Below are 144179 nucleotides of genomic sequence, written 5' to 3' on the forward strand. Positions count from 1 at the left end.
GATACAACTTGAAGTTGGAAAGTTACTTAATTTTCAATTGTTATTTTAAGGGATTTAAAAAAAAATTATTTTCATTTCTGTGTCTGTGTGAATGTATGGACATGTATGCGTGGAGACCTGTGGAGACCTAAGAGGACATGGATCCCTTGAGGCTGGAGTTACAAACAGCTGAGGAAGAAACCGACTTGGATGCTGGAAACCAAACTCCTATCCTTTGCAAGAGCAGTGTGTGCCCCAAACCACTAAGCCAGCTCCCCAAGCGCTACAGTAACTGACTAGAGTTTAGATGGTTTCTCTTTCCAGTATCACAAGGGTGAAATCAGCCAGTGATAACAGTTGCCATCTAATACAAAGGGAACAGATCTCTTTATTAACTTATGGTTGGAGGTGAAACATTACCTCTGCAGACAGGGACAAGTTCCCTCTTCAGTTTCAGAAAAAGGAACTTGGACTCTGTGTTCCTGAAATCGTTTCTTAGCTGACGACCCCCCCCACCCCACACCTTTCTCCTTTCTTACCTTAGTTCCTCAGAGACACAATTTTCATTTAGGAAATATCCCATTTACACTTGCAAAGTTAACCACTAAAAACAAAAGTAGTTTTAATTCCCAGACCTCTACCCATACCATAATTTTTTTCTTTTATGGGGGAGGTCTTGCTGTGTATTCCAGGCTGGTCTCAAACTCACTCACACCTGCCTGCCTCAGTCTCCTGAGTGTTGGACACATTCATGTGCCAGCATGCCCGCTGAATGGTGTAACATGAGTTTAGTCTATAAATAACATCTTTCTCTTCAGAAAACACTTAAGAAACTTTTATGGAATCCCAGCTTTAACAGTTTACTGAGAGGAATGGCAGACCCAGGTGTCTTTGTCCTGTCAAGGCCGGCAGGCAGGCAGCGTGTGGTGTGGCTGGCCAGGTCTGCCTATGACTGACTCTTTAGCACGCGCGTCTCTCAGTCGCTCTTCTCTTCTGTTTGGTAATGCCTGTACTCCGGCTTCAGCTCCCATGTGTTCTTGTGAATTCCTTTTACATTCTGAATGCCAATTTCTTTCAAGATTTCTTTCAGGTATCCCTAAACCCCAAACCAAAACAAAAAAAAAGCACCACATATGAGGTTATCAAGGCAGGAAGTAACACTTAAAATGAAATACACTAAATACTCACAAGTAACAAAAGCTAGCATCCTTAAAACCCAAATGGGGTTCCTATAAAAGGGTTCAACAAACCTTTTCTGATTCTACAATGTTTTTTTTTAAAGAATTATTTATTATTCTATGTAGGTACACTGTAGCTGGCTTCAGACACACCAGAGGAGGGCGTCAGGTCTCACTATGGATGACTGTGAATCCACCATACGGGTGCTGGGATTTGAACTCAGAACCTTTGAAAAAGCAGTTAGTGCTCTTACCCACTGAGCCATTTCTCCAGCCCTACAACGTATTCCTCACTAAACACAGGACCATGTGCATCAAAGGCCTGGAAGTCCTAAACAGAGAGGAATCTAGAGGAAAATATACTGCAATGGCTGTTCCATGTTTACTGCATTCAATGGAGGGCAGTCTGCTCTTGACTTCAGTGACTTAACACTCAGTCCACAGACTGCAATCAACAGTTTTATGAGCATCCATACAAATGACACACCCTGTAGGGATGGGAAATAATAGTCAAGAAGCAAGCATATGATGAGTACCTACAACTCCTACTTCTGTAAGATAGGCTCTTCTTTAAAGACAGGATCTCATTATGCTAGACAGGCCTCACCTGCCAGAGTTCCATGAGCCTCTGTTTTCTGAGTGCAGGGAATAAAATCGTGAGCCACACCCCATCTGACCTAAGATGGATCTTCCAACCCGAGTTTCAGACTACCCCTTCCCTGTGGAATAAGGAAAGGGGTAGCCTGAAACTTTGTGTTGCCCGAGCCTGCCAAAGCAGAGAGAAGACTAAGAACGAGAGGGTGCAGGCTTCCTGTGCTCGGCTTACATTATTTTATGTCCCCAGAACCTGCTTACTAAATGATTACTGAAGTCATGGAAATTAAGACTGTGTTAAGTGGACTACAAAACCCTGCCTTTGTTTGCCAAAGCCCACTGAAGCACTCACTGACCAATAATACAAATGACAGTAACCTCTAGAAAAGAAAGCTAATTATTCACAAGTGATGTGTCCTGCCAACCAACCAACCAACAAACACCCCACCCAATCCAACTTCTGAGTATCTGCTTCAAAGAACTAGGCACAATGTTAAGATGGCTCTTCTCACTGCAGGAGGATATATAATTCACCGAAACGAGAGGCACTAATGGTTGAAGAACTCCTGTCTAGATAATATTTGCACCAAATGCACTACTACCCAAACCACATTATGTGTGAATCTTTAACAAACCCCTGTGTGTGCACATATAGACAGGATTTTACTCTGTAGCCCTGGCTGGCCAGGAACTCTCTTATGAAACCAGCTAGCTTCAAACTCAGACATTTACCTGCCTCTGCTTTCAGAGTACTGGGATTAAAGACGTTTGCCACTATGACCCCTCCCTTTATAAATAGGGTCTGACAATACAGCCTAGGCTAGCCTGCAACATTCTATGTAGACCAGGCTTGCCCTAAACTAGTGGAGATCTCCCTGGCTCTGCCTCCAAGTGCCACCAGACCCAAACTGTCCTTGTTTTTTTGAGACATGGTGTCATTAAGCGGTCCAGACCGAGCTCAAATTTGTGTTCTTCCTTTCTCCGTCCAAGTCCCTAGCCGATTCTGAAGATCATGCTATCTGCTCTGAGGCTGTTATAGCTCTCCCACACTCCAGGGATTTTGAGCTCTTGATATCCTTTGTTCTCAGAACCTCAAGTGCCCAAATAGTCAAATCCCTACCTGCTGATCTGAAACAATGGAGCACAATCCATTAACCCACAGATAGGCTGCCATCTAGAAGTTTGTTTCTTTTTGAGACAAGGTCTCACTATGTAACTCTGGCTGTTCTGAAACTCTCTCTGTAGACCAGGCTGGCCTGGAACTGAGAGATCAGCCTGCCTCTGCCTCCACCTTCTGAGTACTGGAATTAAAGGCATGCACCACTACTACCAGGCTTGTCTTCTAGAAATGTAACAGCAGAGACTAGAGCTCGGTGAGGTCACTGGAATGCTTAGCATCTGTCTATTGGACAGCCTTCCACAAACAGGCCCCAGCAGGTGGCAGCAACGAGCTCAAGGAGGCCTGGGTTCCCCAGGCGGCTTGCCTGCCTCCCACACCTTCTATAGTTGGAATTGCTAAAGGCATGAGTGTGAATGAGTAAGCATTTAGGCTTGGGCAAGCAGGTAATGTGCACGTCTGCCATCTGCTATTTCAAATTACACTTGAAAAATGGGGCACTGTTCATAAACTACTTTCTAATTAAACTGGATTCATAAATGGAAAATGATGGGTTAGGCACAAATGATTTTCAGTTTAGGTGCCAAAATGACATCTTTGTAAAATTCCAAAGAATGGTTCATTGTGAGGCGGTTAAGATCCTGTTGCACAAACAATCACACAGTTGTGGATGCATAGCAGTGGCCCAAACACAAACAGCAATCACCAGGAGCATTTCAGCAACCCAGAAAAAAGCAGCTCTTCTAACTTCAAGTTCTGTGTTTATCTGTAATCTTGGCTAAGAAAACAGAAAAGCCAGAAGAGGGTTCAACATGAAATGGTAAGAAAGTCTTCACTGGGATGGAGAAATGGTTCAGTGATGAGAGGCTAGGCTCACAACCAAAAAGACAAAGTTTTCACTCTACAAAGCAGTTGTTCCCATGCACTCCTCTTTCTTTTGGTAATGTAGCCCACGGACTCACTACAAGGAGGGGATGAGATAACCACATTCTACTCACCCGGTCAAGTAACAAAACAGAACTAGGCCTCAACTCTGCAGGGTTGTTTTCAAATTTCCTTAAACTGTAGGAAGTTTTAGGACTAGGTGCAAGCAGCCTGTGATTTAGTTTCTCTGCTGCCAGGCAGCCAGTGCAGTTCTTTTCTTCTCCAGCTCTACCAACCTAAGAAGCCTGATCTGCATTTTGTCAGATATTTCAGTGATAAGCATTATTTACATAATCATAAATCAACCGAGCTTGATTAAGAACAGCTCTGACAGGGAAGTTACCACTCCTAAGGCTTTCAGTAAGCTAATCACAAACCCTGCTTGGCATCTAGTTACAAAAACTGGCCCTAAAAGCTTAAAGCAAGTGCCCACTATGTGTGCCCCAGGTGGTACAGGGGAATGTGTGTCTTCTGGGGTACCACAAGAGGAAGGGCGTTGTTATAGACAGAATTTTCTGTGCGAGTAAGTTGACTCCTTTCAGAGATGTGGAGAGAGCAAAGGACTTCCTTACTTATGGGGCAATCAGTGACTGGAGGCACGGGCTTGCTCATTAAGAAACCCACCCCTCCAGACAGAGTAAAGTGGGAACAGGAGGGAAGGTGGTGCCCCGGCTTCTGTGCAGCAAGGGCCTGCGGCTATCTTCTTTCCTCCTCACTGCTGCCCCCCCCCCCCCCCATCCAGGGTCTTCTCTGGGTTCCACAGCTTGTGTCTCTTCCTCTGAAAACTCTAAGCAGCCGACAGATGGGTAGTGAAAATGGTCAAAGGATAAAACCCTGCCTGTCTCTGCATTTCATTCAAACCTTGACAAACCAGATCATTATTGCATTAATATCTGTGTGCTAAAAAAGACTCATCTGTCTGGCAGTGGCAAGTGTCTTATCGGTCTGAAGTTTCAGAGAAAGTTCACTTCCTTTTTAATTGTAAAACAATGTCTCCGTGTATAGCCCTGGCTGGTCTCTGCTACCCTCAAGCTCACCTCCTGTCTCTGCCCCCCAAATGCTGGGATTAGAAGTGGCTCCTTTAACTTTGGTTAAAGGGAGTATTGAAGACAATGTTGGAATAGTTCCTTGTGTATGTAACAGGCTGAACTTGGACTCTAATGGTTTAAATTGGGACCAAAACAACCCATTATATATACCTGAAATAATTAACCACTGGGAAACAGACAGCCAAGTCTTAATAAAGGAGAACATGTCACTTATTCTGAAAAATAGCTGAATATGGATTCTTATTCAGGATGAGGTGTAGGGCAGAAAGCATCTACAGTTGTCTAGGATTTGGGGTGAGTGACTGTTAATGGGCAGGAGATTTTGGGTGTATGTGGAGCTGCTCTAAAGCTGATTGTGGGGATGGTTGTGACTTTCAGTACTAAGGTACACTGATCTGTACAGTCCACACAGAGTTTATTCTACAAACAAGGCTTTAAATTAGGAAGAATGATTTGAAATAAAACTTCATGTGCTGGCAAACATTTTAGGAGGCTGAGGCAGGGAAGAAGCCATGTATGAGCCAGGCTAGACTATTCACTGAGTTCAAGGCTGCCTGGATTACACAGTGAAAAAAGGAAGAAAAGTTAATTTTCCAGCCCAGCAGCTTGTGTGCTGTTCTACATATTATTAATAATTAAAGTTACGGAGAGTTCCAGTCTAGAAATAAGGCTCTCTGATGCTGCAACAGTCTTGCTCAGGCAGCTGAGGTGAGATTGGGAGACCCCAGATGCAGAGCCCTGGCTGCTTTTTCTCTTTGCTGCTCATGCTTCTTGAACAGAGCCCAACATAAACAAGACTCTCTCCTGAAGAAAACTGTTTCCATATGGCCAGCAAGCTTGAAAACTCACCTCTGCAGCTTGTTTGGGAACTAAGAAGCCAGCAGAGGGCAGCTACTGATTTCACAGGTTTACTTTACACTTTCAAACTGAGTGGAGAGGCGGCTCATTAAGAACATTGGCTGCTCTTCCAGAGGACCCAAGTTCAGTTCCCAGTCCCTACACTAGGTAGCTCACAACCATATGAATGTCAGGTCCAGGGGATCAGACACCTACGTTCTCTTCTGGTGTCTGCAAGAACACGCACAGCACTCTTTACTCCGGTTACCACTTATAGGGAAATTCCATTCATATTTTGCTCACATTAAACTTGTGCTCTATTTTCTGCACATCTGACCACGATCAATGGAACTACTTAAAAAGCAGAAAGGAATCTCATATTGTGAGAAAAACACATTTCGCCTCCTCATTAAAAGGGTATTTCATTGTTAGAAAACATTTCCTGGCTTGTCCACAGATCTATCTGTGCTGGAATAAACATCAGGACACAATACTGAGTTTCCTCTTCAGCTGAGGTTAGAACAGCTGTGTCCAAGCCTCAGTACTGCCCCAGGCCTGTTAGGTAGAAATTAGCTGTCTCTATGCAGCAATCTTTACTTAAGCATTGACGCTGGAAGTCAGGATTTGTAGTTCAGAGCTTGAAGAAGGCGTGGGGATTTCCGTCTGACTTGAGCACCGTGGGTCAGAGTCACTTACTACAGGCTGGGTAAGGTATGGAAATCAAGTTCTGTTCTGGAACTGTAGGGATGGCTCAGTCAGGAATTGCTTGCCACGCAGGCAGGGCATCTACGTGTGATCCCTGGAACACACTTGTGAGAATGGGCAGGGAAGGGTGTGCTTGTAGTCACAGCACTGGGGAGGCAGAGACGGGCAGATCCTAGGGCTTGCTGGCTAGCCACCCAAAACTAATTTGAAACCCCAGGCCACTGAGAGACCATGTCTCAAAGAACAACAAAAGGTAGCAGCCGAGGAATGATATCCAATGTTGACCCTGGTTCCACATTCATGAACTGCAGGTACAGCTGCCCCTTCCCTCTCCTAAGCTCTACTGTGACTACATTATACCTGGAACTACCACTGGTTAGACAGCATGGGGAAGGAGAACCAGTGGGCCCTGGGAGGCTACAGCATTTCCTGCCTGATCTGATGGGTCCAGAAATAGACACTCAACTCCTACTGAATACATCAGAACCCATCCTGGGGCTTTACAGGACCAAGCAGGAGAGATCTTTTGAGTGGTCGCTAGCTACGAGGAGGCCATTTTGACTAGCCTAATACGAAGTACCTGCTTATAAAGAAAGACAGCAACAACAAAGATGAATGAGTGGAAGGGGCAGTTCTAACTAGAAAATACTAGTAACTAGTTCAAGCTATCTCTAAACCCATGTTCTGGAACTTTCAGCAATGTGAAGCAATAAAGCTTATTTTTGTTGATGCTAGTTTTAGTTTGCTTCTCTGTTCCTTAGAATTGAAAATCACCACCAATTCACAGACTTCTAGTAGGATATGCTTGAAAGCTTTTAGATTTGTTGGGAAAGATGCACGTTATTTCAAATTCCCTAGCCTTTTTTTTTTTTTTTTTTTTTTTGGTTTTTCGAGACAGGGTTTCTCTGTGTAGCCTTGGCTGTCCTGGAACTCACTCTGTAGACCAGGCTGGCCTCAAACTCAGAAATCCACCTGCCTCTGCCTCCCAAGTGCTGGGATTAAAGGCGTGTGCCATCATGCCCGGCTGTTCCCTAGCTATTTTATCCTTGGAGAAATACTATACAGTCTTTTAGTCCAAATTTCACTTAAAGTGTGTGTGTATACACATATATTCACTTAAATTATAGTTATTTAAATTCTTAAAAAAAGATTCTTTCATTTTATGTGAATGGGTGGTATTTGGCCTGTATGTATGCCCATCAGATACCCTAGAAATGTCGTTACAGACATTGTGAAGCAGCACTGGGTACTGGGACTCAAACCTAGGACCCCTAACACAAGTACTCTAATCATGGGGCCATCTCTCCAGCCACAAGTTTATTTATTTTCATTTTAGGCATATACTTGCCTGCATATATGTATGTTCATCACACGTGTGCCTGGTACTCTTAGAGGCTAGAGGAGGGCAGTGGACCCCCTGAACCTAAAGTTGTGAGTTGTCATGTGCTCGCTGGGAACTGAACCTGGGCTCTCTGGAAGAGTAATCAGTGCTCTTAACTGCTGAGCCACTTCTGCAGATCTTTACTATTTATTCTGATCTTTACTTAGGCCTATCTGGAAATGAACCACGAGTCCTGGGCCAATCCCACTCAAATGCTGATACAGTGCTGTAACTGCTTTGTTTATAGAACACCAACTTTGCAAAGAAGCAACTGTTTGTTGGGCGGGACTATGTAACTATGGGTACTAAGTTGTACTTAGATTTTCCCATGTCTAACCTACTCTATAAAACGTATGCCAATTATTCAACTGTCTGTTCTGAACAAAAGGTGGTACACTGGGGGCTGGTGAGATGGCTCAGTGGTAGAGGTACTGCAGCAAGTCTGATGACCTGATTTTGATCCACTGAATCTACACGGTGGACAGAACTGATTTTCCTACACTATCCTCAAACTTCTACGTGTGCACCCACACATACAAAATGGCTTGTATTTTTAAAGGAAATGGTATGTGTGCTTCTATTTCAGAGATAAAACATGGAGGAACACTAGACAAAACACAGCAAATCTTAAACATCACCAAGTGCTGGGGAGAAATAACAGGTTTCCTCTGATGATGATTCTTATTTATTTTATTATTACTTTTAAATTAATTTTATGTATATGAGCATTCTGTCTGTCTGTCTCTGCTCTACATACATACCTGGCATTCTTGCAAGCCAGACAAGAGCACTGGACCCCCTATGTTCTAGATGGTTATGTGTTGCTATGTGGTAATGGGAATCAAACCCTGGTGCCCTGGAAGAGCAGCTAGCACTCTAAGCACTAAGCCATCGCTACAGCCCCCAACTGTTTCCTGTTTTAAAGAGAGTAAGAAGAGCTAAAAGCTGAATCACATACAAACATTCCGCTCATGGATATCATATTGCTGACTTTGGATCAGGTTCCAAAGCTTTACCCTTTCAAACTGGCTTAGCTTTGGGAAAGTTCTACTGTTCTGGCTGCCCACATAAGCTATGTATCATGATATACATGATAGAAAGAGCATCCTAGGGTAGTCTCTGTGATGAGCAAGTTTGCTTGCAGAAACGAAAGCTTTTAGGAAGAAAATAGAATAGAAAAAAGAAAAGACTAGAGGTGAGTAGTCCCAGAACTACAGTAGCTGCGGCAGAAGACTTGGAGTCTGACAGCAAGTTAGATATGTAAGTAAGGCAGCAAGATAGCAAGAAAGTGGGGCGGTAGCCGGGTGTGGTGGCGCACACCTTTAATCCCAGCACTCGGGAGGCAGAAGCAGGCAGATTTCTGAGTTCGAGGCCAGCCTGATCTACAAAGTGAGTTCCAGGACAGCCAGGGCTATACAGAGAAACCCTGTCTCGAAAAAAAAAAAAAAAAAAAAAAAAAAGAGAGAGAAAAGAAAGTGGGGCGGTGTGTGTGTGTTAGGTTTTTTGTTTTGTTTTGTTTTTGCTGTTTAGAGAAACCATGACCATGGCAGCTCTTATAAAGGACAACATGTAATTGGGGCTGGCTTACAGTTCAGAGGTTTAGTCCATTATCATCATGGTAGGAAGCATGGCAGCATGAAGCAGAAATGGAGCTGAAAAAGGAGTTGATAGTTCCACATCTTGATCTGCAGGCAGCAGAAGGAGACTGTGTGCCGCACTAGGCCTGGCTTGAGCATATGAGACCTCAAAGCCTGCCCCATAGTGACACACTTCCTTCAACAAGGCCAATGTAACGGTGCCACCTCCAATGGACCAAGCGCTCTTGTACATGAGTCTATGGGGTCCATTCCTATTCAAAGCCCCACAGGATGGGGTGTATAAGAGATGCAGAGTGGAGGGAGAGAGGATAGGGAGAGGGGTGTGAGTGTGAAGACAATGGCATCAGGAATTGTACAGTATGCACAGTAATGGTAATGCCAATGCTGCAGGGGATTTGCTGTGGGCCAGACGTGGTACTGATTGAAGGCTAAGAGCCAGAGATGGCACAAACCTGCCCTCAGAAGGCGGACAGAGGAGAAACAGGAACTGGAGGCTAGTCTGGGCAGAAGGCAAGTTTCAGAGGGTACATGGCAAGACCTCCTCTGAAAAAGACCTGGCTGCTGTGGTGGTGGCAGCCTCTAAATGACTCTATTCAAGAGCAGACTTCCTTTCCACATCAGATGAGAATTTGATACAAACTACCATCTGTTCTCTGGAAAATCTATGTCTGCACACACTCATTATGTTAGATCGCCTGAGGTCCATTATAGATGGCTAGTGAAGAAGATCTAGTGCAAAAATTCACTAAGTACCACCACATAGTAATTATCTGACCAGGACTGAAGAGTTGGCTCATGTTTAAGAGCACTGATTACTCTTCAGAGGTCCTGGGTTCAAGTCCTGTCATCCAATGTCCTTTTCTGGTCTCCCCAGGCACAGACACACATGTAGGCAAAACACTCGCACACAGAGTGAAATGCATTAACAACCAGAGTCTGAAGTGAACCACATGGAGTCCACACTGGCCTTGAGTTTGGGGTCTTCCTATTGGAGCCTCTGAGTACTAAGATTAGTAAGACAAGTCACCATATCTACCCCAGACAGACATCCTAGTAACCCCTCTCCTTCAGTGTGAAATACATAAACCCAACACCCCATGTCAAGAACAAGAACGGAGGAACTGGCTTCCTTAGCACTACTGGAATGTCCCTCTCTCTACTTGGCTTATTTCCCTGCGACTGTGTATGTTTTTATTCTGTAGGAATACATTATCTGCTGTCAGTGTCTGGGATAGGTTTTCATGCAGGCATCGTTATATATAAACGTAACAAAGGTAAACCTCATTAAAACCAGGAGAAATACAGCTTGTTACAAATCCTCCCCCACCCCCTGACATGGTTTCTCGGTGTAGCCCTGGCCATCCTCAAACTCACTCTGTAGACCAGGCTGGCCTCAAACTCAGAAATCTGCCTGCCTTTGCCCCCAAAGTGCTGGGATTAAAGGTGTACACCATCACTGCCCAGCTAACAATTCTTTTTTTAAAAAATATTTTAACTCTAGCATGGATGCTGTCTCTCAGCGTGTGCTGCCAAAGGGAATTAAGTCATTAGCTGAGTCCCTAACACTGCACCATGAACATTTTAGTGGAAATTAAAAAGATTGCAAAATGCTTTAACAGATCTCAGATGAATGTTAAGAATGGTAGGTGCTCAGAATCAAATCTGAGTCCTCTAGAAGAACAACTAGTCTCTTAACCACTGAGCCAGCTCTCCAGGCCCTACCATTTTATTATTATGTGTGCACACATTAAGTGCCTGGCTGTGTACAGCAGTCAGAAGACAAGCTTCAGGATAGGTTCACTGCTTCCAAGTGGGCTCTGGGCATCATCAGGCATTTGAACTGAGTGCCTTTATAAACTGAACCATTTTAATGCCTCTAAAATGTATTTTAAATCTAAAGTAATGAAGCGCATGTTTGAAAGACAAAGCTGCATTAGTTTTGTTTTCTGAGTGCTGACATAAACTCCATCAGCAGAGTGGATCCCAAGTTAAATCACGTTTCTCCTCACTAACACCACGCTAATGAGGTAGGGTAAACTTAAAGGCCAGTAGAAATGTATACATACCACAGGTTGCTTTGTGATGTCCACCAAGTCCTTAAGATTATAGTACTGATGTTTCTCAAAGGCAGAAAACAGCATGTCTAGGACGTGTTGTTTGTCTGCCCGAGCTCGCTTTCCATCCTCTTTCTTCTTCCTTTCATATTCAATCTATAGGCAAAAACAAAGAAAGGTATCAACTCATTATTTGGGAAGAAATCCTTTGGAAACAGGTCTCAGTCACCTGAAAACTACTGTAAAGTTTCCCGCCGCAGCCTCTGGCAGGGACTTAGAACGGGAAACTCTGCTTGCTCCAGGACTCGCAGTGCCTTTCAGACATTAGGACAGCTGTAACACTGGTCCACTGTAACACTTTCACTCTCTTATGAAGCTTTATGTAAGACATTCTTTTCCCCCCGAGGAGGATTTCTTCCTGCTAGCTTGGCTTGCCCAGAAACCAACAAGCACTTCCTTTGTTTTTGATTAATCAAGATACAGTAGGACATTTTTATGAGGTAAACTGCACTTGCTAGGTGACAGCTCTAGGAGTCTGGGGCACAGGTTTGCCCCAGCACAGGTTCTCTGGCCACCGAGAGCATGGGAAGTGCTGGTGAAGAGTGGTGATGGCATGCCAGCCTCCTCCTCTTGCCCCTGCTCTGCTTTACATCTGCAGTCAAGCAGGTATGGCGGCAGTCAAGAAAGGCATACACTCAGCGCTGACGCCAGTCAATTATTTTTTCTAAATCTTCATTTTATCTCACTGATGTGAGATAAAATCACCTCAGATGTCCTTGAAGTTTACATGTATAATATTCTCTAATTTTTAATATAAAAAGTAAAGTACCTCTTATTCACATAAAATCAAGACTCAGGATCATTTTTTTGTGCATCATCATCTCAGAGTTACCCATCTTCACACACATCAGCATGGGAAACAACCCTTGGCTCTCACAAGAGAAGCTTCTCTTTGAGGCAGATGGAGAACATCATAAAAAGCTACAAATGGCCAAAACCAGAGAACAACTGACCTTGGGGTGTCCACCACCAACAGATACATTCACAACACAACCCAGGGAGCACGGCAGAAGAGGGAGTGGAAAGACTGTTAAAAGCCACAGGATCAGGACATCCGATGTGAGATAGACTCTTCTGTATGTGACAGAGAAGCTGCACCCATCAAAGTGCAACACTATAGTTGCCTAACGAGACCTGAATAATGATTCCCGTTGACCTGGCACTCAGGGGGAAGTCTCAGAAAGTCCTGCCTCTAACTCAAGACCACAGCAACTGATGACTGTGGGGGGAGCACCACACCTCCCCAGGGATGAGCCCTAGGGGAGGAGCACCACACCTCCCCAGGGATGAGCCCTAGTTGGTTATCTAATAGCAGTGATCAGGGTACACAAGAGCAGCACCAAGGGGACCCACCAGCGGGTATGGATGTATACTCACACACATACATGCTAGTTTTGTGTCAACTGGACGTTAAGGTAGAATTATCTGAAAGGGAACTTAAATTGAGAAAATGTCTCCGTAAGATCTGGCTATAATGAATTTTCTTAATTAGTGATTGATGGGGGAGGGTCCAGCCCACTGTGGGTGGTGGTCCTGAGTTCTATAAGGAAGCAGGCTGAACAAGCCAGTATGCAGCACCCCTCCTTGGCTTCTCTATCAGCTCCTGCCTCTAGGATCCTGCCCTGTTTGAGTTCCTTTAATAATGAACAGTAATACAGAAGTATAAACTAAGTAAACCCCAAGTTGCTCTGGTTATGGCGTTTCATCACAGAAATAGTAACCCTAACCAAGACAAGATGTAGTAGTAACAACAACAACAACAATCAAAAGAGAAAAGAAACCTAGAGATAATACATGAAAGTAGAAGAGCCTGAAGATAGATGAGGGGAGCAGTGAGGGGAGCAACGTGTATCGACATGGATGAAATGTTGTAATGAAACCTAGTATTTTGTACAGTTAATGAATGTCAATAAAAATTGAAAAGTAGTTCAATTCCATCGCTATCATCCTGGTACTAATCATTTGTAGAAATTTATCTCTGCACTGAAAATTGGGAACAGTTCAGTAGCAAATGCATGAGAGCCCAAGTTCCACCCCCAGAATGCAGGTCAAAAGCTAGACATAGTGGGAAGTGCTCAGAATCCCAGGGTTAGGCAGGCAGACACCTGAGCTTCTGAAGAGGTCCATGCCAATGAGAAACCTTGTCTCAAGGTAAAAAAAAAAAAAAAGTACTTTATGGTTCTGTGGCCTCCACAAATATGTGCTTGCACGTGTGCGCACATACACACAACATATTTCAGTTGGTTCAGTTTGTTTGTTTGTTTGTTTGTTGGAAAGGTAGAGTGGTTTCCTGGAGGAAGGTCGGTCTCAAAGCTCCCTGGAAAATTAAGCCTTGGTGGCCTGGACGAGGCCAGCAGAGAGCAAGGCTTGCACATGAAGATGACTGCAGTGTGAGGAGCAGCTTCAGACCTGCACATGAGCTATGGTGTAAGGTCCAGACCGGGGGAACTTAAGCTTTTTATGTTCTCTGAACTTCCTAGGACAAGCTCACGACGGAGACAAAAACCTTAACTGCATGCCAGGTACTATGGGGTAGAGACAAGATCAAAAGTTCAAGGCTGTGTGGGCTACAGAGTGAATCTAGGGCCAGCCTGGGCAGCTTGGCAAAACTATCTCAAGTTAGAAAAATCCCAAAAGGGCTGGGGATAGAGGTCAGTGGTAGAATGATTGGCTCAGTGGTAAAAGAAAGAAAAATAAAAAAGCATGCAAAAATGAGGGAAGAGTGTCTTTAAAACCACATAAAAGAAAAATACCTGATAAGTGGATATTAGCCCAAAACTTAGGATACCCAAGATATAAGATACAATTTGCTAAACGCATGAAACTCAAGAAGAATGAAGACCAAAATGTGGACACTGTGCCCCTTCTTAGAATTGGGAACAAAACACCCATGGAAGGAGTTACAGAGACAAAGTTTGGAGCTGTGATGAAAGGATGGACCATCTAGAGACTGCCGTATCCAGGGATCCATCTCATAATCAGCTTCTAAATGCGGACACCATTGCATACACTAGCAAGATTTTGCTGAAAGGACCCAAATATAGCTGTCTCTTGTGAGACTATGCAGGGGCCTAGCAAACACAGGAGTGGATGCTCACAGTCAGCTATTGGATGGATCACAGGGCTCCCAATGGAGAAGCTAGAGAAAGTACCCGAGGAGCTAAAGGGATCTGCAACCCTATAGTTGGAACAACATGATGAACTAACCAGTACCCCGGAGCTCTTGTCTCTAGCTGCATATGTATCGAAAGATGGCCTAGTCGGCCATCACTGGAAAGAGAGGCCCATTGGACTTGCAAACTTTATATGCCCCAATATAGGGGAATGCCAGGGCCAAAAGAATGGGAATGGGTGGGTAGGGAAGTGGGGGGCGCTATGGGGGACTTTTGGGATAGCATTGGAAATGTAATTGAGGAAAATATGTAATAAAAAATATTAAAAATTAAAAAAAAAAAAAAAAGAAAACCACCCACATGCAGTCTGAATCTTAGAAGGATACATGCTTTCTCTGGGTCCAAAAGACAGAACTAAGAGAGTGAGTGCACTGGGGAGAAAGAATGCACGAGGGACCAGGACCAGACCTAGAGTCCAAGCATTATAACATGCCCCCATCCCAGCTTTAGTTGATGCTGGAGAAGCTGAGTGCAGGAAGGGAAGGAGATGCTAGACCAGTGGAAAAATGATTTCATCATCTTGCCAGTACAGCAAGATGGCTCACGTAGGGAAGGCACACATTCTACTTGTACACACTGAGATAGATATTTATGTGGGTTTTTTTTTTTTTCCTTCTTTCAATCAAGCCAGAAAGGTTCGACTCAAACTAAGATTGTGGAATAACAAAAGAGTTCAAGGGACTGGAGAGATGGCTCAGCAGGTAAGAGCACTGACTGCTCTTCTGAAGGTCCTGAGTTCAAATCCCAGCAACCACGTGGTGGCTCACAACCACTCGTAGTGAGATCTGACGCCCTCTTCTGGTGCATCAGAACTCAGCTACAGTGTGCTTATGTATAATAAATCTTTGGGTGGGAGCAAGGGGGGTTGACTGGAGTGAGCAGAGGTCCTAAAATTCAACTCCCAATAACCACATGAAGGCTCACAACCATCTGTACATACTCATATACATAAAATAAATAAATACATCTTAAAAAAAGTTCAAATCAACACTAAAGATTAAAAGTCAAATAAATTTGACAAATAAATGTTAATTAGTAAGAAAACAATTAAATATTACCTGGATTAAAAAAAAATCCTGTTTGGCATATTTTCAACCCAAGTATCTACTAGACTTACAATCAGGTACCACAACACCCTGCTCTTTTTTTTTTTTTTTTTTTCCGAGACAGGGTTTCTCTGTATAGTCCTGTCTGTCCTGGAACTCACTTTGTAGACCAAGCTGGCCTCGAACTCAGAAATCCGCCTGCCTCTGCCTCCCGAGTGCTGGGATTAAAGGTGTGCGCCACCACGCCCGGCTTTAATTTTTAATGTTTTTTCAAGACAGGGTTTCTTTTTGCAGCCCTGGTTATTCAGGAACTTGCTCTGTAGTCCAGGCTAGCCTTAAACTCAGAAACACACCAGAGACCTACCTCCGGAGTGTTAGGATAAAGTTGGGTGCCATCACACCCAATGTGTTACACTTTTTTTTTTTGTAAAGGGAAATGCATACAGGGCAGGGCAGCAACTGCTTATCCTCAGCAGATCGAGGCCATCCTCAGGTACAGAAGAGCAAGAGCTACAGGCTTAAAGCAACACAAAACCCCCAGTCACCAAACCAAATCTGAAAACCCAGGTATTTAAAGCAGCCACAATGAAAATGAAAAATCAGTCCTCACTAGAGAGCTTTTAGGTATAGAAATTTAGCCCTACATTCTTAAAGGATAACAGAATCCTTACTATTCTTGGAGTTCATACTATGGATGAAGACTGTTTTAAAATAAATCAGCTAAATCTGCTTTGGTAACATCTAAGACAGGTTCATAATCCAAATTCTCTTCTGTGGTATTATCAGCCAGGTCGTCCCAGTGTTCATGCAATAGAAAAGAGACCTAATACACCAAGCTATCAGTACCTAATGCTGTTGCTGTTGTTTTTATGTGTACAGTAGGTGTTTTGTATAAATGTATGTGTATGCATCACGTGTGTGCCTGGTGCTCATGAAGGCCAGAAGAGGGCAATGAATCCCCTGGGACTGGAGTTACAGAGAGTTGGGAGCCTACCATGGGGTACTGGAAATCAAACCTAAGTCCTCTGGCAGAGCAGGCAGTCTCTGCACCTCTTCAGCCCTACTGATCCTAATAGTGTACTTAGGACAAAGCTAAGGCCTTGAAGTAACTGCTCCTTTTTAAAGCTACAAAGTATAAAAACGGTACCTTTAGTATTTTACTCAATTTAACACTATAGATAAGGCTATACAAACTAACTGCTAATACTATGAACCACTGTACCTAGGAGAAGACTGCTTTGAGGTTCTGTCGCTTCTTCTCCTTGAGCTTCTCACTCATGAACTTGGGAAATGAAGGGGACGCTGTGTACAACAGCCAGACAGGCAGTGCATTAGCAGCCAAGATAATGCATAAATTACTATTACTAGAACTGAAGTAATTGATAGATATGTTATGTGAATTTTATGTACTGATCTTTTATCTGCCTCCATGGACCAGATCACTGCAGAGCCAACACTTAGTCTCCAGTTAGAAATGTTTATATTCTCCAAATTTATCAGACAAAATTAATTTTCTCAAGAAAACAAGTTACTCAAGATTCTACAGTGGATGTAGTATAGACATGTTCAACTGTTACTACTGAGACCTTAATCACTGACTAAAATTATAAATGCCACCCACTGCCAATTAAAATATTATAATTCAGATGTCTGTAAATTTCTAGACTGTTGTTTGCAGAACTACTCTGATTGTTTTGTCAAGGCAGTCTTTGTGAGGCTTTTGTTCCAGCATCTGAAGTGACTGTGACAGCCTTGACTATCATGGTTTTGCGTTTTAAATCCTTGCGAAAAGATTACTTCCCTCTCTCCTTTGTCAATGCTTCTATTTCTGATTAGTGTGTCATCATCTCTTGGGAGAAAAGTAATTCTTTAGAGCAGGCCAGTCCTTGGTATGCAAATTCAAAAGGACAAGGCATGTACTATTCTTATATTAAACCATGGCAAGGAAATATCGCTGAAAAGCCCTTATGATATAGTCCCACAGGCATCTATTTTAATGAGCAAAATTAAAAATTTATGCACCTAACTTTGAAAAACTCAAAGCTCAACAACCTTAGTTCCTGAGACTCGTGGCTGGCTGCCTCACAGAAGGAAAGGACTATGTATAAACATAAATGTCTTCCTGGTTCCCGGGAGGAGGATGTCACCTGAAGGTTTTATGTAACAGCCCTATTATTTCAATGAGTGCTTTCCAGTTAGCTTTTCTTAGTTTCTCTATTACCAAAAGCTAGATAAAAAGCCCTTTCTTAAACCCAGAACAAGAGGGGAGGGATGGTAACAAAGACAATTAGATACAGCTTAAATTTACTAGATTCTGTCTCCTGGTGCCATTGCAAAACCCTATTCCCTTCTCAACAGATGGCAGACAACTATAAAAAGTTCTTGTCTTTAGATTGGTGGCTGCAAACTAGAATAACCCAGGAGCTTAAAACACAATCCACATTTGATCTGAAGTCATTTCCCTCATCCTTCTGGGTGACTCTACCATATAAGCTACATTGAGAATCAATCACCATCTAGACAGCAAAGGACAGTTCTTTATGAAACCAGAGAGGACATGTGAAAGTCCCAGGCTGGCAGTGACCCAAGTCCACCACACAATGGCACCTCTACTTTGACTCAGAGGTGAGGGGTTGGCAGGAACCTTACTTACACATGGTAATTTTACTCAAGTGCGTATTTTAGACAGGGTTCTATGTGGCCTAGACGGGCTCCAAACTTGCTACCCAGCCGAGGATGACCTTGACCTTCTGACCTTCCATTTGTTTTCACCTGGAGCATGCTGGGATTACAGGCATATACAGCCCATGATCAATTTTTTTTTTTTTAAAGATTTATTTATTTATTATATGTAAGTACACTGTAGCTGTCTTCAGACACTCCAGAAGAGGGCGCCAGATCTCGTTACGGATGGTTGTGAGCCACCATGTGGTTGCTGGGATTTGAACTCTGGACCTTCGGAAGAGCAGTCGGGTGCTCTTACCCACTGAGCCATCTCACCAGCCCCCCATGATCAATTTTACACAGTGCTGGTGTTCAAACTCAGGGCTTCTTGTTTGCTATGCAAACACTTTAGTGAACAAGGTACATAGCCAGCCCCTAACTATACTTTTCTATTTTTTTAAACACAGGGTTTAACTAAGTAGCCCTGGCTGGCCTGGAACTTACTGTGCAATGTAGCACAGGCTGGGCTTGAACTCAGAGATCTTAAGATCTGTCTTAAGAGTGAGTTCTGGGATTAAAAGTGTGTAACATCATGCCCGGCCTGATTGTACTTTTTGATAAACATCTCTACAAGCAAAAAAATTTAACGTCTAAATCACACATTTATTTTAATAAGTTATGAATTATTATCCTACAGTCATATTATGAGCTGCACATAAAATTTTAAAAATTAAAATAGATATAAAATTATATATTATTCTAGAAAATGAGGAACTGAATTTAGAAATGGAGGGCTTGCTGGCCAGTCGGTCTAGCTGAATCAGTGAGCTGAAGGTTCAGTCTAGGAACCTGTCTTGCAGAACATACAAAGTAACTGATAGTCAATTCTGAGCTCTGGCTTTCAAATGTACAGACATACAAGAACACTCACAAATAGAACCTCTCTCCTCCAGAAAACAAACAATCTATTCTTTGCTTTCAAAATACAGTGATCTAGAAAGAAAAAAACAGTGATCTGTCTTCATGTTCAGGACACTTAGTTTTCAACAGTATGGCAAACTTACAAAGTTTACACTGGCAACAACCCTCCCTCCGGCCGCCCCTCTGACAATAGAAAAATGGAGGCGGGAGGGAAAGGTTTCCTCTTCTCCTTTTCTTTTCTACCAGCAGATCTGGTAGCTAACCTGCTTCCCTCTCAGGACCATGGCCTCCCACTTTGTACTGATAAAATATCTGAAAGCCAATTCTCTACTTCCTTTTTGCTTTAAGAATAAAGGAAAGAAAGGAAAAGATTGTAATATTTAAGGTCAATTTTGACCTGTGGTACACAGCTGTGCTGTGGCTCAGGCGGCAATCTCAGAACTCTGAAAAAACATAAAAAGACCCTGGAGTCATTTCAGTTCTTAAACCTGACAACCGAGTCACCAATCAGGTGGAGAATGGCAGCCACACTTAAGGTGGGACTGATGGTTTCTATTTTGAAAAGAGCCACGTTCTTGTCAGATCTGATTAATTTATCAGGGTGTGACGGATAAATTATTGTAGAGCAGGAGTGTCAGTTTTTCCACTTTCTTATTCACATATATTTACAACCTAGGTTTTAAGGCCTGGGTTTAGTACCAAAGGCAAGAAGCTGATAATGTGAGACTGTACTGAACTGCTCCATGGTTACAATTCCTACTCTTGCATAAAAAAGCCACGTAAGGATGGCACACAGGCACAGGAGTGCTGCATGTGGCAGGCATTTTCTGGCAGTAAATGCACCATGTTTACTATTGATCTAAGCAGTGGCAGGGCTGGGATGCTCTCAGTTGTAACCACCTTGTCTATCATAGGGAATCCCTTAATGCTGCCAAAAATAAAATAAAATAAAATAAGATAAAAGGTGGGACTATGTATTTTGTATGCATGTTAATTGTGCTCTTTCCTTTTAAAACCTCAACCATTAAAATGAATCACCGAGTCACATGATACACTACTCTACAAACCTATGAAAGTATTTCAATATTATATTGATTTGAATTTTATTAAACGTTTTACTATGTGACCTCTAAACTGTTTATTTTAAACCATGTTGATTTCTCAATATCTTAAAAATTAATGTTTTTTTCGGATAAATTAGCAAGGTTTTATACAATAAACTGGCAATTCTTACAACTGGTACTATAAGGCGAAATGTCACTTAATGTGAAGAGACTGTTAAAGCAGGTGTCCGAATGAGCTTGTACTAACTTAGTAGAACACAATATGGAAGCATTTGAAACATAAGGCTCTACATGCCAGGCTGAGTGTTAATGTCACTCAGAAAATGACCTAGGCAGAGGTCTGAACTGCCCTACTACCAAAGCACTGGCTTCAATCCTCCTAGAGGGATCTGCCTTTCATCTTAGGACTAATGGTCTGTAGCCGCACAGGGGGCATTTGCAATGGAAGTAAGGGGGAAAATGGTGGTGAATACTACAGAAAGCTGTGCTCCGTACTTCAAAGGAACTGTTCACCACGCCTCTACTTGGGATCTAAGGAGGGCACAAGCAGAGAACAGTAAGAGGTGACAGCTCAGGAAGGTGGGTCACCAGGGGACTCAGAAGACAGCCCTGACATGGCTAGCTGACACTTCCCCAGCTCTCTTCCCTTCCTGCCCCCAGAAGAGAACCTGACTGCCTAACTGTTTTTCAGATAACACATCCGCACTGCCACAATTCCAGCAAGCCAAAGGATTTGTGAAGAAGAAAATTTGAGTAAATTCATATTAGATCCTACTATCTAGATTAAAAACTTAAAACTTTCAACCAATCTTCAATTCTCAATTTCATTTTCAATGTTTTTCCGTCTTAAGCAGAAGAGAGAACCATTACTGTATATCTTGTCTTACTATTATAAATTTTAGAAATGTGATTGTCAGGCCCAAAGGAAAAAAAAAAACTTTTCATAGACACCCTCCTTCCCCAAAAGCACCTATCTCTTTGTAACCTATGGGAAAGATGCGCTGTCCCACCTTTACTGTGATAAAAACATACCAGTGTAAAAACTCTACATATACACCTGGTCCCTAAGAGGAGGACAAAGGCCCATTCTCGAACCACAGGAAGAGCATGCCAATGAAGAAAAGGGCCAAAACCAACACAAGCCTATTATGTTATTTTCCTTTCTCAGACAGCCCCAGAAAGCTGCATATGGAGTCCTGTATAGAGTGTTTTGAACATGTATAGACAGTACACATCGTATTGTCTAGGACTCTTAAAACTATAGCTCTTAAATACATTCTATGGTTTTAGCACAAAATCAGCAACTTATACATTTTTAGAATGTATTTTATTCTAGCACCACACATGACAGACAGTATTCTGGGCTAAGAATGGAAACAAACAGAAAAGAAGAAAAGAGGACAAAGAAGCTGTCTTTTATCTACTTGTCTTAAACCACAGACAACAGAGAAACGATTACCTAAGCTGCTGACTGCACTTAGCCCCCTGGCCCTCTTTAGTTTTCTCTCCCTAAAGCATAACCAAGGGGTTACACAGTTAATAGCCTCCTGCCTCCTTTAAACCAGATAGTGTGGTAAACTGTAACATATGAATGGATTGGAGTCTTCTGCTCACTGAAGACATGTGGTTTACCCTTTAGACAGCTGCTATCTCATACAAAATAAGTACAAGGAACCCAGACACCACTCTGTGGGCACTTAAATCTGTGTGTGTAAGGCCCATCTTTTTTTTTTTTTTTTTCTTTTCAAGACAGGGTTTCTCTGTGTAGCCTTGGCTGTCCTGGAACTCACTCTGTAGACCAGGCTGTCCTCAAACTCAGAAATCCTCCTGCCTCTGCCTACCAAGTGCTGGGATTAAAGGCGTGCACCACCACTGCCTGGACGTAAGACCCGTTTTATATAGAGGTTTTATTATTTTTCTCCAAACTTAGACCAAATGAAATTAGGCAACACCTATTTATCAACTGTTATTCAGACTTCCTTTTATCTTTAGGAACACATCACATTTCGCCAGGCTTTTTAAGCACTGTTGGTATTCCACGGCAACATACACAGTAGTTAAACATTTGGCTCCTCTCTCAGTTGGGAGTTTCTATTGCTGTGATAAAACACAGAACACCAGGACCCTAAGCAACTTGGGGAGGAAAGGGTTTATTTCATTTTACAAACTGCAGTGCATCATCCAAGAACTCGGGGCAGAGCCTCCTGAGGAGACCACTGAGGTGGTGCTTACTGGCTTGTTCCCCATGACTTGCGCAGCCTGCCTTCTTAGAGCACTCAGGACGTCCAGCACAGGACCAGCACTGCCAGTGCTGGGCCCTCCCACACCATACCTCAAGAAGACACACCACACACTTGCCCACAGGCTAGTCTAGTTGGGGGCATTTTCCCACATGAAGCTCCTGCTTCTCAACTGACTCTCCCTTCTAGCAAGCGGACATCAAACTAGTCAGTACACGTCCTAAGGCAGACTGCTGGTCTCAATACTTGGACCGATCAATTTCACTCTCGTGGGTAATAGTAGTAGTTACAGTTCAAAAGGCAGGAACGAAGAAGACAAGCCATTTTAACGAAGAACTCACAAAAGTAACCAGAATATAATGTGCTTACATACATAAGACAATTTACATCCCTAGCATACACTGTCTATACATTTACTTAACAAAGGTTTAAGAACACTGGCAGTCCTCACTTGGCATAGTAGTGGAGGACCATAAAGATGCTGTGACACCTCAAGTGAAGCAGCATGATCTTGATAACTCGTGAGGACAACCACCACTGTTCCAGAACCTTAACATTTCCAAATAATTTTAAGAAACTGACACATAGTTGTACATATTTATATATGATCTTTAAAGATTTGTTGGCATATTAAAACTGGTATGGTAAACAAACCATAGAGATACAGAAAACAAAAACGTAGCAAATTTATATTTATGAATATTCTGTGATTAGAAACATTGAGAAAATACCATTATCACTTTGTAAAACCTGATCAAGAGCAATTAGGAAAGTGGCTCCCTTCTCCCACACAGCTATGCTTAGCATGGGTCACACAGCAAGCTGCAAGTGGCACTGAGAGGAACAGGATGCTGATGAAAAACAAGCAGAAGACTCACATTGTACTGATGGTTAGCAACAGGCTTGTAGTTGGTTGTTACAACTTTGTCCAGCTGTTGTGAGAGCCTTACAGGTTTGGAAGATTCTTCTATTTGCAATCTGAAAAACAGAAGGCATTGTTAATCCACTGTAATATGTGGTTACATATTACAAATCATATATAAGCAAGTAAGCTCAGAATACCACAGCAGCTTTAGCCAAACACTTAGGAAGACTAAAACAACAACGACTATAAGGTAAAAACTATCTCCATAAACTAAATGTACAAGTTAAGTTGCTATAGTCCTCAACATAGTTGTGAAACTATGCTGCTTGGTTAAACCAATTTCTGCAAGACAAACAAGCTGTCTGAAATTACTATTGTCTACAATTCACCAATCCAAAGCTTCCACTAACCTGGAAAGAAATACAGATGTATAAAAAGTCCCATCAACATTCAGTGTAAAGTGACTAGTGGCTACTTTATCAGACATTGGTGCTGAAAACACTCTTGTCACCATAGAAACCTCTACTGGCCAGCACTGGTCTACGACGCTGCAGAACTCTGTTTGAATTAAATGTAACTGAAAATACTGTCTCTAGAAAACAAAACAAACACCGGATCCCACATATAACATGAAGACACTACTCCACAAGTACCTATAACTTTAAGCAGTGATTTACTGTGTCCTAATTTGTATACTAAAATTGTTCCTTAAAAATTAATGCATTTGGTTTATAAGCAAAGTAAATTCAAAAATCTGCTTTGAGAGGGGAAAAGTACAGCTCTCAAAAGTGACTATTTTTAAAGACACAAAGGTATCACTGTACCTTTAGACTTTTCATCAGCAGGGCATCAGAATACAAAATGTAACATACTTAAGAAAATTGCCTGCCATATCTGGCTAACTTATAATTGAAGTTTAAGCATGAAATAATAAAAGTATTTTTGGAAAAATACCTGGGCTTATCACTTATGAATCTCACTGAGAGATGCACTCAAGAATGTAACACAGCGAGGCCTCTGAGGAATTAATGGATGCGGTGCATATAGCCAAGAAACCAAAAACCACGTTAGAAACAGCTTATGCATTGTAGTTCTTTTAAAAAGGTTCATTTTGATTTATGTGTATATATGTTGTCTCCATGCGTGTATTTTGCAAGTATGTGGGTGCCCGAGGAGGTCAAGAGAAGGCACTGGACTGCATGAGGCTGGATCCTGAGTGGTTCTGAGCAACACAGTATGGGTGCTGGGAACCGAGCAGTATGTGCTCAAAGCTGCGGAACCACTTCTCTGGATTTTTTAAAACATAGAACTACATGAAAGACGGGAAGAGATTAGAATTTCATCATCAGAGAGTTATGCCACATTGATTCTCAAGGCATCAAAAATTTTAAATAAAGGAACAGATTGTTGTTTTCTTTTAAATAAAGCACTCATACAAAAAATTCAACCTTTCTATTATACATTAAGAACATCAATTCCCAGAGTTTTGTTTTAATTAAAAGAGGACACTCTATGACTCAAAATTCAAAAGGTTAATCTATGGACTGAAAACACAATGCATTTCAAAAGAACTTAATCTTAAAATATTTTCATTAACCATGAATAGTTTAAAATAGTTTAACAGGCTTTTTTATTTAACACTAACTAATTCATTTAACATTATCTCATGATGTGCCAGAACAATTTGCAACTCTATTTTATTATTAACAATGCTCTAAATTAAACACGCTGGCTTCAACACATTTTCAACATCAAAACAAGGATTATCTGGGTTTTTCAATAGAATGTAATTTGCAAATACTCAGTTCACAAAGCAAGCCGCCAACGATATACAAACGTGTTAGGCTGAACGAGGAGAAGTGTCCTGACTATGTCTAAGACATAGTCTTATCTTTTTCAGAACATTAAAAAGTACAATGTTATTTCCAAGAAACTGTAATCAGGAATACAATAGTCCTTTGCTTGTCTGTTTCTTGGGAAAAGGTCTCATTATGTAGACTTGCCTGGCCTCGAACTCATAAGACCCACATGTTTCTGCCTCCCAAAAGCTGGGATTCAAGGTGTGCCACCATACTTGGCATAAGAACCTCCTTTGTTTAATAAGCTACATAACAGATCTTGGCATGGATTCCTGAAACAGGACAAGTAATTCACATGTACACTGGTAGAGTTCTAATGCACATTAGAAGGTCAGGAGGGGAAACAAGTTTTCTGCCCTCTAGTCACAAAGAAAGTGCTTGAACACAAGTTTATAAATGCTATGGGAGTCACGAACCATACTTGTTTATCAAATTATGATTTTATATAGTCAAATATCTTATTTAATTTTAAATTTATATGTGTCTGCATGGGTACATGCAGGCTAGAAGAGGGTATCAAATCCTCTGGAGGTGATGTTAGGCAATTATGGGCTGCCCCAAGTGGATGCTGGGAAATGATTTCTGGTCTTTTGGAGGGTAATATGTGCCATTAAATGCTGAGCCCAGAAAACCAGAAACTTAAAGCAAAACAATAAATAAATGTGTGCTTTAAAAACAGTTCTCTGGGGGCTGGCGAGATGGCTCAGAGGGTAAGAGCACCCGACTGCTCTTCCGAAGGTCCAGAGTTCAAATCCCAGCAACCACATGGTGGCTCACAACCATCCGTAACGAGATCTGGCGCCCTCTTCTGGAGTGTCTGAAGACAGCTACAGTGTACTTACATATAATAAATAAATAAATCTTAAAAAAAAAAAAAAAAAAAACAGTTCTCTGGATGCTGGAGAGATGGTTCAACAGTTAAGAGCACTAACTACTTACTCTGCTCTTCCAGAAGACCCAGGTTCAAATCCCAGCACGCACATTTAGGCTCAAAACTGTCTGTGATTCCAGTTCTAGGGGACCTGATACTCTTACACAGACACACATGCAGGCAAAACACTAATGTACATTAAAAACAAAAACCAAAGAAAACAAAGCGGCGCTCTGGGAGCTAGAGAGCTGGCTTAGCACATACTAAGCATAGCATCAAGAGTGCACACTGTGCTTGGAGAGAACCCGGCTTTGGTTACTAGCCATGGGCAGCTAATAGTCACCTGTAACACCAGCTCTACGGAATCTGACACCCTCAGGTCTCCATGGCACCTGTACTAATGTGCACATACCATATACAGATAGACCTAATTCAAAACAAAACCCCGAACAACAACAACAACTCCTTCTGCTTCCCTGACTGTAGTTCATACCACACAAGCGTTATCTCTTCGGCTCTTGGTCATTGTGGACTAGCTCTCTGTGTTCAAAACCTCATCTACATGTATTTTAGAATGGGAAAATAAATTTAGTTACAGTTTTGGCCAAAGCCAGAAGAAAGAATACTGAACATGCCTGTCTTGCCTGTAGTAGTGTTCCAATTTACAGAGGTGATGAGATAAAAGTCGGGAGTAGGCACACAGAACAAAACTGTGGGCTCCTATGCATGGCCCACCCACAATTACTTTAGTTTCCTAAAGGAAGTCTAAATTCCAGGGCCCCTGTTAATGGGTGAGTGTGAGGCCGGCACTGGGGAGGCTACTGCATGAATTCAGAGGAAAGTATATTGTTTCCATTATGACAATGGTTTCTCAACTCTCCTAATGCTGCAACCTTTAATACAGCTCCCCAACCCCCAACCATAACATTTTCACTGCTACTTCATCATTTTGTTACTGTTATGAATCCTGATGTAAATATCTTGTTTTCCAATCAGCTTGGGGGTCATAATCCATAGGTTGAGAACTGCTACATTACGGTGAACCCGAAGAACACTGAATATAGTCATTTTGAAGACACATTTAACAGAATCTGGGACATAAGTGAGTTGGGGCATAAAGAGTAAGAGCAATAGCAGCAAGATAACTGAGCTCGGACTTCTGGCTTGAGTATCCACGCAAGAAGCACTAACAAACCAGGTTACTGTAAAACCATTCTGGAAGAGTCGCTGTATTTTACTAGAAACTATAAAATCTTCCAAATTCTAACCCTGAGAAACCACTCTAGTTGAAAGTTCAAAGAACAGAAAAATTAAAACTTGTGAATTCTTAGAATAGAAAATGAGCACCTAATGTCAGGACCAACCTATTTCTCTGGACACTAACCAACAACTACCATCTCCATACAGCTTTGGCTATATATAATTAGGTAAATTAGGAGTCTTTCTAAGATTAATGAGTTCCTATGTTTCTTGCCATAAAAACTCTCAAGGGCTATATTACCTAAGAATGCCAATTCAAGGATGAGGGAAACCAATAGGGCAGACATTTAAAGAGTTCTTACTCCATGCTAGAACCTGTGTTAAGAGCTACCCATATTCATTGTACTTTTTCTCACAGCAGGTAAAACGAGAGCTGTAACTCGAATCATCTTGCTACATAAGGAATGTAACAGAAAAGAGACTATTTAAAAGAACTAAATGCTAGGTCTCATTTGGCCTAGCCTGGCCTTGAGCATATTGCAGAGCTGAGGTCACCTTCATCCTCCTGCTTTCAGAGGCGTGCACTGCCATGACCAGTTTATTCAGTGTTACAGATTTAACGGGAGGATCTCTAGCCCAGCAATTTCTTTTTGATAGTCTTCGGCCCGTCTATAACTAATCCAGGTCTATGTAAACACAGAGTAGAGAACAGTCCTCTGTATGGCCTCTGCCCCATAAACAAACACACAAAATGGAAGCTTCATGAAAGTGTAAGTTTAAGTGTTAACTAAGTAAAATTTAAAGTGCATATGGGAACGATGCCACGAAGACTTTAATCCCAGCAATTGGGTCCCACTAGGGTTGAATAGTGAGATCCAAAAATAGTATAGGAAATGTGTAAAAAAAAAAAAAAAAAAAAAAAGGAGGTAAACAGATTCAAGGAGGTTGATCTAGAAATGTGACAAAGGAAGACACAAAGCATCGCTGCGATGAGAAGTACCTTCAGTTTTCATCTGTATATAAATAATAAACTCTGAAGGCTGGGGGTGAAGGATGGCTTACCGTTAAGAGCATTTGATGCTCTTGCAGGACCTGGGTTCGATTCTGAGCACTAACACGGTGGCTCATAAACATCAATTAACTCTATCCCCAGAGGATCTGATGCTCTCTTTTAACCTCCACGGGCACCACGCACGCACACACACACACACGCACACACACACACACACACACACACACACACACACACACACACACACACATGCAGGCCAAATACTCACACACATAAAACAAAACAAAACAAAACAAAACAAAACAAAAAAAGCCCAAAGGCTTTTTGTGTGTCGTAGTATAGGCCTCAGAGGACTACGAGTTCTAAGCTTGCCTGGATTACATAGTGAGTGAGAGGGCTGTCTAGGCTATAGAGTGAGACTTTGTCTCAACAACAACAAACTACAACAAAGACACTGAAGTCTGAATTATTTGAAAATTTTAAGGTTAAGTACCTGTGTTATTAAGCAGTCTCAAATCTCTGATTCCTAAAAATATTGAAGTTAGAGGTCAAATAAAGCGTTTACAGAGAGGAAAGTGCTGATCTTAGGTAGCTGCTTTGATATATACATACCACCACAAGTCTGAACCATTTTTCTAAATTAAAACTTCTACAACCCTGTGACTATGTGATGGGTACCAACACAATATAGCAGTGGGATCAAACACATCTCTTCAGTAAATTAAAAAGCACCACCTACAAAATTCCAGTTGCCTGTGAGTGGGAATCAGAATTATTGGCTGTGCATCATGTCAAACTGCAGGAAGCTATCCAGGTGTACACTAACCAAGACACTGTTGCTATGGTGACTAAGCAAATATAGCAAGTGTCTAACTCATTAGTGACTCCATGAAAATATAAAGGCTGGAATAGATGGGGAATATCTGGCAGTATATGGTCAATAATGGGGGCTGATTTCAAAATGAATTTCTTTAAAGAAAATGTAAATTTTAGCATGCCATTTAAACATTTTTGAGATTTTTATGCCAACTAAAGCATAATCAAGTCAGGGATAAAAAAAATTAGAGAAGGTAGGCAAGCTTTCAAGGGAGAAAGCTCCACTTAGGACCAGCTGTTGAGGCATGGATACTGATATTACATGGGGAAATCTCTAAGACTGCCAAAAAGTACTGCAAATAGGCAAAGGGGCTCCCCACAGCCCCTGTTCTGTGGCTGAGCTTTAGCCATATGGTCTCTGGCTCTCTTCATCAAGGGCATGATACACAGAAGGCTAAAAGGGGACTTTGTACTTTTTCTTTAAATTACAAGTAAACTTTAAAGAATGAAAAGAAAAGCTGGAGATAAGCACCCAAGAAACAGTTTCAAAAGACAAATGCTGGATCTGGACTTGGCCTGAAGCATTTACATTAATTACCTACTGTTCAACAAACTGCCATGCAAATTCATCACAAATAAAAGCTGTAAAGGAAGAAAATCCAAGCCCCTTTGTCTTTTTATGATTTTATATTGCCATCCTTCACAGACCCCTTACAAGCAACAAGCTTCTATTTCACTCAATGTTACATTATACTCTTTTGATGATGTAACACCACAAATACAAAATCCTAGTTCACAGTGAAGTATTGCCTTAATTGCATATTGCTAAGAACAATTACAGCACTTCACGCCAGACAGACACATGGCAAGTACTTGATTTAGTTAGATTTTCTCCAAACCACCACCAGGACTATGAAGAATAGCAGTAAACAAAACTTTTGTACTTCACAAATATAAGGCAGTGTTATTCTTGGCTTTGACACTACTCTTATACGCTTATAAATGTTTATTTAGTTCTTTGATTTCTTATCCTTTTCTATTTCTTTTATTGGATCGTCTAAACCCTATTTCTCCTTCTCCTCTCAACTTCCCACCTCTTGACTTTCCAGCACAGGGCTCTCATCAATGATCCATGTTACCCAATACATACAATTGGGAGTTGCCTTTCTACCATACTCAAGTACTCGAACCACTAGGGAATCTATAAAGTGTCTCTTGAGACTTCTCTTAAGATATGATTTGTGCTTTCTCTTTATCAGTCACATTCTCCTTCTGAGAAAAACCTGTCTTATTGTTCTATTGCTATAAAGAGACATCATGACCAAGGCAACTCTTACAAAGAAAAACATTTAACTGGGGCTGGCTTAAGTTTCTAAAGTTTAGTCCATTATTGTTAGGGCGGAAAGCAAGGCAGAGCATGGGCAGGAATGATGCTGGAGAGGGCTGAGAGTTCTCCATCTTGAGCTGCAGGCAGCAGGAATAAACAGTGACACACTTCCTGCACACCCATTCCAGCTCGACCACCTCTCCTTATTAGGAGAGCCACTGCCTATGAACTCATGGGTCATCCATTTTCTTTCAAGCCAGCACAGCCCCTATTTCTAGTAACTCCACACACCTTCCTAGCTCTCAACAAACTCAGAGGTGAGTCTAGAAAGCCAACAAGACCATGGAGGAGAGCTTCAATGGAAGTGAACAAAACCATGGAGAAGGTGGAAGACTGGAGCGCTAAGGAAAGGCTTGTTTTAGAAGGATGATGTCCTCAGTAGGCATTTACTATGTAAGAGGGACAGGGAGAACAGAGACACAGGAGAAGGTGGCCAGTTAAGGAAATTTCACAAGTTTTAAGAGACAGTAAAAGAGAATGAGAAAAAAAAAGAACACAATTAGGAGGAAGGAAGGAAGAATGGAGGAACAGACAAAAGGATGGGATTGAGACCAAAGAAGTCCTGAATGCCAAACTAAGCTATTGGGAGCCAGGGTTAAACTGGAGGATCTGTAGCAAAGGGCTCACTTGAAAATGAAGGTCATGGCTATCAGGAAGCAGTGGAGAAACTGAGCTAGAACAAACAAGAAAAAGCCTGCAGAGCAGACTAAGGGAAGAGAGGTGTGGGTGCAGTGAACAGACATGTGGCACTAATTTTGAGACCCAGGGCCTCATAGTACCTAAGCGTTGTCAGGCAGACTAAACCTTCTAGAGCTTCTAAGGATGTGTCTTGAGAAGCCATTTGTTAGTCCCCTGTCCTCTTCTCTCATGGCAATGACATCTTGGGCCACAACTCCCAGAGAAGCCTTCCCTTGATCCTCAAGCACCTTACTCATCTCTCTACTGCAGCAGTAGTCACTAGGGACCCAGTGTCCCTCAGCTACTTCAAAGTGAGCATAAATGTCAACAATCCATCATGTTATTCAATTAGACTCCACTCAATACGTTCAGTATTAACGGACAAGCTGTCAGTTAACAGACACTGACCACTGATCTACAATCTGTTTACAGTGCATTAGCACTGGAGAGGAAGCTCGCTGCATGTAATGGTTTTGTCACGTGTTTGTGGTTTGAAAATACAAAGGTTTTTACTGGAGTTTTATCAATTTGGTAAAAATTGTTTTTAAATTGACATGAAAAACCACATAAGTAATGACAACTGATAAAATAAAATGCGTAATACTGGAAACTGTACTATTCTAGACAATATATATTAATTTATATTAACACATACTAAGCTACTGTTTCTGATAGAAAACTAGAATGAGAGTGAAGCAAGCCCTACTATGTGTAGAAACGAAACTTTAGACAAGTGGCTTCAACTTCCGAAGTGAAGGGCTGCTCCAGCCAGCACCCCGAGGAGGAAAGCACCGAGCCTGGTCTGTGCAGTGAGGAAGGGGAATGCTGCGGGAGCAAGGAGCACTGAAGGGATGGCCGATGCATTTGAGTGATGCATTGTATATGGGTTCACATATACACTGGGCTGGGAAACCCAACCACTTGGAATAGAATTTGTTTGGTTCAAAAAGATCCATATCCAAGACTCTGCTAGTTGCCCAGAACCCTTCCTGTGAAGAAACTATAAATCCAACTTCTGGAGGCACACCTTTCAAGACACATTCTCTGACACTGCCCTTTTAAAGTCCTGCAATGTTCTGCCTTTGCTCAAATCTTCTACTAACTGTTGTCTTTGGGGAAGAAGTATGTAATAGGCCAATGCCATTCTTAAGGCACAGATGTACTGTTGGTGAAGTGGTTAAAAACTTCCCAGCTTGGCAAAATGGTGCGCACCTGCACTCCAAACATTTAGAGGGCTTAGGCATGAGACTAATGAGTTCAAGAACAGCCTGGGCCCTCTATCAACCTTAACCCCATACATACTTGATACACGCCTGCCTGCAGTGCTTAGTGATGGGATAGATACTTCTGAGATGCATATTGTCAACTCATTTTGTGTGAACATCAGTGTACTTCACCAGCTAAGAGAGCTACAGCATTTAACAAATGTGATCATTTTACGGGATGACCATTGCATATATGGTCCCTTGTTGAAAGAAAAATCTGTTGCATGTGACTATAGTTTAGATTACAGATGAAATAAAAATTAGGGCACATAGAATAATGTTATATTTGTGTCTGCATATTATTTAAAAGCATATCTCCTTGCTAAGAGTTCTTTATATTTTAGATATCATATGCCAGTAGTTCTTAAAACACACTCTAAGGACCACCTATATCAAACTCTTCATATTGTCTGTGACCCATTGTCTGTGACCCAACTCTGGCCTGAGGTAAACCTCCACTGCTGGTTCTGGAATCTACATTTTTCTGAAGACCTGAGCTGATTTACATACTTACACAAAAGCTTGAAAAAACCTGTACTATCCAAGCCTTTCAAAGAAATCTTATCTTTCCTATGCTTTGTAGATACTGACAGTGCCCACAAAAGAAGGAGGCTCACAATGCAGCTGGGGGCCGGGGGGGGTGTTGGGGGGGGGAGCAGGTAAAGAAATATTCACTGGACTGATTATAAAGTGCCCTCAGATGGGGAAGGCAGTGTCTGCAACAATGGAGTGTCTGCCTATACCATAAAGGAGGCACAGGGGTTGAGCACAGGCATCCAAGACGAAACAAACACAGACTTTGAAGCTGCCTACTTTGGCCTTGATAGAAATTTTAATTATCAACAGAGAAATCAACTCTGGAAATCAGCAGCTTAATATTAAGAGTTCGTTTTCTTGCACGGTTCAGCTTCCCAGCCAAGCACTTGGAAAGATGTCAGGAAATTTAATTAGCAATACCTTATTACATAGGGGAGTTTCAGAAAGACGGCACAAACATATTCTTCTCACAAAGACCAAGTTACTCTAACGGAGGGTCTTAAGCAGAGATAACCTACTTTCATTTTGTGACTTATTAGATACCACGCCTTCACCAGAACCATCTCAGAAACCGAAACAGATGTTCCAAGGCCAAGTACGGCAGCTCTGAGCACTCAACTCAGAACCTCTACAGTCCTGAATCCACTCTGGAGTCCTAGCTCACAGGAATTAAAAGCAGCCAATCAGAAAAAGGAGAGGGCTGCAACAGGAACCAGCAACACGACAAAATGGGAGCTCTGAGAGAAAAACAGAAGACAAGGAAAAGAATCTGTGAACTGTAATACTCAGGAAAAAATCACCTCACTTGAAAGCAATTCAAACTCAGGTGCTCATATGAAAGATTGCGCTGGGGCTGGAGAGATGCCTCAGCAGTTAAGAGCACTGACTGCTCTTCCAGAGGTCCTGAAGTCAATTCCCAGCAACTGCATGGTGGTTCACAACCATCTGTAATGGGATCTGGTGCCCTCTTCTGGTGTGTCTGAAGACAGCAATGGTGTACTCATATACATAAAACAAATAAATCTTTGAAAAAAAAGAAAAGAAAGATGTGTGCTAAGCTTGATTCTTAGTGAAGTCCATATACAAGATGTGGGCACAGGCATAATATGTACCACTGTTCAGAAAGCCCCATTAAAGTTATTTTCATTAAATAATTTAAGAATTCTACAGGTAACTTTTTGGAGATGTTAACAGCTAACAGCTAGCAGAACTGCCATGGATGAGGCCAGCATGGGCTACATACGTAGTAAGTTTCAGGCCAACTAGGTCTACAATATGAGAACTTTTCTCAAATACCCACAAAAGAATTAGAATTATCCTCATTTGTGTTTTTCCTGCCAGCTCTTTGAGCTTATTTAATTGTACATCTTAATGGACAAATACCTTCAATCTTCCAAAATTAAAATAAATAACAACATAAATCAACTAATATAAACAACTTATTTGTATAAAAATTCAGGAAGGAAAAAATAGTAATAGAGAAAAACCAAAAGATAAATTTCAAGACAAAATAGTAATAAAAAGTCCATTGCGTCTCTAACGTGATTCCCGGTGGTTATTTTATGTCTGAGTAATGGCGCCCCACTGCCATGTATTCACATTTACAGTGCACATGGCCTAGAGTCCATGAATGTCATCCCATAGGATAACATTATGAAAAAAAACCAAACAGTTAAAGTTTTATATTTAAAAAGCAGCTAAACTAACGTGCACTAATAACAGAAACAGAAGAGCCACAAGTAATTAATGTGCTACAGGAAAATGCCATATGGCACTCAACATTATTATATAAGAACTGAAAATTCTGTCAACAATAGCATTTGTCCATACCACACCTACCTCCTCCAAAACTAATGTGTGTAGCAGACCGTAGGAGAAAACAACAGACTTCTTGCTCACGCTAGCCTCCTGAGGGCTGTCTAGTAAGTTTTCTCTACACACCCGCATCATTCTAGACAATAAAAGCAAGTCTTAAAGGCTAACAGTTTAGCTGTAGTTCATGAAGAACACAGACAATGAGTATCTTCTTCATTCATTCATTCCTGGATGTTGCTACATAATAGATGCTCAAAGTTTACCTAAAGGGTTATTATACAAACTTGTGAAGCTTGGCTAAGAAGCCATTGGTTTTATAGTAAATAATAAAGACACTAACAAGGGAACTCTTCTCCATAGTATTTGTAATATAAAACACTGACTCTCAGAGAGGATTTCTGCTCTGTATAGTTAGTATTAACTTTAATTTCAACAAGTATAGACATCTGTAGTTTTTGGTCAATCTGTGCTAGTTTTCCATTACTATAAGAAACAGACCACACATTCACTTACAAGAAAAAAGATCTAAGTCACAATCCTAGAGGTTTTAGTACATGATCAGCTTGGACATCATCTGAGGAATTGAGTGAAGGGCAGGACCACTCACTGCATGGCTGCAACGTGGAAAAGGGGAGGAAGGACGGCTGGTGCTGCACCACCTCCTTTGAGGTTACATCTTCCTTGGCAAAGACCTCCTCTACCTTTTACTAGGCTGCATTTCTTAAATGTCTACTACCTAAAATATACCACTTGGGGAATCAAACCTCAAACATATGAGCCTTTCAGGGGAACAATTAAGGTTACAACTATACCATAATAGCACATGTATATAGTATGTAACATGAACACTAAATGTTATTATAAAAATAATTTATTTAGATTGAAAATTTAACTTTAAGGGGAGGGGATGGAGAGATGGCTCAGCAAGGTAAAACTGTTAGGATTTAATAAAGAAGAAAGCCCTATTAATAGAATTATCAAATCAAAGAGACTAAGCTGAACATAGTAGTACACCGACCGGTATACATCTATAATCCGAGCAATGAAGTAACCAAGGCAGGGGGATCTCAAACTTAAGGCCAGGCTTGGATACACAGAGCCTGTAAAAAGGCTAAAGATTCTAAATTACAAACAGGGCTGGAGAGACAGCTCAGGGTCACAGCTTGCTGCACTTCTAGAAGGTCCCAGTTCCACAATAGGCAACTCACACCCACTTGCCAACTCCAGCTCTGAGGGGCTGACTCTCCACAAGTGCTTGCACACATGTAGCACCCCCACCCGCCCCCAACACAGATCTAATAGAAAAAAAAAATCTTAAGAAAAATCAATTAAGGGGCTAGGAAGATGGCCCAGTGGTTAAGAAAATGCACTGTTGTTCTAGAGGACCAGACTTCACTTCTCAGAACCCACCTCAAGTAGCTCACAAACGCAAGTTACTCCACTCTGGGGAACAGAACTCCTCTGGCCTGCACATAATACAAAACAGACAGCCTACTAAAAAAAAACCACAGAAGTGGATGCTCACAGTCAGCTATTGGATGGATCAAAGGGCCCCCAATGGAGGAGCTAGAGAAAGCACCCAAGGAGCTAAAGGGATCTGCAAGCCTATAAGTGGAACAACATTATGAACTAACCAGTAACACCCCCCCCCCCCCCGGAGCTCATGTTTCTAGCTGCATATGAATCAGAAGATGGCCTAGTAGGCCATCAGTGGAAAGAGAGGCCCATTGGTCCTGCAAACTTTATATGCCTCAGTACAGGGGAATGCCAGGGCCAAGAAGTGGGAGTGGGTGGGTGGGGGAGCGTGTGGGGGACTTTTGGGATAGCATTGGAAATGTAAATGAAATAAAGACTCAATTAAAAAAAAAACCAAACAAACAGATTTTAAGTAACATTTAGTCATGTAACAAGTATTTCTTACGCAGTCAGGCGTAGCATCCTTTCCTTGGTGAGCACACAAGCAATTCATCAGATATAACCAACACAGGTAGTTTTACGCGTTAAGAATAAAACAGTACTATCATGTTAAGTGTGGCGCTCTGAGTGAGAAGAGCCGTCATAAGCTCATATATTTGAATGCTTAGCCATCAGAGAGTAGTAGTAGTATTTGAGAAGGATTAGGAGGGCGGCCTTCGTGGAGGATGTATGTGGCTCTGAGGTTTCAAAAGTACACCCCAGGCCCAGCAACCTCTCTTTCCCTCCTCCGTACCGTGGATCAGACTGTCCTCTTAGCTACTGCTCTAATGCCAGCCATGCTGCCCACCATGCTGATACTGTAACTGTAAGCAAGTCCTCAACGAAATGCTTTTCTTTTATAGGAGTTGTCTTGGTCAAGGTGTCTCTTCACAGCAAGAGACCAGTGACCGAGACAGCTAGTAACTAGGAAGCTGCCCTGGGAGGAAGGCTACATTATGTCACCCAAGGGGTCAGAGATGGCCACATGAACTGAGAGCTGCATGGTAGGAAGGGGCTGCCACTTGAAGACTTTGTTCACATGTAGAAGCTGGAGATGAAACTGCCCTTGTTCTATTTGAAAAACAGAAGGTGGTCTCTTAGGCTGCTACCAATAGATGAGAGGAAGTTGTAGAAACTTCATGATCTGACCACAGTTTTGAGGGCCAGATCATCTATGACCTTGCAAATTCAATAAATTAAAAAAACAAAACAAAACATTTTTTTTTACCTATTGCAAGAGCCTTCTATGTAGTCCAGGTTAGCCTGAAACTCACCTTGTAGCACAGGCTGATCTCATGGCACACTTTACGTTACATTGACTTCTACATAAGAGTCCCATACTTGGTTTGATGTACTACTGTCACAGTTTTGAGATTGTGAATCCATGAACAAATGCTCACATTATCTTTGTATAATTGGGTCTGTAAACTACATAGTTGTTCCTGAATGTATATTCAGAAATAAAGACTGTAGCTTACTTAGTATTATATAGCAGGATTCTAGAGTGGGCTTAGGTATGCTAAGATGATAGGCAGCCACGTGGGACAGGTAAGAGCAGTGGTTCTTAACCTTCCTAATGCTGTGACCCCTTAATACAGTACCTCAAATGCTGTGGTGACCCTCAACAATAAAATTATTTCACTGCTACTTCCTAAGAGTAATTTTGCTACTGTTATGAATCATAACGTAAATATCTGATATTTAGAATATCTGGTATGTGTGTGACCCCTGTGGGGGCTGCAACACACAGGTTGAGACTTACTGGTGAAGGGGAATGCTACATGTATGAATATAACACTCAGGAGACTGGTCTCAGAAGGACATACAGATGCTGGAGTTTGCATATATGCATACACTACACACATGTATGTGTATACACACACACACACACACACACACACAATCAATAATGATATATTTTAAATGCATAAAGTGTAGGGTACAATGAGTTAAAAAGTAAGTAGGCACTTGCCGGTCGTGGTGGCGCACGCCTTTAATCCCAGCACTCGGGAGGCAGAAGCAGGCGGATTTCTGAGTTTGAGGCCAGCCTGGTCTACAAAGTGAGTTCCAGGACAGCCAGGGCTATACAGAGAAACCCTGTCTCTGTATAAAAAACCAACCAACCAACCAAACAAACAAACAAAGTAGGCACTTAAGGGAAGCCTAAAAAAAAGGTAGAGAAACAGCTCAGTGGTTAAAAGTACTGGCTGCTCATCCAGAGGACCAGAATCCTATTCCCAGTTCCCACATGGCTAAGTCACAACTGTCTGCAACTACAGTTCCAAGAGATGTGATGCCCTCTTCTGGCCTCCAAGGGCACTGCACATATATATGGCACAGACTTACATACAGGCAAACACCCATACACATTAAATAATAATCATTTGTAAAAAAACCACAAAAATACTCTAAGAGAACTTGTTGCTCTTGCAGAGAACCTGGGTTCAACTCCCAGCACCCATGATAGCTCACAAGCACCCCGAGTTCCAGGAGATCTGATGTCCTCTTCTGGTCCCCACAGGTACCAGGCACAAGCTCTGTGCATAAACATACATAATAATACATGCAGGCAAAATACTCATTGAAAATAAATATTTAAAGAGACTAAAGTTAGTAACTAAATGAGAAGAGTATGTCAAGGACAAAACCCTAGAGGAGACCTAGGAAATTCCAATTCAGTGAAGAACTTAAGGACCATGAGATGGAGTCTAGCCTTCAGCTGGTACTCTACAGCCAGCTTTACTCACAGGCTGACTTTGTGTGTTCCTTCATCTACTCAGGATGGTTAGTAGGTAAGATTCCTTCTGCTTTACCTAATACATGATGTTGTTCCTGCCTGGGAGGTCCCCCAGCCCCTCACAGCTACTCAACGTCTAGACTCCCCTCTGAGTTTACTATGTTAGTGGATTTATAAACTCTACAATTTACTGCTTATGCCTACTTCTTACACAGCATAAAACAGGGCACTAAATCAGTTTAATCTATTTTCCAAAAGTAGTATCTCTGGTTGTTTTTTTTAATGTTTCATGACTTAGTATGCTTAGATACTTAAAAATACCTGTTGACCAATGAGTAATAAATTATGTTCAGGAGCTATGAAGCATGGGGAAGTAAGAAAAGTATATAAATCAGTGTGACATGCCATAGCTTAAACAGAAATGACTCATAGTTTCCAAAGTCCTGGGCAGCCTGGGAGACTCTGGGTTAAGCACACGCCTCACAACTTTTATCCAGCAAATACTTTATACCCATTAGCTGCCAGACACATTTCTAGTGACTATCTTTACTAGAAATGCATCCGTGAAACCAACAAAATGACACAACTACTATTTCATCAAAATTACTAAAGCACTCCAGATTTGATACACACAGAAAGAAGTAGAGTAGATATGTAGACAGATACATAGATAGAATTATTTGCTGTTCTACCTCTCTCCTGCCAATGTGTAGCTCTAAATTCAGTTATGATATCAAGCCTCATTTAAAGTTGCAAGATCAGAAACTAGGTAAATATTCCAAGTGGAAATAATAATATATCTTATGTTACTATATTTGTTTGGTAATCCAACATGCATGGTACTAATACTATTGGCTTTCCACTCAAGGGACTTCAGAGCAAGAACTATCTAAGAGAGGAAGGCATATGCAAGCTGCTTCTTTTTTCCTAACATGCTAGACAATATTTTGAAACCACCAGACCTGAAAGAAGGAACCTGTCTACAGTGTCCTGGATCCCATTTGATATTGGTTCAAATGCCAGCTTTGCCATTTACAAATTGTGAGGCTAAGAAAACCATTTAACTTTCCTGCAACTCAATTTTCTCACTTGGGAAAGTGGAAATAAGGTTTTCTAAGAGGTGGTAACTGAAAGAACTAATTCAGGTGATACGAAGCTATGCAGGCTGACCTTTTGCCTGAAGTCATTTTCACTCATCAGTCGTTTAAAAAAACAAACAAAAAAACCCCAATTTTTTTCTCTATTTATAACCGAATGATTGCTTTTAAAGTTTTCTTTGCAATACCTTATGACAACTATATCAGAGTCTTGAGGCAAGATGCAGACAATAATGTTTAAGAGTCACAGCTTATACTTTGGGGTAAGAAAGTACAAAGACTAAGTTCTAATCATCTCAAAGTATGAGTTGACCTCCTAGCAGGTTAAAGGCCTCACTGACAGCATTCAGTGGTCGCTGCAGGCACTAAGCAGCTTAGTGAGTCAACATACTGAGTAGGGTCCTCCTCAGTGTCACAGGATCATATGACATCTTTTCTTAGTCTGAAAGGCATCAAGGAACCATAGTCCAAGAATGAAATTCCTAGTGCCTACAAGGACCAGGAGAAGCACACCAGGCTTTATGTTATCCACGAAGAAGCAGGATCCACACTTAGGTCTGGGAGTGAAGCTCCTCCTCAACTTTGTCCATTTTGCGTTGGACAGTGGCACCACACGTCAGTCAGACTCACAAGCCAGACAGCAGTGACTCATGTTAACTACTGTGACTGCTTCCTGGCCTAACCACACCTGTGAATTACCACAAGTTTCTAACATAAAAGTAAAAGCATCTGAGGGACAAAAGTTCCTTTTTCTGGTTTGTAATGACTCCAGATGCACTAGAGAGAAACAGTCTTGGTCCCAGCTAAGGGAATGTGGTCACCCATGTGGGCCATCTTCAACAGCCAGCTTCAAGTCTTTAGAAACAGATTTCCAACAAATGCTATCAGGGACAGCACTGCTCATCGGGCCCAGAGGCAGAGATGGTTGTCCTGGTGACAAATCTAGCAAACTAAAAGCAATTCAGTTTTGTCTGGGACCAATCTATAAATGGTGTAATTCCAGTGACTTCTCTTCCTACCATGTAAAACTGTCAAAATCCTTAAGTCAGGATTTCACACTCAGTAATGGGAGGTTTAAAATCAAGTGCTCAGTTTGACTAGATTTGTTCAGAGTTGGCAGAATAAGATTAAAAAAAAAAGTCATTATCTAAATATAGACATTGCTAACAAGGACAGTGAAGAAGGAGATGGTCATCCATAAAACAGATGATCATTCTATTCAGTTTTGCCTCAGGTTAGCACTGTTGACTTTAAGCTATGAGTGAACAAAGACAGACTTACATACACTGAGGTATTTTCATTCTGCGAAGCTGTGAGGCTCTGGGAAACCACTACCATATGCTAACACTGCTGGTCAGCACTTAGTACTTCTCACCCCCAAACACAGATGAAAACATACTACTTTGTATACTGTCAGTCAATGCAGAACTACAAACCTTTCATTTTCAAATACAGACCTTTGCTAGTGTTCGCTGGGTGAATGGGACATAGTCCCTGAACTCAAGGAGCTCCCAAACTAAGAGAGAGACAACAGTAATAAAGTCCAATGGAGCAGCGTCTTAGGAGACATGGAGCAAGAACTGGGGAGGCCGTCTTGCTGCGTGGGGCAGCTGTCAAGAAGCTTTCACGTCTGTGCTGCATGGGAAGGAATGGAGGCTGGCAAGCAGAAAGCAGAGGAAGACCCTGGAGACCAGGTCAGGAAAGCACATGTCGCATTTGGGGCACGAAGTGACTAGTCTTGACCTAGTGCTCATTTGACTCAGAACGTCAGAGAGAAGGGGACAGAAGCCAGAGGCACTTTGTTTTCTGGCCCTAAAAATTTTTTTGATTTAAGAAGACATACTCCCACATTAAACAACAAGGAAACCCATACATCTGGGTCCCACAAGAGAGGAAGCACATTTGGTACTAGTAAAAGAAAAAGAACAAGCTGAAGATGGGAGTTCGAGGCCAGTCTGGTCTACAGAGTGAGTTCCAGGACAGCCAGGGCTACACAGAGAAACCCTGTCTCGAAAAACAAAAAAACAAAAAACAAACAAAAAAGGAAAGAAAGAAAGAAAGAGCAGAGATGCTCATGGTGAAGTAGCACTTACACATTCAAAGACACGGGATGACCTGAAAGAACAATATTACTTAAGTAAAAACTTCAGTCTGTTGTGATTTCATTTTTTAGTATATTTTCCCAGTAGAGTCTATACTTACTTGGAAATTGTTATCTCACCAAAAAAATAAAATAAAATAAAATAAACAAACAAAAACAGAGCAAACCTCCTAGGGCAGGCAGTCTACAGCAGCGTATTTACTGGTGGGCAATGCTATGGTCTGTCCTTTGATATGTGAAGGGGTACTTGCTGCTGATAAAGCTCTCTAAGGTATCTTTCCTTGCCCTAAACAGCATGCCCGGAGAGGATCTGTTTTAGTTCTTTTGTAGGTAGGGTGGGTAAGACAGAGTCTCTGTATAACCCTGGCTGTCCTTGAACTCACCATGTAGTCAGGCTGGCCTGGAACACAAGGGATCCGAGGCCTCTGCCGACCACGTTTGGATTAAAGTTGTGTGCAGCCACACCTGGCTATTTGAGTGTTTTAAAGGGGTAAATGATGTAATTATATTACAATCTCAGAAAAAATAAAAAAATTACAATACAAAAAGCTGACGGGCTTCTTCACACCATTCTTTACTTGCAAATAGACAATTAAAAAGTTCTTACTGCAAAATTCATGACGTCTTTATTTTTAATAGCTGAATAGTAGTCTATTGTGTAGATGTACCACATTTTTCTTTCTTTTAAATTATTTATTTATTTACACCCCAAATATTGCTGCCCACTTCCCCCTCTCTCTATATTTTTTTAATCCATTCTGCAGGTGAGGGACATCTAGGTTGTTTCCAACTTCTAGCTATTACGAATAAAGCTGCTATGGCTATAGCTGATCAAGTGTCTTTGTGAGATGGTAGGACATCTTTTGGGTATATGCCCAGGAGTGATATCTGGAGGTAGAACTATTTCTAGACAAGAATCTAGCAGAATTGTCCTCTGAGAGCTCCACCCAGCAGCTGATTCAGACAGATGCAGACACCCACAGTCAAACAGTGGATGGAGCTTAGAGGCAATTATGAAAGAACAGGAGGAAAGACTGCAGCCTCTAAGGGGATAGGAACTCCACAGAGAGACCAACAGAGTCAACTAATCTGGACCCTTGGGGCTCTCAGGGTCTGAACCACCAACCAAAGAACATACATGGGCTGGACCTAGGCCTCCCCACTTATAAGTAGCAGATGTGCAGCTTAGTCTTCACGTGGGTCCCAAGCAACTGGAGTAGGGGCTATCCCAAAAGCTCTTGCCTGTATATGGGATATGTTCTTCTAGCTGGGCTGCCTTGTCTGACTTCAGTGAGGGAAGATGTGCCTAGCGTCACAGAGACTTGATGTGCCAGAGTCCGGAGATACCCAAGTGAGCCCTCACCTGTTCAGAAGAGAAAGGGAAGGGGACGGTGGAAGGAGTATAGGAGAGGGTAACTGGGAGGAGGGCAGTGGGCAGGATTTAAAGTGAATAAATAAGTAAGTAAATAAAATAAAAAGCATCCCTCTGCATCCTTTATCATGAGTTACCTGGACAGAGCTGGGGATACTTCCAGAGCTTCCATGGTTAGGAGCCACAAGATTAATGGCAACATTTGCAATTGTAGAGTATTTACACTGAGAAAAATGCCCTTGTCTCATTTTTACAGATGGAAAAATCAAGGAAACAGGACACATGTGTTGCTAAGATCAATAGGTGGGGAGTTGGTCTGACTCCAGAGCTCAACCTCTTAACTCTTTGCCCTAATTATCAAGACATCAAAAAGTCCATATGTATTTTATATGTGTGGGTATTGTGCCTGTGTGTATGTGTGTGCTTTATGTGATACTGGGTGACTGCAGAGACCAGAAGAGGGTGTTGGATTCCATGGGACTTGAGCTGGAGACGGCTGTGAGTCACCATATGGATCATAGGAATCCAACCTGGCACATCTAGAACCATTTCTCCAGTCCCAGAATTATTTTCTAATGGAAGTCTCGATCATGCCTAGAACAAAACGGCCCTTCCTCGGGGGACGTAATCAAGAGCATGACTACTTCAGTGGGGCGACGCTCCCTATCTCTAACATGCTTCCTGGAAGACCAGGTTTACCTCAGATCCTCTGACCACCTCCTTGGTGTGCACTCCACTCTTTATCAGAGCAGCAATGACTACTCCCTTTGGACATGACTGAGCTTATAGCCTACACTACAGGTGGGTTCAAGACATAAACTCAGAATTTATGATGGCCAACTGAAGAAAGTGAAGAGTTTTATTTTAAAGCTGATTAAAGATATCATTTAGGGGCTAGGAAAGTGGCTCAATGGATAAAACGCTTACTGGACAAACATGAGGACCAGAGCTTGGACCCCTAGAACCCAAGCAAACACTAGGCAGGAGTGCTGACTGCCTGTAATTCTAGCACTCAGAAGGCTGAGATAGGGGATTCCCAGAACAAGCTGGCTGGCTAGCTAGACAAGTGAGCTGGTGGGCTGTTCCCCCAGAGAAAGGGTTTCTTTTCTTTTCTTTTCTTTTCTTTTCTTTTCTTTTCTTTTCTTTTCTTTCTTTCTCTCTCCTCTCTCTCTCTCTCTCATTTATCTGAAGAAAACCCACACACATCCACAGAATTTAAAATATACTTAAAAAAAAAAATCTGTTCTTTTCTTTGACCATGTGGTTCTTAGGAACTGAACTCAGGTTTTGTGGCAAGCACCTTTACCCACTGAGACATCTTGTCAGCCTCTGAAGAAAACCTGTTGTGACAAGAACTTTCAGATGAGTTAAGCATGTAGAAGACCCCAATGCTGCAGCTAACGAAGTGAAACACGGTCATAGGGTGCCTGAAGAATCCAATCATATGTGTAATACTGAGGTATGGGAGATCTCTCTTGCCAATTTAGCTCTCAAATACTTCTGCTTCAATGTTACCTACATCTGGAATTCTGCCTTTCCATTTGCATTCAAACGCACTAGCACACTTCTGCTCTCACTGCTGCAATGCCAATAAACATATTCTTACCAAAGCAGGTGCCTGTAGGTGCTTTTTTCAGTTTTTTTTTTTTTTTTCAGGCTCTTTGGAGCAAGAACAGTACCGTCTGATTTTGGACATGGAAATTATGAAAACCCTTCAGTCCTCCCTCTTTCATCAGTATCACCCTTTCTGTGTGGTATACAGGATGGAATGGAGCTAATCTGATATAGTCACAATAGGATAAACACACAGGCTATAATAGCCATGTCCAGCTAGAAGAATCTGTCATTTCTAAACCACACACGTTTGAGGTCACTTAGTCCCAGAGTTGTCTTCAGAGTGTCCTCAAGCTCCTTTCTGAAGCAGCTCTTTTTGAGTCTCTCAGATGCTCTATGTCTGAGTTATCTCTTTAGCTTTTCACTTCCTGCCCTATTTCTAATCATTAGCCTATGGTCAGAGCGATCCAGTTATAATACATATCTCTTCATATTCTACCCAGTTTAAAAAAAAAAGATGTTAGTACCTCCCTAGATGGCATGCAAAGCTCTTAACTTTCAGGCCTCTGCCTTTCTCTCACTTCCCAATTATTTACTTACTCCTTACTATGTGCCATGAAAGAACTAAACAGATACACACCAAAACTAGAGCCAAAAAGTAAAAAAGCTCTTATTCTTGTGAGAGCCTTAACTAAAGTAGGGAAAAATTGGAAGTAAAGCTAGGTGTGATAGTTTGTATATGAGTGGCCTAGGGAGTGGCACTATTAGGAGGTGTGGCCTTGTTGGAGTAGGTGTGTCACTGTGGGCTTAAGACCCTCACTTTATTAGCTACCTGGAAGTCAGTCTTCCACTAGCCGACTTCAGATGAAGATGTAGACTCAGCTCTGCCTGTACCAAGCCTGTCTGGATGCTGCCATGCTCCCACCTTGATGATAATGGACTGAACCTCAGAACTTTTAAGTCAGCCCAAATTAAATGTTGTTCTTTATAAGAGTTGCCTTGGTCATGGTGCCTGTTCACAGCAGTAAAACCCTAGCTAAGACACTGGGTGCATACTACAGTTTAAGAGGTGTGATACATTAGAGAACGAGGTGGGGTGGTCAAGTTGGGCCTTAATGAAAAGGTATCTCTGAGAGGACATTTGAAAAAGGAAAAGGCTGCATCAGGTTGAAAGTCACAGCCAGCACAAGGGCCTGGGATGGGAACAAGGCTGGAGTCCTAGCTTGTGAGAATGGAGTGGTTGGTGCAGAGTGTGTGGTGAGGGGAGAAGAGACAAGGAAGGAGAGAGGGCACACAGAGTATATGGTGACCATGGAGGCCTCCACCAACTATCACAAAGACTTGACTCTCTTTCTGAGCAAGGCAGAAGTACTGGGGGGAAAAAACCAGACCAAAAGGAATGCGTGACCCAGAGTTTAAAGGTCCTGGTGCTGCGGTGCAGATACTGTGCTGAGGAGACCAGGGTGGGAAGCAGGACTCAGGAGAAAGCATGGCCACTTCTGTGGCTTACTTAAGGGAAGGCTGGGCTATAGAAAAGAGATTTTGAGATTTTAAGAAAAACCTGCAAGATTTTCTGACACACTTGCTGTGGGTTGGAAAGGTTTTGGACCAAGGAGGTGGGTGTGTCATTATCTGGGCTATGTTCTGACAATAGATCTGAGTTGTTTCTGACATATTGGAAATGCAGTAGATATTCAGGCAGGCATGTATAATACAAAATGTATGTGTGTGAGAATTCATGACATAAGTGGCACCTGTCATCCTTCACAAGCTTAGACATCTAGGCTTACAGAGCTTACAGTCCTCCTTGTGTCTTTGTGACAGCCCATCTATCCATTCGGAAGGGTTTTCCCACTCTGCTCTTTTTCTACTTAGTCAAAATAATCCCCACCTTCAAAAGACTGATGTCATCCACTCTGCGAAACACATGCTCAGCATTCCCTGAATCACTTTGTTTCTTCCCTTCAGTCACTTAAGACTAAAATATGAATATCTGGCCATATAGCATATTTTTAAAGCTATATAATTTCCATTTTCATTTTGGTAAAAGGCAGATATTCTGCAAACACAGCAGGTGGCCTGCCTCCTCGCATCTTCACATAAAGTCCTTTATGGAAAAATTAAAACCACAAAGAGGTCTCCATGAGTAGCCCAATACTTGATTTTGTACTTTTTCAACATTTGTAGTTATCTGAAGATCAGTTTTCAGAAAGACCCATATTATAGCATAAACTTTTTAGGCTGCAAAGAATGAAAATATCTTTTGACAGTTCTACAAAGATAATTTTCATTTTGACTGTCATTCTTTTCCTTGCCCCAGGGAGGCATTTAAACTAGGGGAAAGATTAGACAAAAGAACAAAACCATGTTTAGCCTTTTTTTGTGCCCCTTCTAGGAAACAGCATCTAATACAATCAAGGGGATATGTGTGTGTTACAATACAATACGACTTTAGAGATGCTGGGTTCAACTACCCGTCTCCCAGGTAAGAATGCTGGCCAGCTAGGAGACCACTTCTTAGGCAGCACTTTCTCAAGGAGCAGCACTGCATGGCTACAACCAGCCCCTAAGGGAAGTTGCTTAGCAACAGTATCTATCCCATGCACAACTGTTTCTCTAGTGCCTAAAATGCACCTTGCAGATAGTACAGAATGAACGAATGAGTAGAGAGATGGATGGATAAGTAATTCTAATCTCATGGTGCTGAAACCTATCAAATACAAATCATGAAACTGGTATTAATTTATTTCAGGATTTAAAAAAAAATAATGATTCGCCAGGTGGTGGTGGTGCACACCTTTAATCCCAGCACTCAGGAGGCAGAGGCAGTTGGATCTCTGTAAGTATGAGGCCAGCCTGGTCTACAGAAGCAAGTTCCATGACACAGAAGGTTATATAGAGAAACATCAGAGAGAGGGAGGGAGGGGGGTGAGGGGGTAGAGAGAACTGATTCAGGGTCACTGTCTTTTTTCTTATAAACTCTTTTTTTTTAAAGATTTATTTATTATTATATGTAGGTACACTGTAGCTGCCTTTAGACACACCAGAAGAGGGCATCAGATCTTATTATGGATGGTTGTGAGCCACCATGTGGTTGCTGGGATTTGAACTCAGGACCTTCGGAAGAGCAGTCAGTGCTTACCCACTGAGCCATCTCTCCAGCCCCCTCAAAGTCACTGTTTTTAAATAGTGATTACAAAATGTTAATGGCATATTGAAGTTGGTGAGCTGAAACAGAAATCTCATTAATAATATACAACTTTATAAATTCTCAACAGATCAAAAAGCAAGATGATATTCTGGCAACCATGCTTCTGCAGACAGTAGTTTGATACATATTCATTGCAGGGAAGTTACAGACTGAAGATAAAACAGTACAAGGACCTCTGAAACATGTCATAAGAAAAACAAGATTTGTGGCGGGGAGGGTGGCATCATTAGAAAAACCTCTGCCTAGTATGAAGACTCGAGTTTGCTCCTCAGTAGCTGAGCCAGGGTGTGACACCACAGTGCTAAGAGGAGACAGGCAGATCAGTTCCTGAAATGGCAGGCCAGCCAGCCCACTGCAAGTAGCAAGTGCCACACCAATGGAGAGCCCTGTCTCAAAACACAGGGTCTCCAAAACCAAACCGAACCACCTCAACACAAACAGACAAACAAACAAAGATGGCAGGTGGAAGGCACCCGAGGACACCATTCAGATGACCTCTGACCTACACACTACAGCACACTCACCTGTGTGCACTCAGGTGCACACACCTGTGTAACCTGCACACAAGCTTACATAAGTCCAACTAGGAAAAAACACCCTATCAGCTATCTCTGATTTCAGAACATAATACAGTAGGTTGAAGTAACTCCAACAGCTGATTCTGAAATTTCTCTAACAAAAGACATTCTTATTACTCCCTTCTGTTTTGTTTTGAGACAGGTCTCACTATTTAGCCCTGAATGGCCTACATATTCCTTATGTAGACCAGGCTAGTCCCGCTCACAGAGAACTGCTGGAACTAAAAGTCCTTGCCACCATGATGAACACTTGGTGTGAACCCAAAGTGCTGCAAGCAAACCTGTGAAACAGAAACCATGGCTTGTATGACGCCAGTAAGGAAGCCAACATGTTCTAAGCACCAACCTCTTTAATTTCATGTAGTTCTCACTGGCAGCAGGCCGGCATTCCGCTCTCTGCACCACTATTCCTTCCAATGACAGTTTATCTTGAATGGAAAGGGGAAAAAATGTATTTCAGAGATCATATTCATCATTTCCAAGATGGCATTTTGACACATAACTAAAACATAATTCATATAATTCAAGGAAACAAAAGTGCAGTAGTAAGCTGACCGCAACACCGGTTATGAGAATAGAGAAGCCTCACTCATACTGAGCTGAAAACTGGAGCCTTCCTGGCTTGTTCCTTGAGCTACGCTGCCTCTTTACACACTCAGACTAAAAAGACCCACAGTTCATTCAATCTAAAGACAAAGTGAGGATTCCATCTGTAAACAAGTAACTCTAGAAATAACAGTAAGTCTAAAGCACTAAATCCAAGGTCCATGCATACACACCAGTGAGTGTCTAGAGTATCCTGTAGGGAAACAGCCAAGTAGGAAAATACGCCACTGGGCAGTGTTTACGTCAATCTGTAAGCTGGGGATGGCATGTGTTTGTAGCACTGGGAGGAAGATAAGGAGGCTTACACACTTTGGACCATCTCGGGCTACATAGAAAGACTAGTATAAGCAAACACTGAATCTACTATGAATATTTGTCTAAACAGAAATGCAAGTTTCTTTCTTATAGTGACCCAGGAGAAATAGAGAAAGGAAAGAAGAGCCTGGACCTCCAAAGCCCACTGGCATCGGCACTGTGGCAGAGTGAAGTTGATGGACGTGTCCTACTATGTAAGAGGCATGTGAATGCCTCTCATAGACAGCAGCAGCTTTATGACAACCGGAAAGATCTAAGACTGCCCAGAAACAGCTACTGGTCAGTCATATGTCCATGAGAATTCACCTGAGCGCTGAGAAGAGACTAAGAAAATCCTCTGACTAACTAGGAATGCAACTGAGTCATCTCTTCAGGGTAACTTACTTCATTCATTCCATTAACTGTAAGTGACTACCATGTAAAGGCACCGTGTGGGCACTGTAGAATCAAAGATGATTAAGATACAGCACTGTCTTCAAACTGTACACATTTGCTATATGAACAGTGGCACGCCGACACACAGAGCCACTTCTATACAATGCATACACGAAAATCTTCCAGTGACCTTCCAAGATTTTTGTCTTCAAAATTTAAGGAGGTACAGCCTTTGGTCCTAAGTACTAATTATGAAACATACCATCTGAATTAAATATTCTCAGAGTACCTCAATACAAAAGCTCTTCAGAACAATGACAAGACCCACACCTACTTCACACTACAGTGTGCCAGCAAAGAAACACTATGCAAGCCATAATCTTTACATCTTTCTTAAACCTAAAAATAAGTCCCTGTCATGAGTGAAGTAAGACTAGACTTTGAACTTTTTCAAAGCAAACACAAATCTATTTATTTATTTATTTACTCACTCACCTTACATCTCACTCACCGCTCCCCTTCTGGTCATACCCTCCTACAACCCTCCCTCCCTCCCTCTTCCCCTCCTCCTCTGAGCCTCCTTGATATCCTTCCACCCTGGCACTTCAAGTCTCTGAGAGGCTAGATGCTTCTCCCACTGAGGCCAAACAAGGCAGTCCCGCTAGAAGAACATATTCCATATACAGGCAATAGCTTTAGGAATAGCCCTCCTTCCAGTTGTTTGGGGCCCACATGAAGACCGAGCTGCACATTTGCTACATTTGCCTAGGTCCAGCCTGGCAAACACAAATCTTATATCACAAGTAAATTGATGCTTTTCTAAAAAAAGTAAGTTTGGGGTAGCATCTCTGATAATAATTCAATCACAGATTCAAGTATTTACTAATGTTAAATGATAGAATGGCTGCCTGTAATGCTCCCCACCTATTTAGCAGTACCTGGTCCAAGAGGATAACCTGGATTTAATTCTTAAGAGCTCTGCCATCACTTTTCTCTCTCTCTATGACACCTGAAGGGATGGGAAAGGAAGTGTTCAAGGCTCCTGCTCATTTCAACTTGACCACCACTGTCTATTCTCCAGTTAAGGTTACTAACAAAGCTGCAGAGAGGGCTCAGAGGTTCAGAGCACTTGCTGCTCTTGCACAGGACCTGGGTTCATTCCCAGCACCCACATGGAGTTTACAATCACCCCTAACTCCAGTTCCATGGGATCTGTTACCCCTCTGACCTCTGCAGGCACTATGCATACATGTGGTCCACATACATATATGTAGGCAAACACATGAAGTAAGAAAGTTCCTCTCAGAGAGCAGTAACACTCACTCCTCCAGACCATACTTTTCTGTTTACCCCATCTTTACAAACCTAAAATTGCTTTCAAATGTCACTCAAGGAAAATGGAAAGTCTTAATTATTAGCAAGAGATTTTCCCAAGAACTGGTCACTGTCAGTGATTTCTCAGTTTGCTTCCCTTATTTCCTCTCTTAAATTTAAGAAGCCAACTCACGGGGAGGGTATGGGGGGACTTGAAATGTAAATGAAGAAAATACCTAATAAAAAAATAAATTTAAAAAAAAAAAAAAAAAAAAAAGAAGCCAACTCACTTTGGGAATGGCCTCCATAAATGTGATTTGCTTGTTCTTTGTTTAAAGCTAACACATACTTCTTAAAGCTTTAGGGGAACGTGTTCTTTTATCTCCCAACAAATCATACATCTTTTCTTCAATAAATTGCTTAAATTCAGGGGAAAGGTATTGTCCATAGAGTTCTAGTTTAAAGTAGTCATTTGCACACCATTGCTGGTAATTACAAATTTTACACATCAATACAGAAATCCTTACTTAAAACTGCCTTTTGGGTGGCTGGAGAGATGGCTTAGCAATTAAGAGCATCAACTGTTCTTCCAAAAGTCCTGAGTTCAATCTCCAACAACCATATGGTGGCTCACAATCATCTGTAATGGGACCCAATGCCCTCTTCTGGTGTGTCTGAGGGGAGTGACAGTATACTCACATTAAAAAACAAAAACACTATCTTTTGGACCAATTTGAAAGAATGCAAATATCTGAATAATGACCCCTTTCCTCTTACACACATACGATGTATTTATCAAGTGCCTGCCGTGTAAGAGGCCAAGCACATCAGAAACAGCAGATAAAGGAAGCATGCCCCTTGTGATCAGGGAATACAGAGGTGAATGCATTGTTTGTTCTGTACCATACATATATTCTCAAAATGTATAAATGTAGCATGATCTAACCATTCCATGAGATGTGTGTGTATATATATATATCTCAAAACAACATATATAACAACATATCCCAAATGAATTGCTTTTATTTGTGAATTTACAAAAAAATTTTCAAAATCCAATACATTTACATTGCCTTTTGTTGTATACCAGACTGACCTAGAACATGCAGATTCACCTGTTTCCGCTTCCCAGACTTGGGGATTAAAGGCTTGCACCACTAAACTCAGACACTGCTGTGTTTCAAATGAAAAAGAAATACAGAAATCTCCAAATAATTTTCTTTTATTGAGTGTAAACTTAATTGCTATCTATGTACATCTGTGCATGCCTGTGTGACTGTGTGTATGGGTGCCCAGAGATCAGAAGCCTCAGATGCACAGGGGCCAATGCTACAAAGTAGTTGTGAGCCACCTGCATTGGCGCTAGGAACAGAACACTGGTTCTCTGAGAGAATACTAAGCATTCTTAAGAACAAAGCTATCCGTTCAGACCTATGTAACTTGAACAATGTGTGTGTACATGCCACATGTGGCAAGTGCCATAGAGGTCAGAGAGGGAGTTTATCCCCAACAGCTGGAGTTCCAGGTAGCTATGAGCACCAGATGTGGTTGCTGGGATACAAACTCAGGTCCTCTGGAAGAGCAGCAAGTGTTCTTTCCTGGCAGAACATCACTCCAGGCCCCAACATGACTTATTTATGGATATGTAAAACACTGGAAACAACACATTTTTGATGTGTTTTGATAGTTTCCAGACCATATTCAGGTCTAATAGGATGGGAAAAAGGATACACAGGCATATTCAATATAATGGAAGCACTGAACATACCTCATGTAATTTATTCCCAGATTAACACAGGCGTCCATTTCCCCATTATTAAATACAGTGACAGATGCAAGTATCTCACCATATACTAGTGGGTAGCAGGTTAATCTCAAGCACTCCCACATACTTCTGCTCAAACTTGTTGATAAGTAATTATGTAATTTGATTACAAATTAGATAACATTTTAAATTAAGAGAAGGGCTGTGGCGCCTTAGGCTGTTTCTATGAAAGTCTTTTGTTAAAGACTTGTAAAGGTAAATTGTTTTAAAAACATATTTTCAAATTTGTTGTAAACTTGGAGACCAAAGACAAGCACACATCTATAAGGATTTGATTAGTGTTACTGTGGTATTGAAGTTCTTGCTTTGTGTTTAAAGAAACCCAAACTGATCATTTAAATTAGAGGTTTAATTTCAACAAGAAAGAGAAAGCAGACAGTCAACTGGCCTCCATCCTATACCCAAGCAAAGCTTTATCTTAGATTACTAAAGAAGCAGCTAAACATTTCAAGTCCTAAGGTAAATTGTAGGAATACTTATTAATCTTGTTTTTGTTTTATTTTGAGACAGGACGTACTATGTAGCCCTGAACTTAATAATGAAATGATTTTCTACCATCTAATTTAACTGAACAATTGGTCCTCCTGTATCACCTATGGTATTGTATTGTATAATGTCACTATACTAAAATTATCAGTGTTACAAAACTGACTGAGAGAGCACTGAATAAACAGAGGGGGGGTGGAGATTATGTCCAGCTGGGTATCCAAAAGAGCTTTGCTAGAAACCCTGGCAGCTGGAAGAATTCAGACAAGGCAGAATTAGGGGTGTAAAGGGAACAGAAAGTTGCTGGGATAGCCGAGGAAATAGCTTTTGATGGGCCCCAGACATTCTCTTGTGCTGGGAATTTTCAGCTCAGAGACCTAAACTACCAAATGCCAAGGACCACATGGTCATGGCTGCAATCTGCAAAGAGGACACACAAGCTCATTCTACTGAGAGTCTTCAAACACTCAGTTTTTATATTTCCTTCCCTAGGCCTAGACATTTGTGTAACTCTTCTGCAAATGATACAGATTAAAAAAAAATCAAACTCTTGGATATTTTCTAACCTGCCTAACTCTTTGGTCAGATTGTTTTACTAATTTTTCTTCTTGTTTTTAGCCAGAAGGCTCTTAATAAGTATAATGGGAACAGAGAGATAATTAAAGAGTAAATAAACAAAACATAACACTAAATGAATAAACACACAACAAAACAAAACACTAAAAACAGATTTGTAGGTGCGTAGTGCCAATTCTGTTTAAGTAAGTAGTTAGTCAGCTCTGCTTCAGCAAGTCAGAGCAATGCGTAAGCAGGAAGGAAGGGTGTGTGCTGGTTAGTTAGCACTGGCACGTGAGCAGTGAGCTCAGCAGGGTTAGGAAGTCCTCAGGCATCCAGAAGTTCATTTCCACAAAGACACCTTTAAGGATGAGTCCAACTCTAGCTACATCACAACCAGGCGGCTAGTTCGGAGGATTCTGACCCGATCTAGACTTTTGAAGTAACCCTCTTATTCACAAATCACTCCTCCATCTACCTCTCTGAAAAAGAAGAGAAGTACTTCTACTAATTGTATGCATCTAAAAGGTAAATGATTCTAACATTCCCAGGAGGCGCCTTTCTCCTCTGTTTGTATATTTTCCTAGAAGTTGTTTTGGGGTGGGATAAGTGAATTCCGTATCCCCTATTAAGAAATGAAAGGGAATCATCATTAATTTGTGAATTGATGTTTTGATCTTACCTAACCTGAAGGATCTGCGATAATACATCCTTTCTTATAATACGATTCAAATCAATATGTTAAAAATACCCAATTTAACAAAAACTTAGACCTGTAATGGAGAACTAGGCTCAAGATCTAGAGAAGAATCTAATTTCTTTTTTTTTTTGGGGGGGGGGTGGTGGTTGTCGAGACAGGGTTTCTCTCTGTAGTCCTGGCTGTCCTGAAACTCACTCTGTAGACCGGGCTGGCCTCAAACTCAGAAATCTACCTGCCTCTGCCTCCCAAGTGCTGGAATTAAAGGCGTGCACCACCACACCCGGCACCTAACTTCTTTATAGTTTTCTTTTTCTTCATGGGTAGGGATGAAAGAAGGCTGGGAGGTGCAGACACACACAGATGCTTCGACCCTGCCTGAGAGTACCTGCTGGTGACAGCCTGTGTCTAGGAGCAGGAAGAAAATGCTTGGTTAGGGGTAGGAAAGAAGACACCAAATGTGTACAAAAGTTTAGACAGTCTTGTCACCCTATAGTTACTAAACAGGTTTTTGTTTGTTTGCTTTTTAAATAAAAATATTTGCATTATTTTATTCTATAAAGCCAAATTCACAAGTCATTGTTTTACTAGATTTCGGACAACAAAAAAATTCCTTGAACACAGAGAGAGATTTGACTCCCAATTTTGCTTAAAAGACTATAAAAACAGGGCTGGTGAGATGGCTCAGCGGTTAAGAGCACTGACTGCCTTTCTAGAGTTCATGAGTTCAAACCCCAGTAACCACATGGTGGCTCACAACCATCCTTAATGAGAAACAAATAAAAAAACCTACCGGCCGGAGTGAGTGGGGCTGGAGCGAAAAGGGGAGGGGGGGTATATGTATACACACACACACACACACACACACACACACACACACACACACACACACACACACACTGGAGGTTCAGTGGGGGAAAACGCTTGCCATGCAAGCATGAAGAGCTGAGTTTAAACCCAGAGCCTGAGAAAAGCTAGAGAAAAGCTAGAGAAAAGCTAGAGAAAAGCTGTATGTCTATAATCCTAACGATCCTAAGCAAGATGGGAGGGCAGTGACAGGAGAATAATTCCCAGAAGCTCAAGGGTACATCGTGTGAACAGTGAAAAGAGACTCTTTACAATACAGAAAGCAAGGACAAACATCTGAGGTGGTCCTCTGTGCTCCATATATGACCCAAGGTATTTAAGTCCACACCTACCTGTGTGCATGTACACATGTACACACACACACACACTCCAAGTTAGGTGGGCACAGTTGCCTGCCTGTAATTTCAGCCCTCAGGAGGCACAGACAGGAGGCACCAGGGGCAAGCCATTTGGCTATCCTAGCCCAGTTGGTAAGCTCAGGTTCAGTGCCTCAGTAAACAAAGTAGGGCAATGGACAGAAAGACCCAGCACCAATCTCTGGTCTTCATTTATATGCATGTACACACACATGCACCCAATACATGTAAATACACATCTGTGTGCACTTGCCACACATATAAGGCCAATAAAATCTAGAAACAAAGTAGACTTAGAAAAGAAATGCTGTTTTTATATGTAGGAATACTATGTTGTAATAAAGGGGGCATGAAGGCACTGTAATACAGGACAGGCTGAGTATCTGTAGTAAATACTTGGGGACAGAAGTGTTTCCAATGTTGAACTTTTATAGATTTGAAATATTTGTGTAGGCTCTACCAGTTAAGCACCCCTAGTTCAAAAATCTACAAGGCAAAAAACTTCAAAATCCACTCTGGATTTCAGATTTAAACTTTTATACACACTCAACCTATGGTTTGAATTAGGCCCTGATTAAAGGATATTATCTAGCTTTAGGAGCTATATTTGAAATTATAGAGTTTAGCACATTGTTAAATCTGATTCATATTCTCTTAAGCTAACCTTTAATAATTTTTGTTCTTTCTTTTTAAAAAATTGTACTTATCAATGTATGACTGTTTTGTCTGTATTAAGATATGTGTAGCTCATGCACACAGTGCCCTGGGAAAACCAAAGAGGACACTGGATCCTCTGTTATTAGAGTTAAAGCTAGTTATCATCATCATGTGGGTGCTGGGAATTGAACCTGGCTCCTCTGGAAGGGTAGAGTGCTCAATCTGCCTAGTCGTCTTGCTAGCCCCAAAGAACTCTTGTTCTCTTTACTGTAACGGCAGTTGAGTTCTTTATAATTTTCAAGATACTACTAAGAGTTTTTCTATCAGTGCAGTGGTGGTGCACAACTGTAATCCCAGCACTTGGGAGGCAGAAACAGGCAAATCTCAGAGGGAAGTCCAGGGTAGCCAAGGCTATACAGAGAAACCCTGTCTCAAAAAAAAAAAAAAAAAAAAAGTTCTTTCAACTCCGGGGATTAGACCTCCTTTCATTAAAGAGCCCAGATTCTAGGCTGCCATGGGGCAAGCGCCATGCCACCCAAGCTCTCTGCCTCACCTTGTCCCAAAGCGCAGTTAGCCAACCACAGACTGAAAACCCGTGTAACTATGAGCAAAAAGAACCCTCTCCTTTCTTAAACAACCAGGGAACCAAACACCCACACAAGCAACAAAACCCATTCCTTTACATTTAGAACCCTTCCTAGGAGGACTTGGTAGCACCTGCCTTTAATCCCAGCAGATCCCTGAGTTCCAGGGTTTGAGGACAACTAGGGCTATGAAGAGAAACCCTTCCTGAAAACAAAACAACAAAAAAGATATGACCCCCTCCTCAGAGCATTGGTGGTTTTTATGGGGGCTGGTTCTCAGCACCCGCTGGAGCGCCCCGACAACATGCTGGACTCCCTCGGAGCCTGCTTTAGCTATGGTGTGTGGCAGTGTGGTTGTGCACAGCTCTTACTAATTTAGTATTCAGCAGCCACCTTACCTTTCTTCAGTGTCTCCCTCTCATTCCCATTCCCCAAACATTCCCTGTCTTTATTTCCTGACACATGAAAGGAGCATCTCAGAATTGCTTAAAAATTACATCAATTCCAAAGTCATCATTATGTAATGTATAGCTAAGGAAACAAAATGCTGGCATTAATTTTTGGCAAGCCAATGACTTTAAGACAATTTTAGAAATGTTAAATGTTAAAAAAAAAAAGAAAAAGGGACGTCTTCGTCCCTAGTCTACTATCCACAAACTTTATCAAAGTTTTCAAAATCACACTATTCATTCATTCATTCAGAGATTAGACATGGTTATTAACATAAGTTACCTCCCTCCCCCCCCAAACAGTAAAGTTCTACTTCGCCATAGAACCACAAAAATGAGTTTTGTACAATATTATAATTCTAGAGCTGATGTGATAGCTGACAGATGCTTTGCTAATCTAGGTAAAAGAAAAATTTCAAGTGGCCACAATGAAAAACTAACAAAGGGCTGGCCAGATGCCTCAGCAGGTAAAGGCGCTGGCCACTAAGCTTGATGAGTTAAGTTTAATTAGTAGGATCACAGGACAAAAGAAGGGAACAGACTCCCACAATTGTCCTGTTTATTTATTTGGTTTGTGGTGTGTAGGTCACAGCTTGTATTCCCACACACATCACATACCAAAGAAATAAAGAAGTAAAGAAATAAAGACAGAGAGTTAGATAAATACAAATTTTCAGAACAAAACAAATTCTTCGCTAAACAATAATTTTAAAGTTTAACTTCTACTTATAAAACCTAAGTGTTACTCAAAGAGTCATCTACATACAAAGTAGGAATAAAGAGTTCAAGTTGTAAAGACTGTCTCTGTAGCAAAAAACGCAAGACTGTGGAATGGAATTTTACCTGAACTTCTCAGCTGGTCTATCATTTTTATTTGCTCTTCTGATAGAACACTCTTGTTTTCTGTACCCTTAAAAAGCTAAAAAAACAAAACAAAACAAAACCCAAAAAACCCATAAAAACCTGCCACTGTAGCCACAGGCCTCAGCTTCTGTGGAGAAGCAGCACAGGCATGAATGACACATTCACTCACTTGCTTTTCTGGCCAGGCATTGTGCCCATGAGTCCCAGGAAGATCCAGGTCCTCTGCAGAGTGTGAGTGATGCTGTGGTCAGTTAGCTGACACTGTACTTGTGTCAGTACTAGTCTGTCCCAAGGAAACAGCCAATGCTAATTGGTATTTCAAAAACAACTAACCTTGGCATGCAAACAGAACTAAACTCACATGAAAATTTTTTTATTCAGTGGTGTTTTATTTTTAAATAAACAAAAAGGCTAACATAAAATATTCATAGGGAGTATCAGGCAGTATGAATGCCACTCACAGCCAATGCTTTAACGGGGGACTATGAAGAAACAAGTGACACGGCAAATAAGAAACTCGGCTTGTAAAAGCAGTGAAGTCAAAGCACAGATCAATACACTGGAAACAGAGTGGGAGCCACACGGTCAGAGAGGAACCGACGATCAAGCACAGATCGTTGCACAGCCCTGGCTGTTTTCACTTTTTCTTTCTAAAGTCACAGAAGTCACCATTTCAAAGGAGAGAGCAATGCAAGCAAATGTGAAAGTCAGTAAAAGTTCTGGCAGGGATACAGAATGTGAAGACAAGGTGTCTTTCTGTTAGTGGAAGCTCCTAAAACCACTGCTGTTCTCTGAAATGCAGTGGACCTCACAGAAGAGGGGTCTGCTGAGTCTGGGACATTAGCCTCTTCCTGTAGCTGTCAATCAGGAGGGAGCTTCCTCTCATGGTACAACATACAGAGCCTGCATATATTTTAATTATGTCCTGTGTTGATCACTTCCCATTGGTAGAAAAGATGGAAATTTCTTCCATTACTAGCCTTGAATAAATTCTGCCTTTTACAGACAGTAGATGAGTATTACCTACCACATAATGGGAAGTACTCCCACAAACTGGTTAGGCATTGGGCTTAACTATAGGAAACGCTCAAATGAGGGACTGATTTAAATTCTCAAAGCTGCTGAAGGGCTCTTTTTATAAGGTTCGTGATTATGGTGTTTAAGAGGTTATCTCTCTATGTTGTTTTCCTATTTTTTTTTTAATTTATTTTGAAATGGAACATTACTATACAGCCTAGGATAGCCTTAAACTCAGGATCTTCTGGCCTCAACTTTTGGGAGCTGCAGATAAGTGCATCCAAGTATTACCATATCAAGTGTGTTCCAACTCTTAGGAAATCAGGCCTTTTCACAAGGATGCCTCCCTTACTACAGTAGATGAGATGCTCTTTAGTTGGAGTCAAAGGCATCTAGTAGTCAATCTTTGATGCACGGCTTCGGCTCCTGTGATAGAATTGCTGGACTGCCTAATTCTACTCTGTACCTGTAGTGAGGCAGGGAAACAAAGTCATATAAACAGGGACTATCTCTCATATTGTCACCAGCACTATTACATAGTTTTAGAGCTAACTGATTACCTACAACAAGCATCCATCACAGATAAATAGAAGAGTCCACACAAGCCAAGCTGGCAAGTGGACCACACAGACAGCAATAATCAATGGAAGCCTGTAACTCCATGAAGGCAATCATGTGGCTGAAATGGCAGTGATATAGATGAGGTGGCATGTATTAGATGTCAGTTTCCTTTCCTAAGATGCTAGACAGCAGACAAGACACAAAAGGGAAGTCTTGTATAGTAACAAAAACTCCCCGATTTCCGAACTGGTACCTTCCACCCAACTATTCAGTTCTTAAAATAAGTCACACCCATAGTCAAACTTCATTCTAACACTAATACACGCACACACGCACGCGCACACACACACACACACATATACACACACACGCACACACACACACATGCACACACGCAGGCATGCACTCGCGTGCGTGCGCACACACACCCTCTGTCAGAATGTAAGAGCATATTCTCCTTAAATGCTACAGGGCTGAGAGGTTCTATCAAAGCAGTTGCAGAACCCAGGTAAAACACTAAAAGCTCTCTGGAACAAAATTTCATCTTTGGTAAAGAAGCTGAATCTCATCTTTCCACTAAAAAATGATTGTGCCTTAGATTTCTAGTCCAATTTCAATTCATTTTTGAAAACCTCAGTATTAATGTTAAATTTATTATCTGCTATAAGAATATAGTTTAAAAATATCTAATGAAAATCTAACCCTATTTACAGAAAATAAAAGTTGGGCATTTTAAAAAGAGAACCTATTTTAATACCTTTAACAAGATATACATAATTTTAAAATAACATTAACTCAACAAAAATATAAGTGACTTTCATATAAAAGCCAAGCCCTTACAACAGAGTTCCTCAGGGTAATTTAGTAGACAGGTTGCTCAAGTAATACATACTGGAAACACACCCAGATTTCTTATCTCTGGGGCTGTGATTTTAAAAGTATAAGCTCAGAATCCTAAAATGCTCTGGAAGGCATTTTTAAGGAGAAAGGGACAGGGACACATTCTACTCACACTATTCTGTCACTCTCTGGAAGACAACAAGTAAACCCGAACTTGCCCACGATACTATAATGGAGTAGGCATGTAGAATCAGCTTTCTCCCTGAATGTACATGGCTACATGGTGATAGCATTCTCTGCAGCACTGAAGCAGGGTAAAATGAGCTCATGGATTTCTTACAGGAAATTGTAACTAACAAAATGTGAATGAGTACTACAAAGCCAGTCTACATGACTTTTTTCAACCTTTTAGTAAAAAAATAAGTAAATAAACAACCTTTTATGAAAAGAAGTTATGCAAACTTCTTCTCATTTAACAAAGAGACCCAAATCCAAAACACATACAAATTCAACTAAATTCAAATGCAATGTCACAACAGCAAGCCTAAATACTTTTGTCTGGGTCTACAACACTGCAAACACTATACTTTTATAGGAAATAAAATCTATATGCTAGTTTCTTTCACCTTAGGACTCCTATTATGATTTTTTTGAAATAATACCAGTGCAACACATTCTATTTCCAAAAGGTGACAGTGTAACTCAGTATTAATCTAATGACTTAGACTAAGCAATGACTTAGACCTTTAGAAATGGACAGAAGTTCTTATTTACCTGGGAATTAAAGTAGAGTGGCAGTTTAATTGTTAGAGGAAAGTCAATTTACTCTGAATAAGTCTCATTTACTCATAAAACAGACATAGAATCCTTTTGCAACAAATCCCTTCCCTGATACAGTTAAATGCAAATTCTCTTTTCTGTCTTACTCCAGAAAGCTCCTGCATGCATAGCTGACACGCCACCTACTGCAAAACCCAGCTGCCAGCGCAGGCGGTGCTACCAGCATTTCATTGCATCGCCAGGCTGGGACGGAATAAAGGCGTGCTTGTGTGGTAGTGTTTCTTTTTTAAAAGAAAAAAAAAATCTCCAAGCCAAGAAGAACAAGCTAAAATAGCATCTTGAAAATGGAGCGTAAAATAATCAGAAGAGAAAAGGAAAGGGAGTACGAAGGGAGGCACAACAGCGTGGAAGATGCCGAGCAAGGCAAGAACTGCAAATCCACGCTGATGACCCTCAACGTTGGTGGATATTTATATATTACTCAAAAGCAGACACTGACCAAGTACCCAGACACTTTCCTTGAAGGTATCGTAAATGGGAAAATCCTCTGTCCATTCGATGCTGATGGCCATTACTTCATAGACAGGGACGGGCTTCTCTTCAGGCATGTCCTAAACTTCCTACGAAATGGAGAACTTCTACTACCCGAAGGATTTCGAGAAAATCAACTTCTTGCTCAAGAAGCAGAATTCTTCCAGCTCAAGGGGCTGGCAGAGGAGGTGAAATCCAGGTGGGAAAAAGAACAGCTGACCCCCCGAGAGACTACTTTCTTGGAAATAACAGATAATCACGATCGTTCACAAGGACTGAGAATCTTCTGTAATGCTCCTGATTTCATATCAAAAATAAAATCTCGCATTGTTCTGGTATCCAAAAGCAGGCTGGATGGGTTTCCAGAGGAGTTCTCTGTGTCGTCAAATATCATTCAATTTAAATACTTCATCAAGTCTGAGAACGGCACTCGACTTGTACTAAAGGAAGACAACACCTTTGTCTGCACCTTGGAAACTCTTAAGTTTGAGGCCATAATGATGGCTTTAAAATGTGGGTTTAGACTGCTGACTAGCCTGGACTGCTCCAAAGGGTCAATTGTTCACAGCGATGCACTTCATTTTATCAAGTAATTACCTGTCTCATGAACAAAGGCAACAAGCATGCAGCCAGCAAGCTTCAGCAGCCACAGAATCAAAGGCATCCCAAACGACGTGCCCAGCCAGCTAGCCAGAGCCCGGCTGCTAATCAAGTACTGTGAGCTAACGGTATGTAAATCTGTCACTAAAGATGTCCTTCTCTGGGGTGTTCTGCCATCACATTTCCACCGACAGTGAAGCTGTGGTCTTCTAAACTGTAAATAAAGACAATGCTTTTGCTATTTATTTATTTTTTCCCCCTTAAGCTGTCTTTCAATGAGAATGTCTTGGGTACTATAGCAAATGCTAACAACATACGATTCAAAATCTTTTCTACTTTAGAGCAAAAATCCATGAAGAAGATGAACTGGTTTATAAAATAAACATGGAGAGCAAAATAAATGTACAGAACTACCTAAAGCAGGGGTAACAGTGAATCAAAATGGGACTGTAAAACACATTCGAGCTACTGATTTGACTTTTAAAATAGCAGGCAACAAAAGCTTTATTATAGCTCCTGTATTTCATACTAGAATTATGGCTAAATTGATATTTTGCTGAAAATTTCTAGGAAACTGCTTGATAACAATAAAAAATAAATAAAAGCATTGCTAGCTTCTTTGCTTGTATTAATGATTGCAATAAAAGTTACATGTGTCACTTTAAAAACGAATAGTACCACTTGATGATTGTGCACGGTATTCTGCATTCATGCAATTAACTGTCAGGCTATAGCACCTTGCTGGTCGGCAAGGGACAGAAATTAGCCACCATACTTTCCTGTACAGCACAGCATGGGTGGCCTGGTCCCAGCTGAGTGCAGGGTGTGCGAACGGAAGAGCCTATTTCACAATCACTCTATGCTCACTTTTCAAGCTCAAAATGTTAAATGAACATTATTTAACAACACTTTTAGAGAAGAACTTTACTGATCTTTTAAAAATCTTTTATGTAAAAAAAGTCCTTCAAAATTTCATACTAAAACCTAACAAAGTCACCACCACCAACTACTCAATTTCCTTGTTCTGCTACACTAAAATATCTGTTCTGATGCCAAACCTCAAAGTCACAGAGGTGTGTGGATTGTTTCTATTTCATGCTAACATTTGCAGAAATTTTAAACTTTATTTTATGAATGACTGTTTAAGGACTATTGTCCCAGCCAAACTCTAAATGTGAGTGCCCACTTACGTTGCAAAGAGCACCTACATCATTCCTGTGGTTTCACCTACATCATTCCTAATAGTTTCTAAGAACAAATTGTCTTAAATTTAAAATAAACAAGCTGGAAGTGGTGATTCATGTTTGAATCCTTCCAGCTGAGGCAGGAGGATTAACACATGTTTGAGGCCAGCAAGAGTTACTATGTGAGGCTCTATCTCAAAAAAGGCAAGGCAAAAAGAAAAAAAAAAAGGAGGCAGGGAAGCAATCTTTGAAACTAACAACTATAATCCAACCTTATCAAATAAACTAAATAACCTGTTGATTATCTTGGCTGAGTTTAAATAGTTAATATATTCTAACATTTTGGTTACATATAAAATTTAGAATGAGGCTCACTATTAATTATTATTAACTATAACTGACTTTTACTTACAAAATCTAAGGTAATATAAAAGTTGCCTATACAGACTAAAAGAAATCCTTTAAAGGTACTGTGCAAACAAAGTCCTTCAAAAATTTATACTAAAACAACACTCAATGTCAACTACATACTTTTCTCAGATGTTACATTAAGAAAAAAATGCTTGCCTTATGTATCAAATTTTCTTAATGAACTATATATGGCTTAATCAGGACTTAAAGAAACTATTGAAACAATTTTTTTAAAAAAATGTACAATTGACAGTGGCTGCTAGTCAACTGTTTACACACCTCCCAGTCTAGGGGCTGACTTTTCCTTGGCATTTGGACTTGGTAATGAAAAAAATTGGTACTGATTTAATGTCAGAGTCAAGTTTTTTCTCTACCAAGATTTCAGTGCAGATAATAAAGATGCACTGACATAATGTGTTACTGGAGATGCAGCTGAACCAGTCTCAGAACTGCAAGAAAGGCTTCCCATGATTTCACAAGGGAATTTAGTTTTTCATAACGAAGTTTATTACTGTTGTTATGAACTACCAAAGGAATCTGATTCATGTTTTTGTAGCTTTTTTTTTTTTTTTTGGTTTTTCGAGACAGGGTTTCTCTGTGTAGTTTAAATGAATATTCACATCTGGATTTAAGCCCTCAAAGTTTAAGGCACCATACTGATCTACAACCATTAGTAGTTGACAGGAAATGCATCTTTGCAAATTAAAAATTAACTGTATTTACAGATTCAAGCACCTAAATGTTGTGTTGTAGGTATGCAGAAAATGTCTAGTTTTAAATTTGTTAGTTTTCTAAAACATTTACAGGGATCTTTCTAAGATATCTTGGTATGTTCCAACAGGCCAAGAGCAAAGCTTCCCTGACAGTTCTGTTTCAATGACTGTGTAGTTTCTCTCTCCTAAGCAAATGGTATAAAGAACTCATCAGTGTCTCTTTACCTCTTAAAGGAAGGTGGCAAAGGTTGTTACCACACTTCCAGACCTGCACATACATTCGCCTGTATTTGGACCTAGCCCATGCACTGACTCTTGCACCCAACTTTAAAATATGAAAAACAAATATGTACTTATGGCTTTCTGCTGTATTGTAAAATGTGTCTGTGTAGCATGAAGAATGAATGAAACATAAGCCCTCAAATAATAAAAAGCAGATGAGTCTATCGCAGCCTACAGATGAAAATACCGAATAAGCGTGTTCCCGTGTTTCTCTGAAATCTTAAGTGCTACTTATAAGGCACTACTAATAAAAAGGTAACATTCACTAAGTTCTTGTTGTCTGGTTTCGTTTTGAGGCAGGGCCTTACCCTGTAGGCTAGGCTGGCCTCAAACTCCTGATGGCCTTCCTACCTTGAGCTTCCTAGAGCTGGGTTACAGGTGTGAGTGACTGGGGCAGCCTTGAAGGGTTTTACTGTATGCAGGTATCAAGCTAGATATCTCAATGACTCCTCAGGCAAAAGGACAGTCTCTCATCTTCTTACAGATGACAGAGAAAGAAAGGCTAAGAATCCCCCCTATTTCCCACACAGTTAGCAAGAAGCCAGGGCCACAGCCCAGGTTTAGTGGATCCAGCTGCAGCACCAAATGCTCCTGCGAATCGGATCACGCAGATCCTCAGTACCTGACCTAGAACTTGGCCCAAAACAGACATTTACATTCATAACTCAATGTGAATACAAAATACCAGAGACGTCTGTCTTACCTGTACACCTTCACAGTGCAAGTATTCTAAAAATGTTAAGTGAAAAATTGAATCTTGGAATATCAAATAACTTTTTTTAAGCAAATAACATTTTTAATGTCATGTCATTTAAAGAACATGAGGTGAATCATCCCTTTCACAGACTAAAGAATACCCAAATTTGTCTATTTATGAATCTACATTTTTTACATATTAGATTCACTGAAAAGGTTAATCATTTAGAGCCTGCATTAGCTGTATTATGAAAAAGTATTTTTCTTATATTATGAGCAAAACATGTTCAAACAAAAATCTCTTGAGTTCTGGAATGAGATTCTATTAACTTCTACAAACAAGCTCAGAGGATGCTAAGTCAGTAAATCTTTCCAAACTTCTAACCTCTTCATGAGTCAGTTTAAAGTGTGTGCTGTGTGTAAAGCACTTCTAGTTCTCCTTTCAGGAGAAGTGTTAATAACCTTACCCGGTGCAAGGACATTCTCTAAAGTCACAAGCGTCAACCATGTGACGTGCAGGGCCGCACCTAAGTTATGCTTCTGACTTAGACATAAACGGAGCACAAATGTTAATAAACATACACTTTCTTATGCGGTAAAGTGAGTTATTTTAAGACCAAAACATACGGAAAAAAAAAAAAAAACCCCACACGCTCTTCAGACTTTCTAGTTCTATGTAAAAATTTACAACAAAAGAAGCTAGCATTTCATTAGCAATTTTAAAATCAGTCGGAATGATACAGATGATAAAGCAATCTAAAAGCTAAGCCTATTTAATGAGTTGTTAGTAAATACCTCACAATACAAGATGTTGGCTGAGGTTAAAATTAGTGTCTGAGTCATAATGGTTATTGCTTGTAAGCAGAGATGTTACACAGACCATCCGACAGAGCCTGTAACTCGGTGAATGTATGTATACAGCTCCAAAGAACACGACTTCTGTAGCTGGCTTCCTAATCTCACTCTGTTTAAGATACTATTAAAATTCATTTGCTCAGTAAGCAAACCAAGGGGTACAGAGATATATTTAAGGTGAAATCTAAATTTACCTGAAATAATTTGTGAAGAAGTGGTAACATTCATCTTTTCTTGACAAAAATACATAATTGGCTAAAGTGTTTCTATCAAACAAGTTACTTAACTGCATCCTGAATGCTATTTTAAGTTATAAATATAGATTTAACTAAACTCCTCTATCAAAATAAAATGCCCACAACCTGGGTTGAAGATGAGTCTGGCACAGGGCTTGCCTAGCGTAAGCAAGTCCCTGCTGGGTTTGATCTCCAGCACTGACAGCAGGGTGTGTGTGTGGCAAGTATATGTGTGTATAGCTTATGTATTATATATGTGAAATACTGAATTAGACATTAAAGAACAAAAACAAAATGGGAAGTCTATTAGATGCCACAGAATGGGGCAACTCTACTGTACTCCCTCACAACACCACGACAGGTTTTCTCAACTGTGCTAGTTGTACTGCAGGACCCTAGTACATCTGGTCACATTGCAAAACAATTCTTAATAATTATCTATAAACATCTACTTAAGTTTTAGAAATTCCTTTTTGAGGCAAGGCTCAACTTTACATAAGTAATTTTGATTAATATCTTCCAGGATATAAAGCGCAAGTTTTTCTCCATTAAAGTGTGAGGCTGAGCTAGCCTATTAATTTAGTCTTAATTACACCCCATTGATTTTACTTCCTTGTAACAGATGTTCATTAACTTTTTTTAGAATTCTTAAGAAATGCTGAATAAATAATTTTAATCTCAATACTTCCTTGAATTTAAATCTTTCATCATTTAGTTTTACAGAAATGATTTCACATTTACTTTAGGTATATCATTTAATGAATTTTTAATAATTATGACTGAAGATACTGTCATCTTACATTTTGATAAACCATTTTTTGTACATTTCCATACACATGTGACTATATTAAACAAAGTCTTATATTTTTAGTTGATAAAAAATATGGCATATGACATGATGTTTTGAAATATGTGAGCACTGTGGAATGACTAACAACTAATTATAGTATGTACTACCTCACATATCTTTTTGTTATGAAAACACTTTCTTTTTTCCCACTTTTTTATTAGATATTTTCTTCATTTACATTTCAAAGGTTATCCCAAAAGTCCCCTATACCCTCCCCCTGCCCTGCTCCCCTACTCACTCACTCCCACTTCTTGGCCCCGGTGTTCGCCTGTACTGGGGCATATAAAGTTTGCTAGACCAAGGGGTCTCGTCCCAATGATGGCCGACTAGGCCATCTTCTGCTATATATGCAGCTAGAGACACGAGCTCTGGGGGGCACTGGTTAGTTCACATTGTTGTTCCACCTATAGGGTTGCAGACCCCTTCAGTTTCTTGGGTGCTTTCTGTAGCTTCTCCATTGGGGGCCCTGTGTTCCATCTTATAGATGATGACTGTGAGCATCCACTTCTGTATTTGCCAGGCACTGGCAAAGCCTCACAGGAGACAGCTATATCAGTACTACCACTAGATCCGGCAATACCTCTCCTGGGCATATATCCAGAAGATGTTCCAACTGGTAATAAGGTCACATGCTCCACTATGTTCATGGCAGCCTTATTTATAATAGCCAGAAGCTGGAAAGAACCCAGATGTCCCTCAACAGAGAAATGGATACAGAAAATGTGGTATATTTACACAATGGAGTACTACTCAGCTATTAAAAACAATGAATTTATAAAATTCTTGGGCAAATGGATGTATCTGGAGGATATCATCCTGAGTGAGGTAACCCAATCACAAAAGAAGTCACTTGATATGCACTCACTGATATGTGGATATTAGCCCAGAAATCTAGAATACCCAAGATCCAAAACACAAAAAAATCAAGAAAGAAGACCAATGCGTAGATACTTCATTCCTCCCTAGAATACGGAATAAAATATCCATGGAAGGAGTTGCAGAGACAAAGTTTGGAGCTAAGACGAAAGGATGGACCATCCAGAGACTGCCCCACTCGGGGGTCCATCCCATAATCAGCCATCAAACGCAGACACTATTGCATATGCCAGCAAGATTTTGGTGAAGGGACCCTGACATAGCTGTCTCCTATCAAAACACTTTAAAGCATACATTATTAATTATAGTTAACATCTTTTAAAACTAGTTAAGGCTAGCTTACCAAACAACAAAAAAAACAAAAACAAAAAAAACCCCACAACCATTAGGAACTCATGACCTATGTGTGTCTGTTACAAATCAGCCAGAAAACATCACACTGAGATCAGTATATAAAATTCAGTTATCTTGAAAACTACAAAGACACATTAAAACATCATTTTGGTCCCCAGTTGTATTTCCTTTTTCCACTGAGTCTCAGTGAAAATTCTGGAATCTAAGTGGATGATCTGAGCATTGGTGCAATGTACTTCAGGAGTTTGTAAAGCGAGATTCCAGTGTATTTCTTGCAGAGCAAAAGCATTAGTGTATATATGAGAAATGAAAGGTCACTAACAATGTATGTTGAAATAGCAAACTGTGCTATATACAACTTTGGCAGTAGACAATGAGATAGTTAGTGAACTCAAAGGCTATTTATGTAATAAAGCCATTCCTAATGTTTATTCTGAAAGGCAAGTATGTTCATCACTATACCACCAACACCAACTAATTGATATCACTCCAAGGCTGGCCCTTTAACTACAGGATGTAATTTTAAAAATGTAAGCACAATTACTTTTAATTCACTTTACTTTTAAAAGTTGTATTTAATATAAAAAGCTATATTCCCTCAGAAACTATTGGTATTCCAACAACACAACCATTACCACCCCACTCTGTCCTGCACAAAGGTCATGACTGGTTGTTTTACATTTCATGACAGTATGTGGTACATGGCAGTACCTTTACATTGTAAAAGATCGCTCTTCTGGAAAAAGCATATGAATTCATCAGAACAAGTCAGCAAAGTGGAGGTGCTAGAAATACAATCCCCTAAAAGAGGGGCATTACAGTGCATGGCATTGCTGAGATGCAGTAGTGGGCACAGCAGTAAATACTTAAGCATTAGCTTTGACCCCCCCCCTCCCCCAGCCAAGCACTGGGGGGGGGGGGGAGGCTCCAAGTGCACATATGTTGAATTAGCAAAAAAGAAAGAAAAAAAAATCAAAGAGCTTAAAGAGCCATTTTGCAGACAAAACAACTGTGCAGAAGTATTTAGCTTACTAACATCACAAAGTTTGTTAATATCTGTGCTCTTGCTTTTTATTTAAAAATACAATAAAAATAATTTTAACTCAAAAGAGATGTAACCTTGCAATTACACTAGAATCAAAATTTTCATATACCCTTTTGCAACATGTCATTGTAATTTCTTTATATAAGCAAGATAGTAAATACCAACTTTTCTTTAAAAGTTAAGACAAAGTATAATCACTTACAGCTAACATTTTATTCCTTGAAAACTGAAAAATATGTTAATATTCTTCCTAAAATGTGCATACTAATGTCAAAAATTAAAATTCCCAACAAAGTCACCATGCACAAAGGGTTTTTAAGTGTTTTAAACATGCTGCAACTTTATCCTAATACAAGATTTCCGTCCCCATTTTTCCACAGAAGCATTATCTTCAAAGCAGCAAATATGACAATCTCCTGAACACCTAAAAAAGATGCTTGAACAATCACGCGTTCCCAGAACAAGCTCCTCTTCCTTTGCTAGGAACCTAACTGAGGTTGGGGGTGAGGAGGTGGAAAGGTGACATGCACTGGGTTAAACCTGTTATTTCCTGCTTGGTGGGTGTGGTCAGATTATTGTGTTTTTACCAATGGCATAGGGACATATGTGGCTTGTAATATGCTTGTAAAGAGCAGAAAGTCTGGCTGGGTCCTTTGCTTCTTTCCTCTTGCATCTATTGCTAACAAGATACCGACATGATGTCTGTGAACAGAAACTGCAAGCTTACAATAGCAGGGGGTACCTGATGACCACAGAACCAGAGTAGTCAAGACTTGTCATCTTAGTATTTCCAACAGAGTGGGGGAATGTATCTAAGTCACTGATGCCTTGAGATGCTGTCAATCTCAAGTAGATGGGGAGTGTCAGCATTCTTACTTTATAGAATAGAGGCCCACAGATAAGGACAGCCTGTCTAGTCCCACAGCTGGCAAGCAATCTTCAAGTACCAAGGTCTTAGCCACTCTGCACTATTGCCTGCTCACATCAGACCTGAAGAACTCAATGAGAAACCTGACCAAGAACATGAGGTTTGCAAATGTCAAGACAACACTGGAGGAAAGTTAGGACCTCTGTTCATTAGAAGAGGTCAGGCTTTTAGTTTAATATAATGTAAGAAGCCACAGTTAACCCTAATTGAATTCAGCTTGTCTTGATAAATATGCTGCAAGAAAAATAAAGGTGAGAAATCCATTTCCTACCAGGGCCACAATTACAGAAGGCAAAAGAAAATAGGCAGAGATATGAATAGACTGGACTGGAGAGATGGTCCGGCAGGAACGAGTGCATACTACTCTTGCATAGACCAGAGTTCAATTCCCAGTACCTATGTCAGATATAATCTTATCTAACTCCAGCTCCAGGGACTGATGCTTCTTCTGACCTCCATGGGCCTAGGCATAGGTTCGCACGCACACAACCTTAAGAGGATGGAGAGATGGCTCAGTGGTTAAGAGCACTTGTTGCTCTTGTAGAGGATAGAGGTTCAATTCCCAAAACCTACATGGCTGCTCATAATCATTTATAACTTGAATTCCAAGAGTTATAAATGTCCCCAATGCAGGGGACACAGGGCCCATGAGCAGCACAGCTTGCTGTGGCAGCCATCTGGGCCAGCTCCCACCATGAAAGGATGGAAGCTGAATTTGACTCACAGTCAGGTAGTGTTCTTCAAAATTCAGGCAAAGGAGATGAGGAAAGGAGGGAGGGAGGGAGAGAGAGAGGGAGGGAGGGAGCAAGGGAGGGAGGAAGGGAGAGAGGGAGGGAGGGAGGGAAGAAGGGCAGAAGATAACAGTCCTCTTAAACAATGGCACCCTCTTCTGACCTCCGGGCACCAGGCATGCATGAAGCACAGACATACATTCAGGCAAAACACCCATACACATAAAATAAATAATAATAAAATAATAATAGATATTTTAATTTTAAATTTATTAAATAATAGTTTTTTAAAACCTCTGAAAATAACAAAAAAAATTTTTTTTAAGTAATCAGGAAAGAAACCATTACAAGGTAAGCAAAGTTTTACATTCACATATAGAATCATCTCTGGATTAAGCTGAGAAGGAACAACCACAGCTGGGAATAACTATGAAACCAATCTCTAAAACTCAACTAAACATTCTTTCAGGGAATATGAGTATTTAAGTAAAAGAGGGGAAGAAAGGTATTTGGGTCAAGTAAACACAGAGCTAATGCCCAGATTTGAGATACAGTAAGTTTCATGTAATGTCTTCATTTTGTGGTAGATGAAGATTACTGAGGTAGAAGGAAGGGGATAAAGCCCTTTGAATACTGTTTCAGAACATTCGGTAAAGAATAAAGAACACTGGAAAAGAGGACCAAATGTAAAACACTGAACTAGTGAGAGCTGAAGGAGAAGGCAGTCAGTTCCAGAAACTGGAGAATGCAAGGAGAAAGTTAACTGTAAGGGCTGCCTTGACAGACAGGGGCCGTGACGCTCAGTTCAGGGCATCCATTTGTTTCCTAATAGCCTACCCTGTTTTCTCAAATCAATAAATTGTAGTAAATAATTCAAACAATTAGGCATTTCCTTCTAATAATGTCAACAAAAACATCAAGAACAAAGAACATCGAGCCATTTAAATTTTGTACCTGTAAAAATACCAGGACCCTGCTAGTAAAATCTAAACAGGGTTTTAAAATGATTATTGCATTTTACCTATTTGTGTGTGTGTGTGTGTAGGTTCTGGGCTGAACTCAGATCCTCAGGCTTGGCAGCTGATTTCTTTACCCACTAAGCCAATTTGCTGGCTCCAGGCAGTATTTTGGTTTTTTTTTTCTTTTTGTTTTTGCTTTTGTCTGCAGCCAACCTTATCCCTGGGTCCCAATATAGAGAGCAGGGCCCATGAGCAGCAGAGTTTGCTGTGGCAGCCATCCGGGCCAGCTCCCACCATGAAAGGATGGAAGCTGAATTTGATTCGACTGCAACCAGGTAGTGTTTTTCAAAATGCAGGCAAAGGAGAAGGGGAGCTGGGGGTGGGAGAGGGTGGGGTAACAGCTGGAATGTGTTCAGGAGGGAAAACAGTCAACACAATTAACAGGTGAGCCCTTAAAGCATGCACTCACCTCCAGGTTAGCGAGTTCTCCTTTAAGTTACTCCTAAATATATACAATCATCTATAAAATAAAACATAAAACTACTATTTTAAAACCTTATTTTAAAGCTGCCCAAAAGATAAGTATCTATACAGAGACCACTAGGAACAAAAAGCATCTTGAAATTAAGAGAGATTAAGAAATGGAAGACATGAGCAAAGACGAAGATTCACCCTTGTGCCCAGGCTCCTTTAGCTTCTAACCACCTTGCTTTTCTTGAATCAGCAAGTTACAATGAAATTTGGATAATGCTGTCCTTGTGAAGAGCCAGGGCTTATAAGTGTAGTTCACACCAGTTCTATAAAATCTTAGAGAATAAAGCTTGACAAGAGTGCCCACTGGACACACACAAACCTTACCTTACAATAAGGTAGATCACTATTACATTTTGTTGTAATTTGACACATTCCAAAAAAAAAAAAAATTCATTTTTAGGCCCATGTTTTTTTTTTTTTTTTTTTTTTAAAGATTTATTTATTTATTATATGTAAGTACACTGTAGCTGTCTTCAGACACCCCAGAAGAGGGTGTCAGATCTCGTTGCGGATGGTTGTGAGCCACCATGTGGTTGCTGGGATTTGAACTCTGGACCTTCGGAAGAGCAGTCGGGTGCTCTTACCCACTGAGCCATCTCACCAGCCCTAGGCCCATGTTTTTAAAACATCTACAATAGACACTTATTTGAAATTGTCTTCACAGCCTAAGACTCTTCTTGCCTGTCCAAAATTCTAGCCGACATTACCATGGGCTACTATTACATATATAGAAGAGTAACATAAGGATATAAGGTAATAAGATATGAAAACAAAAGGATTTTTTTGTTTTTTTGGTTTCTCAAGTTTCTCTGTGTAGCCCTGGATGCCCTAGAACTTGCTGTGGAGACCAGAGTGGCCTTGAACTCAGAGATTCGCCTGCCTATGCCTCCAGAGTATTGGGATTAAAGGCCTGAATCACCACTGTCTGATGAAAACGAGACCCTTTTTAAAGCAGAAGAAAATGCCACTGTGCTTGCTAATTCTACCTTCAGTTTACAAATGAAGAAACTGAGGCTTAGCAAGGAGCAAGCCACTGCAAGGCACAGCAAATAACAAGAACTCTAAAGTCAATTTCAAAGTCCACTCTCTACTTCAATACACACTCTCCCTACCTACAATCTCTCTTTCCCTTTAAAAAGTAGAAAGCTGTTTCTTTTTTTTTTTTAAAGATTTATTTATTTATTATATGTAAGTACACTGTAGCTGTCTTCAGACACACCAGAAGAGGGAGTCAGATCTCATTACAGATGGTCGTGAGCCATCATGTGGTTGCTGGGATTTGAACTCTGGACCTTCGGAAGAGCAGTCGGGTGCTCTTACCCACTGAGCCATCTCACCAGCCCTAGAAAGCTGTTTCTTACATCTACTCCACTTTTGAAACAGTATCAGCAAGAAGTAAAACAGTCCACCTAAAATTGTTTTTAAGAAAAAATAATGTCCATGCATGAGTAGAAGACACATTTAAAGTATGATTATTCATTCAGAGAACCCCCAAAGGGGTCCTTTCCTTTTTTTTTTTTTAACTAAGTTTTTTTCACTCTGCTCTATTGTCTGAATGGTTAGTGTTAATTGTCAACTTGACAGAATCTAAAGTCATTTGGGAGATGGGCTTCTGGCTCTACCTGCAGAGAACTATTTTTATTATATTGAGGTGGGGAGAACTGCCCACTGTGGGTGGCACCACTCCCTGGCCAGGATCGTGGGCTGTGCAAATGTAGAAGAAATTTGATGGAACAGCACCGTGCTTTATCCTTCTCTGCTTCTTGATTGTGGATGTGATGCTACCAGCTGCTTCAAGCTTTTGTTATCTTCCTCACCACCATGGAGTATGCACACTGAACTAAAATAACTGAATAAAATAAACTCTTCCTCCTTGAAATTGATTTCTTGTTGAGAGTATTTTGCCACATTGATAGGAAAAGAAACTAAGCTACTGTGAATAGGCCAATAAATTTCAAGCTGCCACTATTTGAAAGGGGTAACTCTTCCCTTCTTAGGGCAGCCAGTGAAGGGAAGGAGAGGTGTAAAGAGATCTGATGCCATAGTATATGACTATCACTTTGGGGCTTAATGGCTACGTGTGACAATGATAAGGAGTCTGACAACTTATCTATCTATCTATTCATTTCCTCTCTTTCTCTCTGAATTAAACAGAAAAAAAATCATGATTTTTTTCAAATCATCTAAAGAAAATTACTAAGGCAAACATAAAAATTAATGCAATAGACTCAGGCAATTTATATGACAGCTTCCAAGTATAACATGTAGAAATAATAACAGCCCATTTTGAAACAAACAAAACTTGAGAAAAAAACAATTATTTTTCATGTTCTAATACAGACTAAATTAGATCATAGCTCATAATTAACAAACACATACATATTAAAAACTGGATTTTAACACCAGGAAATAAAGGAAATAAAAACAGTTAAGTATGAGGAAAGAAAAAAGAGCTGTATGTCAGTCAATTGTTCAACAAAGTATCTACAGTGCACAGACAGCTTGGAAAATAAACATTTACAACAAGCTATAATTCTGTTTGCAGTGCAAAAGAGACGCGCGCGCGCGCGTGTGTGTGTGTGAGTGTGTGTGTGTGTGTGTGTGTGAGACTATCTAATGTGTGTGTGTGTGTGTGTGTGTGTGTGTGTGTGTGTGTGTGAGACTATCTAATATAGGCACAAAGAAGAAACAGGTCTAATGTATAGACTTAAGTGCTCCAGACCGGATGTCAAGTTATAATTTTATGGCTCTTATCAAAGTAATGGAAGCTATAGTAGGCATTCTCTGAAGATAATAGTCAATAATAATAATCCTTTCCAGGGCTGGACACACAGTTCAGTAGGAATAGCAAGCATTAGAACCCAAGTTCAAATCTCCAGGACTCAGGTAAAAAGCCACACCTAGCAGCATGCATCTGTAAAGCCAGGGATGGCAAGGCAGAGACACCTACCCCTTTGAACTGGCTAGCTCCTCCTTAGTGAGAGGCCGGCCTTGTCTTAAAAAACTAAGCACAGATATAAGGAAGATGCCTAGTGATGACCTTTGGTCTCTACATCCACACATATATTGCTCCACCTCCACATGCATACACATGAACATGCGCGCACACAGTTCTACACAGGCATTTACATATCTCTAACTACATATACATTCCCTCCCACCCCCCTCACACACTCAGATAAGAACCCCCTTTGTCTGTGCTTGCATATGGCTGGTCTCAAAAAGTGGAGTTAAGTTGGTAAGCAGTTAAAGGCACTTATCACGAAGCATGAAGACTCAAGTTTCATACCTAGAACCACATGGTGAAAGAACTCAAATCTTGCAAGCTGTCCTCAAAGACACACCCACCCACACACTAAACAAACAAATGTAAAGCAAGGAAAAAATAAGATTGGAGTCTATCCATTTTCCTAAGAAATTCTTGCTTCCCAAAGGGCCTGGATTAGGAAAAAAAAATCAATTTGGTATGAATTTAGAAAATAATTATTTACTAAACAAAATAATTTAATGAATCCTCCTAGAGCATTTCTCCCTATTTTAGTTTTAAATTTTTAAATTTCAGAAAAACACTGAAGATAATATATAATAAACACTTATGTGCCCCAAACCTGAACTGCACTAAATTTAACACATTCTACTCATGATGCAATTTAAATACAATTTTCCAGGCAGTCGAACTGCAGTGTTCGACTCCACAAATTCTTGGGGCACTATGATAATAGGATAATTAGCCACCAAATCCCCCTGAGTTTTGAATAAAAATGGAAGGGGAATTACGATAAATAATCTGTAGCCACAAACAAAAGAGGGGGAAAACAAAAAGGAAGAAGGGGATGTAGGGACCGGTTCCTTCTTGAATTGGACTGGCCCTGTGACTAGAAGTGGCTAATCAACTGCAAACCCTACCTACCTATGATGCTATAAATACAGATACACCACACGTTGAGAGAGTACTGAAGTGCACGAAGGAGGACCAAAGTACCCCTGCAACACTGACCCAGTCATCAGTGAGGCAAGTCAGAAGCAGTGCCACAGTCGACTCACAGCTGGGTGCAGATGTGTGACCCTCTCACTGATAACAGCTGTGAAAAAGCTGCCCAGTCTGATAGATGCCCACACACTTGTGGGAACACTGCATCAGTATTTTAAGCTCCATTTTGGGGTGTTTTCTTACCCAGCAATAAACTGCTAAAACAGTGATGACAACTGGTAATGTTCCCAAGAGCCTCTCTGGAGGAAAGAACTTTGATGGAGACTGGAATTCTCCAATACTGACTATGAAATAAAATACCTGTGCTGTGAGGAATACAGTAAATCAGCTCGGACACTTAGAAACACAAAATGCACAGCAGATAGAATTTAAACATCACTGGATATGTTTAATATCTGACTAGACACAATTTAAAAAATCATCATCCAGTGAGCTAGAACATGGAAAAATAAATTTTGCGGAGTATACAGCATGGAGGGGAAAGCAAACAAACAAACACCAAAATAGAGATGCAGAAGATATAATCAAACAGCTGAGCATCTGCTCAAAGCATTTGTTCAGTCAGGATTTCAGAGGGGGGAAGAAAAGGACAGAGGAGAAGCAACACTTAAAGGGATATCTGAAAATGTCCTATGATTGAAGAAAACCAGCAATCACTAGGTACAAAGAGCAATAAATCCTAGGCACCTGAAAGGAGTAACCTAATCACAAGATATACCCTGAGACTGTAAAATAGCAAAGAGAAAGCTCAAAAGCCTCCTTTGTAAAAGATGCATTCTATGTCAAGAGTATCCATGTGTGAACTATAGCCCAAAATACAACTCTTCCCTAACCTGGTATTTCATCACAGCCACAGGAGAGTAACTAATACTAATGCCAATCACAGTATTTAAACACCTTATGATTCTATCTATACAAAGCTCCCCAAATAGATTATACAGTACAGATAGTAGCAAGCGGGATCAACGGGTAACTGGTAATTATATTAAAGTGATCCAAAATGGAATGTTGTGATAGGTGTATGGCACTGTAAATATACTAAAACTAGTAAGCTGCACCCTGTGAAATGTGAATTATAATTCAATAAAACTACAATATAAAAAAGTAACAATGCAAATATACCTTTTTCTTTATAAGACCTCTAAGTAATGTCAAACTTACTTATCAATGTGATTGGATTATGAAAAACAGAGAAATTCAAAACCAGGAAGCTTTCACTCTAGAGCTAATTATCCCTACATATTACTCTTTGGAATGGCTCAGAGAAGAGAAATCCCCAAGGGATAAGGACCCTGGACTAAAGTAATTACTATGAGGTGATGGAACCTGGATCTGCTTTCACATAATCCAGACAAGGCAGATATGAAAGAGGCAAATCATTAACAACTAGCCATTTATTATTAGTATGTGAAGGTTGTTATGACTGAAAGTAGAGGATTAATAAATGTTCTCTGTATTATATATTAATTTTCTATGTAAAAAGAAAAATATAACCATATGTAGCAAGCTTAAAAATATTAATAGTATTATGAAATCAGTTTTACAAAGTTATCTGTGTTTCTACAAAAATAATATAGCCAATGATTTTTAAATAAATCTGGTTGGGTGAACAGCTTACACAACACTGCAGTAACCACCAAAACAGAGTTCTCTAAAATGAATGCTTACCACTTATGTATGACCTGATTTGATTTAAAGCTAATAGAATGTGATTCTTTCTTTCTTTCTTTCTTTTTTTTTTTTTTGGTTTTCTGAGATAGGGTTTCTCTGTGTAGCCCTGGCTGTCCTGGAACTCAGAAATCCGCCTGCCTCTGCCTCCCAAGTGCTGGGATTAAAGGCGTGCACCATCACACCCGGCTCTAGAATGTGATTCCTATTACTTATAAAATAACCAAGTAACATTAAACAGTAGTCAATCAGACAATATTTCAATATACCAACTCAAGTTAGCGCCAATGAAGGCTAGTCACTTTCACAGCTGTAAGGACCTAAACTGAGTTATAATACTTAAAGCTATTACTTCCACTAATGATTAACTATGAGTAATTACCATAAATATAAACACTTTTACAAAGGTATTTAAAGCAACTTTAGAGTCACATATATTCCAGAGCTACTGTAACCGAGGTACTGTGCACTGCCTGATAAAAGCCAAGATATAATCCTGTAAAGCAGACCATCTGAATGAACAAAGACTTTGCCCACAAATGTCAGAAACATTCCTCAATCTTCAGAAGAAACAAGAAAATATAACCATATGTAGCAAGCTTAAAAATATTAATAGTATTATGAAATCAGTTTTACAAAGTTATTGTACAGATGATATCTGTAGCCATGTGGCGGGTAACTTCAAAAGTCAACACTGGGTTGCTCTGTTGGAAGAAAGTGGTAACCCCCAATCATAGTGAGGAGTGCCTGAGGAACCAAGTGCTTTCCCCAAACCTTTACTTCTCAGCATCTGGAGCTGTTGGCAGCACAGCATCCTAATTAGATTCATCCTAATCTGTGAAGTACCAATTTACTATACCCCCATGCATGCCCAGGGAACTCAGTCTTTTCCCGAGCACCATTTTTCTTATCAGAAGAGGGGAAAGCAGGAGGCAGAGCAGCTGGACTCACTGTGTATGACTTCTAGCCCTACACTTCGCACTTCATCTGTCCTGCTCCAAGTTCCTCACGCCCTTTCCACCCCTTATAAATGCCACTTTCGCGTGCAAGAGGCTTTCCATGCTGGTGTAAAGCACTTAACTGAGGGCCAGAAGCTCCTGGAAACCTTCTCACTCAACCAGTATAATTCTGTTGTTTTAGTGGGGTTTTTGTTTGTTTTGATTTTTCCTCTTTTGCTTCCACTAAACTCCTTCCATTCCTCTTCATCATCTACATTCAATCCATTGGAAACAGAAGCCATGCTTCTTCAGAATACTTAGTATTCAGGGATAGCCATGTCCTTTTATCCACACCCCCTTTATTCTTCTTCCACAAACGGCCAGTCTAACCTCAAAAACTAGTCACCTTCTGGAATACCAACTCCCAGGCGTTCATGTAGAGTCTCCATATTCTCCAGCTTTCTGAAATAACAACTTCAAAGCTACAGAATCTACTGGAGTATAAGTCACTCGAAAAGGTCTTTATAAGGGGGAAATATTCCATGTGCAAAACACCTCATTAACTTAAAAAAATGTTACTTGGTAGAAACGATTTCAAGAATAAAAAAACTCATGAAAAATAATTCAAATAAATTACCTGCATCACTGATTCAACTGACATTCGCTTCCCACAAATACTTTCACTTGCTTCTAAGTCATGTCAGACTTAAAAGTTAAGTTAGAGAAAAAAAATTAATTGGAGCCCTAAATTAAATGATAAATTTATCAACCTATGTGTCTCAATGAGCTAACTCCTATCGTATTTATTTAAAAAGAAAAGGAGAATATATGTTGCTAGTACAATTCTCTGGTCTGCTGTAACACACGTGTTTCTGAAGCTTGGTATTTTTTTAATACTGTACTATTTCTAAACAACACATGTATTCATGTAAAACCTATGCTCAAAAAATGTAAAAAGTAATGTAGAAGGGAGATGAAGTTGCTGATGATATGTAGAATATTAGTATAGATCTATAAGTTAAAAGTCAAAGGAGGAATTAGATGTGGTGGCACACACCTTTAACAGCATTTGGGAGGCAGAGGCAGGTAGATCTCTGTGGATTTGAGGCCAGCCTTGGCTGTATCAAGCCAGTTAAGGCTACATACCGAGATTCTGTCTCAACAACAACAACAACAACAGAAACACATCTAAGTAGTACTGGTCAGATGGCTTAGCCAGGAAGGCACTCACCACCTATGACCTAAGCTCTATCCCAAAGACCCACAAGGAGTGAACTGGCTCTCTTGCTTCTGACTCCTCCAAACCCCTATGCAATACACTTGAGAAAGGAGAGAGGGGGTGAGAGGAGGAGAGGGGAGAGAAAAGGGGGGAAGAGGGGAAGAAGAAAGAGAAAAGAAGGGAAGAAGAGGGAGAGGGTGAAGGAGAAGGAAAGGGAGAGGGAGACAACCAGCCAAAGCATGCATGCATATATATATATATATATATATATATATATATATATATATATATATATACTCTAAAATTATTCTAAAAGTATCGTTTCACTTTTCTGAATAAAGAGGTACAGTCTTGAACTGATCCCTCCAGCAGCAAGCTGAGAGACCTCTGAAAGGGAGGTGACTGTGGAGAAACACTGGGAGAGGACTGAGGAAGAGGAACAAAACGAAGTCAATGAAGAGACTAGCCTAGAAAGCCAGTGCTAGCTGAATCTCCTATAGACTGTTGCTTAATTCATCTGCAGAACTCTGGAAGGCAGCATAGGACACTCCTTCAGAGTATCCCAACTACTGGTTAAGGGAATAACCACTTATTCCCACTAAATCTTCTCAGGTTAGATTGAAAGAGTATCCATAGAGTTAAGAGCTAATAGTCTGGCACTCTGTCCATCCCTTTCTGTGAGAAAACTAGCCAGCAGAAGAAACAGCTCTCAGGCAGAGACAGAGAAGCCACAATGTAGAAGCTAACTCTAGGTACACAGAAATATTAGAGCCAAGGAACGTTCATGGGTGTGCACAGACGTCCTTTATGACAGTCCCAAGCCACAGGAGTCTGCCTATTTGTACATGCAAGAAACATCAGTGTTCACCAAGACACACCAGGAAAGCGATGAAAACTGCTCTAAACCATGTTTTCCTTTGTTAAGCAGCAGAGGTATTCATCTGAATAAATGGCCAAATTACGGTATGTAACAAGTTATATAGTAAGGAAAAAAATCTACTACATCACCACAGGCATTAAATTCTACAGTCATATGTAAGATACTGAGCTGTAAACAACCCTGCGTGGAGAAGGTTTTTCTCTATGAAGAGCGACAACCATTCTTTCATCCCTAAGATGTTTTTAAGAAAGGCTCCTCAGAAGGAAGGATGGGGGAAGCAAACCAGAGTGACTCTGCTGGAACAGTGAGTGAGAGTCTGTAAGAAAGAATCTAAACACGGACACACATAGAGTGCTTTTAAAACAGGCATCAGCACAGACCTCAGCGGCGCAATTCTCTTCAAACACAGCAGTCTTTCAGTATATGCTGGCTCACCATCAACATTTCTCCCTGGCCAGGCCACAGCTCTCTACTCCTACTACTTGGTAGGGAAACACAAGACTGTGGTTTCATTTCAGGACTTTAAAGTGCTTTTTGAATGATTTTGTATAATGGAATACAAAATGATGAAAGGAATTTATGCTAAACTTAAACTTAGTAAAATTGGTCTCTGACTTCTTTTGATAATTATCTTTCATATTCCAAGTAATAAGCTAATATTATAAACTGAAGTTTGCATATAAGTTACAAACAATGCCCCCCAACAGATACATTTGAAGCACTCTCTATTCATACTCTATGCACTGCCCTCTGCTTCTTAAGTCTTAGTCATGTCCAAACATAACTGTTATTAACTTTACTCTGACAAACGAAAAATAACCCAATATTCAGTAAACAACTTATCCCCTAGCAGTGTCTCAAATGCAATCCCAGTCCCTTGGACTTGCCCTAGAAATGATTTTCTACTCTCACACAAATTCTTCAGTCTGTAGAAAGATCATGCCACCATAGCAGTAAGAATGACTTAATGAACTGCATCTCCCCGGTGATGTTATGCAATACAAACAATGCTTACTTGGGACAGAGTTGTATCAAAATACAGAAAACACAATGTATTTAAAAGGAGAACATTAAAAATTAAAGAAGCCATTGAAATTTGAGCATTAACAGCTCCCTAGCTATACCTATGAAAACATTTGGGGATTTTATGCTATCTTTGTACCTATCGCAAAGGTCTATGGTTGTGTATTCTTTTGAAAAAGGAATCCATACAGAGGTGTGTACCAAGAAACTTAAGGGTGGAATGATATACTGAACTCCTAACATTACCCTGCCAGGTGAAAGGGCAGAGGCTGTGCTACACCTGAATAACACTAACTATACCTGGTCTGCTTAAATGAAAAGAAAGACATGATTGTTCTCAGGGAGGCTTTAAAAATAAACCACAGGGGCTGGAGAGGTGGCTGTCCTTCCAGAGGACCTGGGTTAATCCCTAGCACCCACCTGGGAGCGCACAACAACCGTCATTCAGGTTCCTGAGGGGCTGAAGCTCTTCTCAGGCTTCCTCCAGCACTGTACACAGACTGTGCACAAACACACACAGGCAAAACACCCATATGCATGAAGTAAAATTAAAATCAAACGGTAAAAACAACTGTAAAAACAGAAATGTTAATTAATTCTGTCAATGACTTAGTTTCAAAACCTCAAAGAAATAACTTACATAATAAAACCAGTTAAAGAAATAACTTACATAATGAAACCAGTTTTTCCCCATGCTGACTTGGTTTGTAAAGTTGCTAAGTTATCCCTAAGAACTTGGGTATACAAGAGTCTAAACAAAGAAGCAACTTCATGAACTGGAAGCAACAGGAAACTATAAGGAGAAAAGAGAAGCATCTCTGTATTGCCTGCCATTCTCCCTGGGTGTGACAAATTGTCTAAGTTCTTCACAATTGTTTTTACCAAACTGGAAATAGCCAGGTTTGGCCAAAGGTAGGTAGGTATCAAAGTATTTCAAGAATAGGTAAAAAAGAAAAAAGAAAAACAACAACAACAACAAAAAAGAATAGGTAAATATGGAGCTGGAGAGATGACTGAGCACTTGTTCTTACAGAAGAAACAAGTTTCATTCATCCAATATGGACACAACTATCTGTAACTCCAGCTCTGGGGAATCCAATGTCTCTGGCCTCCATGGGAACCAGCACTCATATATATACACCCACATGCAAGCAACCCCCCCCCACACACACACACATCTCATACACAGATACACACCCCACACCTATACATAATATAATAAAAATAAATCTATTTAAAAAAAAAAGAATAGGTAAGTACAACATACAATAAAAGTAAAAATATGTTAATGCTTTTTGACTTTAATAAAAACCATATCAAGGACATACAGAATCCTTGACATAGAGATCCATAATGAAATTGCTTATTTAACAGAAATCATACTCAATAAAAATGCTAATTCAAAAAGCATTAAGTTCCCAGCTAATTCCAGTTTCAGAGGATCTAATGTCCTCTTCTGGCCTCCTCCAGCAACACACACACATGCTGCACAGAGATACACAAAGGCAGAAGATCCATACACATAAAATAAATCAATCTTTTTCTGTAACTGGGAAAATTAAAACGGGCCAGAAATTATAGATGGAACCTTTTGAGGCACAATATCCTAAATGTTAAGAGACTCACAATGAAAACATTTTCAGTATGATCATGACAATACAGATGATGAAGAGGAGGCTACACTACCAAATTACAAAAATGCATGGGTGTCACGGCTGAACAGAATGCAAGCATCTTCCACACTACTGAGTTTCACAGTTTCACTGCAAACACTGGGCTGATAAGCTTCTCACTGATGCAACTTGTATCACAAATCTATCAAAACTACAGGGATTTTTTTAATTCTAAAGAAAAACCAACCAACCAACCAACCAACCAACCAAACAACCAAACACAAAGCCCCAGAAGAGAAACGAATCTTGTGGATGTATACCGTACACTTTCTAAAGCAGCTCTATTATCTAAGTACTTCCATCATTGTAAGAAATATAGAGGACACTGCTTAACTCAGCTCCACTTAATTCAGCTCCAAAGCTGTACTGGGTTTCTCCAGTTAAACTGTAAGGACATGCAGAGAAGCGCAATGAGCCACACTCACACAGCAACTGCAGAGCAAGAGTTCCCTCTGGAGAAGCAGCTGTGAGGGGAGCTAGGAGGAGGAAAAACAGGAACCAGTGCACCTAAAATCCTCTAGCTCCTTGAAATCAGAAATTGTAGTACTTACAAGACATGACAACTGGAAGAGGTTATAAACTGGTCTCTACACCTTCCTAAAGGTTTTAAACTACTGCAGCATAAAAACTGAGGGGCTGCCCACACTGGCCTGGGAAGCATAGCATCAGAGATGATCTCCTGCAGTAGATGGGAACAAAAGCAGAGTGAGAGGCCTTGAAACACCCAGTCCTAGAAGGGATGTCTCCATCCAATCCCACACCTCAGGTTGTGGGGTGGGGATGGAGGACAGACACCAAGGAAGCAAGGCCTTCCAGATACAGCAGGACTGGTGAATATAGGAACTTTCAGAGACGGTGACCGCATGCACAAGTCTAAACCACATGGAGTCCCACTGTTGAGTGGAAGTGGACACAAGCTCACATCCCTAACCCAGAAACTCTCTCCAACTGACAATCACTCACAAGGGAACACTTAGTTTTCTCCAATGGAGTCTTACTGTGTATACAAACCTCACTCACGGGTTTTTGTATATCCATGCTAGCAGCAGATGGCCACTATAAAACAAACTGAATGGTATTTTTAGAGATATTTTAATGCTTTGTCAAACTTTTTCCCCCTAACTAGTCTCTGGCTTATATATAATGCTTTTCAATTCAATCTGTGCTTTTATGAGTTTTCCAGTGCAGTATATGTGATTTTTGTTAATGTTTTCTTTTTCTGCTTGTTTTGTTCTATTCTGGGTTTGTTTTTTGTTTGTTTGGTTTTTGTTTTGTTTTTGTCTGTTTTCTAAAGAATGAGAGAGAAAGAAAACATGGAGTTGATTGGGTGGGGAGGACCTGGAAGACAATGTGGGAGGGGAACCATAAGATTATATTGCATGAAAAAAAATCTATTTTCATTAAAAAAAAATAAAAACAGGAGTAAATCATTAAGCCACATAAAGCAGCCCCTATTTCTGAACACATCCTTGAATATGAGCTGCACAGACACTCCTTTTAGTCTCTTCCAACCACTGAATGAAGAAACATTTCTACTATTGGGCTCAGTGTCCCAGGAGACAGAGTGTAGGCAGTTGGCAGTAAATCCATAGCAGACACTGAGGCCAACCACAAACCTGGAGGCAGCTCAGAACTATACACAACACTGAACCCTGATCTCCATCCACTGTGCCCTCCTCACATGTGTTGAGACTGCCACGACTGGAAAGGAGTCAGCAGAGGAAGAAGGTGGCACACTGTACTTTCCTCCTGCGGAAGGAAGCCTCCTCACTCAATCACCACGGAAACAAAGCCCAACTCAGTTGCTAAGGTAGACAGAGCTTGGAGATGACTGAGAAGCAACATGCAGGAAGAAAAGATGTGAGGAGCAGAGGAAAGCCTGAGTGGTGTGTGTTATTGACACAGGCCTGGCGATGCTAGGGGCCATAACCTTAGACCCTGAGGCTTAGAAAAGATCCTTGCCTTAGAAAAATGGCAACCCCTATCCTCACCAGAATATGGTTGAGAGAGATGGCAAAGCCTTCCTCTGGTCTGTGTGCAGATGTTAATATTGTGCACAGAAAATGTTCACGACAGCCCACTACTCCCCACACACTTATGAACAGAATATTGTTTCTCTATGGAGACTGCATGAGCCTATCAAGATTAGCCAAACCTGCTTCTCAATTCAGCTGTACTATAAACCTCACCACCTTGTTCAGCTGTATGAATTAGCCCTGCCTCTCTAGCCATGGACACGGGTATTTGTAACAACATTTCTGCTAGCTTCTTCAAAGCTTGATGGCTAATCAATCAGCTTAGTGAGTTAGGTGAGCTCCTAGATTGGTGAAAGACCCCAACAAAAAGTAAGATGGGTTTTTTTTTTTATTAAAAAATTTCTAAACAGTCTCCTGGCCGTGTCACCCTACTTCTGAGATCACAGACACACGTCATCAGGCCTGACTTTTTTTTACAGGGCACTGAGATCTGAACTCAGGCCCTCATGGTTGGGAAGCACTTTACCAAAAGAACCATGTCTTCACAGGGAGTCTGTTTTTAAAAGATATTTCAACAAAAGCAAGTAAGAGAGGCTAATTAGACAACGGCCAAAAAAGAGCTTTACTTTTTCCCCTGCATGCTGCAGCCACAGAGGTCCCTGCCTATAGGGTTGGAGAGAATTACAGTACGTGGTGGAAAGACAAGTCAGTCCTCAGGAGAAATATAACAAATACTTAAAGAAAACTGACTGACTACAGATCGTATCCAGTTTAACAGTGCGCACAGTACTCTTAGCAGCAACCTCAAACGCTGAAACAGGACTGCAATGCTGGAAGACAGCCCTGAACGCTGCACTATGCAAGAAGGAACAATACCTCTATTAATGTAATCAGAGGCCTGCTGATTAAAGGACACTAAATTAGCACTCCCCAGAACTGGGTCTAGAGATCCCTAAGGGAGCCTCAAAATCTTCTGGGTACCCCAAAGGCCCAGACTACTTTTATTAAAACGTGCAATTGCCTTTTGCTGCCCTGATTCGTGCAACAATGGCAGGAAAGGCAAGGTGGAAGAAACTGATGTTGTCACCAAAAATCAAGGCAGTGGCACCAAACCTCACCAGGGTTTTCTTCATTACCTCATACTACAGGATTCTGGTTCTTTAAACCTCACCAGGGTTTTCTTCATTACCTCATACTACAGGATTCTGGTTTTTTAAAATTTGGTCTCACTTCATAATGTCTCCCTCAAGTAAACATCCTTTAACATTTTGTAAAGTCAAATGCAAGGCACAAAGCATTTCTGCTGCTACTGGGTAATATGGTTGCTTTAGCAGACTGCACAGGGTAACTGAGCTTCCAGTAGAGGTATGGCTTTTTTTTTTTTTTTTTTTCAATGAAAATCATTGTTAACTTGAGAAAAAAAAAAAAGCCAACTGACAGATTAGTTATTTGGACAATATGTTTTTTCAAACTTGAATGAAAAACATTCATCCTTTCAAAGAAAACACCTCGACTGAACTTAACAAACAGGTAGATTTTCTAGAATTATGAGTTTGAAAAACTTGGCCCAGTGCCTTAAGCTCATTGGCTTTCTATACTAAAATTCTTAGAAAATCAGCAGCCCTGCTAGTGAGCACAAGCACCCTCACAACCTCAGTAAAGAGGCGGCACTGAGCACAACTGCTGTAGTCACCAGTGAGGCTATGAAGACCAGACCAACCTTGAACTCACAGAGATCCTCCTACCTCTGTTGGGACCACAGGCATGCACCTTAACACCTGGCCTTTAATAAAGGTTTAAGTCTGTCAAAAATTCAAAAAGTTGGGCGAGTAATATGTTATTACCTAGCTTCTGCTAATTTTTAGGACAAAGCTAAGCAAAATCTCTAGGAGCCCCATCCATCCTATGGCAATTGGTAATACACATGTATGATAACTTTAGTAAAAGTGGAGGCCATGTTTCAAACCAGTGGAAAAACAATCTAATGAGAATATATTCGGAATGCTAACAGGTTCACATGTATATAACCAAGCTGAAATTCAAATCTCTCAAAAAATCAATATCAGATGCTCCACCCCCACAAAGGGGGTAAAATGCAGCAGCTATGTCCCCTGTAAGACTCCAAACATCAACTTAAAATGTAAGCCCCACCAGACTAAAAATTCCTCACTGTCAGCTCAAGACTTCAAAAGGTTAATAACTCAGCATCCATAAACATTGTCTTCAAACTTTTACATTCTAAATCAAACTGCATTCTATGCCACACTGGGCTGTGATACAGTATTACAGTAAAAGTCTCAGAGTTTGCAAGGCACGTCAAAGCCAAGTACCTCAGCTGCTACTTTCCCTGGGAAACAGGTCTTTTAAAATGTGTAAGGAGCTAACCAAGCCTCACCACACATAATGCTGACCTAGGTTGATGAGCAGAGAGAGAGAGAGTGTGTGTGGTAATAAGCAAAAGCAGACTGTGGAACAAGAGTTTATATTCGGTCCTGAACCTCAAGTATCTTAAAACAAACTGTTCATTTCTAAAAGAGAAAATCGATCCAGGCAAGTCAGTACTAGAAAGCGGTTTCATTTTAAAGTACTGAAAAGTATCTCCAGTGTACATGTTTCTTAGCAGGTAATAAAGACTTCACCTCATTCACTCTGACTCTATTCTACTGTGTACTATGAGACCTGAGACCTATCCTCAGCCCAAGAAGTTTAATTATTTGACAAAGTAAGTCATAGAAACCTTACTGCCAGGCGAGCCTAAGTAGGGTAAGTGTCTTAGTTACTTCTCTATTACTTTAACAAAACACCCTGACTTATAAACTTATAAAAGAAAACATTTAATTTGGCTTACAATTTCAGAGGGGTAGAGTCTAGGGTTGTGGAACAAAGGCATGTATGCAGGAAGAACTGGGAGCTCACATCTTATTTACTCTGAAAGGAGGAGGCAAGAGACAAACTAGGGATGTTGAGAATCTTTTGAAACATCAAAAATACCCCCAATGACAAGCTTCCCCCAACAAGGCCACACCTAATCTCTCCCAAACAGTTCCATCAACAGAAGACCAAGTATTCAAATATATGGGCCATTCTTATTGAAACCATGACACTAAGAGTTGAAAATAGCTTATGGTGGAGAAGTGACAAAGTCCTAAGAGGTTGAGTGAGCTAAATGACAGTCACAAATGGGCATGTGTGACTTCTATAAGTGACCAGGTGAGGATGTTGGCCAAGCACGAGAGTACAAGCAATCTAATAACTATATGACCAAGAGAACAAAGAGCTTGAATTAATAGAGAAGATGGAATGGAAAAGTGAATGTTTCCCATCCTGAGTCTTAGGTGATTACAAAAATTCAAGTGTGTGCTTTACTGAGACATCAAAAGGCACAGGGTTGGACACTGGGTATGAGACTAGACCTCTGTCACTGCTGCCACACTGAACCAAGCCTGCCATTGCCTGCTTCTAGCCTTCCCAGCATGGGTCTCTTCTTGAGCAACTGGTGAGCCTTCACAGCCTTGCAGGCTGACTTGCTTGATGCATTCCCCTGCTTCTCACTTCCTAAGAACACCCTAAAATCGTCACAAGGACTTCTGAACCCCTTCAAGTCTGTACTACTAACTCTTGCTCACCAGCCTAAGAACCTATTTTAGACTCATCCAATCCTGACCTTCCTGTTATTCCCGAACATGGTAGACTGCTCTCACTCTAACACATTGTGGATTAAATGTTCCCTCTCTGCCCTGAAAGCATCTGACCGGTTAACAGCAGACTGGTGTTGCTGCCTTCAGCTTCTTTTATGACTGTTTCAGTCTGGCAGCCTTCATGCCACTAAACCCAGTACCACCTGGGAGACTCACACACATTACCAAGTTCTGCTGCCGGCTTGATATGCAATCTTGGCCCCCTCTAGACCACAGCTTCTTTGAGCTGACCCTGAGAAAAACAACATTTTACTTAATGATGCTAGTCACTTATTAATCACAGCTGATTCTTTTACCCCAGTTCCAGATCCCCCCGCCCCCACTTTGGTTTTTCTACACAGGGTTTCTCTGTACAGCTCTGGCTGTCTGGCTGTCCTGGAACTCACTCTGTAGACCAGGCTGGCCTCGAATTCAGAAATCCGCCTGCCTCTGCCTCCCAAGTGCTGGGATTAAAGGCGTGCACCACCACTGCCTGGCTTCACTTCCAGATTCTTAATGCAAAATATCACATAAATGGCCTGATAGTCTTTGCTTCTTTCTGAAACTTCACAAGCCAGACCTCCATCATGTGCCTTGCTCTTAACACTCTTACTTTCAAAGCTCCCTTAACAGATCATTAAACTCTATAAGCACTCAACAGCTTTTCCAGCCAAAGTTGCTAACACCTCCACAATTCTCCCAAAAGGAAAAGATGGTGTTGTTCCTCACAGCAATATTCCACTCTCTGGTTCTTCTAGTGTACTTTCTGTTTCTGTGATAACCATCCTGATGGTTATCAAGTTAGAGAGGAAAGGGTTTATGAGGCTCACACTCACAACCCTAGTCGTCACTGTGAGAAGTCAGGGAAGAAAACATGGAGACATGCTCCTTATTGCTTCTTCCTTCTTGGCACTGCTCAGTTTGCTTCTTTCTGCAACCACTGACCACCTGCCCAGGGGTGGCACTGCCCAGTTGACTGAGCCAACACACATCAGACATTAATCAAGAAAATGCTCCATAGTCATGCACAGAAGCCAATCTGATGACAACAACCCCACAACTGAAGTTCCCTCTTGCCAGGGGACTCTAGTTATGTCAGGCTGACAAAAACCAACTAGTATATACTCCTCATCCTGTCTCCCCAGACAACCTGAAGTCTGAGAAATTGTTACTTGTTTACTGTTCATTGAAGTCTCCTCTACCAAGGAGGAGCAAGCACTACTAAGGTTCAAATTTTGCTCATTTAAGTTTCCTAAGCCTAAAAGAGGACATACACAAAGTAGCCAGCAAAATCGACCTGCTGAACAAATGAACTGCTTCCAAGAGAGTAAAAAAAATTAAATCAGCAAAGAAGTCCTACTAGTCTCCTTTAGTACCTCCTAACTCAGTTTTACCCATACAGTTGCTCATGCCCCAAACCCCTGGAAACCACTGTAAGCTCTTAGCTGCCAATCCCCTCAGATCACCAGAGGCTATCAGAATGATCTGCTATCTCTAAACCATGATCCCCCTTTCACCTCCCACCACACCAACTCAACCTTCCCTCATCTCTAAAGTCCACAACTGAGCTCTGCTTGAACTGGGACTCTTTTGGGTAGATTCGGCAGAGCAGAATGGTAAACAAGCAAAACGAAGAACAGCCAGCAGCAACTCAACATTCAAAACTAAATATTATCTGTGTTTCCTTTTCTCCTATTCCTCTGATTACTCATCTACTCCAAGGTCCAGTTCCAATCTCAGCGCTTCTGAAGAACCTTCAGGCAAAGTACCTGCTCTTTTTTCTCTGTACTGAATGAACCACATTCAAGGACTCACTGTAGCAACTGTTACCACAGATCAGCTGCCCTAGTGGACAGGAATCTGTCCTGCCCTAGCACAGGACCTGCACTAGAAAATCTGTGCAATAGATAAATGAAGACTCTGTCCACAATTGGCAATTATAGTGCAAAACTTGAGCAAAAGAAGGCTCCGTGGGTGAGGGCAATTTGCCCAAGCATGGCAACCTGACCTTGAATCTGGAACTCATATGGTGGAAACATAGTCAATTCCCACAAGCTCTGATGTATACACATACACACACACATACACACACACACACACACACAGAGTACATATATTCATGTTTTCGCTTGCCTACACAAACACACAAAATAAATATAATTTAAAACTTAGGGAAAAATACTAAACACCCAAAATGAAGGGTTGGTTATAAAGGGAAAGTACATGACGCACTTCCAGAGATAGATAAAAGATAGTAGAGATTCCAAAAGCTCCACAAAATATTGAATTGGGAAATGAACCTATTAGAAGTTCACACAGAAATGCATAAGTGGAGGAATTAACCCAAGACAAGCTGAACATTCAATCAGGAACAAATAAATTTGGCTGATAAAATGTTAATGACATGAAGATAGTTTAGATTAAGAGGAAGTACTATAAAGCACACTATTAATCCCCTCTAATTCCATCTCCCACAGACATTAAAAAAATGTAAAATTCAAAGACTCAAAGAAAGTCTCTCAAAAACCAAAATTACAGAGGGAAAAGTTATTAAAACCAAAACTCTAATATTGAACTTAACATTTTAATTTTCTTATAAAAGTCTGTTTTATAGACCAGTATATTACTTAAAATAATGTCTAAAAATATTTATATTCTAAAACTAACCTATGTATGTGTTTGAGTACATATATGCAGATGTGTGTTTGGAGGACAGAGGTGAACACAGGTTATCTTCCTCAATTATTTTTCCACCTAATTTGTGTGTATGGTATATGTGTGTGGTTCCCTGTACAGATACACAGGTATGTATATGCACATATGTGGAGATATTATCCTTAATCATTCTATACCTTATTTTTTGAGACAGGTCTCTCACCAAACCTGGAGCTCACAGACTAAGCTAAACTGGTTTGCCATCAAGTTCCAAGGACTCACCTGCCTCTGCCTTCCCAGTGGTGGGATTACAGGTCCCAGCCACGGCTGGCTTCTCTATTACAGGTCCCAGCCACGGCTGGCTTCTCTGTTGGTTCTGAGGTTTTCATGCCTGTGCTATTTCCCTGACCCCAAAATAACTTTCTAAAAGAAGCAGGTACATTTCTATGCATGAGGGAAATGCAAAATAATTCAAAATAATGCCTACCTCATTTAATACATTTCAATATAAAATACAAAGCTACAACCTGTAAAATGGCTTGGTGACTCATACTTTGGCAAAACTAGTGACCGATCAAGGCAGGGTTACATCACAGCTATGTAGTTGTTCTTAATCACAGACCCTAGACTCTACTGCACGCTACTATGCTGCCTTTTTTTTTTAAAGGAAAAACAAATACAAACAAACAAAGGTATATCTGGAACACAAACCTGTCCCTCTGGCTCTGTCACAGCGTTCAAAGAAGGCACTGCCATCTATTTAGAACTCCTTAGAAACCTAACTAAGTCACTTCTAGAATGCTGCTTTAATGATGAGAAACAGCAAAGTATGTAGGACTCCAGAGGAGGAGAGAAATTGTTGCTAAGTCTAAAGCCTTGTTTCTTGGCCATCTGTACAAATGAGAAACACGAAAAGCCCTTACTCACTGGGCTTTTTCAAATGATTTTCATTACATGAACCAAGTGAGCACACATATCTTAAAAAATAAACTTGAAAATATTTAAGAGGTAATGTTAATAGTAATTGTAATGACACATGTACACTGCTCCAAGCATTTAACATATTTATAATGTAATTGTAAATAATCCTTATTTCACAAAGAAATTAAAGGACAGAAAAGTACAAAGAAAGTCAAAGGCCACGACTTACAAAAGAAATAACCAGAAGAGAAAGCAAAACAATCTCATGTACAAATCAAGTTTCTCCTCCACACTAAGTGCCTTCAGTTCTACCAAGCGAGAACATACTGTCAAACTGGAATGCAGCTATCCTTCCATCTGTTCTGCTCTCTAAGCTCATACCCAAATGAAAATTAAGCTCTTCTCAGGAAATGGTCAAAATTTCATCCATCACAAGAAAAATACAAGAGCAAAAAGGCTGCATGATATCAAACACGCAGGTGGACAATCGCATCCTTTCCACACCCTGTGCCAAGATTATCTTGGAACCCCAGCACTGGGGGGAGCACACTTGCTACCAGAAATAGGAACACAAACGAGCACAAAGAGTATATACACTTAAGAACTCAAAGATGAAAACTAAAGAACAATTTTTTATTTTAACAATGCGTTAGTTTTCTAAATTACAACCAGAGCTAACTCATGCTTTGGAAAAATTAGTCTCATAGTTATAAAATACAGAAACAAGATACATGTTGTGCAAGGTATATTTGGGTCTTTTTGGAGCCTCTACCTCCAGAGTCATAGGAGCTCAGTCCTGTTGCTCAGTCCTAGACGCCTCACAGGACCAACAATCTTCAATCCCATCATTTCAAAGACTGACTTCAGACTGCTTGTACGTGCATGCACTGTGTCCTGAATAATTAACATAATATAAACAGCTATTGACCCCGCAGAGTCCCTTCCAACACAAATGTGTATTTTCCTCACCCTGTAGGTATAACGTTATTGTACACTGTGTAAAGATTATCCTTGTATTATTGAAATGCTGATTTCTCTGGCCCCCACATAGGATTGCAACCCAGACACAGCATTGTAATGCTTATTCTAAGAATCTCCCCTCTCAAGGTTTGTAAACACATTTCTCCCCATTTATTCTAAAACTGATCAGCCAATGAATGCAAAGGGAGAATAGGCGGGAACTTCTGATCCCAGCCTGGGGAGGGGTAGTAAGAGAGGAAGAGATTCACCACATGAAGAGGGCCCAGTGGACACCATGAGAACACGCTCGAAGCAGAGAGAGCAGATCACACTAAGATGCAAGTATCTTGGGGTTTTGGTTAGGAGGTAACCAGATTAGCTCAGAGGATTAGAATTGATAACTTCTCGGATATTGTGCTGTACAGCTTGCTAATAAGTCTTATAGTTTCTGTCTCATTTATTTGGGAGCTAGCTACGATAAAGAAAAAACAACCACTTTTAAAATTTCTCTAACACATAACAAATTAATATAGCATCAAAATAATAAAAGCAAAATCAATCCTTTAGCTCCGGCTTCACGTCTCTAAAAGTTATACTCATCAAGGAGAAAAAAAAGAGAAGAAGACTACATCAGTTTATGCAGCTACTGGAAATCCAACAGTGTACACAGGTTCTGGAAAGTGAATAGATCTGTTCACACGGTTACTAAAATCCAAGCTATGACAAAAGTGCTATGTGAGGTTTTTTTAAAACAGCAACATTTTCTTAGTATACATATCTTACAGCTTGCTTTAAAATGTTTACGATCCAACAATATTAATGTTTTCCTTTTACATAACCAATAACCTTCTGGAGAGGAGAAAATTAATTCTACTGAATAGAGGTGGGTGCTGCTTCAGTACAAGATAAAAGTAAAAAACTAACAAAACAAGCCAGCACAAGTTTCCCTCCATATTTAAGTAGCAAACTGAACGGATTGCTACTGGCAAACTAAACAAGGTCACACTGCTATCACACAGGATTTAAAACCATACTTCATTCATAGAATTTTCTAGACATTAACGCCAATAAAAGTTAATCTTTATAAAATACAAAGGCTTTCCAAACACAAAGCACACAAGCACAGGAAGGCAAACTAACTCATTCCCTAATACTAAGCACTATTTAAAGCCTAACTTACATTTGCTCTATATTAGTTCAGCAAATAGGGCTGCCTTAGCTTGGCAGGACTCAGATTCTTAGAGAGCAGCTCTTCCATCTGTTCTGCTCTATAAGTTTATACCCAAGGGGGAATTAAGCTCTTCTCAGGGAATGGTCAAAGTCTCATCACAAAAACAAAACAAAACAAACCTTCTAAGAGCAGAAAAGTGGCATGACACACAGGTAGACAAAACAGTAGGTGCTGTTTCCAACAAAGCAAAGAGGTGTGCAGGCCGAGACAGAAAGTCTATATAATACACGCAGGCATCATAGTGGATAATTCTGTCCCCCTTACCTGAGGAGCTCTCTGTAAACACTGTTAATGTCTGTCCGCCAACACTTTGCAAGACAAATGGGTGTTCTCTAGGAGCACTGACTGAAGCTGGTTTCCCACCGATGTCATGAATATTTGCTAGATCCTCGTTCAAAGTAAATGATACCTAAAGGCCAAATTAACCAAAGCTTACTAAAACAGACATTTATATTCAAAATATCTATACAAACATTTTGATTGTGAATTATTTTTTAAAACCTTTTTAAAGATGTGAGTCTCTTAATTATTTATTTCTTAAATGTCACCATGAAATCCTTAATTCTCAGTCATAAACAGAAGGTTTATCCCCACGTGTCATAATGATGAAGCTTGTCTACCAATGTCTTCTCTAGTCTGTGGCTCAAGAAGTCTTTCTAGAACAAGGCTAAAGTTACTTTTTTAGTGACACATCCTTAAGACCTAACATGTGCTTGGCACATAGAAGAAAAGCTGTGTAAGTATTTTTATACTGAAAAATCAACTGCACTTGAAAAATAAAAGAAGCAAGCTAGTTACTCTAAAAACCTTAAACAGTCAGTGCATAGAATAAACTCCATTTTTACATTAACAGCTATTGTATGAATATATAATATGTATTTTAAATACTTTAAAATATGCCGTTTAAAAAATAATTTCAATAATATTGTAAAGTATAAAAAGTATTCTTTCTAAATGATCTATTCCATATGCCATCACTCCCCTAAAGAATAACTATTATATTAAAAATATGTATAAAAATCAATAATTTTTTAACTAGACAGGAAGATCGTGAATTAACTATACAGCTACTATTATGATAGGTACCATATACATAGTATGAATTAGACTCAATGGTTCAAAATCTAACATCCTCAAAATTCCACACCAAATGTCTCTGTCCCACAGAAGATTAATGCTAAAGTATTCTGTTTCACAGTGCTGAAAGGGAAACATGCTCAAAATAAACTTCGAGGCCCTTTCATTCCTCCAAGGAGTACTTAACACCTGTATGTACTCATGACCATCAGATGTTCATTTCAAGTGGAATTTTCCAGAATGCAAACAACTACAAATAACTAAATATTCTCACTGTGGTTTGGCTGTTGCTGCTGATCTTTAAGAAACAGGATCTGAGGTGGCCCAGGCTGGCCTGGAACATGCTATGCAGCAGAGGATGCTCTTGAACTCTTGATCCACCCACCCCTTCATCCCAAGTGCTGGAATTACAGGAATGTACCACCATGCACAGCTCATGATTTCAGTAAATTTTTCATATAAATAATCTTACCTCAGTCCTTCCTTGATTTCTAAAAAGGAAAAAAAAATTTGAAATTACTTAGATTGCATGTTACTTTCAAATAGAAATAAAAGTCTAAAGACATGTCCATTCTTGTTCCATTAAACTTATTTCAGCTAATGTTTATCTTTTACTCATATCTGTAATCCTATTAAGAGTAACCTCATGTGTTTAGTTTATGAACTTGTATCATACACTATTAAAACCTCTCCTAGACTGGAGGCTCCAGGGAGTTTAGGGGTCTAGTGGGGTAGGGGCTGGGCGTAGGGACATCCTTGTGGAGACAGGGTGGCAGGGAGGAGGTATGGAATGGGGAACAGTCAGAGGGTGGACTGGGAGGGGAATAAAATCTGGAGTGTTATAAAAGACCCTCTCCTAATTATATTAACTAAATAATGATCTTATAATTCTTACTATCTCTAAGAATTTTTAGTCCAGTAGTGAATAAATGCATATCTTACTACTTCCTTTCTGAAAAGATTCCATTTACCTAGCAAAATCGTGTTTTGTAATGATGTAATTTATGTAGATAAGTGTCTTGCTTGCATGTAAGGATGAGCACTACTACATACATGCCTAGTGCCCAAAGAGCTCAGAAGAGGCTGTCAGAACCCTTGGAAATGGAGGTAAAGTAAAAATAGAGTTGTGAAGCACCATATGAGTGCTAGGGCCACACTTGGGCCAAGGGCTCTGAAATGCGGAGTCATCTCTAGCTCCTACCTAAGAAAATACTAAAATCATCACAAATAGATGATCATAACTCGCTAATAGAATGAAGCAAAGCAAGAAGAGTCGGGCTAGGGTGTAACTCAGTGGAAAGAGAGCACTGGTTTCAGTCCTAAGACCTCTCCTCCAAAAAAGAAAAGGGGAGGGAAGAAAAGAAAGAGGGAGGGAGGTGGGAAGAAGGGAAGGAGCGGATGAGGAAGAGAGGAAATAGAAAGAAGAGTTAAGTCTCAACTGTGGGAGGCCTTAAATATCACAGTCCACAGTTCTTTAGGCAATGAAGAACAAAAAGTAAAAACAAAAGCAAGTTCAAAGATGATCCAGCACACGTGACTCTCACCACAAGGTGCAAAGGTGAGGTAGAAACTGCTGTTGCTTCTCAAAACTCAGCTCCAACCCGCCTTCACTAAGTCCCTCAGTCACTGTTATTACTAATCTTCTATCTCTATCAAGCACTGGGAAGAAGCACTTTTGTCCCCAAAAGTCTCAAACTAGCCTACAATATCAGCCCATCAGGCAGGGCATGCCCTCTGGTGTAAGAGTAGCATGTTTGATACAGGAATATCAACGGCTCTTTGAATGGACAAGGCCCTTTCCACAAGAGGGGGATTCAAACCTGATACTGTAAACGTGATTGAAAACCCAAGGTTGATGGAGCTGAAAAGACAGCTCAGGGGGAGGGGCAGCCTTGAGTTGTGTATTCACTGAGGAGCTATGAGGCTCTAACAGATAGTTCCAAACACATGGTCATACAGATGATCCTGGATAAACACAGTAGACCTCTCAAAGAGCAAACCAAACACAAAACAATAAGATCATTACTGTGGGAAAGGAGGAGTGATATGGGTGGTAGATTAGAGAAGTGAGGTTCTCAGAATGCATGTTATACATGAATGAAATTATCAAAGAACCGAGTAAAAGTTTAAAGACACAAGCTAATGAAAATAGCTAAATCCATAAAGAACTATATATAAACAAGCATCTTGTCAAATACGACAAATAGAAGGCACAGGTCCTTGTGCTCACAGATCAAGCACTAGGGAAACCAGGAATGTTAAACACCCAGGGTTGTCCCTTCAAGAGAACAGAGGCATAATCTGTTTTCCACTCAGAAAGTTGGGAATGTATTAATTAATAGCCTGGTGACATGTGTTATCACTACACAGCCGGACAATATCTGACTCCCCTAGACTCTTGCATTATCTCAGTCATTCCTCCTTAGAGCTTTATCATGAGCATTTTCCTCAGTCAATAGAACCCACCTGTGGTTTGAGTGCGAATGGCCCATATAAACTCAAAGATTTGAATATTCACCAGGGAGTAGCATTATTTAAAAGAATTAGTAGGTGTGGCCTTGTTGGAGGAAGTTTGACACTGGGGATAAGCTTTGAGGTTCTAAAAAGCCCATTTCAAGTCCAGTCTCTCTCATCCTGATGCCTACAGGTTCAAATATAAAACTCTCAGCTACTTCTTTAGCACTGTGCCACCATGCTCCTAACCATGAGAATGGACTAAATCTCTGAAACCTCTGGAACTAAATGCTTTGCCTTTATAAGAGCTGCCTTGGTCACAGTGTCTCTTCACAGCAATAGACACCACTAAGACACAAGTTAGTACCAGGGACTGGGCTGTTGGGATGTGGTCTTTGGGTTAGAAAAGCAATGGAATGTTGTAAGTGTGGTGATTTGAACTGTGTGGGCAGGCCTAGCTCACAAGCTTTCAGAGGAGATGAATGTTAGGATGTGGCCTAGAGACTGATCTTGTTCTGTTCTTGATATTTCAGTGAAGAATGTGGCTTTCTGAACGCAAAAGTCCCAGAAAAAAAAATGAAAGTTTGACCCAGGTGGTGGTAAATGGAGGAAGAAGTGCACATGAGTTGTGGAGCTGTCAGAACTGATAGCAGAGGGAATGACTGGAGGTGGGCAACAAGTGAAAAAGGGTGGGTTAAAGATCAGACTGACATTTCCAGTCTGGAAAACTAGAAAATCACCCAGATGCAATTAGGGAATAAGGAGGGGTAATTCCTTTTTACATAATTACTGCAGCAATTTAGCTAGAATGAGGACAGATTAATGAGCTCTGACAGGTTAACTTCACTGGAAGCAAAAGCTGTTGTTGAAAAAGTTTTTTAAAAAGTAAATACATAGCCGGGCAGTGGCGCACGCCTTTAACCCCAGCACTCAGGAGGCAGAGGCAGGCAGATTTCTGAGTTCGAGGCCTGGTCTACAAAGTGAGTTCCAGGACAGCCAGGACTACACAGAGAAACCCTGTCTTGAAAAAACAAACAAACAAAAAAGAAATACATATTCCTTTGCCTTTGTATGTGTTAATGAAGTAAACAAGACTTTATTGTTCCACATTAAATCTAACATGTATCTTTTGTCTAAAGATCTGTGGCCAAAATGGATAACACCAACTAGTTTTATAACAGTATCTTCAGAAAGCAATGAGGTAAACACCTGGCCCAACCTTCAGAGTTTATTAAAATACTATATATTTCCCCTTCCTCCTTCACTACTCTGAGCCATTTCCCAACACCCACAACACTTCAAGCTCCACTCATTCTTGCTTAAAAAAAAAAAAAAAAAAAGGCAGGTGTAGTGGCCAACACCTTTAATTCCAGCATTCAGGATGCAGAGGCAAGAGGATCTCTGGAGTTCCAGGCCAGCCTGGTCTAGAAAGTGAGTCCAGAACAGCCAGGACTCTGTTACACAGAGAAACTGACTCAAGACAACTCCTCCCCCACTCCCAACCCCACCCCACCCCCAAAAAAATCACGGCTCTGTTCTTTACTTTCAAAGTATTTCTTGGATCTGACACCAAAAAGGCATAAGTTCTTACTGTCATTGATAGACACTTAAGAAAACCAAACAAATACTATGAAATCATCAACCACACTGGAGGAGAACAATGAAGCTCACAAGCCATTGGTTCATGGGATAAATTCCTAGAAATTGATGAGACTGCTGAGATCAGGGCAAGAATATTTTATTTATTATTCATCTTTTACTCTCATTATCCCAACCCTCAGCTGAGTCTGTCAGTCTCACTGTGTGCCTGTGTCTGTCTGTGATGGCAGCAGTAAGAACTAAAAACAATGCTGAGCTAGCTATAAGTACCTACCAGGGAATAGTGACTTACAACTCCATTTTGTAGTGCGCAGCATTACTGTGTAATGTGTATGCTGCTTATGTTGCTCTATGTATAGATACACATAAACACTGTCTTTCCAACAGTTTGTGCCAATTTAAATGCTGTCAGCAGTGTAAATTTATTTTGAATTCATTCGGTTTTTATCTCATTGATTTATTTGCAGACATTTATTATTAATAGGCCCCAAATGATCTGAGATCTGAGTCTATTAAGAAATAAAGCAAGAAATCAAGTATCTCTGAAAAGACATAGAAGTATAGGACTCAAGATTTTAGGTAAAATGCAGCACAAACAGAGAAAACTGAGGTGCTCTGAGGCAAGATGGTAGGTATTGTAGAAGAAGCTAAAGCAGACTATAAACTCAGGTGGGATGGTGGACGCCCAAAAGCGCAAAATAATCCAAGTACAGGGGGGAATCAGGACATCTCATAAACTTACTTACATAAATAGCCCTATGTCCAACTGTCTAACTTTGGAGTCACTCAGCACAGTCACAGATGCACTCTCTGTTTCTCAGGTACTAAATGGGAACCAAATTTGAGGAAAGTTGCTCCCAACCCCAGCTGCATGCTTCTTCCCTCCCTTCTGCTTCTCTGTCTCTCCACCCCACAGCCTATCTGTGCAGAGATAATCCAGCTTACTGTGTAGATCTTCCTAGCTTCTGGCCTATGCTGCAGCACTCTCTCCTTGGCCTCAGAAAAACTGGAATAGAGAGGTCCATTTGTACCACATAGTGCCTACTGTCCAGTCTGTTTGTGATATATGCTATGACTTACCAACTAGGCACTTTAAATATATAAAGTGAACTTGAGGAATTAATACATTTCCTTTTAACAGATAAGAAGACAGGGGGGCAAGTAACTGTGTTTGTTTAAATAGGTTCAGCCCTTCATAGACTCATGAGTTTGAATGCTTGGCCCATGGAGAGTGCCACTATTAGGAAGTGTGGTCTCGTTAGAGTAGGTGTGACCTTGTTGGAGGAAGTGTGAGACTGTGGGGTTAGGCTTTAAGGACTCCTAATGTTCACGCTCTACCCAGTGTGAAATTTCAGAGCCTCTTCCTGGCTGCCTTCAGATCAAGATGTTTAATTCTCAGCTCCTTCTAGAGCACCAAGTCTGCCTGGGTGCTGCCATGCTTCCTGCCATGATGATAATGGACTGAACCTCTGAAACTGTAAGCCAGCCCCAACTGAATGTTGTCCTTTATGATAATTGCTTTAGTCATAGTGTCTCTTCATAGCAATGAAACCCCAACAAAGACAGTAACTTATCCCAAAATACAAAGCTAGTTGGTGACAAGGTTAGGATTGAACCTCCAACCTGACTTCTGGGTAGATTCATACACCTAACTAGTGTACCATACTGCCCTTCTAAACCCTTTATTCTTGTTTTAAAAATTCAATACCACACATCCCCCAACACATATACATAGGCAACTGTAAACTGGATATGTCTCCTCTTAAGAATCAATAATTGATCATACATCTTGTAGTCACAAAAATATTAAAGTAACTTACCTGGAATGTTCTCTCAATAGTCCTAAATCATTCAAATGTCCCATGCTCCTCATGGGTGTCTACTGAAACACTCCTCCCACCACTCCACTGGGTGAACTTAGCTGCTCACTTCTCTCTAAGAGCAACGAAACATGCGGTCTGCACTGTGAGCTAACTAGTAAAAAGAAGAGTGAGGCTATCACCTCAACTCATTCTAAACAAGCACCTTTTAACAGATAAGAAGACAGGGGGGCAAGTAACTGTGTTTGTTTAAATAGGTTCAGCCCTTCATAGACTCATGAGTTTGAATGCTTGGCCCATGGAGAGTGCCACTATTAGGAAGTGTGGTCTCGTTAGAGTAGGTGTGACCTTGTTACTTTATTGGAGTATTGGTGTTACTTTATTGGAGATGTCAGTTTACAACCATAAGAATATGATGACTTAAAATATGCAGGATATTGACTGAAACTCTGGTAATTTAGTCACATGCACTGTTAAGCTACTCCTCAGCCAGTCTACATTTACCAAGAGTGAACTTAGTACTTCTGCATCAGCTAGGAATATGAGCAAGGCACACAGAAGAATGCAGTCTACTGGGGCCAGCTGTTTTCCAGCATCTCTCCAGCAATCCCAGGGAACTGGGATTAATGTAGCTGTGCTATTAGTAAAGAGGCTCTACCTTCTATAAGGTAAGACTATGTGTCATTTTGGGTAGATAGACACCAACTAAAAGACTGCCCTCCCCCCTTAAAGGAAATTCTGGCCTGTTTACTTTCTCTTCACTGTAATTTATTCAAGTGATTTCAAGTTACTTCTACTAAGGATTTCTTTCTAAAAAGACCCAAGGTACAGGGGCACTAGCCATGTAGTCAAGGGAAGAGATAAAGGAAAACAGTGATAATAAACCAAAGCCTTGAGCCTCACTCAACAGCAAATGACAACACAATCCAAGTTCTGTGCTATGTTCTGAAATTAGCAACCCCAAGCCTAAGGAGTCTGAGAATTCAGTGGAATAAACAAAGATGCTTCAAAATTGCATCCATATGTTACACATCCAAAATAATCAGGATGCAATCTAGAGGCTTCCACACCAAACTGTCACCACCTCCAAAGAGTGTGAATGGGAAATACAGATGACTTTTTTATTTTGTATTAAGGTGATTTTTTTTAAAAATACAACAAAAGGGAATGTATTATTTATGTAAAAAAAAAACCTCACATATACACAGTCTTTCTATGGGACTTCATGTGTGCAAAGGCCAACAATACCATTTTATACGTAAAAACTTGGGCTGGTAACACATGACACACACATTGCACAAAATAACATTTAGGTAACCACCATTTATTATCAAAACTAGGATACTCAGGGACATGAAACTGGACACTTCAATAACTACCCAGGGAAAGCTATCAACTGGGACTGATCCAAGCAAGCCTGTAGGTATGGCTAACCTATGAATAGTAGATACCATTATGTAAGCCATCTGCTTTAAAATATAGGGAATAGGTAGCTTGAAATTTCCTACCAAAAAAAGTGCAAGGAGTAGTGGAGTTGGCCTGGTCTAGCTGCCTTAAGAGGCATGCATCATAGGTTTTTCAAGTTAGATTCCTTGGCTGCTGGGGCATTAGTTCCTGAAAAAGCAAGGCACTGCCTTAGACAGTGAAGACTTCAGGCCATCTGTGTATCTCTTCGAAATCAGTGAAAGCACATAGAACAGTGGTTCTCAGGTTTCCTAGTGCCATAACCCTTTAAAACACAGTTCCTCATCTTGTAATGACCATAAAAAGATCTTCATCAATGTAATTTTGCTACGGTTATGAACTGTAATGTAAAACATACCCATTTCGGATGGTCTTAGGTGATCCCTGTAAAAGGGTCATCCAGCCCCAAAGGATCGAACTACTGATATAGAAGTTTGGCTGAAAAATTAGTCTTAGACATTAATCTTGTATGCCCCATGTAGCTTGCAACCATGATTGTATCCTGGCAACCACCATTATATTTTGTTTTGATAAGTGTATAAAAAGTTTGATGGCTTCAGCTGTCTCAGTCTTGCTGAGGTCCCTCTGAGTTGCTCTGACTGACACTCCCTCTGACCATAATCAGTTACTCCTGGCTCGGCAGGTAAGCACCGACACTTAAACCAATGAAGAACTCAAGTACAGCCATCTCCACTTGAACATCACCTCTAACATCTCATTTCAGTGGTCAATGCAGCACTAGGGGCTTGCATGACTTCCCTGAACCTAGCTCCTGTCTGTCTCAGTCTGTCACACTAAGAGAGATCAGACATTCCTCCAACAAGCACGGTCTTTGTACAGGTTTACAGAAATGTAATCTAGAGTTTTCAAAGTCCTAAGCTTGTATTGTCTTATAATCTGCCCTATGGATTGGAGAACCATTAATGCTAACATTCACACTTCACAAACAAGAAAGCTAAGGCTTAAAGTAAGTCCCAAAACCAACAACTACACACAAGTCCCACCAGGACAAGGGGTTCAGTGTATAAGTGCACAACCACACAAGAAACAAAGAACTTCAAGACAGAACTTCAAGTAAGACAAAGTGTAGGCAAAATGTTTTTGTGCACTATGTAAAGATTATCCTTGTAGCATTCAAATGCTGATTTTTCTGCCCCATATCTTGTTGCAATCTGGACATGGCATTATAATGCTTATTCCAACCATCTTCTGTCTCAAGTTTGTGTAAACATTGCTCCCCATTTATTCTCTGAGTTGTCAATAAAAGCTGATCAGCCAATGGCTGGGCAGAACTTCCACCAGTGGGGAGTGGGGTGGGGATAGGGATTATCCAGAAGGAAGGGGTCCTAGAGACATCATGGGAACATATACCCACAGCCCAGAGAGCCAAGCCAATACTAAAATGCAAGTACCTTAGGGATTTGGGCTGGGAGGGAGTCAGATTAGCTTAAAGGATTAAAACAGATCAATGACTACCCAGGAATTGTATAGCAAAGCTTGATTAAAAAAAAAAAAAAAATCTAGTGTCGCCGGGCAGTGGAGGCTCACACCTTTAACCCCAGCACTTGGGAGGCAGAGGCAGGTGGATTTCTGAGTTCAAGGACAGCCTGGTCTACAGAGTGAGTTCCAGGACAGAGCTATATACAGAGAAACCCTGTTTGGGGGGGGGGGGGTGTTGGGAGAAAAAAAATCTAGTGTCTCTGTCTCATTCATTTGATAGCTAGTCAGGGATAGAGAAATACTGTCACTTTTTAAAAGGAATTTACAACAAAGAACTAAGGGGAGAAAAAAATGAAGGTATCAAGTTTCTTAAAGACAAGTCTCATCAAGTAAGAAATCTAAAAAATTTAACTCCAGAACTACATGTCTTTCTTGAAGCAGCTTTAAAATGGTCCCTGAAAAGTTGATCTCTCAGATACTTCTGACAGAACCAGGAAGTAATTACTAAGCCTGAGAGTCTCTTGAGACACTAAAGCAGGAATATAGAAGAGATTGAACATTTGGCATTTAAAGCTAGAAGAGATGAGGCCACTTCAAAAAAAAAATTGAAAAGAGACAAGAACTGATGACTGAGAGGAGGATCATGTAAACTAAGATGCTGAGATGGGGCGTCGGGGAGCCTAGCAAAAGGTCCATAGGAGACAATGAAGGAAGAGGACAGCAGAGTGTTGTCCTGATGGGATGGGATACCAGTTTAACGGCCTTGTCAAGTCTGATGCGGGTCAATCAAGACAGCTGCTATATAGATGTGTAATAAAATTTTTACAGGGAAAAAGAAAATTGGTGTTGAAATCTGTTTCCAGCCCTTGAATGTGGTTTTGGCCAATAAGATTTTAGCGAACAGACAGAAGTACCCTTGTACTTGTAGGCCCTCTTTTCGTTTGCAATTGTGAACTCTCAGCACCATATGAAAGAATATGCTGGAGATGAAACAGATGGCCCCTGCCCAGCTGATACCAAGCCACTCAGTGCTTAACAAGGCCAGGCCAGTCAAGAAGGCCTTCCAGCTCAGCCCTGACCAGAAAAAAGATCCAGAAAATTCTGAACAAATAAAATATTTTTTGTTCTAAGTGACCAAAAATTTTTAGTTTTGTTATGAAACAAAAACTAATTGATAAAGGTGGGGACATTAGTAACAGATGACAGCTATTTCAATGAAGTACTAGGCTTGAGAAAGTCAGTGGAGTTGGATTAAAAGTAGCTAGACAAGGGGCTGGGAAGACAGTTTAACAGTCAAGAGTACTAGCTGCTCCTCCAGATGACCTGGGTTCAATTTCCAGCATCCTCACAGTGCTTAACTACTGTCTATAACTCCAGTTCCACGAGATCAGATGCCTTCTTCTGGTCTCTTCAAGTACCAGGCAAACAGTTAGTGCATACCAGCAAAAACATCGTATGTATAAAATAATCTTTTTTAAGTGAACAGATTAAGTCAGGCATGGTGGTGCACGCCTTTAATCCCAGCACTCAGGAGGCAGAGGCATGCAGATCTCTGAGTTCAGGGCCACCCCGACCTACATACAGCGCAAGTGCCAGGACACCTAGAGCTACATAGAAAAACCTTGACTTGAAAAAAAAAACTAAACAAACAAATGAAGTGACTGGATACGGGATAGAGAAGAAGCCCGGTGAGAGCATGTTTTCTAACATGGAGAACCTAGATTCAATCTCTCTTATAGAACACAAAGTCTCAGGCACATTAGATGCTCCCTACGTCCTTCCATAGCCCTTTTACCAGGGACGACAGTGGCAAAGTCCATCCATCAACGTACTTTCTAGGGCTGGAGAGATGGCTCAGCAGTTAAGAGCACTGACTGCTCTTCCAGAGGTTCTGAGGTTCAATTCCCAGCAACCATATGGTGGCTCACAACCAAATGTAATGAGACCTGACGCCCTCTTCTGCTATGTCTGAAGACAGCTACAGTGTACTTACATATAATAATAAATAAATCTCCGGGTTGGAGCGAGCAGAGCCAGAGCGAGCAGAGGTCCTGAATTCAATTCCCAGCAACCACATGATGGCTCACAACCATCTGTACAGCTACAGTGTACTCATGTACATAAAAAATAAATAAATAAATAAATAATTTTTTTAAACAAAAGTACTTTCTAGGTATGCCTAACCCAAGCACACTTCTGCACACCACGAACAGATAGAAGGATGGGGAAACCGTATCATCTGCTCCTTCACTACTAGTAAGCTTCACCAATAAATTTAGCTTTATAGTCACACTACTTATCACACATGCACAAGCCTGTCTCCTCACAGAATATATAAATACACCATAACCTGCTTTAACATGCCCAGTAACTCTTACCTTCTCAGTAAATTCTCTAAGAATATAATCACATTCAAAAGCCATTATAAACATTTTTAAAAACAACAGCTTTAAAAAATGTATAGTTTATGTGCTATACATATATACTAACTACATGTGTGTATATAGTACATTTATATAAATATATAAATAACTTACTTGGCAATCCTCAGTTTCCCAACTTCACCTCTTCCAGAGGCTTTTGCCCATTGCTGGGACAAATATTTAGGAACCTAAAATAAAGCAAAACATTTCACAGATGCTGTACCCAGGGATCAAATACCTTCCCCGGGGTTATACAATTAGCAAATGACAGAGCACGATTCAAGGCCAAGCCATCTCAAGGGATTTTGTTCTTAACCATAAAAATACTGTGTCTAAAACCAGATACAGAAGTAACCGGAGGTTAAATTCTAAGATGGAAAAATATATTAATTCTCTAATAAATAATCTGCCTCTGTTCTTCACATAAGTAGCTTAGACCTTTCAGCTATCCTGTTATGAGAAGCAAAGAAGAGACTTTTAATAGAACACGAAGCATATGTGTTGTGGAGAGTAAGTATTCACTGACTGTCAGTTGTCAACATTAGTTCTCGTAGGAATAACAACGTGATCACAATGAATTCAGACTGAGACATAGGGTGTTGGGGCTGCAAAGGGGAAACAAGGAAGTCTAGCAAGATTATGGGAGGGGGGGTGCAGTACTTTGATTACAGTTAAAGTTTTTTTTTTAAAAAAGGAGTAAAAAAAAAAAAAAATCCTATTAACTTACTAGAGTACCAAAGTGTGTCAGATGATAGGCCTGAGGCTGGAAAAGAGAAGGTTGAGGAGACAATTCTGTCAGACTCCTTGTAGGCTTTCTATCCCCACCACCCACTCATCTCCTCAGCACTCTAAACTCAAAGTACTCTCCCTTGTCTACAGATATGAAAACCGAATCTAGGGCTAGTGATACAACTCAGAAATAAAGCTAGGTGAGACTGGACAGTGTATCTCAAAATACCATATCGACTTTTTAATGGTTTTGCTATTTAAGTTTGATAGGGCTGGAAAGATGGTTCAGCTTTAAAGCACTGACTGTTCTTCCAGAGGACCTGGGTTCAATTCCCAGTACCCACATGGCAGCTCATAACCAGCCATACCTGTAATACCAGAGGATCCAATGCCTTCTTCTGGTTTCTGGGTCTTACTACAATCCCCTGACTCAATGTAGACCAGGCTAACTTCGCAAGCACTAAGATTAAAGGTGTGCACACCAGAGTCGAGTCTATTTGGTAGCTCTGCTTTATCTAAGATATCTATTTATGTATTTATCTAATATAACCACACAACCACAGGTGCTCTAACACACACCTAGGTGGGAGAATTACCATGATTTGATGGCCAGCCTGGGCTACACAGAGACTTCCAGGCCAGCCTCAACTAAGAAAGGAAGAGAGAGAGGGGGAGATGAAGAGAGAGGGAGAGAAGGGAAGAGAAAGGAAAGGAGAGAATAGGTTTTCATTTTTCCTGTTACTTACAACCCTTTGCTGTATTCTCTGTTTTAATCAGACTTAGTCACTGTGACCAAATATCTGACAGAAACAATTTAAGATTTATTTTGCACTGGGTATCTCAGTTTCTATCCGTCATGGTGGGAAAAACAAGGAAAAGCACTGCAGCTCACTCCACAGTGGCCATGATATAGAGGAGATACAGAGAGGGCCAGGGCAGCCCTAAGAACATACAGCCAGTATCTACTTCTTCCAACTAGGCCCCGCCCCACTGCCTTTCACTGCCTCCCAGAGAAGCCACATTATAAATCCACCAACAGAGTATCTAATCCCTTAATTAGATCATAGCCCTTGTGACCTACTTTGCCTCCAGAAACAGCACTAGAAACACCCAGAGGCGAGTTTCATTAATCGCCGATGAAACTGACAGGACTAACTCCTACCCACTTTAGTTTGTGTCTCTTTGAGATACAGCCTTTTCTTTTTCTTTTTGGTTTTTCGAGACAGGGTTTCTCTGTATAGCTCTGGCTGTCCTGGAACTAACTCACCTGCCTCTCCCTCCCGAGTGCTGGGATCAAAGGCGTGCGCCTTTTCAATTTCTTATATTCATCACATATTGGAAAAGTAATATGTGCCAAACACTAATCAAAGTGCAAAGAAAGTGACTTGGGGGTAGGGGCATCAACACTGGATACAGACAGGTACAAAGGAGCACTAGAAACTGTTCAGGGGTTTGAAGAACTTAACACAGTCTGCTGTGCTGGCAAACTATGAGAGCTGTTTCAGAGAAAAGGACAGGAAGAAACACCTTGTCTTGATGAGAACTCAGCCATGGACTTAAAACACTCATTACAAAGATAAATCATTTATAAACCAAGTTTGGAAAACTTTCATGATCCCATTTAAATATGGCTTTTCAGAATGAGATTCCCCACAGAGCCTCCCACCTCAAATAAAAAAAGTGACCCGAATAGATAGCGACCACTGGGGCAAACGAGGTCTGCCACATGACCATTTAAAACATTTACTGATGAATCCTAAACTCGCTCTTTAAAAACACGAAGTCAACAACTTCTCTTTGAATTCAGAACTTCTAGGTCTTTCGAAGGCTCCAATTGGATTACCAACCCAGGCAACACTTTAGCCGTGTAAAGCGACAGGAGTCTACATGGCGAGTTCCAGGCTAGCCAAGTCTACACAGAGATTGTTTCAAAACAACAACAGAATACACAGGGACCAGCTCCACTTTGTGGTCCAGAAAACTGTACGGAATATCTATTCAACTAATTTATACACGTTCATAACTAAAGTTAACCTTACCAAAAAGAAAATCGTAAGGACTTCTCCGACCTGGGGTAAAATTTACTGCCCACTCGGGGACCATCGGGTCAGGACACCAAGAAGGCCAGGTCTTGGCGGTAAAGAGAGTTAGTTCCATGGTGGGCGGATGAAATTGAGAGACGGCCCGAAAGTAACTTCTCCAACCTGCAAACGGACGCAACAGCGACCCGCTTCTCAGAACAGCGGTGGCCCGAGCAAGACCGACCCAGAACTTTCCGAAGCGCCCCGCGGGGCTCGCGTCTCACTCACCTTGACCAGCCACACGCCGGTGTTCTGTTTGGCGCCCGTCAGATCGAGTTCCCCGCGCTCCGCCATAAGCTTGTCGCGTGAGGCGGCGTGAAGTGCGCGCACAAGCAGTGGTCCCGGCGCTGAAAGGCAGAGAGCGACAGTCCAGAGCCGGCCACGAGAGTAAGTAGTCCGCGAAAAGCCGGCGTCGCACACCGCCCAGGAACCAGGAACTTAGATGAGAAGAACACGCCGCCGAATGAAGAACTGCGCCTGCGCACGACTACGTCAGAACAGCGCGCCGAGAGGGACAAACTTCCTGCTCCGGCAATTTCCTAGATGGGCGTGACTCCTGGCAACGTGCAATCTTGGGATTCCAGTGCTGGGAAAGAAAGAGCCTAATCCTGAACCGTGCGTTTAGAGAAAAGGTGACAAAGTGGAAAAATTAAGGTTTAGACAAACAAAAGCTGTGTGTATTTATACCCAACCCTAGATAAAGAAGCTAGGCATTTTAAGGACAAACTTGGGGGTAAAAAAAAGTCACTTTCTTGGCCCAATTATCATTGGCACAAGTGGGCACTAGAGTACAAGTGAGTATGCTGGACACATGCCTTTTCGAGGCATAAAAATCAGTTCACACCGTGCAAGTAGCATACACTCTTTCAGACGCCGAAACCTGAATGCCATCTAATTGAGTCGGTAAGACCCACCATGTAAGAAACAGATCTGATTATCCAACTGCCCTGCTTAAACAGTTTCCGGTTGCAGAATATTGAATCACATTATGAGCCCCGAGATTGTGAACTGGAAGAATCTGTTAATAACTGTGGCTCAGCCTTTGATCCTAGAACTTTCTGTTTACTGTAAACAAGTATATGTAGCCTGGCTCACCCCTACCTAGCGCGCACATTGATCCAAGAGCTAAATAAAGTCAACCCTAGATCAGGAGGCAGAACGAGTAGCCAGCTGACAAGAGAGTGAACGTGAGCAAGAGAAAGGAGAGAGTTTGAGTTGAAGGGTATTTATTACGGAGAAGGGGCTTTTCCTTCTGAGAAGTCGGTGGAGGGGGAAGGTCAGCTGAGTACTTTCTTTGCTTCTTAGAGTTAGCAGGCTTTCACCGCAGCTTCTAGCTCCTGAGTCTTCATTTGGTAATTTCCTCTCCCACTTGCCTTCGGAATGAAATTCTACCCTGTGCTTCAACTGAGTCCTTTGGGTTTGATCCTCCTATACTCTCTGTTCCACACAGGATTCCACACCAATCCCGTCCACCTGCTTGAAGACTCCAGGATCCTCCTGTACCATTTCAGAGCCTCTTTCAAACCAATTCCTGTGCCTTGGATACCCTACTTTCCCTCACTGGCCCTGCCCTTTGGCAAACTTCTACTTATAAACACAGACAAGTGGAAATGAAATAGAGACCACACAGAAACAAGTGGAAATGAAATAAAGACCACACAGAAAAGAGACTCCCCCTAGATAAAGTTCTGTTTCCCCATATGATAGCGTGTGATGCTTAACACTGTACCATGAGAGGCGTGTTTACAAGGATACCTTTGTTTTCTACACTACTGACTGAACTCCTAGACAAAAGTACTGTTTTTGCCCCAGATTTGCTGAAGCAGAATGGATGAATACAAAATAGTGCTTTATTCATTTTACATGCACAGCACCCAGCACAGTGTTTGACATACTGTGGGATGTCAGTAGGCTTTGGTTGAATGAACATTTGCTGAAGAGAAACAAGCAGTAAGGTATTGGAAGAATGGCAAGTAATTTATTGAATCACACACCAGAGCAATGCACAAAACTGCAGAGAGTCTGTATCTGTGCAGCATAAGGGCTGGGAAAACTGTCAGGTCTCTGAGATCTGCTGGCAAAACTAATGTGATGGAAAAGACCAAGCACTCATTGGAAAGAAAAGTTGCATTCTCTTATGACCGCTTGGAAACAGGCCTAAAGTGTTAAAAGGCAAACCTATGAGAAGTGTTTTAGTCTTGGTTCAAGTATATGTGAGAAGAACACAAAGGAGCCTGGCACACCCCAGGAATTGCTTTAAAGATAAAATATTTACATTGAACATACATACACAGGTAAACCGTCCAACTTACAAAGCTCATGGCTATAATGGCTCAGAGATATGGTTTGGATGAGATATCTCCTCATAGACCACTGTTACAGGATATTTGAACCTGTTTCTAGTTGTGGTGTAGCTCAGCCCTTAGCATGAACCTGTAATCCCTCTGGCTGGAATACAGACAAACCCTTAGATTCACCTTTAATCCCAAACAATGAAGGTAAAGTTAGTTTGGAGGAAGAAGTAGCCATGCTTGGAAGTAATGTCTAAATGAGTGGCAGACAAGGTGATGAGTTAGAGAACGTTCTGACAGAATAGGATATAGCCAACTCTCACAGGGAGAGAGAGGAGAGGGAAGCTACTTCAGGGAGAGACAGGCAGCTCAGGAAGAAGAGAGTACAGTACAGGATACAGTGGAGCTCGTGAGAGCAGTAAGTAGAGTCGGGAGGGAGAGTGGAGTAGAGAGAGGGAGAAGGAGGCAGTGTTACCAGGAGAGTTTTTACAGAGACAGATTGTAGAGAGAACAGGCTGGACACAGGTAAAGACACAACAAACAAGAGAATGAGAAGGATCCAGAAGATTAGAAAAGATTTCTAGAGATATTTTGAAGCAAAACAGATCAATTCGAGGCCAAGAGAAAAGCCAGATTGAATCAGTCAGCTGGGAGAGTAGTTTTGAGCCAGAACAGCAGAGTTGAACCAGCCAGTCAGGGCTCAGAAAAAAAAAAAACAAAAAAAAAAAAACAAAAAAACTAGAAAGGGTGATCTCACCCAGCAGCAAGTCTCAAAGGCTGAAAACATTCTAGGCCCAGGTAAGATTGTATGGAGGCCAGAGGCTCCCTAGACCTAGGCTAGCAGATGGAGGCAGTAAGCCGCCCAGACAGCAATTACAACAGGAAAATAAAAGTTATGTTTACAGACCATGCATTTGATGGTTGGTCCCCAGTTTGTGGATGTTTGGAGAAGCTTAGAAAGTTTAGCAATGCTGAAGTAAGTATGTCTCTTGGGTCAAGCTTCGAGGTTTCAAAATCTCATATGATTTTGAGTGTACTCTTTCAGCTTCCAGCTTGCAGTCTGAAGTTGTAAGCCCTCAGTTCTCAACTTCCAGTTTCAGTCACCTGGCTGCTATCTGCTCCCACCATTATGATCTCTGGAACTTTAAGCCCAAAAGAAAATCGTTCTTCAATAAGTGTCCTTGATCATGGTGTTTTATCACAGCCACGGGGAAGTAACTACTACAGATTTGGTACCAGGAAGTGGGTTATTACTTATCCAAATGGAAACCCAAATCAACCTTTTCTCCTGTAAGTTGTCTTGGCCACTGTTTTATCACAGAAACAGAAAAGGAACGGTTTCATTGGATCAATCCACACAGGGGGGTCCCCCTGCCACACTGAGATGGTCTTTGCTGAGATGGAACAAACTGTTCCTAAGCCAGAAGAGGAGGTTTCACAGAAGAAAAATAATCATCCCGGAACTGAAGAAACAAACACTTATGGTATGGGAATAAATTCAGCATACAATAAATGCAATTAAAAGAAAAACAGATTAGGAATTTAGCTTTGAATTTTAGGTTATGGGAAATGAAGTGTGTGTGTGAGAGAGAGAGAGAGAGAGAGAGAGAGAGAGAGAGAGAGAGAGAGAGAGAGAGAGAGAATTACAGCTATTAAGAGGTGATAAGTGGCTAAAGAAGCCTTACAGAACAAAAAGGAAAGTAAAGGTCTTGAAAATGATTTTAGGTAGAAAATAGAAAACAGTATTCAGCACTTCTGTCTTACAGATTTACCTGGGAGACCACAAAGTGACAGTCACTGGGCCAGATGCTTCGCCATGCTGACATTATTAGATGTCAGACACTTGGCTGGGTACTTTGCTGGCATTGTCCTTCTGAGTCCTCATGAGGATTTGCTCCAGTGGGTGCCATTTGTTAGTCTTCACCTGGACTCCATAATCATTAAAGTCGAAACTTCTAAGAGCTGAGTCTATGTCCCAGTTGTGACCCCCCCACCCCTGACACACACACACACACACACACACACACACAAAGCATTTGAATACCAAGGTAATAAAATCAGGAAACTCTAAAATTCTTTATTTCCCCAGATAATTGACCAGTGAAATTCTTATCAAAAAATTTTAAGATGAAACTGTCACAGGAGGGAAAGCCCAAGACTCACTCTGGCTGCAGGTCTTCCAAGCGATCTTTAGAGTGCTTAGACTAAGCTGTGATCCCGTTCAAGCATGTCCAGCCTCTGAACATTGCAGCATGACATTGTCACTTAACAAAGTTCATACTTCAGAACTTCACAACCAATATCCAAAAAAAAAAAAAAAAAATCCACAAAAAGCTTCCTCATGACGCTTAATGCAAATTATAACTCAGTGCTGGAGCAGAGTCAGCTTCTAAGGTGAATGAGGCCTCCATGTTAGGACAGATGAGATAAGGCACAGATTCTGGTTCACACTCACGGCAATCCTACCTACTTAAAAGGGAGAAATAGAATCCTCCTGACTCTTCTAGAGTGGCTGGAACGGGAACAAATCCCAACCTCCACAGCCACTACCAAGCATGTTTCATACTAGATGAGAGCTCTCAATGTCCAGGGCCTGGACACAGGGCAGCAAGATTCTCCACGGGACATTCTACAAATAACCACTGAGCTATAACTGAGACGGGTGAATCCAGGATTTCCAGGCACGCGTCTAGAAACTGGCAGTTTACTTATTTGCATTACTGAGAATAATTCTTCTAATCTGACCTTGTGAGAATTCATTAGAGCCGGGGCAGGGTGCAAGGTCTGAGGCATGACAGGAAGCGACCAGGAGTGTTTCTCTGTTTTTGTTTGACTACAGCTAGAGTTCCCCTGTGCCTTGTAAATCCAGATCAGTTCAGTTCTGTCAGGTGGCCATTACAGTATGCATGGCAAAGCCTTTAATAAAGATGGTACAAGCGAGATGAAGGAATTACAGTGGCAATAACAGGTGGCTGAGCCCACTCTCAAATTAGGTCCTCGACTCTCACCCACAGTCCTGGTGCCTCTCCAGGTGTAAAGGCTCTTTGTTCAAGCTTACTTGAGCACATCTTAGCTAGAGGGACCATCACTTTGAGGAAAGTTGATACCTCTGCCTCCCTCTTTTCAAATGTCCTCTATAAAGTACTTTAAAAAATTAGAATTTTTTTTTTTTTGAGACAGGGTTTCTCTGTATAGCCCTGGCTGTCCTGGAACTCACTTTGTAGACCAGACTGGCCTCGAACTCAGAAATCTGCCTGTCTCTGCCTCCCGAGTGCTGGGATTAAAGACGTGCACCACCACACCCTACTAGATTATTTTATTTTTAAGACAGGGTCTTTGCTGGCCCAATATTCATTTTCTATACCAGGCTTGCCTGGAACTCACAGAGATCTGCCTGCCTCTACCTCCTGAACACTGGGATTAAAGGCTTGCCCTGCTAAATCATTCTTTATAGACAGATTTATTATTTATTAGCCAGTAGTAGAAATACTATTCAAAAAAATTACAACTAAAAACTGGCAACGTGGTGCATACTTGTAATCTCTTCACTTGTGAAGTTGAGGCAGGAGGATCTCCTTGAGTTCAAGACCAGGCTGGGCTACATAGCTAGTAGCAGGCCAGCCAGGGCTCCATAACAAGATTGTGCCTCAAAATAAAAACTATACATGAAGGTATGGATGCAATTCAGTTGGTGAAGGGCTAGCCTTGCATACACAAAGCCTTTAGATCCTCAGTTTTATGCATAAAACTGGATGTGGCACAGGCCCATCATCTCAGCATTTGGGAGGTGGAGACAGGAGGATTAGAAATTGAGTCATTTTCAACCACGTAGAGAGTTCTAGCCAGCCTGGTTCAAGACTCTGTCAAAAATAATAATAATAATAATTATTCTATTTTCCCACATTAGTGAAGTCGTAGATAATTTTGCTTCTGTATCTCATCGCATCTTTGCAGAATGATTCCTGTCTTCTAGTCAACCCTAGTGTGCGCCCCACCCCCACCCCAGTCTCTCCTCCTCTCTCCTCTCCACCCACCTCTGCTGAATGAAGCCAGAAGATTTGGAAATACTACACCGAGGTTCATGCCTAGCGATCACCCGCCCGGAAGGCGTGTTCCTGGTTTCTACCATTGTGCGCCCACAAAGACTATGCTCTCTCAACCAGTTCTGGATTGTTGAACACAGAGCATCAACTTAGGAGCCAGCACACTGTCAGGTTGTCTTAGGGTTTCCATGGCTGTGAAGAGACACCATGACCACAGAAACTCTTATGAAGGCAAGCATTTATTTGGGGCTGGCTAACCATACCATGAGATGCATATTTACATGGATATCTTTGTTTTCTACACTGCTAAATGAACTCCTAGACAAAAATTAGGGGCTGATGCACTGAGCTTGCGTTTAACATAATTTATTTAATGGTGAGTGTTCTGAGAAGAGAGAATACCACACAAACCCCAAGGTGGAAAGTCCCTGTGTGTTAGTGTCTGTGGCACTCAGCAGACGCCACTGGCAGGACATGATGAACTGGAGGCAAAGTTGGGACAGACCACTGGCAGGAGAGGAAGGGGAAGCCAGAACAGGCAAAACCTTGGAGGGTTTCAAAGAACAGGTAAACTGGAAGGAAAATTTAAAGTTTGAGTATAAAATAATCAAATGTCTTTTTTTTCCTTTTAATTTTAGTTTTTGAACAAGGTCTTTCTGTATAGCTCAGCTGGCTTCAAACTCATGACTTCCTGCCTCAACCTGCATAATGCTGGCACGAGAGGAATGAACCACCATGTCTAGTTCCTGGTTTATGTTCTGTGGGTGTGTTCATAGTGCGTGTGCGTGTGTGTGTGTGTGTGTGTGTGTGTGTGTGTGTGTGTGTGTTAATTACAGGTGCCTTGGACTTGTGTGGAAGTCAAAGGATAACTTGTAGGGAGGTTCTCTCCTTCCACCATGTAAATGCCTCTCTACCCACTATGCTATCAGACCAGCCCGAGGGACATCACTGTGCTATATAAGTGGGAATGGCTTGTGTTGAGAAAAATAATGGTGGAGAAAATAAGAGAAATAGATGAGTCCAGAAACAAAGCAGAGATAGACTTTGTGGAATGGATTAAGTCTTTGTGATTCTTAGCTATGCCACAAAACCAGACCATCTACCAAGCAACAACTCAGTGCAAGGAAACAAATGGGAACATTTTCCTTCTGGAAAATAAAACAGGACTCTGCATGTATTTTGCCTGATGAATGTCAGGAGTCCATTGAGTTAGTCCTGGTAAGTGCCTTGGGTCTGATGTAACATATGGCTACCGTAGCCTGCAAGAAGCCTCCTTTCTCAGCGAGTCAATTTAATTGCCCGTTAGGGATTACTGTGGGAATACTGTGTTAAATAAAGCATGAGAAAATTTAATTTGTCATCGCTGTAATAAAATACAATTTATTTCTTTATATAATTTATCAAAACATTTAAATCATACTTTCTATATAAAATGAAATTAGAGTTAGGAAACAGTACTGAAACACTTGATCAAAGCATTCAGATAAAAATTACAAATAACAGCAAGTCCTAAAATACCATATTAGACAGATGGATCCTCATTGGCGTTCAGCTCTTCAAGCCAGGGAGGCCATGCGTGCTGAATATCAATGAGGAGTCATGTCCACATTTCCCTAAGAGCAAAAACTAGGACTTTCCCCTTTTAAAGCCCAGACTTCCTACCCAAACTCCTACCAAATACAGAAACACCAGGGGCTCTACAAGCATGACACTCACCCGTCTCTGGTGTAAACAATTGAGCTGCCGTGGTGACTCTTCCACACAGCCTGTTGAAGGCCTGTTAAACTTCCAGCTTCTTCTTATACCAGTCCCAGTGTGCAGACCTAGCTGCGTGGTGGATCACACTGTGTGCATTTTGCCAGCCAGCAGGAAAAGGTGAAGGAGGAAAAGACCATTCATTATTGTGATCAAAGCTTTTGAATAGCTTTTAAAAGAGGTATTTCCTTATTTGTGTATGGGTGTGTATGTCCTGTTTATCTCACCTGAGCGCAGATGTGCATGCCTATGTACATGGGAGGAGCCAGAAGACGAAATCAGGGGTTCTCTCCCATATTTCTCTCCGGTATTTCTTTGACGCAGCATCTCTCCCTAAACTTGGACCTCATTTTCCCCTGAGCTGGGATGGAGGCTAGCAAGCTCCAGCAATCCTCCTTCCTCTTCCTGTCATTAGGGACTTGAACCACAGGTGTTTGTGGGACACAGGGTTTGTACGTCTGGGGATCTGGACTCCAGTGTTCACGATTGGGCAGCAAAGGCTCTTAATCCCTGAGCAACTTTTCCATTCCTAAGAATAATACTATTTTCAGTCTGTTTGACTGTGATCTAAACAAATTCCAGACATTCGCTCTCTTCCCTGCTCACTTCCCTCACCTCCTTCCCTCTCCCCCACTTTTCCCTTCCCATCTCCACTCCACTTTCCCTCTTCCTCACCCCCACTGTTCTTGTCTGGTTTACTTGTCTTGTGTGTTTTTCTATATCCCCAATCTCTCAACTGGGTCTCTAGAGTATCCTGTTTTTTGTATTCTCTAAGTGATCGTTAGATCTCCAAGCATGATGGGATTCAGCTCTGACTTTGTAGGGCTGGGAGGGGAAAGACAGTTTGCTTCACACGTGGTCTTCTGCGCTGCAGAGCATGAGAGGCGCGACCGCTGGGTTTCACTCTTCTTACAGTGATGGTAGTTGTCATGGCTTGAATCAGAGATGTCCTCCACAGACTCATGCTGTTTGGGAGGCTGTGAGGCCTTTAGGGAGTGGGGGCTTAGCTGGTGGACGCAGGCTACCATACTCGTTCTGCTTCCTAGCCTGCCGTGATATGAGGAGCCTTCCCACACGCTTCCATTACCACGACTCCAGTGTTTCCTTCATATTGTGATAGACTGAAACCTCTGAAACTAGGAGCCAAAATAAATCTTTCCTCGAGCTGTTTCTGTCAGGTGTTCTGATCACAGCAGCACAAGAGTAAGTAACTACTAATGATACCACAGCCGTGGATGAGTGTTGACTAGACCCAGTAATTCATCGTGAGTCGCCAAGTTGTTGTATTGTGATTTTGTCACGCTTTCTGTAGAGAAACTTTCATCTCATTCTTGTGAGATGCAGCATTGCATGAGGACCTGAGTAGAGGCAATGAGAGCCTTTACTCATAGAGAAGTGGTTGGCCAACGGACCTTGGATTTGAATGTTGTATCCTCATGCACGTATGCACACACACACACATACACACACACACACACACAAACATACACTCACACACAAACACCCACCCAAACAATCACGATCTTGAGGGGCTAGAGACATGACCCCATGGTTAAAAGTACTTGCTACTGTTTCAGAGAACCCAGGTTCAATTCCCAGCACCCATATTACAGTTTACAACCACCCATAATTCTAATCCCAGGGGATCCTAAGCCTCTGGTCTCTGCAGGCACCAGGCTCACATGTCGTATCTGTGTATATATATATATATATGTGTATACAATGTCAACACCTATACACATAAAAAATAAGCAACCTTTAATAAAAAATTTTCAAATGCATCTTGATCAGTGGGAAGAGACAGGAGAGGGTAATGGGGTGGGGAAATATGATTGAAATACCTTTGAATATGGCATAATGAAAGCCACTAATATGGGTGATTAATATATGATAAAGTGCTTTAAAAGACTACATTCCACATACACACAACATACATAGCATACACACCGCATACACACCACACCATACACAGCACACACACCATATAACACACACACAAACACCATCCCACATCATCCATCAGGAAAAACTTCCAAAACCCATTGAAGCTGAAGCCTCAGAAAACTCATTTGGTTGATTGCCAAATTGTTTTGATGCCTAGGGACAGCGGCTTTCTGTGGTACTCGCCTGGCAAGCCTCTGGGTGGAGAGGGATCATCTTTCTTCTGGGATTGCGAAAATGAGACAATCAGGTGCCAGGTACTTGCAGTTAGAATATCCATTTAATTCTGTGGACAGACAGCTCACTGGGGGCTGGTAACTACCTGGGCTGGGTTAAAAGTCTTTGCTCTGTAACTTGTTCCCCATCGGGACACATCGGTGTGATCTCTCAGCACCAGGACATTCCCGTTACTCTTGGGAGGACAGAGTGATCAGGATGGAGGGACTCCTGAGAAGAGAAGCAATTAGTAATGTTTCTGCTCCGCTGCAATTTATTTCTCTGGTTTCGAGGCTTAGATTCAGCTCTGGCAGGAGCGAAAGCCTTTAGCAGTCACCACTTTATATTCTTTTGTTCCTCTGATCTCCTCTCTAATAAGATACTCAGAAGTTGCCTATTTCCTAAGTCTAGAGAGCATACATGCATCACATTTGAAAATTGATTTTGTTTTAGTGAGTCTTTTATAATTCTTCCCAGCCGTGCCAGACCTTGGGCAACCAACGCTCAGCTGTGAAAGAGAAGCTAATTGCCTTCCCTCGGGTCAAGCATCTTCTTTGTAAATCTTGAATCCAGTAGCCACTCAAACCCCCGAGAAGGAACTGACTGTTAGTCTTACAAGAGGTATAAATTGAGCTTTTTAAACGTTTAACTCTAATGCAAATTTGTTTTCAATCGATTTTCCCCCCTCTGTTCTCTTAACTTGTCCAGAAGGAAATAATTGCTGTGAATATTTAGGCCCAGCTTCTTCATTATCATTGTAGACTTGAAGCTTCCTTCTCAGAATCCCTCAGAAGCTAAAACACATCTTCCTCCCTCCTTTTAACATAAAGGATAAATCACTGGGGATTTTCCAAAGCAGCCTGATGATCCCGACTTCTGTGCTGAGGCTAGCATGTGTTAGAGAAACAACTGTGAAGATTTAAATTCCCTTCTCTAGCTGGGTGGATTTAGGTAGGACCCTCTTGGGGAAGAAGGCAGACAGAGCAAATAGGCTGCACCTGCCTTAGCACTGTTTGGATTGAGATGAACCTCTCTAGATGTTATTTCTAATTCCACCAAACAAGAGAAACAAAGAGTACAAAGCTGTATTTGTGCTGGGGGAACGATAAGACATGCGCAGTCAGATCCTCCAGTTACCATGCATTTTCCAGAGGACTCCTGTTGTTCTGGGTAGCTTGATTATCATAGAGGGTTTTTTTGTTTGTTTGTTTTTTGAGAGAGTATCTTATGTAGCCCAGACGGGCCTCCAACTCAATGTATAACTGAGGGTGACCTTGAACTCCTGGCTCCTGTGCCTCCACTTCCTGAATGCTGCAATTATAGGCAAGCTCTAGGTCTCGGTGTCACGTGGTCTGTTTCGCATGGTGCGGGAGAGCTAAGTCGGGGTTTCAAGCGTGCTAGACAAGGCCTCTGCAAGCTGAGTTACATCTCAGCACATCAGTGGGTTTAAAATATGTCTCAGGCCGGGCGTGGTGGCGCACGCCTTTAATCCCAGCACTCGGGAGGCAGAGGCAGGCGGATTTCTGAGTTCGAGGCCAGCCTGGTCTACAAAGTGAGTTCCAAGACAGCCAGAGCTATACAGAGAAACCCTGTCTCGAAAAACCAAAAAAAAACAAAACAAAAATATGTCTCAAGCCCTTTCTTCAAAAATTATGAGGTCAGGTTTCCCCCTGTCGGGATGGCATTTCAAACAGAATGCAGTAATAGTGACGTCATGAGACTTCCAAGAGTCCGTCATAAGAGGGTGGCTTTCTACCAGATTCTATCTCAGGTCACTTCCTGCAGGGTGTTGCAACTGGAAGAAGAACCGGGCTCTGAAGACAAATGTCTTAGTAGGGTTGCTTGACCTTGAAGTTTTTCTTGGTGCATAAACAAATTACAAATGGCAAGATTTAGAGTTTTAGAGGTTGAGTTTATGTGTTTGCTTGCGTTTCAAGCCGTGTGTTTGTCAGCTCGGAGGAGAAAACGTTTGTCACTGTGACTGGCTTATTCCAAGAGGAGAAACAGTACTAATTTGTAACACATCAATCCCTAGATGGAAATCAAGACGTCGGAGGGCTCTGCTGATGAGGTCTTCTTTGTCTGCAGCAGCTTCAGCTGAAAGAGAAAGGTCAGTGTACCCACCCCCCCACCCAAGAAGCCAACCACGGACAGGCCTGACACGTTCTTACTAGGGATGCACTTGTTTAAGCAACCCAGTGGTGCACACCTTTAATCCCAGCACTCAGGAGGCAGAGGCAGGTGGATCTCTGAGTTCGAAGCCAGCTTGGACTACAGAGTAAGTTTCAGGACAGCCTACACAGAGAAATCCTCTCTCAAAGAAAGAAAAAGAAAAAAGAAAGAAAGAAAGAGAGAGAGAGAGAGAGAGAGAGAGAGAGAGAGAGAGAAAGAAAGAAAGAAAGAAAGAAAGAAAGAAAGAAAGAAAGAAAGAAAAGGAAGGGGAAAGAAAAGAAAAGAAAAGAAAAGAAAAGAAAAGAAAAGAAAAGAAAAGAGAGGGAGGGAAGGCGGGGGAGGGAGGGAGAAAGGAAGGAAGGAAGGAACCAACCGGATGGAAAGGAGCTCACTTGCTACCTCTCGGTAGCCAGCTCTTCAAGTAAGCAACCTTAGAAGTAGCTCCTTGTATCTCAAGTCAAGTGTTTAGACGATTTCATCCATCAGGCTCAGAACAGAAACTAGCAGCAATCAGCAACTGTCAACAAAAATTCACTAGAAAAAAATATGACAGAGGGAGCTTTTATTTAAAGACAACTACAAAACAGGCAGTGTGGAAACCAAAAAGACACAGACATAGCCTTCAGTATGAAAGGAAAACGTACCATTTGCAAAAGCCAAGAGATAGTCGCAAGGACAAAGCAAGGCTTTGTGAGATTTGGTTTGGTTTTATGAGACAGGGTTTTCCTCTCTAACCCAGGCTGACCTCGAACTGGCCATGTAGCCCAGGCTGGCCTTGAATTCATGGCAATCCTCTCACCTCAGCCCTCCAAGCACAGGAAGTACAAATATGGACTGTCCCACCCTTAGGACATGGCCTTTTAAACTTAATTTTTTTTTGTTTTAATCTATTTTTTATGTTAGCTAGGTATAATGTGTGCTGTGGAGGCCAGAGGAGGGTGCCAGTTCCTCTGGAGCTAAAGTTAAACGCCATGATGAACAACTCACGAGGGTAATGGGAAGCAAACTGAGGTCCCAGAGAAAGACAGTAAAGGCTCTTCACTGCCGAGCCATCTCTTCAGCTCTCTTGACACCTTTAGGCTCAAGACACTTTCTTGTAAGCTCAGATGTATAGATATATGAAACAAAGCAAACATTCCGGATAATAAATTGTACAGAAGTTAATATCCAGACGATTGTTTGATATACAAATGATCTTACCGTGCATCAAAGAGAATCAGCCTATTTGTATCTACATGAATTACATCTTAATGGAATATTATAAAATGTAGGGTATCGTCAAAATTTTTTGGAATTGATCAATATTTAATCTTTATCATCATCAATGCACAGGACTCACAGCTTCACATACGTATATAGCGTGAAATGACAGGTGTATGTTCAGGGCCACCGCCAAAGCTTATGAAAACGTCCCAACCCCAAGGCAAAGTTCACTCAATGGTTTTTTAAAAACGAATCTCAAAGTCAGCAATTCAAGAAGCAACTTTTCTACCCAAACTTTCTAGCAGAATACAATCCAGGGAAACACCGCTTTGATATTTACAGCCTGAGGTAGGAAAATGACGGTAGGGAAACTATTAAGATTTTAGCTTTTTGTACTTTAAGCGTTACATTTCTCTAAGTACAGAAACTTGTATGGGCAGTAAAAGCAACAGTCTTGAACCTAAGCCAAAGTGGGTCAGCAGCGTTTGTTAGCAAAGCGTGTGTAGTGTGTGTACACCGTGGGCTCGGAACCAAGGCTACAGTGAATCGAGCTTCGTGCAACACGGCTGTGCTATGGTGAGAACGCCTTGGATTCATTATGTGTTTGATTTTTTTTTTTTCTTTTTTGGTGGTTGGTTGTAAGTTCAGAAACTTTGTTTTGTTTTTTCGAGACAGGGTTTCTCTGTGTACCCTTGTCTGTCCTGAAACTTGCTCTGTGGTCCAGGTTGGCTTTGAATTCACAGGGATCAACCTGCATCTGCCTCCCAAGTGCTGGAATTAAAGGCATGTGCCACTACCGCTCAGTGGAAACTTTTTGTTATTGTCAATTTTTCTGTGACCTGAACACTGAGTTATGTGATCCCATATGGGATCATGCCCACAGTTTCAAAAGCTGGGACAGAGGCTGTTCCTACCATCTGTCTACTGCACGAATGGGAGAGGCAACCATGCCTGGCTCCTGATTGGTTGACATTTACACATGACTATAGATAATGGTTCAGATTGGTCAGCTCCAAGCAGCAAATTGAGGCTTACAGGGTTGCATTTATTTTGAAAGTTGGTACAGGCAAGTTGATGCCTACGTAAGAACCACAAAGTTTAGTGTGTGGAAAAGAATATATGTGACTGTGTGACACCACGGTCAGCATAGTGGCTGTCAAGCTCCACCCATTTTGAATCCTGGACCCAGTTATCCACTTGGGATCCTGCTTGCATTTTTAAAGTTCAAACCATGATTACAGTGGCTGCATCTCCCTGTGCTTCTCATTCTTTTGTCTTCCACATAATTACGTTTATTCTTCTTTTTCAATACCGAATTAAGAATATCTTATAACTTGGCATTTCCACTTAATGTATCAGAAACAGTTTCTCATATCAGAATATCTAGAGTGTTACTTCTGAGTGTTTTACTAGCAAATGTCATGTAATAATGACCATAATGATGGACATTTTCATCTATGTACGTTGTGCAGTTTGATCATATTTACCCTTCTTTATCCTCTTTGTTGGAGGCGCAAAGGTCCTTGTGTCCTCAGAGCACTAGGGAACAAGGAATGTTAAATATACAAGGGCCTCTCCTCAAAGAGGAATTATCTCTTTTCCTACCCAGAAGTCTGCGAGTGGATATTTTGCTATCTGTAGGGGCAGACCTCAACCCAATTCCCCAGAATGTTTATCCTAGACCATTTATCCTGGACATATCTTTCTCCTAGGCTTTTTTTTTTTTTTTGGTAAAGATTTATTTTATTTATATGAGTACACTGTAGCTGTCTTCAGACACACCAGAAGATGGTATCAGATCCCATTACAGATGGTTGTGAGCCACCATGTGGTTGCTGGGAATTGAACTCAGGACCTCTGGAAGAGCCCCAATGCTCTTAACTGCTGAACCATCTCTCCAGCCCCTAGACCATTATTTTTAGCTCTCAGTTAATGGAAATCATCTTTAGGGGTCGGGTGGGGAGGAGGTACCACATGTACTTTATACATTGCTGTATTCTATATGACCAGTCAGAGACCACACTAGAGTCTGGGCTTTTTGGTTATAGAACCCACCCTGTGGTCATAATATGTACTTTGTAAAGGAGTTTCTAAGTAGTCACAGCTAGAATTGGAATGATCGTTGCCAGGAAACCTGGAAGGGGAAAGGTTGTTGCCTGGAAACTGCTTCCTGAATTGTACTGTTTTAAATACGCTGACAACGAACAATCTCGGAGTCTGGTCCAGGCCGAAGGCATCAGTCTGAACTGAGTTTTTATCCTTTGCCTTTCCACAGTTCGCTTCCCTGCCTCTGCGGGGTCCCCTTCACCTCTCTTGCTCCCCTGTAACTCCAGATCCCTTCGTTTCCCCCAACTTCACCTTCCACTTCACGCCTGCGTGTGAGTGTGCAACTCAACCCAGTGAGTGTCATTAGGGTTGTCACAGAACCACAGGCACCACTGAAGAAAAATCTCTCACTCTTCCATCAACCACTGATGGTAAACAAATCTTGAGGGAAGAGCAGGGAGGAGCCCCTTTCACATCTGTAACGCGGTTTCGACAAGTCCAGTCTTGTAGAGACCTTGTGGAGGTCGTCGTACCTACCTGAATTCAAGAATACAGCATTTATCCTGCCTGGAAATCAGCACCTTTGGCTCTCACATTCCTTGTCACACTGTAGACAAGACTGGATTCAACTCAGAAAGCAGCCTGCCTCTGCCTCCCAGGTGCTGGGACCAATGGTATGCACCGCCGTTAACCCATCTTTCCTCTTTCTAACAAAGTGTTCCCTGAACCTCGGAAGTGGTGACACAGATGTCCTACTAGGCATCAGTGGTCCTTTACTCCCTCTATTTGACCAATTATGAGTCTCTACAGTCACTGCTGACTGCAAAAGTCTCTTTAAAAGTTTTCTTTTGATGGCCCATACCATGGGAGATCTGGCCCCGGTGGCGTGGGGTTCGTGAAAGCTGGCGGGCTGACCAACGCAGCTACCACCCAGGCCCCAATCCAGGGCTTTGAGTCGGCCAACCACAATGTCTACCCCATCTCAAACTGCTGGAGCTCAGGAAGGGGCTGGGCTTGTAGATCCAAAGCCGCAGGATCTCTATGACACGAGGCAACAACAAGATAGCCAAGAGGAGTCCGGGTGAGGAACCAGTATGGATAATGAAGCAGACGCAAGAGGCCTTAAACCAAACCAATGACTCTGTATAGTGAGTATTTGCCGGGAAAGTTGTTAGGGCAAAAGCTCTATACTTTTTTTTTTTTTTTTGGTGTGGGGCAGGATACAAGGGTGGAGGCAGATATAAAACTGGGAAATGAGGGAGACTAGGGTGCTTGAAGTGAAGTTCTTAAAGAATCAACAAAAAAATATGAAAAAAGGTTTATTTAAAATGTAATACCACAACCCACCCCCACCCCCCATATTCTGGGCCCCTATAAAACAAAACAGCTGCATCTAAGAAAATAAATGATGTTCTCAAACCAGGAATATCTGGCTTGGAGGGACCTGAGCCAGCCAAAGTTTGGGCTGAGCATGAAAAAAAGTGACACGTTGATAAATGGAAACAGATTAAGTCTCCTTTTAACAATGCCTCTTAGCGAAATAAGTCAGCTCGTTTACTATAAAGTCCTTAATCATTATAATGTAATAATCCCTATATAATAAAAGAAAATAGCTGCTACCATAGGAACATTCAGTCATACCTGATATTAAATAATGTGTGTGTGCCCGTGAGCACGTGTGGTGACGTGCACATGTGTGGATGCCAGAGAAGGGCACCAGGCAGTCTCTCCAACACTCCACCTATTCCTTTCTGGCAGGATCTCTCCTTGAACCTACCCGCCCCCCGCCCCCCCCCGCCCCCTCTCCCAGCTAAGCTAGAAGCCAATAATTCTTAGTGATCCGCCTGTCTCCAGCGTCCTCAGCGCTGAGATTACAGGGTGTGCAGATACGCCCAGCTTGGTACATGGTGTCAGGATCTGAACTTGGGTTCTCTGCAAGAGCTGTACATTCTCTTAACCACTTAGCTGCCCTCCAGGTGTCCTCTTCTTTTTAAATAAAGACTCCACTTATGAGGGAAACCGTAAAATATTAGTTTTTCTGATGACCTCCAGTTTTACCTGTTTTCGAGAAGAAGATATAATTGTATTGGTCTTTATATTCTCTTTAAGCCACATTTTCTATCTTTATAGACACTGTCAGGCACCTAGGCTATGTTGTGAAAGCCGCCACGATAAACACAAGGGGCAAGCATCTCTGTTATGTGCTGACGTAGATTCTCTGAGGTGCATACCCAGGCTCATACACTTGACAGTTTTTCTGAAGAGGCTTCATGCAGAGTTCCACAGAGGCTGGAATAATTTAGATTCCCACTCACGCGGTGTTTAAGGGACCACGCTTTCAGTTCCAAGGTTCTAAACCAGACCTTTTAAAATCTTCATAGGTTTTCATATTAAAACAGACATACCTGAGCTGGAGAGCTGACTCAGTAGTAAACAGTGCAGGCTAGACTCTAGGAAGACCAGAGTTCAGGTCCTCACAACCTTTATCTGATGCCCTCTACTGACCACGGTGGGCATTGAGCTCACCTGCACTTAGCTGCACACAGAAATAGACACAGACACACTATTAAAAACAGATTTCAAATAACCCCATTAAAAAATGGGACTCAGAGCTAAACAAAGAATTCTCACCTGAGGAATACCGAATGGCTGAGAAGCACCTGAAAAAATGTTCAGCATCCTTAATCATCAGGGAAATTAAAATCATCAGGCAAATCAAAGCAACCCTGAGATTCCACCTCACACCAGTCAGAATGGCTAAGATCAAAAACTCAGGTGACAGCAGATGCTGGCGAGGATGTGGAGAAAGAGGAACACTCCTCCATTGTTGGTGGGATTGAAAGCTTGTACAACCACTCTGGAAATCAGTCTGGCGGTTCCTCAGAAAATTGGACATAGTACCACCGGAGGATCCAGCAATACCTCTCCTGGGCATATACCCAGAAGATGTTCCAACTGGTAAAAAGGACATATGCTCCACTATGTTCATAGCAGCCTTCTTTATAATAGCCAGAAGCTGGAAAGAACCCAGATGTCCCTCAACAGAAGAATGGATACAGAAAATGTGGTACATTTACACAATGGAGTACTACTCAGCTATTAAAAAGAATGAATTTATGAAATTCCTAGACAAATGGATGGACCTGGAGGGTATCATTCTGAGTGAGGTAACCCAATCAGAAAGGAACTCACATGATATGTACTCACTGATAAGTGGATATTAGCCCAGAAACTTAGAATACCCAAGATATAAGATACAATCTGTAAAACACATGAAACTCAAGGAGAACAAAGACCAAAATGTGGACACTTTGCCCCTTCTTAGAATTGGGAACAAAACACCCATGGAAGGAATTACAGAGACAAAGTTTGGAGCTGAGACGAAAGGATGGACCATCTAGAGACTGCCATATCCGGGGATCCATCCCATAATCAGCTTCCAAATGCTGACACCATTGCATACACTAGCAAGATTTTGCTGAAAGGACCCAGATATAGCTGTCTCTTGTGAGGCTGTGCCGGTGCCTAGCAAACACAGAAGTGGATGCTCACAGTCAGCTATTGGATGGATCACAGGGCCCCCAATGGAGGAGCTAGAGAAAGTACCTAAGGAGCTAAAGGGATCTGCAACCCTATAGGTGGAACAACAATATGAACTAACCAGTACCCCCCCCCCAGAGCTCGTGTCTCTAGCTGCATATGTATCAGAAGATGTCCTAGTTGGCCATCATTGGAAAGAGAGGCCCATTGGTCTTGCAAACTTTATATGCCTCAGTACAGGGGAACGCCAGGGCCAAGAAGTGGGAGGGGGAGGGGAGGGGGGAACTTTTGGGATAGCATTGGAAATGTAAATGAAGAAAATACCTAATAAAAAATTATTTAAAAAAAAACAGAATAAATCGGGGGGCAGTGGTGGTGCACATCCTTAATGCCAGTGTGTGGGAGGCAGAGGCAGGCAATTTCTGAATTTTGAGCTCAGCCTGGTCTACAGAGTGAGTTCCAGGAACCAGGGCTACATAGAGAAACCCTGTCTAAAAACAAAAACAAAAAACAAACAAACCCTTTAAAAAAGAATAAGAAGAGGAGGAGGAAAAGGAGGAGGAAGAGGAGGAGGAAGTACAAGGAAAATTTGGGATGAAGACCAGCTGAAGTGAGAGCAGAATGGAATAGTGGATATGATCAGAGCATATTGTACACACTCCTGTGAATCTCATAATGAAAGCCATTCTTTTGTATGAATAAACGCTGATTATGATGGCTAAACTTGGTTATCGACTTGGGAGAAAGGGACCTTCATTGAAGAATTGCCTCCGTCAGACTGGCCATTGGATGGGTCTGTGGGCATTGTCTTTACTGATTGCTATGGGAGCACCCAGCCCACTATGGGCAGTGCCACCCTACCCAGGAGGTCTTGAGTTACACTAGAAAGGTCACGGAAGCAAGCCATTAAGCCGTGTTTTCCTTGGGTCCTGCCTCTGTTCCTGCAGTTCCTGTTGTGGCTTCTCTCCATGATCAACTGTAGAGAGGGATAAGCCAAGGAACCCCTTTCCTCCCCAGGTTGCATTCGGTGTTTCTCAAAGGAATAGGAAGCACAAAGTGTGGGTGATTTTTAAAAAGTTCAAACCAAACCAAAGCGAAACACAGTTCTTGGACTAAGGGATTTGCTTGAAATTCGGAATTTGGAGCGTAGCCTGGCTTCTGGATCAGAATCTGCATCTAAGCAACATCCCCGATGAATCCTCTGCCCGCAGAAGCTGAAGGAGCCCAGTCTCTTTCCTAACTCACTCAGCTGACTGTGGCGCTGCTGTCTGTCACTCGCCCTGTCGATTAACGTTTCAGAGGAGAGAGGGGCGGTTCATCCACACATCTGCTTGCTTGATTAATTTCGATCACATATTAATTGCTCTGGTGGCAGATCAGGGAAGCAAACAAGTCAAGTTTTTAACTCTCCTTTGCTTTAACGCTAACGTTTTACACTTCTATAATCTTACTTCTCAACAGGTAGAAATGTTTTCCTCTGACCGTTTCCCCACCTTCCCACCATCGCAGGTATGGTACCTGTTTTATAAGAACGAAGAGAAACCAGGAATATGTTTGATGGGTGTGCAGTCAAGTGTAGGGGAAAAGGGCGACTCTGCAGGCCCATGCTGAGGCATCCCTTCCCCCTGAGGGACCAGCCATATGAGGACGGTATAGTATAGAATATATTCAGGGTGTGGGAAGTGGGGGGTTGAGAGGTCAGTAGAGAAAGAGAAAGGCAGAGAGAGAGAGAGAGAGAGAGAGAGAGAGAGAGAGAGAGAGAGAGAGAGAGAGAGAGAGAGAGACTAGGGCCCGGCTATGAGCACATGGGAAGAGGGGAAGGGAATGGGGAGGGGGCAAGAGAGCAAGAGAGGGAGGAGGGGCCAAGCAGCCCCTTTATAGTAAGTCAGGCACGCCAGGCTGTTTCCAGGTAACTGTGAGGCGGAGCCTAGACTAAATGCCAGCAGTACCCTGCAACTCTGGACAGGAAGAAAGATGCTAGAGTTGGAAACATTATCTCAGCCTATTGACTAAAACTGCAGTTAGGAGAACATCCGCCTTTCTCAGACACCTGCCCTGCCGCTGCCAGCCTGCGGCATATCCACTCCGTGCTGCTTCTGCGCTTCTCTGACTTGACTCCAGGAATCACTGGGAATTTCCACACCATTTTAGAAGCAGTGAGCTCTAATGACAGCATGTGAAGCATCAACTGTGCCTCTTCCCAGTTATGTCTCCCACAGTAACCCTCCGGGCATGCTGGGAAAAGTGCCAGAGGTCCAGTTAGGAAGATTAAGTCAAAACTCACTGCCGTTTGCCACCAGCCATGGAGCTAGAATCTTTTAATCTTTTAAGTTCCACTAATAGGCCCGTGGGCAGGAAGAGAGAAAATGAAAAGAAAAGAAAAAAAAAAAAGCAAAAAGCGGGAGGCTAAGGCGGCTAAGGCAAGAGGGAAGACAGAATCCAGCTTGTTACTGTTAAATGACCGACCTCACTCTTAGTCGGTGAGGCTAGTTATCTCTGGATACCTGTCTCTGTTGAGAGCTCTGTGTGTGTGTGTGTGTGTGTGTGTGTGTGTGTGTGTGTGTGAGAGAGAGAGAGAGAGAGAGAGAGAGAGAGAGAGAGAGAGAGAGAGAGAGAGATGCATGCCCATGAGTGTGCAGTGCCAGAAGCTCGCCGTTTTGCCCACCTAAGCTGGCTGCCTGGTGTGCTCTGGGGATTCCAAGGGCTCCACCTGCCTATCGCTGGGGTTACAGGCACACGCGGACATGCTCTATTTTTAAATGGGTGCCAAGGATCCAAACACAGGTCTCCTTGCTTACCCACCGAGACATCTCCCCAACCCAACCTATTGCTTTAAAATGTCAAAATGTTTCCTCTCCCAGAAGGCAGATTTCCAAAACAAGTCTTTTCCAAAGCTGGAGGAAAGTTTTTGATTTGTCAGACATGATTCTTTGTTGGTTTTATAAAGCAGTTCCTTTATTGACCTCTGGAAAGAGTATCACTCTTCTTGCATATGAGGAAGGGGTGCTATTCTGCCTGTAACCTCCTTAATCTTAGAGATGCCCACGTGATTCGACAACATAGTCAGACTATTTATTGGTAGAAAAATTTTATTAGTGAATTATACCACTGTGTACCAGTGCTTTTAAGCCCTAATGAGTGCCTGACACGAGTAAATATCACAAACATATAATAAATATTTGTGAGGTTAATAAATGAGATAATGTTCAGAAAACATCATCTAGACTCCCCCACCCCCCCACCCCCATCTGTCGAGGACTCTGCAGTTGGTTATGCGGCCAGGCGCCACCTGCTCTCCCAGGGAGGCTCTTTTAATAAAAAGGGCGAGCATTGATTTACAGCCCTTCATTTCTGTTTGCTTCCAGGATTGCTCAGTATTACCAGTCTTTCTGAATCCAGACTATTCAGAAGCAATGCTGAGGGCAGCAAACCTGCAATTGTCAAATGGCTGTGTTGACTGAGAAGTCCCCCCAAGCCAAATCAACCTCCACATAATGAGCTTGGTTTCTCAGTTGCGAATTTTTAACGAAGAGCACTCATCTGAAGCCCTAAAGGGTGTGTGTGTGTGTGTGTGTGTGTGTGAGAGTGATTTCTGAAGCACACGATAAGAAAGTACAGGCTTCAAAGAAGCTAGCTAAATGTTTTATGTTCCCTTCCTGCTCATTAGGAATTGCTCTCATTTCTCCTATTTATGTCTCCCTTTCTCCCTCCCCCTCCCCTCTTTTTTTTTTTTTTTTTTTTTTTTTTTTGCTTCTTCTTCTTCTTCAGATCATAAGGATGCAATTAAAATCCCTGTGCCTGGTGGTTTCTGCCAGAGACATAAACAGTACCTGACCCCATGTGATCTGCCGCATGAATAGAGATCAGGATTTCATCTGAGAGCAACTCGATTTCAGATGGTTGCTAAGGAGACTATTGACATCTCTGTGCCCTGTGTGCCCTATTGCTTGGAAAGAATTACAGCGGCTTTGCCTGTTACTCTCCCAGAGAGAAAAACCTGAAAACTCATTAGGGAAGCCAACATTTCGAGATTCCACTGGTCTCTTTATTGTTTGGAGCGCTGCTGGCCATGGAGTGGAACTTGTGGGTATATTGACATCCAAACGGGTATGCTTTCAGTACTGGCAGCGTAGCTTGTTAGAGAAAGGAAAGACACAGCGGACTAAGCTCTGTGGACCAGATTCTCTGACCTGGAGTTTGGCATGGGCCTGTTGCAAGATTCTATTCTGTTTTGTTCAGAGAACTCTGCCTCCTAACATCTGAATGCAGACCAAGCTGCAGTCTTGTTTCTAACAGTTATCAGTGATGCTCTGGTGTCACGTTAAGGAAAATAAATTAAAAAGCCCTTCTCCTTGGTGTCATTAACCAAGGCTAATTCCAGATTTGAATTCCCTACTTCTGCCCCTCTGTGTCTTCCGGGGTCCCTTTCTGTCTGTTGTATGAGTCTAAATCTGTGGCTGCCTGAATGCTATCTTATGAATCTGTCCCTGTGTCTCTGTCTCTGTGTCCATGTGTGTTTTTAATAAAGGGCTTTGCCCTCTCTTTTATTGAACGGTACAGAAGCATCCCATGGAGAAGGAAGGAGAAAGGCTTTACAAGAATCTTGAATAGTTTTACAAGAGGTGACATCATTGTCTCCAATTGACCTCAACTGACTCAGATAACAATTTAATGCTTTCAAGCAATATTCATAGGTTGCATCCAACATGTATAAAGGATTCTCTCTCTCCCTCTCCTCTACCCCCCCCCCCTCTCTCTCTGAAGCAGGGTTTCTCTGTGTATCTCTGGCTGTCTGGGAACTCACTCTGTAGACCAGGGTAGCCTTTTACTCAAAGATCTGCCTGCTTCTGCCTCCTGTGTGCTGTGATTAAAGGTGTGTGCCATCATTCCCTGCTAGAGGATATATATATTTTTTTAAGGTTGCTGTTGTCCTAGTTCCTGTTTTCAGCAAATGAATATCACAACATACAAACAAACATTACTCATGGGTCAGGAGTATAGAAAAGTACATAACTTGAAAATACTGCTATGCCTTGTAAGGGGCTCCCAGACCTTAGCACAGCTGAAGTCATGATGGGAGGGAGTATTTTTCAGACCAAAACATTCAGCGTGTAGACAGCATCACCTGCCAAGACAAGAACAAAGGCCCAGTCCATCAAAGTCCATAGTTCTGGGACAGTCCCTAAATGTACTAACCTATGTTTTTGGCCTCTCTAGTTGTTCTTCTGGGTGACTGTTCTTGTTAACTGAAGTATGTCAAACTTGGATATGGTCTTTGTGCTCAGAAAGACTTTAGGCTCCCTAACTGGGATACCTAACACAGTGTAGTCACTGGCCAGCTAATAAGGACTTTCTATTGGCTTAAACCTATGTGTGAGTATTCTTCTGTGGTGGATACCCCTCAACATGCAACCTTTAGCTTAGGTTATAAAGTTGATTACATGGGAAGATCCAGGCAAGAATCCTTGGTTGTTGTTTTGATAAGGGCAAATTAAACAGAATACACAGTAGGCTGGCCGACTTACATGACCTCAAAGTATTATTAACCCTGGCTGTGAGGTTCAGCAAAAGTTCCAGTCTCTTTGAATGCAAGAGATACTTTCATAATTACACATCTCTCCTCCTAATAAGCTGGATAGCTTTGGGCAAACATCCTCTCTAATCCTCGGTTTTCTTTTCCTGAAAGCAGAAAGCTAGCAGTGTTGTTTGTGGAGATTAAAGAAGACAATGAAAACAGCTGTCGAAAGCATCTTGTAAATTGCAAGGTGGTGCTCAGCATTGCTGGCCTTATGGCTACTCCAGGGGACAGATGATAAGGAATCCAGCAACCTGTACACTTGCTAAAGGGTCCCCGAGGATCAGCCCTCATCCCAGGAGGCAGAGAAGGAACGTGGATGAGTAAGGGGAGAAATGGAGCTGGGAACGGATACAAGAGCCTTCACCAACCTCCTGGTGAACTCTGAAGTTAGAATGTCTCTTCAATTGTCTTGAGTGAGGCAGACTTTTCTCTCTCTGACTAACGCTGATATGCAGCTAACCCCCATCATTCACATATTGGGGATCTACACACTCCAGTAGGATGTGTTTGGAGATGAGACTTTGGGAAGTAGATTCAGATCAATCATGAGGGTGAGGCCCCAGTGAGACTCGTGTTCTTGCAAGGAGTGAAAGGACCCTTGCTTCAGGTCTCTCTTTCCTAAGGGGACACACTGGAGAGGCAGCTATCTGCAATGGAGGAAGAGGACCACATGAAGAGTCTCACCATGAGCTGCAGCAATGGCTCAGTAGAAAAGAGCATTGGCTGCTCTTCCAGAGAACTTGGGTTTTGTTTCTGGCACCCACAGAGCAACTCACAAACATCTGCAATTCTACTTCTAGGGGATCCATCACCCTCTTCTGGCTTCTGTAGCCACGGCATACACATGGTGGACAGGCGTAAGTGAAAGGAAAACACTCATATATATTGAAGAAAAAAGGAAGCTGGCAACATTGGCATGCTGACCTCTGAAGTCAGCCTCTGGAATAGTGAGAATGGTCGACTGTACAAAGAACAGGTCTAATGGTATTTTTATTATAACACCTTATCTAAAATACAACAACCCCATCAATAACAGATGCACATTGTTCTAGGAAGGGGCATGAACTTCATCCAGAAACACCTGATCGGGCCTGGGGAGATGGCTCAGCGGGTAAGAACACTGACTGTTTTTCCAAAGGTCCTGAGTTCAAATCCCAGCAACCACAGGGTGGCTCACAACCCTCTGTAATGAGATCTAAAGCCCTTTTCTGGTGAGTCTGAAGACAGCTACAGTGTACGTCTACAAAATAATAAATAAATCTTTGGGCCGGAGAGAGCAGGGACTGAGTTAGCGGAGTTGACCAGAGTGAGCAGGGTTGACCGGAGTGAGCAGAGGTCCTAAAAATTCAATTCCCAACAACCACGTGAAGGCTCACAACTATCTGTACAGCTACAGTGTACTCCTATACATAAAATAAATAAATCTTTAAAAAGAAAAGCCTGATAAACTGAAGGTGACAGGTGGGACACATTACATACAGTGTAGATCAGCATCTTCCCTAGCCAAAACAAAAAAACCCCAACCCCTCTATCTTATGCAACATGCGCAGCATTGACTTTTTTCGTCATTCTTCCCTCTCTCCCTCTCCTCTCTCCACAGCTCTCTCCCTCTCCAAGAATGTACACACATTTGGTATGTGTGTGTGTGTGTGCCTATGCAGATGTGTGGGAGGCCAGAGGTTGATGTCAGGATGTCTCCCTCAATAACTTCTCCATCTTATTTTTTGAGACGTTGTCTCTTACTGAACCCTGTTTGGTCCACACTGTCTGGCTAGCAAGCTCCTGGGACCCATCTATCGCTGTTCTAGCCTGTGCCTGTGTCTGAAGCCACAGATCCATGTCTTCACGGCTTTTCTATGGATGCTAGGAGCCTGGACTCAGGTCCACAAGCCATCTCTCCAACCTCAAACAGTACTTCTTAATTCTCTTTTCACTTGCAAGATACACAGCACTACAGTTCACAAATATTAGCTTTGGTGCCCTTTGCATCAGAGAGTTCATACAGAGGCGGTGAGCCACTGGTGAGGTAACAGGCTACTCCTTCCTTGAGGGCATCCCTTCCACGGAGAATTAATTGATCTCTTTCAAGTCCTCACTGTTCCCCTTATGTAACAACATCACGTTTAAGGTGAGGAGCGCCAAGACGAAAGGATGGACCATCTAGAGACTGCCATATCCGGGGATCCATCCCATAATCAGCTTCCAAACGCTGACACCATTGCATACACTAGCAAGATTTTGCTGAAAGGACCCTGATATAGCTGTCTCTTGTGAGGTTATTCTTGAGCCTAGCAAACACAGAAGTGGATGCTCACAGTCAGCTATTGGATGGAACACAGGGCCCCCAATGGAGGAGCTAGAGAAAGTACCTAAGGAGCTAAAGGGATCTGCAACCCTATAGGTGGAACAACAATATGAACTAACCAGTATCCCCCAGAACTGGTGTCTCTAGCTGCATATGTATCAGAAGATGGACTAGTCAGCCATCACTGGAAAGAGAGGCCCATTGGTCTTGCAAACTTTATATGCCTAAGTACAGGGGAACGCCAGGGCCAAGAAGTGGGAGGGGGAGGAGAGTGGGGGGGCATGGGGGGGCTTTTGGGATAGCATTGGAAATGTAAATGAAGAAAATACCTAATTAAAAAAAAGGGGGGGGGGAGGTGAGGAGCGCCATGGTAAGGTGTGCATTTTACAAACATTTTGTACAATTAAAGATTAGCCAAGGCTAGAAACAGGGAGACAATCAAAAGACTGCCAGTTAAATGTGGTGGATATAGCACATATTTATGACCTCTTCTTCCAAATTCCTACTGGAAGGATTTCACATGGAGAGAAGAGCAGGGGAAACAGCACGGGAAGAAAGAGTCCGGTGCCATTTTCAAAGCTGGTAATAGAAGAGAGCAAGCCTGGCTGTGGGGCAGGGCGCATGTCCAGAATGCTGAGCTTGGGTGTCTGACTCTGAGTCTAGCCCATGAGTCTGAGGACAGCCTAGGCATTAAGGCCTGAACACAAGATTGTCCTCAACAGGCATCTATACTGAAGCTTTGCTCTCCAACTATTGAAACGGCTGTGGGAGGTGAAGGAAGTGTCACGGACAGAGGTTTGGTTGAAAGAAGTAGGTCACTGATGTCATGCCTTTGCAATTGCACCGGAAACCGCGGAGTCCGCTTCCATTGCTTCGGATTTCTCTCTGTGGTTGTCTTTCTTTTGGAACACAGGCTCACTCTATTATCTGGGGTATTATCTGAGTTTTCTCATCGCTATCTCAGGAGACCTGACATAACCAGTTTAGAGGACTTGTTTATCTTGGTTCACAGTTTCTGAAGTCTTGACCCCAGACTCTCTGGCTTCATAGACTCTAGACCCATGATGGAGCCATATCCCATGGCAGCAAGAGCCTGTGCAGAGTCTGTCATGATAGGTGAGAAGCAGAGAGGAAGAGAAAAGAAGAGGGGAGGGGAGGGGAGGGGAGGGGAGGGGAGGGGAGGGGAGGGGAGGGGAGGGGAGGGGAGGGGAGGGGAGGGGAGGGGAAGAGGAGAAAAGAGAAGCAATAATTAAAGGGAGGCTTTGTGACAGTCTTCTTTTTTTGAGACAGGGTCTCATGTATTCTAAGCCAGTCTTGAACCGCCAAGTATGTCCTTACGATTCTTGTGTCTGTACTGCCTAAGAACTGGGATTTCAGGCCTGCACTACCATGTCCAGTATATGCAGTGCTGGAGAGCAAACCCAGCCCTGAGCATGCTCAGTAAGTGCTCTACCAAGGGAGCTATGCCCCAACTCACTATTTATATTCTTATTGGGGAAATAAGCAAGTTTCAAGGTGTGTCTGGCAGACTTCTGTTTACGACTCAACAGTAGGAGACAGTACCTGAGGCTGAGGCTAATCCACTCTCTGAAATATAACCCACACTCAGTGAGCAGGGAACAAGGTAGCAGTTGATGTGCGGGTGCCTGACAGTGGTAGCCACAGAGACCTCCCAGAAGGTAAGTGATTTGCTAGAAAGGCCTAAGTGACAGAGGAAAGCAGGGTGCAGAGGTAAGCAGGCTGGAATCACTTGCAATTGTGTGAGTGTGTGCTTTCATTTTGTGGAGTGTGTGTGTACATGAGTTAACATGTATGTGGAAGCCAGAGGACATCCTTGTCAACCTTGTGTGTGCTTATTGCTTTCCATTCTACCCTTCTTTTTTTTTTTTTTTTTTTTTTTTTTTTGTATTTAAGTCAGGGCCTCCCATTGAACCTGGAACTTTCCCTGTAGGATACACTGACTGTCAGTGAGCATCAGGACCCACCTGTCTCTGCCTTTACAAGCACACAACACTATTCCTATTTTGTTGTTGTTATTTTTTGTTTTGTCTTTTTAGATGTATTTATATTATGTATATGAGTACACGGTAGCTGTCTTCAGACACACCAGAAGAGGACATCAGATCCCATTACAGATGGTCGTGAGTCACCATGTGGTTGCTAGGAATTGAACCTCAGAACCTCTGGAAGAGCAGTGAGTGCTCTTAACTGCTGAGCTATCTCTCCAGCTATCTCCCCACCCCCGCCTCCCTTTTGTTGTTGTTTTTTTTTGTTGTTGTTGTTGTTTGTTTTTTTTAACATGGATTCTGGAAACTGAATTCTGGTCCTTATGCTTTCAAAGTAAATAGTTTACCAACAGAGCCATTCCCACACATCTACAATGGAAACAGGACCAACCAACCAACCAACCAATCAAAACCAAAAAACCCCTGACATCAAAGTCCCTAGGACTACACAGGTCACTAACTCCCTGTCTCCTAATCCACTCTGCCAGCTCAGCCTTGTCTCCGTCCCTCCCTTTATGGGGGAGAAGCTCTTCATCTGGCGCAACAGATTCCACAAAAGACAGGAGTGAATATCCAGTTTGCATATGAGACAGTGCTATCCCAGCATGCCAGTAGTCATGTCTACCACCCAGACAGGAGTCTAAAGGATCCCTGTCTAGAGAAAGGGAACATCCAAGTGACTCATGTTGGTCACTATCAATTTATGTTTAAAGTTAATGAAGAAGAAAACTTGGTGAAATAATTTGGCCAAAGGCTTAAGTTTTGAGGAAGCCAAGTCAGGCCCTGGCTTACAATAAGCAATTTCCCTCAAACTTGGTATGATTACTCTTAGCATTTTAAAGTATTCCTACAGGTATTTTTATTTGTTTTTCTGTCATTTGTTATGACAGGATCTTGGTATATAGCCCAGGATAGCCTCAAAGTGCTCAAGTGTTTTTCCTATCTCAAAACACTTAAGCACTAGAATTACAGATACGCCACCACTCCTAGTGTACACTGACTATCCTAGTGACTAATAATGCTAAATATACTTTCAGGCACTTATTCGCCATCTTGTTTTGTGAAGCACTTGTTCGAATATTTTGCTTTGTTGTTGTTTGAGTGTCTTGTATAGAGTTTCAGTATTCCTGATATAGTCTAGATACAAATCCTCATCAAATATGGGCTCTAAAATATTATTTCTGTCTGAAGCTTGCTTTTTATTTTCTTACCAGTGTCTTTTGAGAACCAAAAGGCCTTGGCTCAGTGAGATGACGCAGTGTGTAAAGGCTTTCTCGGCCATGCTTGACGACCCGAGTTTGAGTCCACTGAGTTCCCAAATCCACTGTGAGACTCAATTCCTGAAAGTTGGTATCTCCACACACAAAATAAACAAATAGGATAAAAATTGAAGACCGAAGGCTCTTTCATTTGTATGAGGTCAAGCTTTTACCAAAGCTTTATACCTTCGACCTTCTACCTTCTATGTTATACCTTATACCTTGTGGACTGTCTTTTAAATATCTGTCTACAAAGGGCCATTAAGATTTTCTCCTATGACCTGGATCTGGTTTTCACACACCTTTGATCCCAGGACTCAGGAGGCAGGTGGATCAGGAATTCAAGGCTAGCCTGAGCTATGGAGCAAGATGCTGTCATAACAATAACAACAACAACATCATCATCAACAACATCAACAACGCCTACAGGAATAGCTTAAAGAGAGTTCATACCAAGTGTTAAAAGAATTATCACCAAAACCCACGTATGGCTACATAGTTAATATACCTCTCTGCCTCTTTGACAAACACGTTCATTTCTTTCTCGTTATCAGATGACATCACCAAAACTCACGTATGGCTACATAGTCAATATACCTCTCTGCCTCTTTGACAAACACGTTTATGTCTTTCTCATTATCAGATGACTAGTAGAAGGTTTAAGATCAAAGAATTTGTCTTCCATCTTTGTTCTTTTATAAAATTGTTCTGAACACTTTAGCTTCTTTGTAGTTCATATAACTTTTAGAAACAGTTTGTTCATTTCTGCAAAAAAAAAAACATTCTGCTTAGATTTTAAATTAGAATTACATTGACTCTGTGCATTACTTTAAAAAAAAAAAAAGACTTATTTATTTATTTTATGTAAGTACACTGTAGCTGTCTTTAGACGTACCAGAAGAGGGCATCTGATCTCATTACAGATGGTTGTGAGCCACCATGTGGTTGCTGGGATTTGAACTCAGGACCTCCGGAAGAGCAGTCAGTGCTCTTAACCGCTGAACCATCTCTCCAGCCCCCTAGGCATTAATTTTTAAGGAATTGTTTTCCTGGTTATACTAAGCCTTCCAATCAATAAACAGGATGCACCCTCTCACTATTTATGTCTTTCTCTTTCCATTTTTTGACATAAAGGTCTTGAACATACCTTTGATACTTACTGTGATTCTAGCTGGTATGAATATAGCTTTCTTTAGTGTTGAGTGTGTACACAGCAAACTCTGCTAATCCCTGCAAGATGGACCATGGTAACACATCTCACATTTGTCCCTGTGCTCAGGAACTGCTGCCTCGTGCTCCCCATGCTGAAGGTCTAAACACCATCCTTCCAGAGTTGCCTTTGCTTTTTGTTTGCTTGGGCAGAAGGGAAAATCTGACCACAGTTACATCTTTGTCTTGCCAGTGGAAGAAGCTACCTAGACTTTTAATGACTCTCTGTAAAGTGCATGGACAACTGGGGCTAGCTGTGTAGTGACTCTGTCTGTAATGTGCAATTGGGGATCGCTGTGCAGTTTTCTCAAGCTCCCAGCATAAAGATAGAGACTTAAACAAATAGCCCAGAGGGGATCCAAGAGAAAGCTCCAGGTATCTTTATTACCATTGTCAGTTTACACAGCACAGTAAATACAGAAAAATATCTACCATGAGCAAATTCTAAGATTCTGGGAAAGGGCAAGGGCTGAGGAACAGGCCCCAACCAAAGCAATGATGAGACAGTTTTTTAAAAATGTTATTTTAGTTTGTAACAACCACAATGGAGGCAGGAGACAACAGACCATTGCTTTCAACATTCCGTAGACAGAGCTTCCAACCTGGAGATCTGGCCCCATCCTAATTATCAACAATTTGGTGATAAAATTCTGTTTCAGCTTCATAAAGTCCTCAGAGCCAACCTCATATGCACACTTCCTCAGGGAGGTTTTGGCAAGTCTGCTCCAAAATTGGCAAGTAGCATACACATAAGTAACATACACACACACATAAGTAACATACACATAC

The 144179-nt window shown here is 41.5% G+C and overlaps 2 protein-coding genes and 2 non-coding genes across 4 annotated transcripts; 1 reads left to right on the plus strand and 3 right to left on the minus strand.

Annotated features, from left to right (window-relative positions):
- Positions 1 to 576: 576 nt before the first annotated feature.
- Gtf2f2 (general transcription factor IIF subunit 2) lies at positions 577 to 112296 on the minus strand. Its single transcript, XM_021181786.3, has 8 exons — positions 112055 to 112296; positions 109131 to 109204; positions 98289 to 98307; positions 97004 to 97148; positions 49341 to 49422; positions 23463 to 23562; positions 11429 to 11572; positions 577 to 1075 (listed from the first exon to the last, which is right to left on the minus strand). Exons 1-8 carry the CDS (start codon positions 112118 to 112120, stop codon positions 956 to 958), a joined length of 750 nt encoding a protein of 249 aa, XP_021037445.1. The 5' UTR covers positions 112121 to 112296; the 3' UTR covers positions 577 to 955.
- On the plus strand, positions 62334 to 66118 carry Kctd4 (potassium channel tetramerization domain containing 4). Its single transcript, XM_085828781.1, has one exon. The coding sequence runs from the start codon at positions 62487 to 62489 to the stop codon at positions 63264 to 63266; it is 780 nt and encodes a 259-aa protein (XP_085684907.1). The 5' UTR covers positions 62334 to 62486; the 3' UTR covers positions 63267 to 66118.
- Positions 72304 to 72432, minus strand: LOC115029287 (small nucleolar RNA SNORA5). The gene has a single exon (XR_003834862.1). It is a non-coding gene; the product is annotated as a small nucleolar RNA SNORA5 (small nucleolar RNA).
- On the minus strand, positions 73590 to 73723 carry LOC115029285 (small nucleolar RNA SNORA5). The gene has a single exon (XR_003834861.1). It is a non-coding gene; the product is annotated as a small nucleolar RNA SNORA5 (small nucleolar RNA).
- Positions 112297 to 144179: the final 31883 nt, after the last annotated feature.

Source organism: Mus caroli, unplaced genomic scaffold (genome assembly GCF_978045245.1).
Source record: "Mus caroli unplaced genomic scaffold, Mus_caroli_1 scaffold_12, whole genome shotgun sequence".
NCBI lineage: Eukaryota > Metazoa > Chordata > Mammalia > Rodentia > Muridae > Mus > Mus caroli.

What these genes read in the sequence shown, in the direction of transcription:
- Kctd4 (XM_085828781.1), top strand. Translation starts at nt 62,487, where the DNA reads ATGGAGCGTAAAATAATCAGAAGAGAAAAGGAAAGGGAGTACGAAGGG.
- Gtf2f2 (XM_021181786.3), bottom strand. Translation starts at nt 112,120, where the DNA reads ATGGCGGAGCGCGGGGAACTCGATCTGACGGGCGCCAAACAGAACACC. An exon ending in CCGGCGTGTGGCTGGTCAAG is followed by an intron (nt 109,205 to 112,054) that starts GTGAGTGAGACG and finishes GCTTTATTTTAG; the next exon opens with GTTCCTAAATATTTGTCCCA. An exon ending in ACATCACAAAGCAACCTGTG is followed by an intron (nt 1,076 to 11,428) that starts GTATGTATACAT and finishes TTTGGGGTTTAG; the next exon opens with GGATACCTGAAAGAAATCTT.